General features: G+C 40.2%; 6 protein-coding genes and 1 pseudogene across 7 annotated transcripts; 2 read left to right on the top strand and 5 right to left on the bottom strand.

The window, feature by feature from the left end:
- Nucleotides 1-10106: 10106 nt before the first annotated feature.
- Nucleotides 10107-10943, top strand: LOC147330598 (uncharacterized; annotated as a pseudogene).
- A 45312-nt stretch (nucleotides 10944-56255) lies between these two features.
- Nucleotides 56256-68461, bottom strand: eefsec (eukaryotic elongation factor, selenocysteine-tRNA-specific). Of its 2 annotated transcripts, XM_086292289.1 has the most exons (8): nucleotides 68245-68461; nucleotides 67925-68157; nucleotides 65542-65749; nucleotides 65128-65224; nucleotides 63729-63893; nucleotides 61873-62517; nucleotides 60285-60441; nucleotides 56256-57052 (listed from the first exon to the last, which is right to left on the bottom strand). In XM_086292289.1, the coding sequence occupies exons 3-8, from the start codon at nucleotides 65727-65729 to the stop codon at nucleotides 56871-56873; spliced, it is 1434 nt and encodes a 477-aa protein (XP_086148415.1). In that variant the 5' UTR covers nucleotides 65730-65749; nucleotides 67925-68157; nucleotides 68245-68461; the 3' UTR covers nucleotides 56256-56870. The 2 variants fall into 2 exon arrangements, with proteins under 2 accessions (XP_086148415.1, XP_086148414.1); XM_086292288.1 differs by having other exon boundaries at nucleotides 67925-68461.
- Nucleotides 68462-68821: 360 nt separating this feature from the next.
- ruvbl1 (RuvB-like AAA ATPase 1) lies at nucleotides 68822-76785 on the top strand. The gene is made up of 11 exons (XM_086292292.1): nucleotides 68822-69118; nucleotides 72882-72968; nucleotides 73074-73206; nucleotides 74016-74167; nucleotides 74331-74420; nucleotides 75068-75217; nucleotides 75335-75398; nucleotides 75482-75680; nucleotides 75778-75880; nucleotides 75970-76061; nucleotides 76437-76785. Exons 1-11 carry the CDS (start codon nucleotides 68978-68980, stop codon nucleotides 76594-76596), a joined length of 1371 nt encoding a protein of 456 aa, XP_086148418.1. The 5' UTR covers nucleotides 68822-68977; the 3' UTR covers nucleotides 76597-76785.
- Nucleotides 76786-76879: 94 nt separating this feature from the next.
- mustn1a (musculoskeletal, embryonic nuclear protein 1a) lies at nucleotides 76880-78076 on the bottom strand. The gene is made up of 3 exons (XM_086292293.1): nucleotides 77921-78076; nucleotides 77694-77820; nucleotides 76880-77376 (listed from the first exon to the last, which is right to left on the bottom strand). The coding sequence occupies exons 1-3, from the start codon at nucleotides 77927-77929 to the stop codon at nucleotides 77279-77281; spliced, it is 234 nt and encodes a 77-aa protein (XP_086148419.1). The 5' UTR covers nucleotides 77930-78076; the 3' UTR covers nucleotides 76880-77278.
- An 852-nt stretch (nucleotides 78077-78928) lies between these two features.
- rft1 (RFT1 homolog) lies at nucleotides 78929-82593 on the bottom strand. The gene is made up of 10 exons (XM_086292291.1): nucleotides 82308-82593; nucleotides 82131-82216; nucleotides 81924-82046; nucleotides 81556-81847; nucleotides 81331-81465; nucleotides 80194-80454; nucleotides 79957-80101; nucleotides 79760-79865; nucleotides 79420-79669; nucleotides 78929-79299 (listed from the first exon to the last, which is right to left on the bottom strand). The coding sequence occupies exons 1-10, from the start codon at nucleotides 82368-82370 to the stop codon at nucleotides 79135-79137; spliced, it is 1626 nt and encodes a 541-aa protein (XP_086148417.1). The 5' UTR covers nucleotides 82371-82593; the 3' UTR covers nucleotides 78929-79134.
- A 991-nt stretch (nucleotides 82594-83584) lies between these two features.
- On the bottom strand, nucleotides 83585-98885 carry prkcda (protein kinase C, delta a). The gene is made up of 18 exons (XM_086292287.1): nucleotides 98671-98885; nucleotides 96062-96190; nucleotides 95719-95918; nucleotides 95572-95638; nucleotides 95112-95265; nucleotides 94013-94044; nucleotides 93116-93201; nucleotides 92395-92524; nucleotides 91934-92034; nucleotides 90858-90954; nucleotides 90554-90684; nucleotides 90062-90235; nucleotides 89864-89955; nucleotides 86871-86933; nucleotides 85930-86068; nucleotides 85622-85810; nucleotides 84660-84788; nucleotides 83585-84570 (listed from the first exon to the last, which is right to left on the bottom strand). Exons 2-18 carry the CDS (start codon nucleotides 96168-96170, stop codon nucleotides 84412-84414), a joined length of 2052 nt encoding a protein of 683 aa, XP_086148413.1. The 5' UTR covers nucleotides 96171-96190; nucleotides 98671-98885; the 3' UTR covers nucleotides 83585-84411.
- Nucleotides 98886-103466: 4581 nt separating this feature from the next.
- On the bottom strand, nucleotides 103467-129354 carry fgd5b (FYVE, RhoGEF and PH domain containing 5b). Its single transcript, XM_086292286.1, has 21 exons — nucleotides 129216-129354; nucleotides 125736-128298; nucleotides 115319-115472; nucleotides 114747-114805; nucleotides 114609-114639; nucleotides 113916-114067; nucleotides 113566-113722; nucleotides 111807-111897; nucleotides 111632-111682; nucleotides 111005-111063; nucleotides 109993-110064; nucleotides 109696-109764; nucleotides 107991-108074; nucleotides 107760-107839; nucleotides 107466-107562; nucleotides 107204-107341; nucleotides 106948-107050; nucleotides 105440-105576; nucleotides 105213-105338; nucleotides 104919-105073; nucleotides 103467-104478 (listed from the first exon to the last, which is right to left on the bottom strand). The coding sequence occupies exons 1-21, from the start codon at nucleotides 129223-129225 to the stop codon at nucleotides 104442-104444; spliced, it is 4425 nt and encodes a 1474-aa protein (XP_086148412.1). The 5' UTR covers nucleotides 129226-129354; the 3' UTR covers nucleotides 103467-104441.
- Between the last annotated feature and the right edge of the window lie 14825 nt (nucleotides 129355-144179).

Raw genomic sequence — 144179 nt, 5'->3', positions numbered from 1 at the left:
GCTGCCTTATGTGCTCCATACCGATGCCAGTACTACTGGCTTAGGTGCAGCACTCTACCAGGAGCAGGAGGGTCAGCTCAGAGCCATAGCTTTTGCCAGTCGTGGGTTATCAAGAAGTGAAGCACGATATCCAGCCCACAAGTTGGAATTTTTAGCACTCAAATGGGCAGTGACTGAAAAGTTTCACGATTATTTGTATGGTGGTCAGTTCACTGTGGTTACAGATAGTAACCCACTCACATACATATTGACCTCTGCTAAGTTAGATGCCACTGGCTATAGGTGGCTTGCCGCTTTATCTAACTACAACTTTAAGTTACAGTATAGAGCGGGCAAGCACAACCTAGACGCAGATGGGTTGTCTAGACGTCCTCATGGAGAACTCGTAAATGATGTCCAGTCCAGGAAAGAGCAGGAGCGTGTAAGCCAATTTGTAGAGCGTCACCTAGCTGACACTGACACCACTGACACCATAAAGCTTGTAGATAGTGATGTTGTCCAAGCAATCTGTCAAAATCACCTTGTAAAAGTCAGTGATGATTGTCAGGATAGTGGTGTTACACTTGTAGAATCACTTACCCTCTCAGCTGACGCGATTCCAGACATCTATGTTTCAGAAGAACATCATGGCTTACCAACCATCCCTGCCTTGTCCCAATCAGAAATTAAGGATAAGCAGAGAGCAGACTCGACAATCAGCCAAGTTATCAAACAAATCGAACATGGTCAGACACCTCCACCGACTGTTAGAAAAGAACTCCCAGATCTCCCTCTTTTGCTTAGGGAACTCAATCGGTTGGAAATGCACAATGAGGTGTTATACAGAAAAAGACAAGATGGAGACCAGGTGACCCACCAGCTTGTTCTTCCTGAGGAGCTCAGAGCTTCAGTGCTCCAAAGTTTGCATGATGACATGGGCCACTTAGGTATCGACAGAACCCTTGATCTGGTCAGAACCCGATTCTATTGGCCACGCATGGCGACACAGGTTGAGCAGAAAGTGAAAACATGTGATCGTTGTATACGGAGAAAGAGTCCCCCTGAAAAAGCAGCTAGACTGGTCAACATAACAACAACCAGACCTTTAGAACTCGTCTGTATGGATTTTCTCAGTCTAGAACCAGACAGTAGCAACACACGGGATATCCTTGTGATAACCGATCATTTCACTAAGTTTGCCCTCGCGTTGCCCACCTCTAATCAAAAGTCACGAACGGTCGCCAGGTGCCTGTGGGACCAGTTCATTGTCCACTACGGCATACCTGAGCGCCTGCACAGCGATCAGGGTCCTGATTTCGAGGCAAAACTGATAAAAGATCTGTGTGAGATCTCTGGGATAAAGAAAATAAGAACTACCCCGTACCACCCACGTGGTAACCCTACTGAACGATTTAATAGAACACTACTTAGTATGTTAGGAACACTGGAATCCAAACAAAAGTCTCACTGGAAAGACTATGTTATGCCATTAGTACATGCGTACAATTGCACCCGTAGTGATGCAACAGGGTTTACACCCTACGAGTTGATGTTTGGCAGAAAACCCAGATTAGCTGTTGATCTTGCATATGGACTTCCTCTCAGCAAAGATCAAAAAGTGACACATTCGCAATATGCTGAAAGTCTCAAGAAACGGCTAGAGGAAAGCTATAGGTTAGCTTCTCAAACCGCACAAAAAGTGGCAGACAAGAATAAGGCCAGATTTGATCGCAAAATAACTGTTTCAGAACTTGAACCTGGGGACCGGGTTTTAGTTAGAAACGTGCGGCTGCGTGGCAAGCATAAACTTGCTGATAAATGGGAGGCAGACATCCATGTGGTAGTCAAACGTGCAGGCGACCTACCCGTTTATACTGTTAAACCCGAGTCCAAGCAAGGTCCCTCCCGAACTTTACACAGAGACCTGTTGCTTCCCTGCAGTTTCCTCCCGGTTGCCACCGCAGACACATCTGAGCCACAGCAGGTTCACCGTCCTAAAACGCGTCAAACTGTTGTCACAGAAAGCAATGAGGATGAAGAATCAATGGAACTTGACAATGAACTTTTCATTCAATGGGTTGATGATTCCCCATGTGAAGAAATAACCAGATTTACTACTGTACATGAATATCCAAAACCTTCTCATGAACCAGACATTACAAACTTACCTGATTGTGACCTTTCTGAAATTGCTAGCAACAAGGAGCTGAATATGGATAAAGATGCAAGCAAAGACGAACTTACCAATCATGTGCTTGTTGAAAACTTACCAGATGGAGATGAGATTGGAATTGACGATCCTGTGGACAATGGAACGGGAACCGTATTGGATGAATCACCTGAGGATTTGGTTAAAGAACCAGGAAACCAGCCTGTTAACGCACCTGATGAGATGGACAGTTGTGATCCCATTACAACTCAACCAGTAAGACAGTCAACAAGAATCAGACATCCACCTAAAAGACTTGATTATCCTGATTTAGGAAACCCTCTAGTTACTGTTGTGAAATCACTTTTCCAGGGTTTGAGCATAGCCTTTTCTGAGTCCCTAAACAGTACAGAGGGACAGTACTGGCTACACATGCAACGAGACGTGCATGACATTTAGCTGGGGAGAGTGTAACCCAGTAGAGAAAACTACCTTTTGTTATTTTTTTCTTGTTTTCGTTTTGATTGTATAAATGTATTTTCATTATTTTATTTTGAAAAGAAACATTTATTTTGAAAAAAGGAAGTGTGATCCTCTAGCAAACTTTATTTTCTGTTGCTGGATCACAAGGGATAAATGCCTTTTTCATTGGTTGAAGGTGGTTTTAGCCCCGTCTTCCGAAACACCAGACCATCATTTCACATGAGCTAGATCTTTTCGCACGTGGAAATAGATGAGACAGGTCACGGATAGCTCGTGCGGAATTTTCTAACATTTTGGTGAGTTTAGCCCATGGGTTTGAAAAGTTAATAATGTGTTAGTCTGTTGCTAAAAGTTGTTTCTTCTGTTCATACCGATTCGCGAGTGGTAATTTGCTGTTTAAAAACGGTTGAAATGCTGTTGTGGTAGGATTTGTTTAGCATACTCGAAGGATGATTGGAAAAATGTATTATCTTGCTGGTTATACCTATTAATCATAATTTCATGGTTAAAAAGAGAACAAGAAATTCATTTGTTGTTTACATGGTTAAAATAATTTCATGTATAACGAGAGATATATTCAAAGCATGCATGTAATGTATTACTGTGGTAATGTGAAAGAAATGTGAAAAGAGATAGAGAACTAAAGCTATAGCTGTGATACAAGAGAAGAAACGGAGCTGGCTGTGTACAATAATGTTAATATTGTTGTGCAGGCTAGGTTTTTTTCCCTTGTCCGTGTGGAAGGAACTAAGATTTTGGATTCCAATGGATTCTCTCCGGATGGAGATGGCGAGCCTGAGCCCAGACTGAACTTTGCAGAGGAACTTACTCTTCTTCCTCGACGGAGACTCCCAAGTGGTAACACACAAACCACAAACGAAAGAGAACAAGAACTAGACTAAGAATTTTTGACTTGACAGATGACCAAAGACAAAAAGACAATTGAATATTGAGCTCAAACGACTATTTCTGGGGTTATTTTTGTTTTGCCGGCTTCTTCCTCTTATTGTTATGGTTATTATCACTACTACTGTCAATGTGGAATTTGTGTCTTGTTTATTTCATTTTTGTGCAAAATAATAACTGTTGCTGCTCAAATTCCTGTCTCCAGCCATTTCATTCTGCATTCGCCTCGCTTTCTATTGTAGCCCTGCCGAACCTAGCAACTGGTCCGTAGTTTGGCTGTCCTAAACTATTTAAAATGAGTCAGTGGTTACACGTGCTAGCTAGCATGACGGAGTTTCTATACAGCTGGGTGGGTGCTATGAAGTTAATGATGTTGAACTTTATTTTGTTCATAAGTTATTAGAGTTGCCAACCGTCCCGCCTGGTATTCAGAGAAAATATTACGCGTTTCTTATTGAGGTGAAAAGGAACAGTTTGTCCCGTAATTCAGCTACAATGGAAAAGGCACAAAGCTGGAGTTATTCTGTGTCTTTGCTGCACAGCTGCCTCTTCTTCTCTCATTCTCTCCCTCCCTCTCCCGTTTCTACTTCAATCATGAAACTGATCAATGATCAGCTGATCGGCTTTTCTCTCTTGTTTGTTTATCGCTCACTTTGCGCCAGAAAGAGGAAACCAGCCGATGTCGCGCTAAACAACAGCAGCACGTTTAAGCTTGATCAGCTGTTGTTAGAATTTATTTAATATTAATTTCTAGTATCAGCTGATGTTTGCTGGAGCCACAGCTGTAAACCTGCTGGTCATGATGTCGGTTTGGTTATCTGGTGAGAGGGAAACATGAAGATGAAACCAGGAGATGTCCTTACTGGATCATCAGAGCTGAACAGGTGATGGAGAAACAGGTTTACCTTTTAGGTGACATGAATGAGTTGAAGGGAAGTTATGAACTGTTTCTGAGAGACAAATAACCCCAGGATCCTTTTTTAGGTAGCTGACAGCTGGTAACTGTGCAGGGGCGGGTCTAGCAAAGTGTTGCCAGGGGGGCATGTAGGGCATTAACAGGGAGAGGGGGGCACAAAGAAATACTTTTCTTTCTTATTCTCATTTAAAATGTCTAGCTTTTAAAAAAATAATTATCTGAATCTTACAACAAACGATTGATAGATTGATGCATATATACCATCAAAACAGTGTACATCACTGTCACAACAGTGTTTATTATCATTCAAAGGCTTTATGATCTTTCCTATAATGGTGGGCCGGTCTCTAGTCAAAATGCCCGGGCCAATTTTCTGTCCCAGTCCAGCCCTGTATGCAGCTCATCTGCAGTCTGGTGTTACCTACATCTTCCTATTCAGAAGGCAGAATTTCCGAGTTCTGAGTACAATCGAAAGCACCACGACTGCAGTTTTTGTGTTGGATGTAAAAGGCGCACATGACGCTGTGACGTAGGCTAGAATCATGGCAGCAGTCAATGACGGTCCAGGCGTGGGATTTCTCTCGTGGAAATATGCACATTATCTTTTCCTTTCTATTGGTAGGTGGCACAGTGCACTGTGGCAAGTAAGCAAGCTAGAAGACTGGCAAAGTTATGGAAGAAACACATTAACAAGAGAATTCTGAGTAAAACCAAAGTTACTTTCCCTAGTAACTAGTTACTTTGAAAGTAACGAGTAACTTGAAGTAACTGAGTTACTTTTGAGAGAAGTAACTAGTAATGTAACTAAGTTACTATTTTAAAGTAACTTACCCAACACTGGTAATTAGTTACTGATTACTTTTTTCAAGTAACTTGACCAACACTGATCAGGATAGATATTAAAGTTCACCACAACACAATTAGAAAAAGACTGTTTGAGTCTGGTTTGTTTGGAAGGGTTGCCTTGAGAATGCTTGACATCATGGGTTATCTTGACAAAGGTGCATCTCAACAAACCACAGGACAGCTGAAACTATTTCCCTTGGACAGACAAGACCAAAGTTGAGATGAATGCCCATGATGCATTGTGTTTTTGGCAAAAAAACAAACAAAGCATATCAGCAAAAACACCTCATGCCAACTGTTAGCTGCGATGGTGGAAGGGTGATGTGGTGGAAGGGTGATGTTTTGGCTTTGTTTTGCGGCCATGGGGCTCGGCACCATGACTGTGAGGACTTTTAAAAACATCATGAGTTGACCATGAACTTCACGAGTCAGATGTCAGGCCATGTGTCTGACAGATAAAGCATGGCAGAAATTGGGTCATACAACAGGACAATGAACAAAGCAGCAAATCAACTACAAAGTGACTTCAAAGACCCAGTCAAAGTCCAGACCCTAACCCAGCTGAAATGCAAGACTTCAAGAGAGCTGTACCTAAACTCAATGAACTGAAGCGGTAAAAAATTCCTTCACAACAATATGAAAAACTGATAAAGTCGTGCAGAAAATGAAAACGTCAAGTTATTGCTGCTAAAGATGTTTCTCCAAGCTACTGAATAATGGGATGTACTTAGTTTTTCACATGATTTTAGCTCCTTTCTGTCTATTTCTGATATTCAGAATCAACTTTTTTTTTATCTTAACAGCTTTTTTTAAAACGTCTTTATGGTCTTGTGACATCTCTGGGCAGTTATTTAGAGTGATTAAGTTGCTAATGAACTGGACCACCATAATCACCAGCCAAATCTCATAAAATGTGCTTAAAACATTGCTCTTTGCCTAAATAATGTTTAAAAAGCTTCTTTTCTTCACCCTTTATGGCCTTACTTTCCATGTGCAAAGTTTCAGGACAAGCACGTTTTTTAATAGACTCCAAAAAGGATTTGTTTCTACTTGTAGTTCATTTTATTTATTTTATACTTGTAGAAATAACGGCATCTAAGCGCAAACATTCAAACACTGATACATTACAGTATTTGCTGAATTTATATTTATTACACTTGATGTGGATTGTTTGTGCTTTGGGGTTCAGCTCATTTTCAGTAGTGCACTTCACCTCGTCTCGGTTAACCACACACGATCTGGAACAAATCCTCGTCACACACACGCACACAACACTTAACACTTGACCTCTAACTCAGTGAGCAGTACCACACACTACGAGTCGCAGGCTGTTAGAGGGGGATATAAATAGTGGGAGGCAAGAAAAAGACACAGAGAGGCAAAAATGAAGGCGCGAGAGTAGAGTGCATTTCTCCAGTTTATGCCTTTAACATTCAGTCAGAGCTCTCTTTATTATCGTGCGCTATCATAATTGTGACAGTGAGTATCTGTCAAAGATTGCGCCTTCCTTTGTGTGTTCTCCATTCACATCTCCGAACTATGAGCACTTTAACTCTTACAGAAGTTCTGAATCAGATCAGAAGTTGACATTAGAGTATTAGAAGGAAAGATGATAGCTTCTTTCTTTTCCTTGCACCCTCATTCGTGCTCTGTCTTTGTCACTCGTCCTTCCAACTCTATTCACCAAGCTGCGACCTCTGTGCTCTTTGCTGTGTGACACAGGAGTAACAAGTTGTCAATACAAATGAACTGAGATGAGGAGGCAGGGGGGCGAGAAAAGCAATTACAATCTCCCTTAATCCCCAGCAGTTCCAAAAGTCAAAGATTTAGCCTGTCTCTGCTCACCTCGCCTCTTCAATGTGCGCGTGTGTGCTGGTCCTAATCAGGATATAGTGAACAAGGATCAAGTCTCTCTTTCACTGATCAGGATAACTTGTCTAATTAATCCAATCTCTCGCTCTTGAATCTCCATTCAACCTGAAGGTGAGAGAGATGAATCTGTGAAAACCCCAGTTCTTTTAAAAAGGGGACAAAACACGTACAGAGTGATTCGACTGATGAGAGACAGCGGCTGTGAGCAGATGTGGGGAGTGACAGGATGAGAGAGCAGAGGCGGTGGGAGGCAGGTCTCGATTAGTTTCTTACCTATTCGCCACCTCCTTCAGAGGAATTAGACGGGGGGGACGGGGAAAAGGGCTGATAGTTTTAACAGTGTGAAAGGAGCCCTGATAAGGAGCAGAGAGAGAGGCCGGGCATGGAGAGGATCGAGATGGGAGGGAGAAGTTAATTACCTGAGCAGAGGGCATGGAGGGAGAGGTGATTGGAATGAGGGAGGAGAGATATCTCACATGGTTACCCTCCAAACTCCTCGATGCATACTGAAACAGATTTAAGGGGGAGGAGTGGGAAGACAGGGTTGTTTAAGTGGTCTCGTGGTCCCTTCAAGACCACAGACAACACTGGAATATTAAATGGGGAATCAAACAGAGGACTGCCTCCGTTTGATCAAAGACTGGGAGTCTTTAGGCTCCCACAGAGCCACAGGCCTGCAGCAGTAAAACCCATGAGGGTATGTTCAGAATAAAGGTTGCTAAAGTTTACTAAGAGGCCAAATAGTTGCACTTCATGCCCTTGCAAATATAAAGAATATTAGTGGCAAATGTTGTTGTGGGCATATCAACTTTAATATAAATAGTGTGATCTCTTAAAGAGCATGCCTGGAAGAACAAAAGAGTTTCACAAGACTCAGAGAGGAATGCAGGGATGGGGAGAATTAAAGGATATGAGAGGAAAAAGGAAAAGCAAAGTCCCATTAATAGAGCCAACTTCAGAGCCAAATTACAGAGGCGCCGCAGAGATAGTGATCAGAGCCCAGCCGTGCACCCTGGGTCTGTTAACGCAGCACTCAGTGCATTTACATCACGATCATTACCGCCCTTATCATCACCATCATTCAAAGCTACACATGAAGGCATATAAAAGCTGTAATGGACTGCATTAGTTCACATTGTGAGAGGTAAGCTCATGGTCGGGTCTAAAGTCGCACTGCAAAATGGGGAATACAAAAAAAAAAAGAGAGTCAACATTTTGGAACCACCATTCCTTTCAAAAGGAGGAAGTGCTACAGTCGAGGCCCTTTTGTGATTGGTCCCCGCAGACCAGCCCTGCGGCTCATTCGCTGGCTGGACGGTAATTTTGTTAAGGGCACGGGTTGCTTCCTGTGCTGGCTAAACATATCTGTGTAAATGAGGTTTGGGATGCCTAAGGGGAGCGGTGCCGGGGAGGGAACGAGGGGGGGGGGGTCCGAGTAATGGAGACAGTTGAACAGAACACCATGGGGAGACAGCGGGGGGAGGTGGGGGAGGGAGGTAAGGAGGGACAGGGACGTGGAATGAGGAAACGATGCCGAGGTAATGGAGGTTAAATGAAGTGGAGATAGAGGGAGAAATACAGCTGCATCAAACTTGCATTAGCTTAGATTAACGGCCCTGGTTTGAGTCACTGCTCTAATATTTCCCGACGTCAAACAAAGTTGACCCGGTGAGCTGAGAGCTGTGTTCTTGCTGACCTCCTAGGTCACCACCAGTCTAATGTCTCACCCAGCAGAAGAAAAACAAACATGCCGCGGTCCTCAACAGATTTAAAGGTTTTGGAGGGTTTTTGTTACCTTAACCTTAAAAGTGCTCTTTGAATTGTTTAATTATCTTCAGCGTTTTGGTTTGAAGAATCACTTTCTGCCTCCTAAATTGCAATCTTTCACACAGTGCAGCTCAGGGAAATCTAAATTGTCCTCACAAGTTAAAATGAGACTAAAGAAAGCTTATTTTATGACACACCGGGAATAAGAGACACTAAGCTGTTTTATGTTAGCTAATAAAAACTGATAAGATAACATAGCCTGCTTAAGTATGGATGTCAGGGGCAACTCTACCCTGTGGTCCACTCCAAATCCAATTACAGCCAAACAGTGACAGTCAGCAGCCTAGAAGCCAGGTACCTTCCACTCCCCTGTCCCCTGAGGCTGGCACACCCCTCTCTCCATCCCATCCGTTCCTCCCTGGCTCCACTCGGCCCTCTCAGGCCCATAATTGGATTGGTCAACAGTTAACTATATTATGGCCAAGCAGTTAGGTACTTGATATTTCTAAGTTGTTGGCAGTAATTTGCCCCTATTAGCAGCTTTTACTGTGAATAAGAGTCACTGCGCAAACAATCAACTAAGTAGGGTTTCAGTATCCAGTTTGTTTGTGTGCATGTTCATGTACATAAAGGGGTGTTTGTTTCCAAGGAAGATTCAATTTGAGGAGTCAAATCTAATCAGAGGACACAGAAGTCTTGCAGGACAGTGCTGAAGATGGTGTCAAAGGTGGCCTGAATGGCTCTGGTTCCCCCCCTGAAGTGATCCAATAATAGAGACCAAGAGGTTGTCAGATGCCGCACTGTACTAAAGGAAGAGCGAGGAAGGAGACAAGGCTGCAGATATGTTCTATTTGAATACACTGTGTACTATATGTATCTCTACATGTAGGAAAATGAAAATCAAATCATAATGCAAATGTACTCCAAGGATGCTTCAATGCAAAATTACAATCTGTAATGTCTGACAGAGACTGGCTGTCTTTGTCACTGCAGTCCATAGTTAGAGGAGCTGCTTCAGATGCTTCAAGTTCTTGAGGTAAACTTCGTCCCAAACTTTGTCAGTGTGACTGTTGAGACACGTCACACTGACAAGATTAAAAACAAAGAAAAGTTAAAAAAAAAAAACAACAACCCCAAAACAACTTGAATTGTATGATTTTTCATTAACTGTATTTTTCATTTTCTTTAAAACATGTAGTTAAACTACAGGCGGATGTCTGCGAGCAAGTTGTGACCAATGCTGTGGAGGTCGACCAACGTGTGACTGTTCTTGAGTGTCAGCCTGAGGTACCGGCTGAGCCTGTTATGCTGAATGCTCAGGGGTCGGGGACCGCTTCCCACTTTCCCCTGGGGAAACACGCAGAGGAGCGGTGGGGGAATCGAAGTAAAGGCGGCCCGCGCGGAAGGCAGGGAGCCGGAGCTTTGGCTGCTTCAAGGACTGGGACAACAAGCACAGTGTCAGCGTTTTGTCCGGAGATGTTGCTATGTGGTCAAGATCGGGCTCCGACGACAGCCTGAGGCCGTAATATGGAAACTACAGCAACAACGGAGGATCCCGTTGAGACAGTGCTTTCTACATGCTCTCCACAATGGAGTAAAGTTGTGAAAAATGGCAAGCCTCGTCTCAAGCTGGAGAAGGTTAATTCAGGTTCAGGAATGCATGCTGCTACCACTGGACACAATAAGAGGCCTGGACCTGTATCGATTATCGGCACTGGAGCTGTGAGTACAATCAGAACTGTGAAAACTAAATTGGTGAGCGTGTTTGCCACTAAATTTGCCCTGGATGTAGATGCAGAAACTCTTGCTCTGTATTTGAGAGAGAAACTTAAAAGAGATGTGACCTGTCAAAAAATTGCTAGTAAACGTAGCAGGTTCAGCTCTTTCAAGGTTACTGCTGAATGTAATGATGTGGGTGAAATGTACAATCCTGAACTCTGGCCTGAAGGGGCTCTGGTCCGGCGTTTTTATGAACCTCGTAAGCCCGGTACGGTGGTGCCAAGCTCAGTGGATCCAGCAGGGGAGATAACTGCACCTTTTGGTACCAACGTATCAACATGAAGATGTCTATTCGGGTATTATCTTACAACTGTCGTGGTCTACGTTTGGGACAGAGTGCAGGGGACAAAGCTCGACGGATTGTTGTGGACAGTCTGCTTGCAGAATGTGACATTTTATGCTTGCAGGAGACATGGTTGTCCAAACAGGACCTGGGAAAACTTAACTGTCTAAATGCAAGTTTTTTGGGAGTGGGGGAATCAACAACTGATCTCAGCACAGCTATAGTCAGAGGCAGAATACCTGGAGGGGTTGCTGTGCTTTGGGACAAAAAAATAGACCCTGTGATAAAGCCCATTAGACTGGATGTAGACTGGTGTATTGGTATACAATATACACAGAACAATAGTAGTTTTATCATTCTTAATATTTATACTCCCTATGAATCTTGTCAAAATGAGCAAGAATACCTCAGTAGGCTGGCTTTTATTAATGCATTTATTCAAGACAATGATACTTACAGCATATATGTTTTGGGTGATTTTAATGCTGATCTCACAGACAGCAGTTCTCAGTTTGCTGACCACTTAACTCATTTTTGTCAAGTTAATAATCTTATCTTGTCTACCAAAGTGTTACTGCCTGCAGATAGCTATACATACATAAGTGAAGCCTGGCATAGTACATCATGGCTGGACCACTGTATCTGTACAGCTGATGGACATGCAGCTTTAGCAAACATGACTATTAGGTATGAGGTAACTGTGTCAGATCATATACCTTTTGGTTTTACTGTGAATGTGGAACAAATGCCAGCAACAACTGGAAACAATATTGCTAATATTGCTACCAGTGTAAAATTAGACTGGTCAGCTTGTAGTGAAGATGATTTCTTAGCTTATCATAGTAATACCGATATACATCTGAACAACATTTCTTTGCCGAAAGAAGCTATTTTGTGCAAGGATGTTAACTGTAAGAATGCTGTGCATAAACATTTACTCTGCTCCATGTATGATGATATAGTGACTGCTCTGCATGAAAGTGGTACACTGCTTGATAAACAATATAAGCATAAGAAACCTAACATCAGACCTGGCTGGAAAGAACATGTATCCATGTACCATGATGAAGCTCGCATAGCTTATAAATGTTGGGCCATGGCTGGAAGACCTAAACAAGGCCCAGAATTTGAACAGAAAAAATGTGCGAATGCCAGATATAAGTACGCTGTTCGCTTTATAACTAAAAATGAGCAAATGCTGAGAGCAGATTCTTTGGCCAGGAAAATGTTGTGTAATAATATGGCAGATTTTTGGAAAGAGGTGAAAGCTCTTAATAACTGTAAACCATCTCTACCATCAACTGTTGAAGGTGTTTCTGGGGCAGATAACATTGCAGCATCATGGAGACAGCATTACAGTGTGTTGTTTAACTGTATAAAAAGTGATCCATATGAGGACAATCTTGACATGAGTAATGACACAATAAGTGTAAGGACACATGAAGTATATGAAGCCATTCATAGGTTGTCTGATAATAAATCCTCTGGTTTGGATCACATCACCTCAGAACATTTAAAACATGCTAGTTTAAGGCTAGCTCCTCTTTTAGCACTCTGTTTCACTGGGTTTATGATTCATGGCATATTACCAGACTCAATGCTGTGTATTTTACTGGTACCAGTTATGAAAGACAAAGCTGCAAAAGTGAGCTGTTTGGATAATTACAGGCCGATTGCACTAGCCAGTATTTTATCTAAGGTGTTAGAAAGAATCCTGTTTGATAGAGTTAGTGTGTTCATCTCTTCTCTGGATAATCAGTTTGGCTTTAAACCAAAGCACGGCACTGACATGTGCATATATGCACTCAAGGAAATAGTCAGTTTGTACAGGGCTAAAAATTCATCTGTCCTCATGTGTTTCATTGATGCCTCTAAGGCTTTTGATCGAGTGAACCACAGAAAACTTTTTGATAAAATGAAGAGATGGGGAGTTCCTCAATACATCGTGAGGATTCTCTCTTACTGGTACGCTCATCAGAACATGCAGGTTAAATGGGGAAGCAGTATTTCTGCCCCCTTTGGTGTCAGCAATGGTGTCAGACAGGGTGGGATTTTGTCTCCAATTTTATTTAATTTATATGTCGATGATTTGTCCATACAGCTGAGAGCCTGTAACACTGGGTGTATATTAGGTGAAGCACTGATAAATCATCTTATGTATGCAGATGACCTGGTTGTTTTTAGTCCAAGCAGTGCTGGGTTACAGGATCTTCTTAATGTCTGTACTGAATATGGTGTGCAATATGACATTGAGTACAATGCTGCTAAAAGTGCTGTTTTGATATGTAGAACCAAGCAGGATAAACAGCTAAATTTCCCTTTGTTTAAACTGGCACAAAAAACTCTTGAAGTTCATAAAAAGGTGAAATACCTCGGTCACTTTATTACTGAGCAAATGAATGATGATGATGACATATACAGACAACGATGTAAGCTCTATGTGCAGGCAAATACTATTGCACGCAAATTCAGCTTTTGTTCACTTCCAGTTAAAGTGGCTTTGTTTAAAGCGTATTGCACACCGCTATATACTGCCCCCTTGTGGTCATCCTACAAACAATGTAGCATGCAGAAGCTGCATGTTGCATATAATGATGCGATGAGAATCCTTTGCAGGATACCTAGAAGTGGTAGTGCCAGTCAGATGTTTGTAGCTGTGGGTGTCTGGACTTTTAAAGCACTTTTAAGAAAGTTAATGTTCAGTTTTAGAGAACGACTGGATGGTTCGAGTAACAGTATAATTTTAGCACTTACAGATCCGACAGTGAGTGGTTCCCGTTACTCATCCAGTCTCAGAAAGCACTGGTTAAAGTGTTTGTGTATTTATTGATTTATTTTAAGTAATTGTGTTTTATGTATATTATGGTTTTATATTTTTACAAATGCTTTATATACTTATTTATATACATATATTTAATGGTATACCTTGTGTTGTGTGTGTGTGTGGGGGGGGGGGGGGGAGTTGTGTGTGTGTGTGTTTCTTGTCTTGTTTTTATGGACATGTAGTCTGCCAATAAAGATTGAATTGAATTGTTTCATTTTTTATCCAACCAGTGTGTGAATGTGTGTGTGAATGTGTGGATGACTGAATGTAGTGCAAAGCGCTTTGGGGTCTTTAGGGACTAAGTAAAGCGCTATACAAATACAGGCCATTTATACCATTTACCATTCTCTTCTACTCTTATCACTTTTATTTTTCACAGCCACTTATCCAGTTCAGGATTGCCGGGGCTGGAATAGAAGTCCATACCAGCTGTCGTAGGATGAGAGATGAGGTGCACCCAGGACAGCTCAGTGAAAGTTGTCAGTGAAAGTGTATTAAATAACTCTGTGGTGTTTCACTTGCAAAATTTTTTCCATGGAAAAAGACAAGGCAGACCAATTCCATCCTAAAAAAAAATGTCAAAAGCTTGACACAACAGGCGGTTTAGTGAAAAGCTATAAATGAAAAATAGCTGCTATTATTCTATAATTTTTTGTCTGTGCTTAGTTATTTGCAGTGCCTGTAGACATGTAAAAAACAGAATCTTCAATTTTTCTCATTGTTTTGATATAAAAAAAAAAGACGAAGTGATTTTTTCACATTAATTAAAAGGAAAATAAGATTTGTGTTGATATAAAACAAAAAACAAACAAATAAATCAAAACATTGAAATTAATTATAACTCTGTAATACTAATTGCACAAATATTTTCTTAAACTGGACACACGAACACCGATGCAGCTGGTGTAATGTTTTCAAAGCAGGCTTGCTTTGAAAACTTGCATACATGTGAGCCACTTCACAGGATTTTGCTTACTGGGAAGCTTAATTGAATGGAGCAATCATTGCTATTATTCACACCTGCATTTTTAATAAATGTACCTGTGACAAAGTGGGTGAGAAGACCATTTGTCTACATTCTTAGTTAACATTCTTGTTTTGATTTAACCATATTTCACATGTAATCTGCAATAGGCAAACATCTACTATCCCGGGTTTGTTTATGTTCTGCACTTTTACAGATTATATAATATAACATCTTGGTTTAAATCAATTCATGCAAGTTTGTTAAGTTAACATGTTATTTATTTCAACTGTTAATTTGTATTGTTTGAACTTACCTTTACCTACCTGTCTTCCAGAAGCAAAAGGAGGAAATGTAGTTCTACTTCCTGCTTTATACCTTCTGGGTTCATCTGAGGTCACAGGAAGAGACCAAGGGCAGGAGGGGAAGAATTCTTATAATTTAATAAAGTTGATTTTAAAGGGTTTATAAAGAAATAGATTTAATGTTGTGATATGTATTGATTACACCAGAGTTTATGTTGCCAGTCAAGAGGAGTAGTAGAGGATGAATATAATCATGTTCATCTCACCTACCTACTGAATGGAATAGTCCAGAGGAGAAAGTGTTTGATTAAGGGGACTATTTAAGCAGACGAACTCAGGTGTTTCAGAAGAAGGGTTCAGGTCAGTGTAGCTGTGTGCAGTTTGACCTTAATTTCCGTTGATTTAAGTTCAGTTATGTTTATTTGAATTGAGTTTATTATAGAGTTGAGTTTCTTATTTGTTTCTTTGTAAATATTCTTGGGCCACAGAATGGTGAATAAATCACTTGCTACACTGGACAGCATCAGTCTCCTGCACTTCTTTGACCGCTTAAGTCGAGTCCTACCACATTTGGTGGCAGCAGCAGTGGGATTCCAGGCCAATTAAGGAGTGGAGAAGATGTCTACCCGAGCAAAGAGAGGGCATGTTCCAGAATGTGAAGCAGATGATTTACAAGATGGCAGCGACCAACAAGGGGCAATAAGTGGCCATATTTCTGGACAAGAGAATGTGGCTGAATTGTCCAAACTTTTGCAAACTCTGATGCAACAGCAGGCTGAACGTGATGCTAAACTGGAGCAAGAGCACAAGCGCCAGGATGATAGATGGAGGCAAATCCGGCATCAGTTTGCCCAGCTTCAACAGCAGATGCAGCATGGCAATCTAGAGCATCAGTTACTTGAAGTACAAGCATCTACATCGGCTTCTTCGAGAGCACCTACTCCAGAACCATCTGCCAGCACACAAGAATCAAATAGGCTTGACTTGGAGCCGGCACATCAACGCAGTGAGGCACAGCTTTCAACACTGGTGAGACATTCAGGCTGGAAGGGGCCAAAAATGCAACCTTACAATGAAGGTGAGGACATTGAACATTATTTAATCACCTTTGAAAGAATTGCTCATGCTTGCCAGTGGCCGCGAGATGAGTGGGCTCTTCACCTAGCACCACTGCTAGCTGGTAAAGCACGTTCCGCTTATGTAGCCATGGATATTGATGACACTATGGACTATGCAAAAGTGTGCTGTCTTGCAGAAATATGAAATAAGTGTTGACACCTATCGAATGAGGTTTCGTTCTAGTACCTTTGGAGCAGAGGAAACACCAAGGGAGCTGCAGGTCCGCCTAAAGGAGTTGTACATCAAGTGGATGAATCCTGAAACAAAGACAAAGGATCAAATCGGAGACGCCATCATCATGGAACAGTTTCTCAAGGTTTTGAATCCTGATCTTCGGACGTGGGTTAAGGAACGTAACCCAAAGACTTCCAAGGAAGCAGCAGAACTGGCTGAAGCTTTCTTAGCAGCTCGTCGACCATCAAAAGACTTCACACCAGTTAAGTCAAATTCCAACGTGCCATTCAACAAGTTAGGTGGTGGCCCTGACTTGAAAGTTAAGCACACAAGACAGAACTGGTATAACTCAGATCCTGCCAGATCTGAGACAAAAAATAAAACCAATAAAGCATGTCATTTGTGTGGTCAGATAGGTCATCTTAAAGCTCAGTGTACAAAGATGTCTGTTAGTAAAAAATTACATGTGTTCTGCTAGACAAACTGAAGTCAGTGAGAATCACAAAAATGAAATTGAATGTCAGCAACGTGAGCCATCAATTGGGGTATTTGTTGAAGACAAACCCTGTGTAGCTCTGTTAGATTCAGGAAGTAATCGCTCTCTGGTTAGACAAGACAGTCTTCCCAGGGATGTGATCTTTTCAGGAGCAACAGTGGATGTGTGCTGTATTCATGGTGATAAGGTATCATACCCAGTTGCTGAAGTTGCAATTGAAGTAGAAGGCCAGTGTTACACTCTTTCAGTGGGAGTGCTGCAAACGCTGCCTTATCAAGTGGTGTTGGGCCGTGATCTCCCAATACTCACAGAGCTAATAGCCAAGCATCCCTGTCAGACTGAAACCGTTGAAAGTTTGTTAGCGGTCACAAGGTCAAAAGCTAAGGAGCTACAGGTTAATGCTTTGGGTTGGGATGAATTACCTTTTGCAAATGAGGATGCACCATTGGACGAGTCTAGCACTCGTTCTAAACCAAAAAAGAGCAAGAGACAGAGAAGACATGAAAAGGTGAAGGGAACAAGAGTAGCTGAACACATTTTAGATCCTTTAAAGACTGAGTCTCTCCCCAGTGCTAGTCAGGTTGCTAGGCTTCAGAAAGAGGATCTAACACTTAAACCATTGTTCTCTAAATGTGTTCCAGAGTCAACTACAGTTGAGGGAAGGCAGAAGTGTTTGTGGTTAAGGGAGATTTGTTGCATCGCCGTAGCAAGATTGGTGACCAGTTGGTGATCCCCCAGAGTTTGAGATCTACCATTTTGAAAATGAGTCATTCCATTCCCTGGGCAGGACATTTGGGACAATCTAAAACATTTTCTAGAATGATTCCCAGATTTTACTGGCCCCAACAGTTCAGTGATACGGTACAATACTGTAAAGCTCGCCCACAGTGCCAGTTAACAGCTCCAGGCAGGAAAGCAGATAGAGCTCCGCTTATCAGTATGCCCATCATTGATACACCCTTTTCACGCATTGCCATGGACATTGTTGGCCCACTAGAACAGAGTAAAGCAGGTCATAAGTACATACTTGTAGTTTGTGACTATGCCACAAAATATCCTGAAGCCTTCCCCCTGAAGAAAATAAAGGCTCGTCAGATTGTTAACTGCCTGATTCAGTTGTTTTCCAGAGTAGGTATCCCAAAAGAAATCATCACAGATCAGGGGACCAATTTCACTTCTAAGATGCTTAAAGAAGTATATAGTTTGTTAGGGATCCAGGGTGTCAAGACCAGTCCCTATCACTCACAGACTGATGGCCTTGTGGAGCGATTTAACAAGACCTTAAAATCAATGCTCAGGAAATTTGTGAATGAAACAGGGTCAGATTGGGACCAATGGCTCCCATTTTTGTTATTTGCCTACCGAGAGGTTCCACAAAGTTCTACTGGGTTTTCACCATTCCAGCTACTTTATGGGCATCCTGTCAGAGGTCCAATGGATGTTCTGAAAGAAGCTTGGGAGGGTTCGATGTCAGAGCGGAGGTTTAGTGAATTCTCACATGTCCTCAAAATGAGAGACAAGCTAGAACATTTCCAAGAACTTGCTAATAACAATCTGGCCCATGTGCAACAGCAGCAAAAACAAATATGATAAAGTGTCAAGAAGAGTCTTCCGTGAGGGACAGAAAGTTCTTCTACTTTTGCCAACTTCTGAGAGCAGTCTTCTTGCAAAGTGGCAGGGGCCATATGAAATCACAAAGAAGACAGGCCCAGTCACATATGAGCTTCATTTACCAAACCGTCGAAAGAATCATCAAGTGTTCCACGTCAATCTTTTGAAAGAGTGGACTGACCAGCCACAGGACTCAACATCCATGTGGGCACGTACAGTTGTGGATGAGGAAGAGCCTCAGGAGCAGTACTTCCCTTCTTCAGCTGTCAAAACTGTGTTTCCAGATTTAAACCATTTGCCTTTGGAAAGACGTCAGGAGGTGCAATCACTTATGACCAAAGAACTCTTCAGTCTAAAGCCAGGTCGTACACACCTCATTGAACACAAAATCACTTTGCATTCTCCAGACCAACGGCCAATTAGAGATACCACTTGCCGTATCCCAGCTAAGCTATTGCCTGAGTTGAAAAGTGAGCTGGAGGAGATGCTGGCTGCAGGAATCATTGAGCCATCGCACAGTGAGTGGTGTAGCCCTGTTATGCTTGTACCAAAGAAAGATGATCCTAAGCTTAGATTTTGTGTAAACTTTTCCAAGTTAAATTCTGTGTCTGCTTTTGATCCTTATCCAATGCCGAGGGTTGATGAACTAATTGATCGTTTGGGAAATGCTAAATTTCTGACTACCCTTGACCTCTGTAAAGGTTATTGGCAGGTTCCCTTGACAGACTCATCTAAGGACTTAACAACATTCAGAGTGCCGAGTGGACTGTTTAGATTCACAGTGATGCCCTTTGGTTTGCATGGAGCACCAGCTACATTCCAAAGGTTGGTGGATCGAGTGTTGAAGGGTGCAGAACAATATGCAGCTGCCTACATTGATGACATTGTTGTTTATAGTGGTACATGGGAAGATCATCTGAAACATCTTGCTGATGTGTTTCGACGTATCGCAAATGCTGGACTTGTCATAAATGCCAAGAAATGTCACATCGCCAAGCCCGAGGTGCAGTACCTGGGTTATGTAATAGGGGGTGGAGGCATTCGCCCTCAGGTTGGAAAAGTGGATGCAGTTGCTGCAGCACTCTTGCCAAACACAAAGAAAAGGTTGAGATCATTTTTGGGATTAGTAGGTTGGTATCGTCGACTAATTCCAAATTTTTCCTCAAGAGCAGCTTTATTGACTGACATGACAAGAAAATCTAGTCCTACAAGGATCAGGTGGACGAAAGATGCTGAGGATGCATTTAATGATTTGAAAGACTGTTTGTGTCAGAAACCTGTTTTGCAGTGTCCAGATTTTAACCTTCCATTCACAGTACAAACAGATGCCTCTGAGGTGGGTCTGGGAGCTGTTTTACTGCAAGGAGAGGAAGGGCAGCAGTTGCCTGTCCAGTACATCAGTCGAAAACTTTTTCCAAGGGAAATGAGGTATTCGACCATTGAAAAGGAGGCACTGGCGATTAAATGGGCTCTAGACACCTTGCGATATTATCTTGTTGGGAAAGAGTTTGTTCTTGAGACTGATCATCGTGCTTTGCAATGGATTCATAATATGAAAGACACTAATGCCAGGATAACAAGATGGTATTTATCTCTCCAGCCTTTTCGTTTCCAGGTCCAGTATAGACCGGGACATAAGAATGTCATTGCTGATTTCCTGTCCCGTGACTCAGAGGAGTAACGGTCTTAAGGGGGGGGGGGAGTGTGACAAAGTGGGTGAGAAGACCATTTGTCTACATTCTTAGTTAACATTCTTGTTTTGATTTAACCATATTTCACATGTAATCTGCAATAGGCAAACATCTACTATCCCGGGTTTGTTTATGTTCTGCACTTTTACAGATTATATAATATAACATCTTGGTTTAAATCAATTCATGCAAGTTTGTTAAGTTAACATGTTATTTATTTCAACTGTTAATTTGTATTGTTTGAACTTACCTTTACCTACCTGTCTTCCAGAAGCAAAAGGAGGAAATGTAGTTCTACTTCCTGCTTTATACCTTCTGGGTTCATCTGAGGTCACAGGAAGAGACCAAGGGCAGGAGGGGAAGAATTCTTATAATTTAATAAAGTTGATTTTAAAGGGTTTATAAAGAAATAGATTTAATGTTGTGATATGTATTGATTACACCAGAGTTTATGTTGCCAGTCAAGAGGAGTAGTAGAGGATGAATATAATCATGTTCATCTCACCTACCTACTGAATGGAATAGTCCAGAGGAGAAAGTGTTTGATTAAGGGGACTATTTAAGCAGACGAACTCAGGTGTTTCAGAAGAAGGGTTCAGGTCAGTGTAGCTGTGTGCAGTTTGACCTTAATTTCCGTTGATTTAAGTTCAGTTATGTTTATTTGAATTGAGTTTATTATAGAGTTGAGTTTCTTATTTGTTTCTTTGTAAATATTCTTGGGCCACAGAATGGTGAATAAATCACTTGCTACACTGGACACCATCAGTCTCCTGCACTTCTTTGACCGCTTAAGTCGAGTCCTACCACAGTAACTCACACTGGGATCTATAGTGTTGGTATATCTAAAAAGAAAAGGCCACTTTTTCAACAAGCATATGATAGCTAACACCTGGGTGCTAACTTAATGTTTTTGTTGTTATTGCAAGTGAATATAAATAATTTGCTCTTACTTTGTATTTGGCAGCATGAGGAGCCCAAGGGAGCCCCAGGTTTCTACAGGAGCAATAATCTAACTGATGATAACAAGCTGAATGAAGGGAAGAGGGTGGTAGGATGATTGGGGGGGCGCTGACAGCAAAGGGTTTTCTCAGTTTTATCCAGCGCTACTTGAAACAGGTTATTTCTCCAGTTTGTATCTGTCTGGCTCCATGCTGGGGTAGATTAGATGAACCAGAGTTTTGAACGAGGGGTCTGGTTTTACCTGAAACATCTTGGCAGTCCTTCTGCGGGAGAACGGGAACGTCTGCCTGTATGTGGTGACAGTGGAGTCCAAACAAAAATCAGATCTGATGGTAGAAGAAAATTGCCAAGAGAAGAAAACATAAAAGGAGATGCCCGCACTCCCGTTCTTATTACATTTTTGTGCCTGACTGCGCAGGCAGAAAACAGGAGAGCAGTTTGCTGACATTTATTTTTCAGATACAGACTGAGGGAGAGAGGTGTAGCGGAGAAGGACGAACTAGCAGAGGGAGAAAAAGTAAGTTAACGGTTGGTGGGTGGGTGGGGGGTGCAGTTGTGTCTGAGTGTGTCTGTTTGTGAGGTGGACCTCGCCACCTGTCGGAGCCCACATTCCTGTGCATTCCTGGGATCCCACAGACAAAGCGTGGTGAGAGGGCCAGGAACTGACCTCGGCTCTGCCTGTCAACAGCAGATCTCTCTGATAGAGATTTCAAGGACCCATGCACATATATGCCAGATCCAAGAGGACACAAGAGAAACACTTTTATGACCAGGTGCATGTATGTGCACACAACACAAGACACGTGAAGAAATGGCAGCTTAGCTCACAGTGTATTTATTTGTTTATTTACTGAAATAATCACAGATATTACAGGAAAAGTTCAACATTTTACTCTTTTTAAGAAAGTGAGATGAAACCATTGAACCCACTCTGATGCATGTATGACATGTCGCAGCAGTGAGTTAGCTTATTTTATGCTACAGTCATTCTAGGGGAATAATGTTTCAACCAAAATTATTATTTTACAACCCCATGCAATGAATTTGCGATCTTGTTACCTTTGAAATCGCTGCTTGCTGTCAGTTGTCATCTTCAGAGTGACTTTCTGACCAGTGACAATCTGGTTGTGGTAGTATGGTTGTTAACTGTGATAAATCAGCAAAAATTGTAAATCTGTTGCCATCTGTTGCAAATCTACTGCTGTTTGCATACACAAAAATGAAATCCAGCCAGAACCTTGTATGTTTGAAACAGAAATTCACAAATTCTTCCACTAATAGTGATATAGCTGCTGCATGACTGCAATCTAACTACAAAATGACAAAGGTGGTCAATGACCTTGATTGTTACATCACCAGAATACAACCATTTGGTAACCACTTGAGTCCAGTGCAAAGTGACATGTCAGAGACGGGTTATTGGTGCAGACTGACTCAGATGGATCGCAGGATATAGAAGAGCACACAGAGTGCATAACACCCCCTGAAGGGAAAAACGTTCATGCTTTATGATCCAGTGGAAACAAAAGCTTCTCCTTAAGTCATGTGATCCTGGCCTTTGACCTATGATCTTGAAGCATTAAATACTAAAATGGTGTATTGTTGATATCTTTACCAACATTATTAGAGCAGAACTGGCTGAAATATTTGTCTTCTAAAAGCTGCAAAAACGTGAAATTTGAAGATATATTGATAAAGTGTGTGATTTTGCAAAACTTTATGGCATCATTGTGACATTGTAGGAAAAAATTAAGTTGTCGTACAGCTCTCTCCATGCCCTTTCGTATGATATATTACTTGATATGTTTTTTTGATTTTTTTTTTTCAAGTTCAACTTTGGGCACCAATAATCAAGGTCAAGGTCAACTGCTCAGCCAAGTACTCGTGTACCCCAAGGGCTGGTATACTGTTACATACTATGGGGTAATATACTTATCGTAATATATGTTTCTACTGATCTTCACATTTGGTGTGACCTTGACCCGATTTTATCCTAAATTAAATAAGATGAAGTTGTTATTGGTATCTACAATCGCACAAAATTTCCAAATGATATCGTGAAAACTGTGGATGCTGGGCTGCTAACAAACAGACAGACAGACAAACAAACAACAGGAACAGGAATTACATGCTCCCTCCCTTCAGGGGAAGAAGGCAATTATTTGCAGACTTTCAACAGTCTGTCTGAGAATAATTGCAGGGAGTCCAAGTCAGATCGTGACTGCTTCAAGACAGGCTGCCTCCCATCAGGCAGTGACTGCAACTACCAGCAACTAGTCCCCAACAGCAAAATAAATACATAAATAAAAAATACATTACAATCACAGGTGAACCAAAAACTTTCCGAGTTGCAAGGAGATGGAACCCTTACTATATATATATATATATATATATATATATATATATATATATATATATATATATATATATATATATATACATATATACATACATACATACATATATATACATATATATATATATATATATATATATATATATATATATATATATACATATATATATATATATATATATATATATATATATATATATATATATTAGGGGTGCAACGATACACAAAATTCACGGTTCGGTTCGGTTCGATACTTTGGTGTCACGGTTCGATATTTTTTCGATACAAAAAAAATGTTCATGCCTTTTTAATTTGTCATTTATTAAAATTATAAATATATATTTTAACTCAAAAGTACAGTTTTTAAATTTAACCCTAACCCTTGTGCGTGTTTTTTATTTTGACAGCGAATGCGCACCTGCGGACCACTTATGTGCAGCCCTGGTTATTTAGCTCGTCATATTGCAGCCACAGAAATTCTTTTGTCCATGAAACCATAAAGCTGCACTTTCTTTTTGCCTTATAGTCTGATTTGTCATAACTTCTCCGTTTTGTGGTAAGCTTTTCTTTGGCTGTCACTTCTTCACCCTGACCTGTCTTATTTGGCTCAGCAGAACTAAAATATATATCTGTCTGTGAAGGTCATCGTAGTCAAATATATATCCTGCTGCTTTTACACACGCACTCACATAAGCTCAGCGATTCTCTGCGCGATCAACCTCTCACATGTTTAAGCTTGCTGCGGGAGATTTCACTTGTCATGTTTGCATAGTAAGCTACCAATTAATAAGACGATGTCAGAGGAATTGGTGCACAAATTATCATCACTCACAGATCAGTGCTGTCATTGCAAAGTGAAAGCAAAAAAACAAGCGCAAATTCAAACGCGATTTCAATATGTCACATATTGACAGTGGCTCACCGATGCCAATGACATAATTACCCAGCTACATTTCTGAAAGAATGCAAAAGCATTGACATATATTTTTCCTACAATAGCCCGACGGGCAGGGCAGAGATAGATTTTGGTAGCCCGACTGAAAAGATCGCTAGCCCCGGGACGTCGGGCTAGCGATATTGCGAGCCCTGTATCTGATTGAGGAATCACTCATCTTTGGAAAAGAGAGTTTATTACAGAGAAATGGCTCTTTCCAAAATAAAAGCTATACTATCCGCTTCTTCTGGGCTATATTCTCAGCAGCATATTAAACATATAAGGAGAATCATGTGCTAACAGCTGTCTAAATGACTCGGCTAAAGTTAGTAGCATGCTTGCTTGTTTTTTTTCTGCTTCCACTTGTCTTTGCACTAGGATGATGTCGGCGTAAATGTGCAGTCATATTCGTTGTGTTCCCACTAGTGCTTTCAGGTTAATCTCGTTGAAATGACCTTAACGCCACAACACGGCAAATCTCCGTTAACGAGCTACCGCCGATCGCCCCGTGCATGGGGCTAGACGGCCAACACGTTAACGAGCTAACTGCGCTAACACACTAGTTCCCACCCATGTAATTGAGCATTGCATGGCACATCCAACATACTGTTTTACTTTAGTGCATGACTCGCTTACCTTCAGGGTCATACGTCACATGAAAACCAAAATAATTCCAAATGCCAGATCTGAATGAGGGTGGGGGAGGTCCATGTTGCAAGGTGAGCTTAACTTCTGTCTCACTAGCTTGCCCTGCGCTCTTCCTTCTGACGATGCTGTCTGTGTTGAAGCTCAGTGAATCTGCATTCGACTACTCCGCCTAGGCTGCACTGTCGAGCCTAGGCGGAGTAGTCGAACGCAGATTCACTGAGCTTCAACACAGACAGCATCGTCAGAAGGAAAGTTGATAAAATAAATTAAAAATTTTGTATTGTTCAATACATATGCGTACCGAACCGAAAGCACTGTATCGAACGGTTCAATATCGATACGAATATCGTTGCACCCCTAATACATATACATATATATATATATATTTTAAAAAAACAAATAAATAATCTTAATACTGAACTCATGTTTTAAATCAATCTTTTAGCATTATATGTTCATTCTCCTAAATATCTAAATATCTTTGTGTTGTAAGAAACTGGTGCTTGTCCCAACTTTGAAAAATGAAATAAACAAGAAGTTTCTCCTAATGGGAAAATAAAAATGCTGTAAAGCAATAACCCGCTAAAGTTAACTGCTACTATCAGTGCAGACTAAATAAGATTATAATAGGCGAGTGAATCAATAACAAAAAGGTCTGGTATGTTTGCCAAGGGATATATATTACTGTGAGATGGCCAATTCACAAATCCACCGGTGAATGTCAAAGGTAACTGTGGTCAGAGATGGTTGTATTTTTAGATTCTGCACAGTATATTCAAATCAGAGAACCAGGAAATAAAGCCACAACAGGCTGCAGCTCATCATAGATGGAGAATGTCCTGAGGCTATCTATCATATTGCTCTGTGTCCACCTCAGCTTCATACCAGCATGAGCTCTGAGCAGTGTAGCATTTCAGCTGTTAACAGAGCAGAGGGATGGCAGCGAGTGGTGGGGCCGGACGACTGCAGCAGCTTATGAATGGAGCTCATTCTCCCCGAGAGGACTTCAAACAGGCCCACATCAATCAGCCAAGCGAAGCACCGGTGGCTGAGCAATGCCCGCCAGCCGTCAGCCCAGAGGTTTCAGATGCACCGAGCTTGCCCTCTCACACGACAGACTGACTGACACACTGACCAGGAGTGGGCCAAGTGAACTACAGTCACACATAAATGCAGAGGAGACTCCAGCACACACACAACTCTATCCAAAGCTCCTCTGGGATCAGTTCAAAAACACTAAAGATGGCTCCTGCAGATACAGCCTTTGCAGAATTCTTTTTCTTTCAAAAATCATTCAGACACTTATGCTTATATTAGACAATTATGCAACCCCCCCCCCCCCCCCCCCAAAATACAAACAAACAAACAAAAAAACATAAACACCAAACCCCAAAACACAAACATCTGGCTCCTGTACATAACTCCAATGGGCTACACACACCTTCATTCCCTTGCTTTTTACTTTGTTAATAAAGGGCACATTAAGTATGCACTTAATGCATCTGGGCTGTACAGTAGCACTAAATGTTCTGAGGTCAGAATCATTCAGTATGAACATAAATTGTAGCATACTCACAAGATTGTTGTCCATAATTTTAAAATTACCGTCATTCAATCCTTCAATGTTGTAAATATTATAGTTTCCTTTTTAACGCATTCATGATATAAAGGACTTACATGTATATGTATAAACAAGGTTTTTGTTTTTTTTTTCATTTGCTTTACCAACAGCCTCCTCGCTCCTTCATCTTTTCAGAAGTGGTTACAGTGGGCCTGAGTTACTATTGCCAAAAGTAATATGTTGCTTCTTACATATCTGTACTTACACAGGATTAACTATGGGTCCTGCTGTGCTATTTTAAAGTGTAAGACATAAAATCTTCTTCCAACATGTTAAGTGGTATATAGCCATATAACCATATATAACCATGGGTCATGTCCTGCTGAAGATTTAGTTGGTTTTTTGTTGTTGTTGTTGTTGTTTTAAATGCTTTATGAGTAAATTAAAATTCTTAATGCATTTAACACTTGCATGATTTTTTTAAGTTTAAAGACTAAGTCATTTAACAGTTTTTAAATCGGTTGTTGCACCACTTGCTTGTTATGTAACAAATTTTATGACATGGAGGCTGAAAGCAATATAAGATCTGCTAACAGTAAAAACATATTAATTCCTGAGCTCTCCTGACACATTTATCCTTTTCTTCTCACTATCTGCCTTTATGTTTATTTGTCTGTCTATCGTGCAACAGGCCAAAGGTAACAATGCCTCCTTGTCTGTTCTATGGAAAACAATGCAACAAGTTCCTTAGCCTCGGGGTCGCAACCAGTCAACAACCTATATAGTCACATGAAAAAGCAGACAGACGCTGTACTGTACACAGAGAGCTCAGGACGTGCATCCTGCTCACCAGTATTCTGCCCATCTCAGGCTGGCATCTTCTTTGAGGCTGAGCTGGCACAAGAGAAGGACTTCTCCTTGGGCTCGTCTTTGTGTTTGCGCTACAATTACATGCTCTCTCTCATCCACCCTGCCTGCCCTTTGACCTCTGAGTGAGGGTCAATATGTAAGATGCCCCTTCCAGGATACACAATGGGCCTCCATTCACAAGCTGGTAGTGGACAGAGAGAATGAGAAGAAGAAGAAAAGGAGCGTTCTCTCAGTCTCAGATACCACTATCTCTCCATCATTCCCCCTCATGTGTCGAAGCAGAGCTGGCTGCACAGCCTCTGCTCACATCCTCCTACAGCTCCTAGACCCCCTGTCTGCCGCCCTTCTCTAAAACAAACCCTCTCAGCCCACATCCTTGCTCCACAAGACCCTGTTGACCACTGAGCTGACGAATGCCAGAGAATGGTGGGAACAACCTGCCCCTTTGAACACCCAGACAAACGACATCACTGATCTCGCAACAGCAAAACACAGACTCCATATTTTCCTCCATACCAGCTGATTCTAAAGCATCCATGTGTCACCTGCTATCCTGCGTAAATTCAGTCTAATGCTACTATCACAGTCAGAATGGGGGCTGATGGAGGGGTTGGGGAGTAGACTGTGGACCCTAAAGGCTGAGGAGGGGTGGCTCAGGAGGGGTGGAGGGGCGTCTGAGAAGAGGGTAGTGGAGGATGGCAGTAGAAGGTGGTGGTGGTGGGTGCGCAGGGCTGGTGTTGATGGGTGGGCAGGGAGGCAGTGAGGATTTAAATGGAGATTGACGCCCCAGGGGTAACCTGGCAACAGGCAGGAGCTGCTGTCAGATTAGGATCTGAAAGAGAGAGATAACCACTTTACTGCCCCCTGGACTGAGGAGAGCTGGAGGGCTGTAGTGTGTGTGTGTGTTTAACCCATAGTGTTAAACACACACACACATACACAAAAGCAGCTGCAGAGCTGTCTCTCTGGTTAAAATGCCACACAGCAAAGGAAATCCATCCATAATTGACTGCTTCACTTCAATCCCCAAGATATAATGCAAGGAGAAAACAATACAGACTTGCACAGAAATATCAGCAGGAAAGCACAAACAAAATTTTTGTTTTCAGATGTATGCTGACTGTGTTTTTGGTTCTGAGTTTGAAAATAAGAACAATAAAATAAAGCCTGTCAAAAATTTTAATTGGGTAGACAACAGACCACCAGCAGCTTGTATTTACCTGACAATAGTCTGTCAGCATTATTTCTAACATCCTAACAGCAGCAAAGACAAACATCAATCTCTTTACAAGACGTGACAAGGGAAAGGTAAGTGACCTGGTGGAAACAAAACAGCTTCTGGATAGCCTCAAAGTGATATTCACATGTACAATTGATTAAAAGAATTGTTGTACGCTTCAAATTTCTTGTTTTTGGACAGTCTGAAGGTGACACACAGATTCATAGTGTCAAGTGGATAAATCTTTATGACTTTGGCGATCCCTGACCTATCCTCTGATGCTACCAATAAGATGACCTGGACTTTTAATGGAGTGCCACAATGATGTTTCAAGTTGTCTGTTGCCTTTATACCAAAAATAAAATGCATAAAAAGTAATAATCACTATCAGCTATACACATGCTAAAAAACACTTAAAATGCTTACTTAGCACCAGCTAGTCTTGCATACAATGCAGCCTAAATTACAGCCTCATGGAGTCACTAACACGGTTGTATTTAACAATAAATACTTCTAAGTAGGCAGCAATCTTTGGGGGAAACTTTCTGCCTAAGCAAAAAAAGATAAGATGGATTTATAGGAAGACTGGTTCACCAAAAAGACAGATACATTAATGTGAGGTGACAAACTGATCACACAGAGGATTGATGAATGCAACACGCTGGCTCAAAACAAACTTGTATTGATGTCCAATACACTGATGAGCTCTTCAAGTCAATCAAGCCGGTGTATGTCACTGTTTTTCTTTTTTAAAACCAATAATCGATGAACTCTCTTCCAGATCCGTGGAACAAACAGCAACAATATAATTGTAAATAATCACTGGAGAATCAATGAGGCGAAGATGAGCACGCAGGGAACAGGACGCATAAACACAGTCCATAAAACACACATATGCACACGCTCCAGAACTAAGGACAGTTTCAAAGATGCAAACAAGCCCACTCGGGGCCTTCTGGCTGAGGGATTGAGAGGGATTTGTTGGACGGCACGCGACTGTGTCATAGCAGCGCCTCCACCTCCTGTCAGCTGTGTTTGTGCAGGGACAGAGTGGAGGGAGGGAAGAGGAGGGGAGGAGGATCTGTACAGGGGGACAGTCTCTACATAAAAGGCCAGGAGGGGAAAAAAGAGCATGTAAATCTTCTCGACAAGGAAGAGGGCTTTGGTGGTGGTGGGGCAGGGTGAAAGTTGAAACAATCACTTTTTCTTTTGGGCAGGTGTTTTCGTGCGTGCATGCTTGTAAAAGAGAGGGGGGGGGGGCATGCTATGTGCAGGGTGAATGACACAGGCAGACTTAATAGCATTAACCAAATAAGCTGAGTTCAGATGTGCTTTCTCCTTTGGTTTAACTTTTGGGTGATTTGCATTTAGCCTCCAGCAACTGCAAACTTTGAATGTGTACGTGGAATAACGAAAAAGAAACAGTTCTCTTTATTTGGGCTTCGTTTAGTTCAGAGAAGTTTTCTTTGGCAGTTTATGACTTTTGTGATGTTTTGTTTGAAAAAACGGGACTGCATGTTCCATGTTTGCATCTTTACTCCGATAAGGCTGTAATAAACGCCATTTTCTTTCAAATGTCACACGAGCCCACACATGGAAAACAGAGAGCTTTATTACGAGCAAAAACCAAATCAAGTCAGCAGAGGATGATTAGCAGAGAGAGTGTTTTATTGGACAGCTATAAAAGCTAACTTATGTTTCAACTATAAAGCTAATCCACCATCAGAGCCATGAGTGTGGTCTGAGGATCTTCAAAGTACTGACAGTTTCATTTAAATGTGCCTATGTGTGCTGTTGTTATCAAGCACTAACCTCTTTATTCAGAGATTAGATATGTATGTGCTGAAACCTGCTTTACACAACAACTCCACCAAAAAAAACTTCAAGTGTGTGTAGTTTATTGCTAGGTGTGAGTGCATTGATTAGAGTAATACAAAAACACTCAGTCATGTGTGGATTGTATCTGTAAATAATTAATGCTTCTGTGGTGTTATTACATGCCCAAATTTAAGTGTTCATTAAGGAAAATATCAAATCAGCCAGTCATACTCAGTGAACTGAAACATGTAGTTTTCAAGACCGTTTGTTGAAGGTGAAATCAAGCATCAGAATGGGGAAGAAAGGCAATTTAAGTGAGTTTGAATGTGGCATGGCTGTTGGTGCCAGACGGGCTGGTCTCACACCCACAACCAATACTCCAGGTCTGGATTATTTCATAAACCATCTCTAGGGTTTACAGAAAACGGTCCAAAAAAGAGAAAATATCCAGTCAGTGGCAGTTCTCTGCAGAACATTTTTTGTATATACCAGAGGTCGAGGAAAATAGCAAGATTACTTTAAGCTGATAGGAGAGTAACAGTAACTCAAATAATTACCTGTTACAATCAAGGTATGCAGAACATCTCTGAATGTGCAACATTTCAGATCTTGATGCAGATGGTCCACAGCCTGTGGGAATTCTAGCCAGAACAGGAAACTGGCTATAGTTCACACAAGCTCAGCAAAATTGGATAACAGAAGATTGGAAAAACATTGTCTTGTCTCAATAACTGCTACATTTGGATGGTAGGGTCAGAATTTGGTCTAAACAATATGAAAGCATGATTCCATCAGGCCTTGTATGAACAGTTTAGGCTGGTGTTGGAACAATAGCATGATGAATATTTTCTTGACTCATTTTGGGCCTCTTAGTGCCAAAAGTTGGTGACCATGTCCATTCTTTTATGACGATGGATGGCTACTTCCAGCAGGATAATATACCATGTAACAAAGCTCAAACCATCTCAAACTGGCTTCTTAAATATGTCACTGTATTCACGTGACCTTCACAGTCTCCAGATCTCAATCCAATAGAGAACCTTTGGGGTGTGGTGGAACAGGAGATTCACATCATGGGTGCCAAGCCAACAAATCTGCAGAAAATGTGTGACGCTATAATGTCAATGTGGACCAGAATATCTGAAGAATGTTCGCAGCTCAATGTTGAAAACGTATTATGAAGAATTAAAGCAGTTTTGAAGGCAAAAAGGGGAGTCCAACCCTGTATTAGCAAGATGTATTTGACGAAGTATCTAATGAGTCTATATGATCAAATATACTGTAAGATTATTGCAAAGACAACATTTGTGCACAGATACAGATGACTGATAATAATTTTTATATGTATGGTTAAAATGATCATATATGAATTAATACATTGCCTGTAAATAACTCTTCTACAAGTTATTTGAATGTGAGTGATAGTGGAAAAAAATCACAGTAAAAAAAACCACAACTTGAAGAACAATTCCTACAGTTTGACTGACGAAGCCAGCAAGAAGCTGTTTTCTTTATTCAGTAAATGTTAACAGTAAACAAAAGTCCATTGCTATATGGAGTGAATGCTTTTTAAAATATTTTAGAATGATAAATAACATAAATTAAATAAAAAAAACAGCTGCAAAAAAAAGAATGAAGGAAGGTAACAGGTAGCAATCAATAGTGAACAAAGTGGCCATGGAGGGAGAGAGCAGTAAAGATGAGTGGATAAAAGGAAAAGAGAGCCATCTCTGGTTCTCATTTCCAGTCTGTGGACATTAAGGCTTCATTAGCAGGCAGCATGTGCTAAATATTATTCTGACTCTGATGGCTATCACACTCCTATGTAATGAGATACAGGCCCTCTGAACACTCATATCTTAGACATTTCTCTTCCTCTCCAACACCTCCTGACCCTCTTTTTACCTCTGAGCAAGTGTTCATGTTAATAAGTGTGTGAGAGTGCATGCATAAACACCAGTGTGTATGTAAGGGCTTTACTGCAAACAGCAGAGATGCAGAAGTGGAGGAAGAAGGAAAACAGGAGAGAATGATAAAGATTCCTACACTCTAATCCATATCATAGTCTACTATGTCACCCACCCTCCCTGTGATACTCTGATCTCATTTCAGTTTCAGGAGTTTAGGACCTCACTCTTCACTCTCATATCTCCCTCTGGCCGATTTAGAGAATTATTCAAATGAAGGAGAAACTTTGTCCGATAAAGACCCTCAGATGTTCTTTTAAGGACCTTTGAAGGTTGCAGATGGAAAGGGGATTCCTCTAGAGTCGTTCCCTCATTAAGAATGATAATTGAGATTTGGATGTGTTTGATATACTGTACACCATTAAACTAAATGCCTGAGCTGGTTGTTGAGGGAGAGAATGGTCGAGTTCAGGGCAAAGGAAATTTTTTCCACTGTGGAAAACCTCGTTTTTATTAGAAGACTTTAAGGATTTTCAGTGCTGCTCAGTGTTTCTGGCCATAATGCCCAGGAAGATGATAGGTTTGTAGCAGCCAGCTCTGTTGTCATGGTAGACAAAGCGGTTATTATTCAATTAAGAGGACCTATGGCACAAAACACAAATGAGGGGAAAATACTGAACTGAATAAAAGCTACTCTCAGCTTTTACTCTCACAACAGGTTAATTTCTTGTAACTACTATCATATTATCATTATGCTCCTGCAAGTGTTACTGTTATTAACAGATCATTATCAATTTATTAACATGTAAAAAAAAATGAACACTGTAGTAGGTATAGTGAGGGCTAACGTTTGTTAAGGTGGCTTAATCTGTGCATCATACTTTGTAAATCATATTTTCTAGATCTGTTGCCCTATAAAGTTTTGCTTGAGTAAATGCAATTTCTACCATTAGGAAAGAAAAAAAATTTCCTTTCTTTTTTATGTGCTTTAGCACAACTGAGTAAACAAAATGTGTTGTCAGTTCAAACAAGAATTGTGTGGAGACCATTTTTGAAAAAAACGAATAAATGTATTCTACAAAAAATTACAGAAAGGAAGAAAAGATTTTCTCCTGTGATCTTTTGTTCTCTTTAGCTATTAAGGAAAACTCATTTTAAAGACCTTGCAGTGTTAAATTTTATTTTTTATCTCTTTATTTATTATGATTCACAGGATCAGAAACACAAATCCAGTGACAAATAATATAATTTTATAATATAATTTTGTTAGCATGTCATAAAATTCAGTGGTTCTGCTAATGTAGGTAGCAGCTGGGAACGAGCTGACGTTCAGTATATAATGTTAAGTATTATTCGTGTATTAGTGCTGAACTCTGGTATCAGTGTGTTATCAGGCTATTTATGCTCCATTGCAGTAAAGCATCATGACCTCAGATTCTGAGCTGGGCGGAGAGATAAAGGCCAATCAGAGAGGGAAAAGGTGATAAGAAAGCGAAGCTGACCCTGCAGGTGATGAGTTCAAGCCTCAGAGCCACACAAAAAACATGCAAACACACACATACACACACACACACACAGACACACACACACACACACACACACACACACACACACACAATAAAAGCACTAAGCATGCATAAGAATACTGGCTCGGTGTGTGTGTTAATGTTAATGTTTCTTAATTCATTTTAGTCACTGGATCTCTCTTTTGTTATTTTTACATATATCTACAAAGTTATGCATGTTGGCCTAATGAAAATTGATCTTATAAAGTAAAATACTCCAAAAAGATTCAGATGTCAAACTAATAAGGTGCTCAAGGATTCCAAGGGTTTTAGAGAACATGTACAGTACTCTCTGAAAAACCGCTTTGCTATTTTTATTACTTTCTATCAGTCTTTTCTTATCTTCTTTTAATAAATACAGTGACTAATTTTGTTGCTGTTCGCTTTCTTTGCCAAAAAGACAAAACTATGAATTGTCTGAGTCGCCACTGTTAACTTGGAAGGGACACCAAGCCCTAGTAGTTTTACTGTTATTCTAGTCTTTTTATTCTGTTGTGGTTGGTATCTTATCTGTGTCTTGAACATGAAACACAAACCTCACCTTGTTAAATGTGTAATCCCAGATTTATCTAAACATATATTCATCTTGCATTCCCATTAACGATCGTACAAGTTCAACTTGTGAATTTTATCTTGACTAAAGCTCCAGGGGCAAGGAGCTAAGGACCAGTCAGTGGCACCTTGAGTGGTTGCTAGGTGAAATCATTCAAAAGAAGGTGCTGCAACAAAAACCTCCCTGTGATTGCTTTGGTTGCTCACAGATTACTGGGTTTTTCCCTGTAGTTTGCATGGATGATGCCGACTTGTCCATATGGAAAAACTGAAAAAGGGACCGTTCACCTTCAAATTTAAAGTTGCCCCTAAAGTGAAACCAACGTGTTTCAAATTGTGCAGCTTTTACTTTTAAGATGAAAGTCTTTGCCTCCAGCTTGAATTGCACTCTTCACAATTTTAGTACCAGTTAGCCAGTAATTAACAAGAGTTTGCAGACAAGTTGGTGTCTTTCATGTAAACTATGTAGCAATGGTGTCAATTTCCCAGTGGTTGCCAGGAGATCACTAACTAGTTCTAGGTTAGTGATCACAGATTACTGGGATTTTAGGGTTGGGCAACTGGAGCCTGAGCTAGGGTTGTGCAACTGGAGCCTGAACTAGTCCTAGCCCCCCCTTCCCCCCTCCAGTCAGCTGTATTAAAACTTCAGTGCATCTGACAGAACAAAGAAATGTCAAGCACAGTTAAAGAAACCTGTTGCTATTTGGTTGGTCACTTATTTTGTGTGAAGTTTACAATAAACTACACATGTAGCTCAAAGAGATGTGACAAAGTTCAGTGAAGGCTTTTTTTTTTTTTTCAACAAAGATTTTCTGAAGTCAACGGGTGGAAGGTTGACAAACGGGGCAGAGGAGAGCATTTGATAGACCTTCAAAAATCTCCTCTGAGGAAAATTAAAGCTGGGCCAGAAAGAGATCACAGGCTGCAATTACAACAGCGTGCTGCAGTGATGGAGGTGATAACGTGCACTCTAATGCAAACAGAAAGCTGGCAATTTGAACCTCAGCTCACCCCCGTCTCCCTTCACCTGGAGCCCAGAGCAGCTGAGCAGAAGAAGACTTATTCAAAGGGAGTCTCCCAGAGGTGAGGCAAAGGTCATGTACAGGAAGGAGTTGGGAAGTGCACAGTGCAATCAAAACCTTTCATCTAAGAGTAAGCCTGCTTCATTTTTTTTTGTCTTTTCCATTTGTGTTGATTTTTCTGTATTTTTTGTGGTTGAGACTTCTTGGCAGAGGACTTTGGTGTAGTCGTGACCTGCACAGTAAGCCACCCCTGTTAAAAGAAAACTTTGCTGTATGAGGGCTACATCTGGGTGGCTTTACAACAAAATCAAAGAAGGCAGATTTAAACAATTTGAAAACACTTCTCTGGAAAATATAGACTTATTACTGGAGCCCCAAATCTGTGTGTAACAAGATAAACAAAATTCAAAACTAATGAAACCTGAAGAGGGGAGGCAGACAGTCTGCTCTGCCGTCATGCTAACATTGCCTAGGGTTCATTTGCTCTCGGTGCTGCAAAACGTGCAACACTAAATGTAGATTAAACGTCTGATAAATGTGTCATTTTTTAAAATGATTGTTATATATTTCAAATATATAACAATCATTTTAACATTTAATCCTTTTTATATCCTTCTTTTCATTCATCATGTTTGGGGGGTTTTTGTATTCTTTGTGTAGTTACTGGATGTTATGTCTCCTTCTTTACTGCTGTTTTTTGCATTTGCTCATTTACTCCACATCTTACAAATACCAGTATCATTGATCAGAATAAACTGAAACTGCCAACATTGGAGTGTGCCACATACACATCTGTGATGAAAAGTACCCAGAAATCCACAAACCATTGTTCCATAAATGGTCAAAAACACCACAGCCTGGTATAAATACTATATACTATACCATTCATCAAAACACAATGCAAATGCAGCATGCGTCCGTGTGCACATACATGCAAACACACATCCATGTGCACATAGTCACAATTTCACCTCCCTCTCACCCCTCTTCCCTGGGTGGGAGTCCATTTCCGTTTCTTGATACATAAATAAATAAAGGCGTGTATAGTGCCCCGGGACTGGAATGGAAAAGACAGTGTTAAAGCAAAAGAGCGAATGAAAAGAATAGCGGCAGACAGACAGTGGAGAAATTAGGAGGAGGGTGAGGAGGTATGGGGAAAGTTGTAATTGTTTCCCAACTTCGTGAAGTTCAGTCCCGATGTGACCAGGCCAGACCAGGTCTCTCCCCACGGACCCCACCTCGCTTTTCTCCCAGACAGGAGATGGAGGCCTCAATCAAACACATGAGCCACGGAACATGACCTGGCAAGTTCAGCAGGAAAAGAGGGGAGGAGGAGAGAGCTGGTGTGAATTGATTGAATTACACTTGGCCAAAAACACCATGTGCGGGGCTGAAAAAGGAGAGACTGAGTGGCTGTGCTTAATAGCAACGGTATACACTGATGAAGAGTGCTGGTACGAATGCACCATTATGCACAAGTATCAGAGCCATTCTGCATATCTGTATGAATCCTGTGTACTAGCTGGAGTGTCTTAGAGAATTAGAGGGCACAAATGAGGTTAATTGAGTTTGTTTTGTTTGGTTCCAATCTCATGTAGAGTAAGAGAAATAAAGTTATGCCTATAGGCAACAGAATGAGAGGGACAGAAGGAAGTGAGCGAGATCTGCATTTTGTTTTCTAGGGATCACATATTCCTTCCCTTTGTCCTGTCACATCCCTCACTTTCCCATAGAGAAGAATAATAGCTCAGAGCAGCAAAAATAATTAAGCTCACAAATTTATTCATCTAATTTAAAATGGCCGTCTGCACTGAAGTAAGATGGGGTTTTCCTGCGCTAATTCTAGCTGTAAGTGTTTATGTCGTATCTCTCGCAGTCGTATCAGTGCAGGCAACAGAAACAAACGCCACCTGCCAATCATAAACAACCCGTGAGCTACAATAATTACACACTGAGCACCAGGAAAAAATGGTGTCCGTGTCACACAAAAAGACGGCACCACCAGCAGATCTAACACTAAAATTTAGGTTTGCCAGGAACATTTAAATGCCTTGTTTTGAATTGTGGACACAAAAGAAAAAAATTAAAGTATTCTTCCACACTGTCAGTCCTGACCCACTTTACCAGATCTGTTATTTGTTGATACTAAATGATAGTGCCGTTGCCAAGATTTGATTGGTGCGGTATCTCTGTGAGTGGGAGCTAAAAATAGTTCCAGCAGATAAAAATTAAAGGAGGAACTTCGAGTCCCAGAACTTCCTGTGTCATAGGGTGTGACTGCAAAATAACCCAGAATACAAAGGGCTCTGTAGCCCCAAACTGTAATGCTTATAGATTTCCATTTTAGGGCCCAAGTCAATAGAAATTGTTCAGTTTTTAGATTTCATTTTGATTTCACACATCAGTGTCACCTTCCCCGTGAGAAAAACCAAAACGACAATATATGTTTCTCTGTTCTGAAATATGATCAATGCTACATTTGCAAAAACTAAAATTAAAATAGCACTTTTTGTCGTGAAGTGCATGCAAATAATGATTTTACAAATGTTGTTTGATTCCTTTTCATTGAGGATTTTTCAGGCAACAGCAACATTTTAAAAATACAAATGCAGTCACGCAGCTCCAGAGCCACATGTGACTGTTTAGTAAATCTCCAGTGGCTTCAAAAAGAAAACTAGAATAATATTTCTGAATAATAAAATGTAAATTGACCTTTTTTCCGGCTATTTTAGGCATGCATTTTTATTGATCATTGCTTTAAGTGATTCTTTTCCAACTGTAAAAATGTGCAGACAGTAATCTGAAATATTAAAAAACAGTTTTAATTTAATAGCATGGCTCCTTATCCTCTCCATTTAAGTAAACCTATGCAGCATACTAGCATTTAGCATGGATGTATACACATAAATTGGCAGCCCCGAGTCTCACTATGGATTCCAAATTCAGAGGGACACTGAGAATTTAACAGTGCCTGGACAGATTTACTGTCACCACCAATCCTGCTGGTTTACTGATACTCTCCATCTGGGCTGGAAACTGACTCTCATTTTCACAACTTTTAAATTTGTTATGGTGCTTTATGTTTTATTTATTATCAAATTTGGCTAAATTAAATAAAGAAGTAAATAATTTTAATTGTATGATTTCCAGTGATGGGAATAACGGCGTTACAAGTAACGGCGTTACTTTTTTCAGTAACAAGTAATGTAACTAATTACTATTTCCATCGTTACAACGCCGTTACCGTTACTAACAAGAAAACGCGGTACGGTCGCGTTACTATTTTTCAACAAACAGACGGTTGAAGCTGTGTTCAGCTTACCGCATCTTATATCAGTTGCAAGGAAGTAGCTGTAAGTAATCTGTGTTGATAAGCCACGTAATGATAAACAATATATACACAGCGTTTTTTTCCTCAATATTTTCATCACGTTTACTGTCTAAGAACAGCGCGAGCAAGCGCTTTCTGTTTATGACCAAAACAAAACAAAAACAAAAAACAGCTCTTTCCTGTTGGTGGAAAAATGTACCATGTCGACCAATCAAAAATGATATAGCAACATGACATGTGGTTGTTTAGGAAGAGGGGGACGTTTTAGGAGTGACAACGAGAGAGAGGGAGAGAGAGAGAGAGAGAGAGAGAGAGAGAGACAGCAGAAAAAGAGAGAGAGAGCAAGCTTTGAGATGTGAGAGATTTGTGACGTTTAGCGTGTTTGGAGTGTGTAGTTAATGTGTTGTCTTGTGTAGCAAGGTGACTGCTGTCTCCAGGTAGAAACAGGAGTGATACACCTGCTATCAGACCTGCAGGTATCAGGCTCTGATGTTCTCCTTTATAGTGGACAGAAATTATTTTTTTGGGGTGGCACAAATAATTTGTGTGGCATCTTATTGAATGCAAAACAGCTGATTGTTATGTTAATAGTTTGAAATGGTTATTTAAAAAAGGGGGTAAAAAGTAAATGGATGCAAATAACTTTGTTGTTTGCAAAACTTGTGCATAAGATTTTAAAATTGACAATTTATATTTGCATTTAAAGTTATGAAATATGATTCATTAAACATGTTTGTGGTTGTTACAGTAAAAAAATGTAACTTTTTCTACTTGGATTTTATGTTTTTTGTCTGATTTTAGATCAATTGTGTTAATACAGTATGTCAAAATGAAAACATAACGTGAGGTTGTGCTGAAAAGAGTGAGACCAAACAAGGCAAAGTAAATAGTTTTTAAAGGTGAAATGTGGAGGGAAAACCAAAAGTAGTTAAAAATGGCCAAGTATACCCTGGACCCCAGAGGGTTAAACGTTTGGGTTTTTTTTTCCAAAGTAACGCAATAGTTACTTTTCAAGTAATTAATTACTTTTAGAATCTTGTGACTCAGTTACTTTTTTGAAGAACTATAATTAATTCCTTTTTCAAAGTAACTTGCCCAACACTGATCATTTCACAGAAGCAACAAATACAATGCTAAATTAAACATCAACTAATCATAAATAGCCAAAGGAGAAGTTTGCACATTAATGAATAAAAGTGAATATTTAATAGGCTTTTGTTGCTCCATATAGACTTTTTTTTCTTTGGATATTAAAGATTGCCAACCCTAGATTTGCAAATGTAATTGTCATTACCATCTAATATTAATATCCGTGTTTGCACTTTTCTTTATATAGCTGCTTTGTTTCAGATTGTGTTTCCATGTGATTTGTGGAGTCACGCTATGTTCACGTTCATATTTTTTGCATTTCTGGATTTTCCAGCGTGCTTTCTTTTTCCCTCTGCCCTATTTGCAGTCTTTATCATGCACTTTGTCGTTAAGAATGACCGTATGAAATGTTATCTCACATTTTTATAGCTGACAAGAGTATATTCTGGATGGATGCAAACTGCATTTCGTTGCCCTGTACCTGTGCATGTGCAATGACAATAAAGTTGAATTCTATTCTATTCTATTCTATTCTATATGCCGGTCAAGCTGCAAATCCACCCATCAGACCTGTTTCTAAAGACAAGCGCCAACAGATAACATACTGACTTTTACACATGGTGCATTTGATTATATTTGCATGGGGCCTGTTTTCATACTGGAACATCCAGACCACATGAACCCTCCATTGTTTGCAACTAATGCATAAAACACCTTAACATATTTTGTTGCAAAAGAGAAAGTCTACCCTATAGAGTTTTCCACTAGATAAGATTACAGTGTAATAAGTTGTAAGTAAAATCCTCTAGGCTGACTGACCACTGAAAGAAATGTCTTGGCCTCAGAGTTTGAAATCAAGTGTACAGAGAAACATTAAGAGACGGAGCGCACCAGCCTCCTCTAAAACTGGGCCATTTAAGTATTTTTTGTCCTGTAAGATTCTAGAAAATCCATTGAAGCAGTCATCTACAAAATCTCCAGCATCAGTGGGATATTGGGGTTTGAATGTAATTACTCTATGGCCACTTAGTTCAGGCTGTCACTGCTAAGGTCACATGAATAAGCCTCCATATTTGTCTCTAATCGAGCCACTAATCTCAAAGATCTAAGAGCCTGAATCAATCCTCCATTCTGCCTCTATTGATCTCATCTCCTCCGTCTACCAGTTTCACTCCAGCTTTTTCATCTCCATCTCCTTCCTCACTATGCTCTTTGCAGTAATGGATACTGAAAACGTCAGGCAGATTTAACATTTATTGCTTATTCAAAACGGCCTGTAACCCACACACAATACCCTCCACCACATTTCTGCAGACATGCCAAGAGGGGAAAAAAGGGGGGAGCAGTGCATCTCATTGGGCGTAGTCATCGTTCAGGGGCTGTCACTCTTGCTGTTGCAGTAGCCATGAAATGATCTAGCTTAGCTAATGGCTGCCTTATCTGTCCAGCAGGCTTAATAATGGCTGTTCAAAGTCTGCTTCTCCAGGTGGGAGTTATGTCATTAATCCTTGATATTAGACATTAGACTAACCACAATAACCATATGGTCCAAACTAAGAGCAAGATACTGAAAGGTTTTCAAAGCCTTGAGGCCTGGGCCAATGGATCAAAGTAGCAGAAAACCTGATTGTAAATGTCTGCATGTGTCCGTCTTTCCTGTGTTAGCAATTACGTGCATGCCGATTTATGTGTGTACAGTCAGTTACTCTCATGTCCCTTCATACCTTGCCTGCAGTGTTTACACAGGCATCACAACTGCATAAAATTACCTGAGTGAAATGTTTCCATATTATGACTAATGAAATTGTGTTTCTTCATTCATATTCATCAGAAAGGTTTTTTCCCCTAAGGGGGAAACACATCCATGGTACTCAGTAACATAAGGCAGCAGAAAGACACTGAACTGAGTAAGTGGAAATCAATTGCTGTAGTTTTGAGAAAGCTAATGTTTTCCCTTTTATACTGAGGGAACGGTTCACAGACTCCTTTGTGAAAGCTTAGATCAGGTCGGTTTAGCCCCATTAAGCACCTTTACGTCTCTTGTAATACATTCAGAATGTAGTTTGGCACCTCATTGCCGAAATAAGCAGGCTCTCTCCAAATTTAAAAAACAAAACCAAAAAAACATCATCTAATCACAAAAATTACAGTTCATGTTTCATTGTGTTTATATATTTTTTCCAGCATTAAATTTTAACCTTCACAGATGCAAGTTACTCATGCCATGTGCACTAATCCACCCCCATTAATAAATGTTATAACCTGCTTGTTACTACTGGATGTGGATAACAAGCCAGAGCCCATTCACTGATTTCCTCTGCAGATTCCTGTCATCCTTTAAAGCAGTACCTGTGGCTCGCAGTCATTCAATATTCATTTTGTCCTTCAAGTACAGTTTCCTCTGGATTCTCTGAACTTTCCCCAAATTATATGTGATTTTACATTAAAAACTTTTCTTCAGCTGTTGGATTCTTTTTTCTTTTTTTAACCATTTTAGTAAGCTGTTCCTAGATTTCCTAATCAGCTGTGACATGTTCAGGTTTGTTTTTTCTTTTTAATAGCATTACCCAAGTTTTCCATTCTTTTTAGTCCATTTACCATGTTATCTCTGCTATAAATATATATATATATATATATATATATATATATATATATATATATATATATATATATATATATATATATATATATATATATATATATATATATATACACATATATATATCTGTGACACCTCTTCACAGTCACAACTTCTGTGAAGAGGTGGGTTTCCCTCACAGTTGTTATGCAACTGTCATGTAAGTTAAATTATAGCTAATCAACAGTGGACTATTAAAATATACGGCAAAAAAGAAGAAGAAGGAAAACCTGACCAATAAAAAGAGAGAGAAACAAAAATGATAGGAACAGTTTGTTAAAACTGAGTCAAAACTGCATCCAGACGAGTTAACCAGCCAGATAACCTTTTCCATATGATATCATCCTGCCTCTAAATCCACAGAGGTTCTAAATGAGCCACATATTTTGTTAAACAAACACTGGGATTACAGAGATTAATACACAGAAAGAGCAGACACTCATGATCACAGTTATGGGGAGCATTGGTATTTACTTGAACTCAGGGGAGCTTGTATCACTGCTGCAAAAACATACACGGAAAAACAAAAGCGTACAATGTAGGATGAATGTAATCCCTAAAATACAAGACGAGGGCTGTGTTTCCATGTTTTATTGCTCGTGCTTACTGAAAATACAGTTAATAACAACCATTTGACATTAATGAGGGACTTTTCTTCAGCTTTTATTATTACATCGACAAACTTGGATGAGGGATTGTCAGATGATTTAACTGAGAGTTACAACTGTTTGACATGTTGTGTTAAAAGTTTAGTTTTGCCTACAAACACCCTCTAACATTTTTATTCCTTATATAAAACTGTAGGCAATGCTAATGACAATTTTAAAGCTCCAGTTGCAATATAATGGGTTGTATGTTATACCTTCTGAATAACTTCTCAATATTTGCACTATTAATTAATGTGGTGTTTGAGAACAGCAGTTTTCGACCCAAAGTCCAAAAGTTTAAAACAATGGATACTTAAGAAAGCAGAGCATCCTTAGTACCTAAAACTGGATTTATCTCTTTATTCTCTGCATTAGGCTAAGCTTAACAACAAAGCAATTCCAGCAGGTTTCTGCTGAACAGGAGCAGCAAACATGTCCTCTTTGCTGTGGTTTGCTTTCGCTTTGTTTGAATGAGGGTCGAATTTGTTTTGGTGTCTCTGGGCTGCACATCAAAGTTGGGCACAGTGCATCGATGCTGGCCTTGTGCTGTGCTGATAAAACAGCAGAACTTCAACCACATCCCTCACTTGTCTACTATCGTCCCATCTCCTTAAAACCAGCCTGTGCATGCACGCCTTGGCCTTGTTTTCAGGGATGCAGAAGAACATGGCAGAGAAGGGATGGAAGTGGAAAACTACAGCTGAAAAGAAAAGGCCCCTCTTAGACTGGTTTATCAGCTTTAATGCCTTTGCTGTAACCCCTGTCTATGACTGGAAGACATCCAGTTACACATTTTAATTACTGGGAGAAAATCAGAAGCACTTTAGACACCAAACCCCTTTTAGATTTTGCTGAATAAATAATAAAACCCGATAATCGAGGCAGCATTTCCATTTATGAAATTTAACTCATGGGCCGGACTTCCATTGGGGGCGTTCCATCCTGTCCCCCACATCATTCCCAAACAGCCTGCCTGACTTTCCACCCCATGCCAAATGCAGACAAGGAAAAGAGAAAGGAGAAAAATAAATAAATCTTCAGTTTTAATGGCTCATTTCCATGGGAAACTACCCTTAAGCCTTAGGCGTGACATCCACGAAGACACAACTTCAACCCCAACCCTTGTTAAATCTCACCATCCACAACCAGTCCGAACAGGAACAAGAGCCAGGAGTATGTCTAATCTGATTTTTCAGTTTGGTAGTGGCTGGGGAGGCAAAACCACCAACCCAAACACGCTGAATACATGATTACCAGTGTGTTTGTGTGTGTTTGCATGCTTGTTTGTTTGTGTGAATGGGCACATCAGCTGTGAGAATACACAAACTTAAGTCGTTGAAACATGCAAAACTCACAAATAAGAGGTAACAGTTATGGTAAAATGTCGTATAACAGTACAACTAAATTACATTGTAAGTATATTTTAAATCTGTAATTAAATAATTTATAAAAATCTTTTTCTATTTTTAATTGCCCATAAATTATTATAAATTATACATATTTATTACAAAAAATACCCATGAACATATATTGTGTTTTCCCTAAACCATTAATTAAATATTCTTATATTATTCTGTGATCTTTATCTGCAAAATGCTGTTGGTTATCTACTATCGCTGAGCATCACTAGCACCTCTTATAGGAAACCAAGCAAGATGAAATTATATTTATACCAAAATCATGTGAGATGTACCATTAAACAAGAAACAAATTGTGGCGCATATAAAAAGTATAAAACGCAACAAATCGAAAATGTTAAAACACTGAACTAATATTGTTTAAAAGGACAAGTGTGGGTTCAGCAGCAGCAGTATAGTATTGAACAGAGGATAAAATTATTGCATAAATTATTAACAAGATAATTCGTGTATAAATGTATAGGATGTAAAAATGTAAGCTAAAAATTAAAACACTAAACCCTAATGGGTGATAAACTTAGATAAAATATTAAATACACACTCTGAATTCAAAGTCTTTGCTGGGTAATTAGCTTTTTTATGTTCTTGTTATTGTTGGTATTGCAGAATTGAATTGAGAAAGCAGGAAGGGACTGGCCAACCTCCACGTATGAAGAAAACTTTATTAGTAATTCATCATTTAAATGCATTTTGTAAACATTCTACTATAGTTGTATAGATGATGTATAGACACTTATAGCAACCAATGTGAGCGCTATAGGTGTCACTGATTGTTACTTAATTACTTATAAGAATTAAGGATTCATTACTTATCAGAATGAATATTTATATAAGTATTTATTCTCCTGAGATATTTAGTTATTTATTTAGTTATTTCACCTGCGTTATTTTTTTATGTAAATATCTAGTATTTCCTATGGTAATGCTCACTAACTTTTCCTTAATACTTACATCTCTTAGGGATTTAATAAAGATCAATGAAAGTTTTAATGGTTAATGAATCAAAGAAAAAAAAAGCAAGGAAATACATACAGTATCTGCAACCAATAGATCACTTGCTAACTTGAATCTAGACTGATACTAATATATCTTAGAGAGCTGCAACAGTAAATAGACCATTCGATCCTTCACGACACAGACGTGGAATCAGATGAAGAAACAAAAGAACGGGATATTTTGTTCTGCATTATCTGCCATATGTATCTCACTGTCACCCTTGAATGGTCTGTGCCCCTGTCTGCATTGTCGCCACTGTGAAATGATGTTATGTACACACACCTGATGATTAATATGCAGCGATGAAGCATTGAAAAGAGCAACGGGGACAAAAAGAAACAGAGGAGAGAAAGGCCTGATGGGAATCTTTTCGGGACAGTAAACACTGCATAAATTAACCTATCAGTGCTCTCACAAGAAGAGACGTGAGCAGGAAATAAACGAACAAAGGGTCAGAATAAATTTACCACTATATGCAGTTTTTCATACTATCAAGTTTCATCAAGGGACCATCAAGAGTCAAATCTGTCCTAAATTTATTCTGCAGTGTGACAATGGTGCCAAACATATAACTGGAGTGAACCAGGAGTCCTGCAGCAGATGGTCATGATCCCACACAACCTCAATCTCAGTATCATGGGGATTACAAGAAGAGAGACACAGGAGTCTGAGGCAGCCTAAATCCACGATGCCAAGTTCTCAAAGATTTAGAGCAGTAACTTGAACTAGGAAAAAAAAGCCTTTCAAAATTAAAACTTTCTCAAATTAAAACTTTCTCTTAGGTGAGGAAATTATTATTTTGAGATAATAAGCCAAAAAATCACCTCAGCTCTGCCACCCAAAAAGATTTTAGTTAAACCACAATAAGCTTCTCATAATACACTGACTGTGTCTTCTTCACTCACCTCTTTTCTCTTATTATGTGTTTATTCACCACTCTGCATTTAATCATTACTTATTATTAATCTCTGGCTCTTTCCACAGTGTGTCTTTTGTCCTGTCATCCTCCCCTACCCCGAACTGGTCGCAGCGTCTGCCCGAGGTTTCTTCTTATTAAAAGGAACTTTTTTCCCAGTCTACAAAGTCATTACGCACAAGGGGTGATCTGATTGTCTGGGTTTTCTCTGTATTATTGTAGGATCTTTACCTTACAATATAAAGCTCTTTGAGGTGACTGTTGATTTGGCTCTATATAAATGAACTGGTGGTTTGTTTGTTTTTCCAAAGGACAATATGGCTGTGTGGTGTGGCTTTTGGTTCTGCTGCAGGTGGTGAGGCAAAGTGATTCAGGGAGCAGTGCTAGTTGTTACTGCCACACCTGCTGTGAATTTGTTAACAAGTTTCTCTTTTTTCATGCACTGCACTGATCTGAGGAGAGCTTCCTTGAATTACAGTTTGGACAAGTTTCTGTCTGTGTGTCTGTGGTGACCTAAACCCACAGGTAGCAAAGATTTCTGCTACAGACAGATCACTCAAAATTTCCTTCTTCTTCTTCAGTTCCACATTAAACTGTATTAAAAGGTTTTTGGATATATGTATTAAGATATATTGCTGCTGAGTCTTATGTGTATATTTTTTGACAGTTTCAGTACCACAAGTCAAATATCCATGAGAGGACAGACATCTTTACTTCCAATATCATGAAAAAAGTAAGAACCTGATCGATAAGATAAATATATGGGAACGTGATTTCAGGTTTAGCTGTACTGTTGAATGAAGAAGGCGATCACGTATATATGTTTATACGTGCGTAGTGCTTGCCCAATGTCAATCAAGCTGGTTTCTAATTAAGAATTGCTGTACAAGGTGAGCGATAGTTGCTAGGGAAGGAAATCACTATCAGCCTCCAATTTTCATAAGAATGAGCTCATTTAATTAAACTGAACAGCTAATGAGAACCTATATCACAATAATAGAAATTTTTACCAGCTATGTAACAAATGAGCAGAAAAAGAAACCTCAAGGATGACATATAGGACAATAAAAAAAGAGCTGAAGCGAGACAAACAGAGTGAAAGGAAGGGAGGTTAACTGGTTCTTAGCAGAAAACAGATATCTGTTGTCTTTGAACCTGTAATGTTATTTTAATGCTGACAGAAGTTCAAAGAATCTGGAAGCTGAGATGTGAGTTAGACTTTGGAGCACAAAGGAACGAGGAGGAGAAAGAGAGTGAATAAATGTCGACTTGCATGTTGTCTGGTTCGTGTGTGTGTGTGTGTGTGTGTGTGTGTGTGTGTGTGTGTGTGTGTGTGTGTGTGTGTGTGTGTGTGAGAGAGAGAGAGAGAGAGAGAGAGTGTGAGAGAGAGAGAAGCATGGAGACAGATCTCAGATGAAAGGCAGAAAAAAGTCTCTTCCATTGTTGATTTTATGATGGTGTGTGAGTGTGTGTTCCCTGAGTATGCACACACATACACACACGTGTGCCTACAATAAATTCTCCATTTGAAGGTTAATTAACGCTTGGAGTGAAAGCTACAGTACTGCAAATCAAAGACAGTAAACAGTCTTCCAGCTGCCTTGGGGGATTATTAGAAAAATAAATGAAAGCTGCATAAAACAATTAAAATATTTGAAATGTGAACTTTGAGAGGCAGTTTTCTCTCGGCTTTCCTTTGATATCACAAAAATGATCAAGGACGAGTGAAATAAACTTAGAGAGCCAGCGTGTGAGTGTGCAGCTGCACAAATCATACATACTGGAGGATACTATAGCTGCAAAGCAACAACAGTGGATAAAGAAATGTGTTTTGAGTAAAGTGGTTGTATAGAATATCATCTGTAAAACAAAATAAGAGTGAAGGTCAGTTCAAATGATCCTGAATAAACGACACGTCTCCTGACCGCATCATAACAGAAAACAACAGGTAACTGCAACAGCTGGAGGAAAGCACCAAAAAAACAGGATGTAATGATATTATTTCTCCTTGAAAGAAGATGAAGAAGCAAAAAAAAGTTTGTGCATGTGATGCTCGGGAGCGGGAGGGCTGTATGTGTTTGATTTGGGGCTGTGCCGTGTGCACGTTAACGACCCCAATCTGGCAAACCAGAGGGATATGAGCTAATTAAGGAGGAAGACAACCGAAGGGGCATAACAGAGGGAAGAAATCAAATTAAAGGCAGGAGAGGATTAGTGAGAAAGGCAAAGTACTTTTTCTAGAGTTTAGCAAAAACATTTGGAACGAGAGGGAATGAGAGAAACTGACAGAGGACGTAATAAAGACAGACAATGAGAGCATTGGGGAGTCATTTCTGACCACATTTGCATTAAATGAACCCCCCTGTCTGGTTTTTATATTTTCCATTTGTGTTACTGTCCAGTTTTCTTGTCTTCTTGAACATTTCTATCTTTTTCTGTCTTTCTGTCTTTTCTGTGCTCTCGGAGGAGCCGACCCTGTCCCAGGCATAGAGCTTGTATCTGATGGGCAGAGAGCCACTGTTTTCATAAACACTGGTTTTGGAGGGCTAGCATACATACATAAACAGCAGCACCACAGGCTGCAGTGTCAGATCTCCTCTAAACTTCTGTCACTCACTCTGCTCTTCTAAAAGCCCCATCAGCCAGTGTTTGGGCCAGCCTGACAGTGTACTTTCAGATGGGTCCCAGACAGAACCAGAGCCATGTCTGGGTCCCCCCGAAGATACAAAACCCTCTAGCCCATCAGAACCCCAGAGTCAGTCCTGGATTAAGTCTATATACAAACTGGTCCATTATAGTACACACAGTGTAGGCCGAAAAGCACAATAAATATTATTTAATCTGATAACTTTGTGTTTGCCCAAGAAAGAAAGTCTTTTAGAGGTTTTTTTTTTTTTTGTGGGTTTAAAGTAATGTTAATGTATTACTCTATGACGAACCACTAAATCTGTAAACAGCTTTTCACTGGCAGTTAAATAATGATTTGTGGTTTCCTCAAATTTAGATCCTGAGGTTCTTAAGTGTGCTACTGGTTTTCCATTGCCTCCAAATCCCACATAATGACAGTGCAGCAAAAGTCAAATTCAAATGCATTCAAATGGACAATTTAAATATAAAAACATTTTATATTTGCTTTATCCACAGTAGCAAGTACAGCAGTCCAGTACAACTCTCCCCGCTGCTGTTGTTGGAACACTTTCTCTCAATAAAGATTTTTTAAAGAGTAATTAAAGCTGCTACAAAGTATAACAAATCAAAAATAATTTTCACATGAAGCCAGAGACTGTACTCATCAAAAAACAGAAGAAGAAGACGTTCCTAGCTAACAGGCAGCTATGAGGGTTTTCTTTTTCAGTTTCTTTTTTTTAGCCATCCACTCTTTGCCAAAGCCTCATCAGAATTAGTCTCAGTCGAAGGGTAGCTGTCAAAAAGGCATTTTTAAATATGGCAGACAGAGAGAAAAGGCTGAGGTATGCTACATTACTCAAAAACTGAGCTGAAAATCAGTGGCAACAGATGTGCTGGAGTGGTGAATCCAAATTTGAAACTTTTGCCAAATTATCATCAATATGTATGGAGGATGTCAGGAGAGGTACAACAGTGAGTGTCGACAATCATCTGCAAAACATGGTGGAGGGTCTGTCATGGTTTTGAGCTGCATTTCAGCTGGTGGTGTTGGAGATCTTTTCACAGTTAATCAATGATCAGCATGACAATGTTCCCAACCACTACCAATATTAAAAGCATACCAGTATAGAAAAAGAAACATAATGCAGCACTATCAGTCATGAATTGGCCTCCCTAGAGCCCGGACCTCAACATTATTGAAGCAACGTGGGATCATCTCAACAGGAAACAGGACAAAAGGAAGAAACATACAAAGAAGAGCTTTGAATGTCCTTCAAGAAGCCTGAAGAACTTTTCCTGAAGACCACTTAAAGAAATTACAAGATCTTGCCTGAGAGTTCAGTGCGTGTTGAAAAATGAAGATGACCAGATACTGATGTTCCAGCAGGTTAAAACTGTACAAACGTATTTTTGCCTCATATACTTTATTTCCATGTCTGCACGTTTCTGCATCTGCTTTGCATTTTCCTAGCAAATCTGAAGACATTAGACATGACTCAAGACTCTTGCACAGTACTTTATGTTGTTCCATATATGCAAATGTATTTATTTGCTTACCAGATACTTTGATTTTAGATCCCTGAACATGAACAAGATGCTGTTTGCCATTCACTAATGAATAAATTAGTTCAAGATATTTTAGGCTCAGTGATTTCTGAAACAAACATAAATTGCGTGACACATGAGGAATGAGTTAGGACTGGCTTCTTCTGCTTGGGACTATCATGTTTGGTGACTAATCGAAGCATAACATCTACCTCTGAGTTACATCAGGCCAGATGGACTCCCCTAAACTTCCCTGAAGACATTTCATTCAATTGTAAAACAAGCATGAAGATCCAAGAATAGCTGACATGTCTTTTACGTTTTTTACAAGGTTATGCAGAGTGCAAGTGACTTTTCACATGACCCTGCGCATCACATGACCCCACCAGCAGCAATTTTACTGCTGGACCCCGAGTTTTAAACCCTCCTCCCTGCAGACCAAAGTCCCCTCGGCAGTAACAGAATGCTAGAATGGGAACAGCTTCAGGCTTTTCCTTCAGATTCATTACTATGTTGCTTTAACATAATTACTGGAAACCTACACAGGATCTCAAAGTAAAATCCTGCCAATAGTTGTGATAGCTAAAGCTGTAAACAGAGCTAACGGCATCACTGATGACAATTATATGTTTTATGTTAGAATACATTTTTAAAAACGGAGGGTTAAGAGAGAAATGTATGATCAGTGATATTTATGAAATAAAAGAAATTGTAATAATATTGTTACAAATGTCATTTTTCCAGACAACCTTTAGATTTTTGTTTACAAAGATCAATCAGCCAAACGCGTGAGGTGCCCAGAAAAATCTAATTTACCGAACTGCTATTTTTAATTGAAGAACTTATGAGTTGGTGGATCAGGTCAGAGGTGTGACCAGCAGGATCAGTAAGAGAGGAAATTTAGCAACTTAAATTGTGGCATGTGCCATTTTGCCACCCTCTTGTTCATGTTTGGTTCTTTTGACGTTGTTACCCATAAAGTCACATTTAAAGTTGAATGGTCTCCCTTTTTGACACAGTGGAAGAGCTCCAGCACTTGGCAGCTCGTCAGCAGTGGACTTCTAGATATACATCATAAAATAACAGCCCACAGGAAGGTGCTGTGGTGGTTACCACTTTGAAGCCAGTCTAGGGCCTTTCTGTGTGGAGCTTGCATATTCTCCCTGTGTCTGTGTGGGTTCTCTCTTGTTACTCTGGCTTCCATCCACAGACCAAAGTCATGCATTTTAGGTTAATTGGTGATTCTAAACTGAGCATGCGTGTGAATGTGAGCCTGAATGTTTGTCTGTCTCTCTGTGTTAGCATTGTGGAAGATTGGCAACCTGTCCAAGATGTACACCCTGCCTCTCACTGAATTGATTGAATTGGATAAGAAAAAGAAAATGCAACAACACTGAAAGGGATAGCAGTATTTCAAATCAGATTTAGCGTTTTTGGAGCAGGAATCACATCACACTTAATGTTTCCAAACATAAACTTTACAGAAATCCTTAATTAATAAACTACATAATGACAATGCTGTTTGTTAACTGCTTAAAAATTACCTGAGGCGTTTCTGAATTTCTTGTTACATGACCCTTATTTACATGCATGCATTATCATTAACCTAATACTGGCCATTGTACTGGATAGGGCAATTCATTAGTCTAGCAATAATTCTATGCATCCATGCTACGCTAACAAAAATAAATAAACAGAGCTAAAGACACTGCCACTGCTCTTCACAGTAATCTCAATCAAAGCTGCAGGTGTTTGTGTATATTTGTCTCCTCTCATTCCACTGTATGTGTGAAGGTGCATTGACATCTACTGACACACAGAAAGGTTCTTTGGGTTTTTTTTTTTACCAAGGTGATGCTTCAGATGGCCTCTGACTTGGACTGCTGGACTCTGCTGAGCTCAGCTATAATGATCGACTGTTATTCTTCAGCCATCAGCCTCTGCCTTTCACTGACCGTCCCCTCATCCTGAGGTGAGATGAGGAAGGAGATGAGACGATGACAGCAGCGGTAAAAACAGACTGTGTGTGCATGTGTGTACGCCAGGGTGTGGAAACAGTACATCAATAGATTGCTTTATTGAGGTGCCAGCACTAATTTGCATGTTTTTTCTGTCTGTGTAAATGAGAGAGGAAGAGATATGCAAACAACTCAGTGATGATGGGAAAACAATGGTGGTTTTAAAAGCTTTTCTTTCATTATGGTGTTCTGCTTAGGCTTTAAAAAAGTTTTGTGGATAAATCAGCTAATGGGGCTCTTTAATGTGCAAAGGATATAAAGAATTTGGTTTTAGAAGCTGGTTACATGAATAAAAGCCTTTTTCTAAAACTTGCTGACACAATTAATAACTATAATGACTGTTAAAAACAAATTATGTGAAACAAACTTCTCTGGTAAAAACAAACAAACAAAACAAACTCAACACTACAAACTATTAATGAACATCACTGCAAATCCATGAGGAGGGTTGTTCATAAGAAAAGAATGCTTTTATATTATACAATACCAGAAGTGCAATCTCTCTATATGTTTATATTATGATAACACATATGCAGAAGTCTGTATTTTACCTCCCCTTGACTCCTGAGACTAATAATACTAAAATGAATAAAACAGACGCGAAAGAGGAAAAGTGAAAAAAACAAACAAAACAGGGATGCCCAACTTTTATGAAAATTGAAAATAACTCTTGAGCAGCAGCTCACAGCGCCAGCAGATTTATGACTGAAATGAAAGAGGCAGTCTGCACTCACCACTGCTGGTGCCTGCTGCTCCTCATATCTAAAGAAGGGAGTCTTCAGGGAATATTTACGTTTTATCTGTATTATTATAATTATTATTATATTATATATAATTTATCTGTATTAGTATTAGTTTTATGTTTGTTTTGTTGTTTTTTGAGTTCTGGAATTTTTTCCGACAAATAAAAAATGTTCCTTTTCTAAGTGGACACATCCCAAAAGTTCTTTTTTGCAGAGTGTCCCAAATCCTAGCACTTACTGTTTCTGGCTTCTAACCCTTACATTTTTACTTTTTATTTATTGAAATAGCATTCAATATATCACATGTGCTAAAAGTAAATAAATAAATAAGCCATTATTATATTTCCACAGTTTGCATCATTTAAATATCTCTTTTGCCCATAAATTGAAGACCCTCCATAACCACAACTAAAGATTAAGTGAGATTAAGTGGCCACAACCATTTTGGTAATTTAAGTGAATTTCAGTCATGTTAAATTAACACTTGTGCAAGAGTACATGAACATCAAATAAAGTCAGATAGTCAGGTGTGCATATTTGTGGTTCTGACTTTGGCATTGTTGAAGTCAGAAACATTTTAAAAATGACTTGGAATTGCATTTTCACATTGTGCTCATCTGGTTACTGCAGACGTGCTTCAAACTGTTTTGGAAGTGAAATAAACCTTGTGACTTTATATAGGTTTAATGTTCTTCTCTGATCACATCCATATTTTACAAAAGCGCGTGTCAAGAACAAAACACCTAGAAAGACTTACACAGCTGATGGGAGGATCTGAGATAAGCGGCGCAGGAAATGGAAAAGTCGACAGAAAGAGGCCGCGGAGGTATTAATTAAACGCCGCTCATTTTAATCATAGCTAATTATATTTGCATGTGACGGTTCAGAGGAGTGATGAGGCCGAGGGTGATTCTATCCGTCTGTGTCTCATTAGTACGGTGCAGCTGTCTGATGGCAAAGATTCTTTAAAAAGCTATTTTAGACTCATTTGTATGGTAAAAATAAATAAATAAAATACAAATGTAAAAAAAAACAAACACAAAGAATATCTGTAATTGCTTGCAAGGAAAATAAGATATAAAACAATGCAGAAGAATTAGTAATTTACCCTAGCCTCCCTGGATTAATTGTTAATTGATGATACAGCCGTTTACCAATCAAATAGTTGCTAATTAGTCTTTTCAAGCTCCTCTTGTCTTGAAATGCTTCTCTGCGGCCCTCCTCCTCTGCCTTGCCAATAATCTACTCTTCCTTCTTTTCTTTCTCCTACCCAGCTTGTTATCAGCGCTCATCAGCGAATGTTTTCCATCTATAAACAATCAGACGCTCAGACGTTGACCCTCGACTCCTGTCTGACCTGGAGGTCACCAGTAAAAAGGAAAGGGGTGTTGAAGGGAAAATGGTCATTGCTGTATTTCATCTCTTTGGAGGAAAACAGAAAGGGGGGAGGGGGGGGGGGGTGTTTAAAGAGAGCACATTACAGGATGTGTGGGAAAAGAGAATATGAGGACATGTAGGCCACAATGTTGCAGGAATAAGTGTAACCCCTCTGTCTCATCCATGCACAACAGGATTAGCATGCATGTTTAAAAAAAAAAAAGGGGGGGGGGGTGTTCAGTGTGCTCGCTATCACATCTGTATTAATGAAACACAAGATCTTTATCAAGGTAATCACGATCTATTATCTTTTATCCACCATGTTTTGATTTTAATGCTTTTGTTGTTTAAGGACATTCTTATAGTAATGGAGATTATGACATATGGAAACAAACCAAACATGCACACTATTGTTTTGTTACGTTTAAGATCTTAAACTTGGGCAATGACGCAAATATGTGCGCTGTCATGGTATGCCGGTTTAATTGTAACACTGGGGAAATATTTAGGAACCAAAAAGCTAATTTCCATGACAGCCTCATAACGAAGCCAGTAATAGAGAAAAAGGGGAGGGGGGTTCTATAAAAACCAGAATGAAAGAGGGGGAGGTGGAGCAAGAAAGAGAAATTGGAGAGACCAGGAGTAAAAAGCGACAGATTTTTTTTTTCTGTCTGGTTTTCTATAAGAGGAACGAGAGGAGATAAGACTAAAAGGACTGTCACTCAGAGGAACAATCCTTCCAGTGTCCCCTCTTGCTCCTGCTGCTCCTCCTCCCTCCTTACCCCCCCTCTCCAATTTCCACAGATTCCTGCTGAGATAGAGTCGCTGTTCACAGGAACAGTTTGCTGACATCATCCGCTACATATCGAGCGTCCTGCATTCTCACAGCCCCGCCCAATAACACTGACAGGATGGACACGTACATACACGCATACTCAGGCACAGAGACGTGACCGTGGCTGAACAGCAACTTCTCGATAACTGCTGATTAGCAGCAACACTGATGTCCCTTTTTTTAGGGTTTAAAGAAGGGAGACTAAATCATGTGCAAACCATTTTTCTTCTTGTGTCTGGAGAGTCAGAATGCACAAGACTTCCTTCTTTTCAACTCAAACAGCAATTCTGATTGCTTGCATTATTATTTGACGACATATAGTGTGCATTATATATTTTATTGACTATAAATTTAGCAAAACTAATGTCATTTCTGTAACTTACACTCTGCTGGAGCATTATCAGTATATAAACAGTACAGTAGGGCTCGTATTGAACCCCCAGTGTACTACTTTATGCATAAATACTCCCCCCCCCCTCCCGAAAAAAAAAAACAGTCTTAACAGGAGTTTTGTTTTAATTCTCTGAGATCATCAATATTGAACAGAAATCAAATATCATACAAACTGCCAATGATCACCGATTAGTTAAAGATGCAGCCAAACCCAGTCACTGAGCAAAGAAGACCTGAGTGAACGTGAGTTTAGTATTTCTACAGTGCTAAAGTCTTTATGCCAACAAGTTCTCAGATGAAATTTAAAATAAAAAAAACTAAACACACACACATAAACAGCAAAGACAAAAGTTAGTTTCTAGTCAGAATGATTGAATCAATTCTGTTTTTATCAATAAAGAAGAACAAAAGCCTTGATTTCTTTCAAAGATAAATCAAACGTATTGAGATCTGTTGAGCAGCTTTCACCCTTCTGATGGAGCAAACAGGATTAGATCCAGCTCGTTAAACTGAGATAAAACAATCACTGCTTTGCATGCGTTTAGCGTCCCACAATCATTGCATTTCAGCAGACTGTCTCCATCTCCAGAAAAAAAGAAAGGCAATGAGAGTTAACACAGCCTGGCAGTCACCTCTCTTTGTGCCAAGACTTCTCAAACAACTTCTCTATCTTACTCTCTGTCACCAATGGTGTCTGTCTATAAGTGTGCGCAGCAGAGGTCAAGACTGAACCATCTTTTTATGGGGATCAAAGACATATCGCTTGAAATGCAAGTGAATGCTAACAGGCTGAAAATCTGTTCTGGGCTCCTCTTCATTTGCAGTTGCACCTTTGCTCCCACTCTTCCCTTTCTTCTTAGAGGCGGAGGAAAACAGCTGCTTGGTTTCTGGTCGAAGACCCTCTAAAGAAAAACATCAACATCAAGGTCAACTCAAACTGTATTAAAAACTGCATTGATGGAAACACAGAAAACGTTAAGATCGTTACTGTATACTGTCCGACAGTATGAACAGTAGTTGTGATGGCATATGTGATACATGATATGGATCTTTTCAGTTATGTGTGCAGTTGATGTTGTAACAATGTGCTGACCTCAAAAACAACTGATGCCTTCGTGCTCCTGATGTAACTGACGACAGTATGTAGAAAACCAGGTCGCAGTTGCTCCTAGTTATAATCTACACAGTTCCACATTGTGTCGCATCTATCTGTTAGCTTCTCAGTCATCACTTTCCTCTCATATTGGCCTTATTCTAAGCCATACCAACCCATGCGAATGCTCAGTTTATTGTTCGATGCCAGTTAGGCGTGCAATGCAAGTCCTTCTCTATCATATCTTGTCGTCTGTCTGTATGTCTTTTCGAGGGAACAAACTGAATGCGTGTTTGCTTGCTGCCTTGCACACGGAAGGTAAAAAATGGTCTCAGTTCACTGCTTTACACGCTGGCTGTCTGACCTCACGTACAGCGGCGCCAGCATTCTTCTTGTTATCGTTATGCCAGCGTGAGGGTTGTTATGGTTGCAGCGCAGCCAGAAATTTCTTCTTGTTATCTTTGATCAGCTGAAAATGCCCCGTTCGCCACCACAAAACACGCCCTCCCACACCCTATCACTTGGGTTCAAGTGACACATGAGGATTGCTATTTTGTTTTCTGCCCACAAATGCTGCCAATGTCTTGGCATTTTCCACACACAGCAAAATTAAACTTTACAGGTACTACACAAACTTAAAGCGTCTCTCAAAGCATGACGATTTTTACTTAAAAAATATTTGTCAGATGTGGTTCAAAGTTAATAAGCAAAAAGCATAAAATACGGATAAAAACTGTCTTTGGTGTGAAGATCACTTTGTTTTCTGTGGAGATACGAAGTGACTGAATCAATACAACGACAGCAACCTAATGTATTACACAGTTCTTTTGGGCTTTTCAGTGGTAAAGTACACATGCTTGGAGAACATGTGCAGTGGCAAATATACTGACAGTTTTGTGTCGGTATATTTAGAAAAGTAGTAACAATCAGTAATACTCCGGTCACTACTACTTCTACTCTGTACAAGAAATCTGTGGATAGGCCTCTTACCTATTTCTAACATAACACACAATTATAGGAATATTATCTTAGACTATATGCTCAGCTGAATGATAAAAATAATCATTAGTTGCAGCCCTATGAATAATGCAGGTATGAACAGCTGATTTGAACAGGAAATAATCTGTGGGTGCAGTCTGTGTAAAAGCAGGCACACACATTAGAAACAGACCTGTGCTGGCCGCAGGAGAGCTCATAATATTTACAAGTTAACTTGTGTATTAGAGTAAAAGCATTTCAATACTTTGTTTTGCTTTGTTTTGTTTTTTTTTTACACTGAGTGAGAAAGAAACTACTTCAGACTTCCAGCATATACAAACTGCTTTAACCTCCAAACAACTACATATTCGTCTTTTCCTCCTGTTATAAGCTTATTACATTTAAAAATAAAATGTTTCCTATCATGAATTTGTTGGAATCTACATTTTTTCAGGGGGTTTTTTTCCTACAGGAAGTTAGATAAGGAACATGTTTCTATTTATGGCCCTTGAAATATATGTGGTTTTTTTTAACATTATAAGCTTTGTCTTTACTGTATTTTTCAGCTTCTAAACATTGCTCTTTAATATTTTGTGGTGTACCATGTGAGAATCAGAGATATCCAGAAGTACATGCAGTTTGACAACTGAGCAACCAGAACAACAAGAGCAACCAGAGCTGGTTGAGGAAATCTGTTTGATCAAGGAAAATTGTTGCTTTTGAGAATATGAGGACAATACATCCCTTCTAAAGCTGAGAAAAGATTTAGTAGAACTGGGATGCTGAAACTCCTCATTGCATAAAAAATATTGAAAACCAGGATTCATTACTTTACATACGTATGTCTGTACATGCCGCATGCTGATGTTAAGTTTCTGAACCATAAAGGGGGCATTAAGAGAGTTTGTCATCCTCCATCTTTGCTGTTGAACACATTAACGATCTGTTTAGACCTGTGTTTAAAATGATCAACTGCTAATCTCTCTTTTAGTTATACTAAAAGAGCGTGAAAGCAACCATAGCAACCTACCTTCTGTGCCTTTCGAGACTCTGGCTGGTCCTAGTAGATTCCTAATAGGTTTTTAGTGGCAATTTTTATCGCAATGATTTACTTGAACTGATTAACAAACTGGCAAATTTAAATTGAATTTTTAGCATGGATGGTGACAAGCTTTTCAGTCCAATCGTTTATTATCTGTTTTAAGACCAGACAGTCTCACCACTTCAGAGGCTACTAACATCATGAAGAGCACAGGTGAGGCTATCCAATTTCTACACGCAATCAACATCGCCCACAGAGATCTCAAGCGATTTGTCATTGGCTTATCATACTTATTCATAAGAAATTTACTTTATTTTTCTTTCAACTGAGGGTGATTTAGTTACTAATGTTGTAATCATATCTTTTTGTTAGATTCCTGAATACTCCCAGCAGCCAGAGAACTTACTGTATTCCTGAAAGAGACCCAGTGCCCCCCTCAAGCTCACAGACTTTGGCTTTGCCAAGGAGACCACCTCACTTAATGATGTTGGTAAGAATCTGTATGTAAAGCCATTAAAAAAGTATTCTTATACAAAATATGATGGATTCACTTGAGGGTTAGGAGTACAACTGCTCAAACAGATCATAACCCATCATTCTCTGTCTTATACCCCTGAATGTCTCATGTTATGTTCCTGCCTGAAGATGTGCGTGACAGTATATGTAAGACTTTTGATTATGCAGGAGTAAGGCAGCAAAAAGGATGTAGGTGAGGCTCTCTTTCTAGATATTTTTGTTTTCTCATCCCTCCTGGTGTGGAGTCGTGGGTTTTGAGCAACAGAAGGTAAAATAAACACTGATCAGGCTTCCCCCGGAACACGTGCAATCCCCAGAGGAATCCTGGGAATGTGGCTCGGGATGTCAGGCCTAGCACTTTTACCACATCCTGAAAACTGTCCGGTGAGCCCCAAAAATTCAAGGAAAGACAGAGAATTTGCTCCTGATGTGAGCACTGATGAAGAGGGAGAGACTGTTATGTGCAGCAGAAAACATCAGGGTAGTTGTTTCACTAAATCCTTACCTTGTACGCGAATCTTGAACTTCCCGCTCTGGCCAAACCCACCCTCAATGACACCAGTTTCTCCTGTGGACAAGGTGACCTTTAACCCCACAAAGAGCTGGAGATTGGTCTCCTTCTTGAACAGGCTGCGGCCAATCACAGTGTAATCATCGGTTACCTGGGCACAAGAGAGCAACAATGATGCAAACAGTGTGCAAGGCAGCGTATGATCTAATAATTCATTTATTGCTCATCTTGTGGTGACTTAATCCTCCGTCACAAAGAGCTGATCTGTCCCACATCCTCATCAATTGCACCGTCCAGCTGCATTCTTCGAGTCCCGCGGCCTGGCTGTCTCGCACTCTCTTTTCCATGGTTGTGCACTTAATGGCATATTTGCTTTTATTTCTCGATTATCATCCATCACTAAGTCAATATAACCCGCTGCTAATCTGATAACGTGAGGGCACCGCTCTGTCTCCAACTCGCCCTCATCACCAGCTCTTCCTTTCTCTTCTGCTTAACCCTAATTCATTCTTGAACATTTGACCCTGATGTATCGCAAGCGTGACTGATGAGCTGATAAAAAAAAAATACAGTTGCTGTATACGTCGTTTGACAGACCGTCTGAATTGTGGCTGTTCGAGTTCGTCATATCTCAACAATGCCACTAATGTGTTCTTTTACCAAAAGGACATTCTTTAAGTTTGAAGCATAACTGCTGCATTCTGGGAGACACACGAGTGACAACGTTAACGTCACACGACCACCATCTGACCTCGTGCACATGCTGTTCTGCTCCTGAGTTAGCGAGTGGAGCTGTCAACAGCCTGAGGTGCTAAAGCAGGAAACTAATTCACACACTTGAACCCTGACCTGAATCTGCCTTTCTATGAGGGAAACATGCAGAGAAGCTGCACACACAGAATGTAACACACAGAATGACAACAGCTATTATCAACATCACACTTAGTGTGAACAAAAATTTAAATATAACTTGTTAAGTTTCTGAAAAAATGACAAATCCAAGTTAAGTCAGTTAGATGTTTGATGAAAACCACAGAGAGAGCGGCTCGGGATTCAGGACACAATGAAAAAGCAATCACACAAATATGAAAATAAAGGTGGCGAGAGTATGTGACAGAGAGGAAGAGAATGAGAGCGAAAGACGCCCAGGCAGACAGAAGGGAGAGTTAGGCTAGTTCACAGTGGATGTGGATATTCGTGTGCCACTCAGGTGTGTCCAAACAGCGCCAGCCTCTGACAGCTAGACAGGACTAGTGGCGTCAGGCGGCCACCCACGCACACCTCTGTCACAGCACATGCTAAGGCATGCATACCCATCCCATGCCTCAAATATTGCTCACCAGAGCTGCATATGCATGCTTGTTTGTGTGTACGTGTCTGTTTATGAATATACAATAGGGGCTCTGTCTGCGACACGCTCCAGTGCCACCAGCAATGAGAAACATCCAAAGATTCAGAGCACGCAAAAGGAGCGCAAGGTGACAGAGCGGGCAGAGATGCAAGGAGCGGACTCCAAAGAAGGCTGAAAGGTCACCACACTGATCATTTTAAATGAGAGACAAACTGCTGAGCGTGCACTCACCCTCTCCACCTGTCCCTCCTTGTGCTTGGTTTTGTAAATGCGCAGACGAGGTAGATCGGTCTCAGCGTAGTTTTTATCTTCAAACCCCTGCAGCAGACGGCCCTGGAAAGCCAGCCGGCATGCATTGGCGTGGATGTCTGTATCTAGCTTTGAGCCAATTACTAGACAGAGCAAAGGGCACGTGACTGGCCGCTCAAACTCCAATAGAGCCCACTGCTCTGGGTCAGGCCCCAAACTCCCCTCTCCCTGACCAGTTACATATTCATCCTGGTAGAAGTACTCCCTGTCGAAGGTGAACGGAGTTTCCAGTGAGCAGGGCTCTGATGGAGGCGGCTTAGAGTCTGGAGGGGGCTCTGAGGCACCCACAGGTGGCAGGCCAAAGAAGGTCACCTTTGCCATGACTGTCTCGTGACCCACTGTGATGTGGAACTTGGCACGGGTGGACAGAGAGCCCTTGAAGTAGCCTATCTTCCTTACAGAGATGACAGCTGCAAAGAGCGTGCGCAGGGATTCAGGGGTGCACACCACACCACGCTCCAACAGTTTAGGGTCAAACTGTGTTACGCACACACCCACCCGATCCCCCTGCATGGCCCCAGACACGGGCTTCCGAAACATCTGCACCGACTTTATCTTCTTGGTCACCTGATGTCAGAGAGCATAGAGAAATAAATAACACAGCTCAAAACACATTTAAATACAAACAATAAAGTTTCCTCATGTAAACGTAATAAGAGACTGAGATGTAACAGATACAAAGCTACAACTGCAAAACTGAGAAGGAGAAAGCATACTAGGGCTCTACAGTAAAGTTTACAGCTTAGAATTTAACTTCCTATAGGGTCCTTTTGAAAGAGAATAATGTTTTATATTCCCTTTATCATTTTTATTTTTATCAATGTTTTCATTTTAGAGGTAAAATTTGAAAAACAAACCCAGAATACATGTAGAGATTAAAAAGAAATGAAACATCAGTTATAATAGTTATCATTTTCTCCTGTACTCTGATATTTAAAACACACAAAAACGCCCTTTAACGGAATTTTATCAATAAAACATGCACACATGTAAACAAAAAGCTTGTATAAGTTACAGTTTAAAGTGCACTGTTCATCTCTAAAAGATAAGAACTATTTGTCAGCATATTAGCTTTGATAAATGCAAAGACAAATAATTAAACTTCTTGGATATTTAAAAAGTCCCATTAAAGTGTAAAATATTATACATGACTAATTTCTGAGAAAAGGACCTGAAGAGTAAAAATCATATTTGAATATATATGAAGATAAATAAGACACTGATTGAAAAATAGATGCCAAGCTTTGTTTTGTTACACCAAATACGCATCTCCAAAAACAGGTGAACACATGGATGATTTAAAGGTGTCCAGATGAGCATCTATGTATACGTATATGTCACACCACACTCTCGATCCCTAGCTTGACACTGAGAATTTCATGGTTGTGTTTGTTGCCTATTACACAGACAAAATCACCCGTAAGCTGGATTGAGGCTCCTTAACAAGTGGCTATCAATCTAGCTATATGCTGCCTCCAAGAGGTGACCATGATGACTGCACACAAGACCACTGAGACATGCTCATAGTTTGCATCTGGTCTAAATTACCCAACTCCTGTGCTCCCAGTCCACCCCCAGTCCCCCCATCCTTCCCTCGTACTAAACTGACACATCCTCTGATCCCAGCCGGCAAGCCGTCCCTTTTTCTGCCCACAGCCAACTCAACTTCTGAACTTCCGAAACTGCGGTTCCTTCGAATGTTTTTCCACTGCTCGGGAATGTTTCGTGCTTGTACATATCAGAAATTCCAAATTCGTGCCCATTTTTTTGGAACACACCTTTAGCACTGGGATTTCTACAGTGTCATTAATGGCCAGTGACCCCTGCAGGATGGTCCCAGTCATGACTGTTCCTTGACCACGGATAGAGAAACAATGGTCCACAGCCATTAGGAGGTCACCTCCAGGGTCTCTCTTTGGTAGGTATGTCTGTTTCTTCAAAAGCTAGAAGGAGAAAGCACATATTCAAAATGAAATACAAAAAAGACACTCTAATCGATTTGAAAAAATATCTGAAGGTCACGTCTATGGTTTCGGACACATACAAGCATTAATGAGATCCATATCTTGTCTTCATTAATCCTGTTTTTGAAGCTCGGCCTCTTATGTTGACAGAGTTGATCCGACTCAGCAGTTTTTCACACTCCAGGAAAATGTACATTAACTCTCCAGAGTACCATCCTTAGGTTACGTTTTATTTAGCTTTATTGAACACTTGACTTAGTTTGACCAGTAAAATCAACCAATTGTTTATCGAAATCAGTGAGCAGTAAAGAAACTTCACGTTCCAGATGTGCCTGAAGTAATGTTTCCATTACAGTTTGACCACCAGAGAGCACTGAGCTTCTTTTCCAGCTGTCAAATGTTGCTCTTATTGCATACGTTTGTCTCTTCAAAACAATGAGGAAAATAAAAAAATACTAACAATAATGGCTTCAAAACTATTTATAATTTAGATACGCATAAAAAAAAAGAATAGCCTAAAACATTATCATCACATTTTTATCTCATGGCAGAACTACAGACAAGTGTTGACAGCATTTATTTACATTAGTTAGAATTTATTTAGCTATGGCTCCTTGTGGATTATTTAATTTTCATGTACATCCCGTGAGCCAGTGGTGACACTTAATGTGGCCCACAAGTATGTGATACTCAACCCTACAGTTCATGATATACTGTGCTCAATGAGACACAGGAAGCTTTACTTCCCATGTATAAAAGGTAAAATTTACTCTTACATTTTATGCATATCTTTTCTGGCTTTGTGCTTTTAATATGTTTTATATGTTACATATTTAATAATATTAAATTTTTAGAATATTTGTCTTATTTTCTGTCTTTTATGTGAAGTGTTGGTTTTTAAATGTGCTCTATAAATAAAGTTATATTGTATTGTATTACTCTTCCACTCACTTGACTGAATGAATGAATCAGCACAAAACAAAAACCTATCAACATAAATCCAAACTCAGCAGACACATTCTAAATAATATCTAAAAATGTTTCACGCATGTTAACTCACTGAATTTGGTACTTTGAGAATGTGTGATTAAAGAAATACTTGCTGTGACCAACTCATTTTTAAGCACATCAATTAAGTAATCATAGTAAATTACTGATCACTCATTTATTATTGACTAACTAGTAACAACAGAGTGGAACCAGTCTCTTTTACCTCTATTAACTGTGGCACTCCCTGTGGCTCCTCTGTGTCAGGAGCCTCGGGACCCCCTGGCTTTGCTGCTACGGCAATCACAGGACAATCCTTAAATCTGTCCGACAGAAAAACAACAAGGTGGAATCATGTCATGCTTCAATGTTTTCGTTTTTTTTTTTGGTTTTTTTTTTTTGGGGGGGGGGGGGGGGGGGGGTGTTGTTTTCTTTAAAGCATCACTGAAATATAAGCAGGCTGAGCAGACTAACTCTGGACACAGAGGGAGAGATATGAAGTGTAATAAATGAGGGAGCTGACATGAGGGTTAGACCTGTGATTACTGCAAGTGCTTGGGATCCCCGTAACCCCACTAATGTGTGGCTCTACATTATGCAGCTGTGTAACCCAATTATCATTTTAGATATAATTGCAGACCTGGTGCTTTCCAGTGTTTTGTGGAGTCTCTTGGTCATTTTCTCAATGGCACTTTGTCTCTTGTTGGGTGGCAGTAGGTCAATCTTATTCAGGACAACAACCATGCGAGGGCAGGTGAGCTCCCCTATCAGCAGACACTCTGCAGTCTGAGTCTGCACCCCTTTCACCACATCCACCACCAGCATCATCAGGTCGATGATTTGGGCACCTAGAGGAGGCAGATGTCACAGAGGTCAAAGAAAAGTAGTGAGCTGAAGGGGAACAATGCAGTGCTTTGTGTTAAAGGCATTTCAGCTTTCCTGCTCTATAAAAAGATGCAAATGCTTAGAGGCTATGTAGCCGACAACAGCAATGCAAACAGGAATGGACACGGACACCCAAAAATAACAGGAGAAAAAGAGGAGAAATAAAGGGAGGGGGTGCACAGAGGCAAAGAGAGAATAAAAGGCTAGAGGGTTGAAACTGGAGCCGCAGCTCACTTGGTTGTCTTTCCTTTCCCTCTTTCTTTTCCTGATTTTGGCAATCTCTCTTTCCTGTGCTCGCCCCACTTGGGACTACAGGGGAAGTTTAATATAGACCCCAATCCACACACAATTTTGCTCCTCCATAATCTACAGCATGTGCCACCTAAATGGCTCTTGCATTTTTTTTTTCTTTTACAGTGCTGGTCACACAACGCAAATGCATTTAGTGTTTAATGGGCTTCTAAAACAACCTTTTATTGTTCAGTAAATAAGAAAACAGGACTTCTTGCTCTGAACATCTGCAAATCCTAAAGTTGTTTCTCCAAATACTTCCAACCTTTAAACTCAACATACTTTCAAACAAGCTTTGAAAAAAACAAAACAAAACACACACAGACCCACTGAGGCGTGCTGAAAAAGAGAGGGCGCCCTCTGCTGGACAACAAATTGAAGCTCAAATGTAGCGAGGATGTAGTTACTATCCTATTAAGGCCTGTTGACTGCAGCCCTCACAAAGATCTGAAAGAATGATCTGTTGTGATTGATACAAACATACTAGTCTGATAATGTACACCCTTACACCAAACACTGTCAGTGTTTGTGCTACTGAAGGCATCCCAGACATGTTTTAATGTTTTTATGGACATACTGTTAAAACTTGTTTTGTACAAACTTGTTCATTCGTGACTGATCAGCACTAAATCTTATGATGTTCCAGCACTTACTTTTTCCAATTTTCATTTGATGGTTATATATAAACTTGGGTGATGTTGTGACTGCCTGTAGTCCACTCTGTTTCAAAGGCTATTTCCCAGTGAGTCAGTCATAGTCAGTCAAATATGTGTAAAAGAATTTGTGAATTCTGAATGTTTTTCCTGCATAAATGCCTTTTCTGTTCATCTGGACATAGCGTTTTCAGTGGGAGAAACATTTCATCACTCATCCAAGTGAATTCTTCAGTCTCAGCTGACTGCAGGTTTCCCCAATCTTATAAATAGTACATTTGTATAATGATTGAAACTAGCACCATTGAGGGAACAATGGGCTGGGAGGTCAGTTCCTTGATCAATTAATATGCAAATTCTCATGACAACAACCACTGATCAAAGCCCATTGATCAATGACCATGAGTACCATTTACAGGGAGTTGGGGAATGGCTACAATTACAGCATTGTAAGATGGCAGAGATGTACCCTTAGGCCCCCTCCTCAATTCAGAGATGGTCTTTCCCTTTTCACGTAAAGGGGCTCCTTGACTAAACGCTCAAACCAGCATTCCTCCCTGTCCAGGATGTGTAAATCCTCATCACTGAAAGAGTGTCCACTGGCCTGTAGGTGTGAATAGACTGCTGAGTCCTGGCCTGACGAAGTGGCTCTTCTGTGTTGTGCCATCCGCTTAGCCAGAGGTTGTTTGGTTTCCCCGATGTATAAATCCTGCCAATCCTCCTGGCACTTAACACTTACACTATATTTCTCTGTTTGTGTCAGGGGACAGATCCTTGGGGTGAACCAAGGTGCAGCCACTGAGACGTGGTGTTTTTTAAAAAATGCCTCACTTGGATGAGTGTTGAAACGTTTCTCCTTCTGAAAACGCTACGCCCAGATGAACAGAATCAACTTTTGGGGATTTACTTACCTGGATGATTGAGCATGCATCAATAAGGAAATTATGTGAAATTGAGGTTTATGAAGGTATTTTATGTCTGTGGTCTCACATCCAAACTTTTTGTACCCAGATTCCTGCAAGTTATTTTATTGCCCAAGAAGACAGCATGCAGTCACATACACACACAAAGTAGATTTAACTGACTGCATATTTACATTTTCTGTAAATATCGCGATAAAATCGTTGTTGTCATTTCTTTTGATAATCCTGTATTTAAAATGGGAAATCGTGACCCTCCTACATCAGAGCTCACCTCCAATGATAGTTCGAATGAGAGAAGCGTGCCCCGGACAATCCACCAGGGTAAACTGGAGGCTGTCATATGGCTGCTTCCCCACGCTGTCCCGCAGGTGATCGGGAAGATCCACAGTGAAGGAGGAGAAGCCGAGGTCCAGAGTGATGCCTCTCTCGCGGGACTGCGGGTTCTTGTCGAAGGCGGCAGTGGACGCGGTGCTGCTCAGCGCCCTGGCGAGCGACGTCTTCCCGCTGTCGACATGTCCGAGCACGCCGACGTTGAAATTTAACGTTTTCGTGCGGGTGTCAGAAGATTCGGACATGTTGTTGAACTCTTACCTGGAGCGCGTATTTTTCTCTACTCTGGGAGAGACGCTTAACTCGGCTCCAAAAACAGACAAAAAGCGGGGCTAGTTTATGGCCACAGACTGCGCTTATTTAGCAAAGCCGCAACAAAATATACGAATACTTTGTGGCTTACAGCGTGTGGTTTAGTAATAAATCTGACATAACTTTCGAGGAAACTGTTGAAAGTCTTCCCTAGTGTCAGTGTATTCTATCCCAGGGACAACATGTTAAGGGGGAACTGTTTTTTATTAGCAGACAAAAATCATAAAAGGAAAGTGATCACTCATAATAGCACTTTAATCACATCTTAATTTTGAAATTATTAAAACCCGTCCACCTTTTTTATTCCTGCATTTATATTGTATTTTAATTCATATATTTGCAAGTTTTTGACAGTTTCTACTACGACAAACCAACAGAAACACAAACGGAAATGGGAAACGACAAAAGGGCGGGCTCTGGAGTGTAAATGTGATTGACAGGCTCTAATCCAATGAATGCTCAGGGATATTTGGCGTAGCCCAATAGTTTACCACAGTTTTTAGATGGGCGGTACTTAAAGGTATCACTTCCGCTTATTTTCCCTAGTAACCCACATGGAAACAGATTTTCCTGTGTTTTGAGTTTAGGCGCCGATTGAGGCGGTATTTCGTATTAGAAATTATATGTGTATTTAACGCATCTGGCAGACTTTACACTATACATTTTCACAAATAACGCAACTATGAAGATCGAGGAGGTAAAAAGCACAACAAAAACGCAGAGGATCGCTTCACACAGTCACGTCAAAGGACTGGGGCTAGACGAGGCCGGTAATGCTAAACAGACAGCATGTGGACTCGTGGGCCAGGAGGCTGCAAGAGAGGTAATATTCGTGTTTCACGTCATTTGCTTTCTTTTTTCTTTTGGGGGAATATTATGTAAGAAGGGAATATTTACGAGGACAATTGAGCGCTTTACAGGCACTACAGTACAAGCTAATCCTATTAGCATTGAGTGGGGTCGCTGTCGTTTGCGGGTCCGATTTGTGACAGAGAGACGCTAACTTATAAGAAGACGGTATATACATCCCTATAGTTTAACTTAATCTGGATTAAAAGTATGAATTGTGAATTTATAATAACTGTTTTCTAACGGAAAGCAGGGAGGTATCAGTTGTTGATGGATCTAGTTGAGAAAAAACGGATCTGCTGTTGGGTACAGGTACAATAAGGACAACCAGATGAACTACATTTATTTAAAGCCATTTTAACATTCAAATGTGGTTTAATATATCCCTTTTCTTAAGTGGAAAATTAAATGATCCCGAACAGCAGTGAATTATGGGAGCTGATACAAATTTTAATGGCATACAAATTTTTCTTGCTGGCCATTGTCAATTTTTTGTATTTATCTTTTTATTTGCTATTTATTCCCATTTTGTGCTGGTAATTAAAAAAAAAAACATCATTACTAATAAAAAAAGTGGTGTAAAGTCTTTCAGGGTGTCACACTATATTTAAAAAATGTACACCCACAAAACTCATGTAACACACCAATTCAATGATCAGTTGCCACTGACATTGGTAAGTAACATTTATTTGAATGTACAAACTGATATATTTGCCAGTTAGTGTGAGTTTTATTGAAAATTAAACATTGCAGGTTCATTGTTAACCCAGCAAAGCTTTTCACAAACTAAATAGCAAAGTTATGGTAAAGACTAGAGCAGGGATGTCAAACTCATTTCATGTTGTGGGCCACATACATCCATCTTTGATCTTAAGTGGGCTGGACCAGTGAAACTCTTTTCCGTCAGTGTATAACTGCACATTTAATCTCTGAGATATCTTAACATAAGATAAAGACGTGCAATTTAAACAGCATGTCTCAGTTTTTCTACATGATATAGACATTTTACTGTAGTAAATAGTAAAAGAACTCTGTCAACATGATTCTTTAGTCTTAAACTGAAAGAAATAAATGTCTAAAATTGCTGAAAAGGTTCTGGTAGTTCCCTGTTCAGACTGACCTGCAACTATGAAACAGCATTTTTTTTTAAGTCACAAAAATTATATTTAATTGGGAATCGCTGTGAAAAAAGGAGCCTTTTTAGAAAATAGTGGAGAAAAAAAAACCTGGAAATTTTCTGTCATTTAATTGCTTATCTGTTGCTTTGGTGTAATATGAATAGGGATGTCATTAGCAGCAGGAAAAAGCTGTAAAACCTATGAAAATACAGTTAAAAAAATAATAATTTATTCCACTTTGCACATTTTCCAAAGTCATCCAATGGGCTGGATTGGAGTCTTTGCTTGGTTTATTTTGGCCCCCAGGCCATATGTTTGACACCCGTAGACTAGAGCCTGATTCATTTATCAGCAGGGTAGGTTTATCAACAGTTAATAGCTGTTTAGTGGTCTGTTAGTATTGGCATTTATACTGCCTTAACAGTGAAAATAGGGAAAATATAAAGAGGAGACTAGAGAACGACGTATTGACACTGCATAGTTTGTCCATCAGAGGGCACTCTGCAACTTCCCTGTAATTTGGAACGCCACAGAAGCAACAACCAGAGCATTAATGAATTACTATAGTAACAAATGTTAGGGAAATCTGTTTATGTTTTATATTTCTGACAGATAAAAAAAAATCAGATATTAGAAATTATTTTCTTAATATTCTTAAAATTCCTACATTGACCCTGCCCACCTCCGATGTGTACTCTGCTACATGCGCTGCACCCAGTGCTGATGTTTTTGTAACGAATGAAGGTAAAACATATTTATATAGCACATTTCTAGATGAAATGCTTTACCACAACAATCAACAAAGAACAATGCTGATATAAAAACACAACAATAATTTCCACTAGGAAAAAGCAAGTCTATGCAAATAAGCTCCTTTAAAGTTTCATTGGAATCCACGGATTTTAAATGTAATAGTAGTACATTCTCGATCCCTAATGCATGATTTCCTTTCATTTTCGGTCTTCAGAGTAGAACAATGAGGTTTTGGCCAGAAGATCTCAATCACCTGCATGCTGTATATGGATGCAATCATTTACTAATGAACGCAGGCATTTGATCATGCAGGGCTCTGAAAATGATTGCAAAGATCTTAGTCTGAACTTATGGGGATCCAGGGTGAAGACGTCAAATAGGGTGTCATATCAGAACACTTGGAGGTAGCCTCGCAGCTGCTGGTTGGACTATTTGTAAGCGATCCAACAAATGACCTATTGAAGCCAATGTACAGTGAATTGCAGTAGTCCAGTTGTTTCCATTTCCGATTTGGATGGAATTTTACTGAGGCGAGCAATATTTTGTAGATGATAAAAGCGGGATCACAGGACGGGAACGAGAACAATTAGCATTTCTTAAGTAATTGTGCAAGCTGTTATTTGCTATTCTGATACAAATATACAATGCATTATTATTTCTCTGACAGTTAATGTGAGTGGCTACAGAGGATTGCACAGATTATAACTAGATTGACACAGCTTGTAGTGCTGCTACAATTCAGAATAACTTGCATAACTCGGTTATAAAGAGCAAAAAATCCTTGGGGCAAATTGTTTTTGCTTCTATGCTTTGTTTAACCCACAGCTCTGTTGTTCTCAGTCATCACCCAGCATCTCACTCATATTTGCGACTAAAAATAGAGATGCAATAGAAAAAAACTAAGCCATTAAATCCACACAGCCCCCAGTTTTTAAACAAAAAGCTCATAACACAACAGCAGCACTTTCAATCACAATCACAAACCTGCAGCAAGCAGGGGTGAATCTAAAGGTGAGCATGGTGTATATTAGGCCATTTATTTCAAGGCTTTCGTAACAGTATTTTTCTGATTTTTAATAACATAAAATGGTTTATTAATAAAATCATGTTTTCTAATAAAAACCATATAAAAGTTTTTTCTTCAGGCCTAAAAAAAATGTCCACGTGCCAGTAAAACTCTAAACCACTGACTTGGTGCTGTTAGGGTGGACACTTCATTATTAATAGCATCTATATGATCATAACATCTTGTTTACATCAGCGCTCAGGGTGACATTCAGAATGTCGATCTGCTCGCTTTTCTTCATTGCAGCAATGCCACACACCCTTAAAGGGATTACAGACAGACTCACTCACTGATACACTAGCACACTTAAACACGCAGATGCACAAAAACACACATGAACACACAGCAGATCTACCTCATCCATGAGATATAACACCATCGGAACTCTTTTTGCCTTCTACTAATGAGAGAAAGCCCCCCTGTCCCCAAGAACACAGAGTAAAAGAGCTAATGCCTTATTTTAGATTCATGTATATCTTATTTTATGACATTATTGTACTTTTTGACAGTTGTATGCTGTTAAACTTTTAAACACTCTACTAAATCGGATGTGAATTGCTAAATTCTTGTTCCACTCGGTGGGCTTTGAATTGAATTGTTTTTGTCAGCCACATTAAAGGAACTGACGTTTGTATCAGAGTGTGACTTTAGCCACAACAGATGCGTTGCCTCGTGTGCTTTACAGTTCTCCAACAGGGTTGTATAACGCCTGGGTTCAGGAGTGGGGGTTTTGCTAGTTAGTTGTATTGCATTTAAACCTTGCGCGTGTGCATAATAGTCTAATTTGTCTTATTCTCCAGGCTTGTGGTATCATCGTTGAGCTGATCCGCTCAAAAAAGATGGCAGGGAGGGCCATTTTACTGGCAGGGCCACCTGGAACAGGAAAGGTAAGTGTGCTGTGTTCAGCAGTAAGGTTTAATTTAATATAGCAGATATCTCTGCAGCGTTTGTTAACCATGCCTCTTTATTTCTTCCTGCCTGCGCACCTTCAGACTGCCCTCGCCCTGGCTATGGCACAGGAGCTGGGAAACAAGGTACCATTCTGCCCCATGGTCGGCAGTGAGGTCTACTCATCTGAAATCAAGAAGACAGAAGTATTGATGGAGAATTTCAGGAGGGCGATTGGTGAGTGTTGGATAGATTTTTAACCCAGATTTTAGTTTTCTGTTCTCCAGGTTTACTCGATGGGTTGTGACCTGTTGGGCATTTAGTTTGTAGAAGTGAAAATGAGCTTACTATTACCAAAGGCTTAATTGGTAAGAAAATAAGAAACTGGCCTAATGATTTAATTAGATTTAATATTGATATACACCTAAAACATTTTGTCTTTTTAAAAATAATATTTTTATGCGTGTCTTCTATTGTACTGGTGGGAAAAGATCAGGTCATACTAGCAGTGAGAAAGAAACTCTTGCACACACAGTTGTCATGAGCTGAAAGGTAACACTGTAAAGCAGATTTATAAAGGTGGTGAGAAGGAATAGCAGAAAGGGGATCTGAGACTGCTGATGCTACCTGTTGAGTGGGCAGCAAATGGAGCCAAGGTGGAGGGAGACGTGGTCATTAGCACATTCACTCCACCCCTTGAGCAGATTCTTCAGAGAGACCAGGTTTCATTTGAACGTTGTCATCACCTTGTCAATAACAGCACCCTGATGGACAGTCCCCGCCTTTAGAGCTGCTCTGTGCCCCACAGCACCGAGGATTAGACACCTGTGTGCTGCATGTAACAGGAACAAGAGCATGATCGTGTTACACTGAACAATGTCCAGTCATTTCACAGGACACATGTTTCTTTTCTGTAATAAAATACGTTGCTCGGTGACCCAATGGATGCTGCGGCTTAGCTCATGTAGGAATATAAAGACCAGATTAGGTTGTGCATAAGTTTGTATGTGTGTAAATGTGTAACTGTAATGCTGCGCCATATTCAGGATTGCGCATCAAAGAAACAAAGGAGGTGTATGAAGGGGAGGTGACAGAGCTGACCCCATGCGAGACCGAGAATCCCATGGGCGGCTACGGCAAAACCATCAGCCACGTCATCATCGGTCTGAAGACTGCCAAAGGCACAAAGCAGCTCAAGGTCAGACTGAGAGTTTTAATCTTTCCCCTCAGCTTTCCTGTCCTTTCTTCACTGTGTCTGTCAATAAAGCTGAAAAAGGCCAAAAAAAACCCCTATAATGCTGACAGCCAAAGCTAGGCCAGCGTTTTGCTTTAAAACATTTAAAGTTGTTGTGTTTCCTTAGCTGGATCCCAGTATTTACGAGAGTCTTCAGAAAGAGCGTGTGGAGGTGGGAGACGTCATCTACATTGAAGCTAACAGCGGAGCCGTGAAGGTAAACTATTTTACTTTTATGCTGTTATGTTACATTTGCAGCACATTTTGGTTTTTGGCAAAAGCGAGAAACTGATCATGGCTGATTGTTCATTTACCAGATTGTGTATAGTTTACAGATGAAAAATGTTTTTTCCAAAAAACGTCTTAGTCGGGTCAAAGTTGAGGGTTTTTCCATCTTGCTTGTCCTCTTCAACCCTTCATGGTGGCATGCTTTCATCTCTCTCCACCCTGCTGCATTTGTGTTGTACTCTGGAATGAGCCTCTCATTCCTGCGGCTCTTCATGTTCCATTTATCTCTCCATCTCCCACAGTGCCTCTTTACCAACAGTGGGGCTTGCGGCCTGTGCTGAAAGGCTGCAGGAGCGGTTCTTTTAATCAGTGCAGGTGGGCCAGAAGCACAGGTCGGCTCTAGTCAGAGGGTAAAGGAGGAGGGCTGGGCGACACATTTGTTACTGTTGACAGCCACCTCATGACTTTCCTTCTGAACCTCTTTCATCCTTCAGCCACATGCCCTTGTTTCTGCAGTGGGCTGGCACTGAGTTCAGTCATACATCTGCTCTCCCTCCTGCAGTGTGGTACCTTTCCCTTCATTGTTGACTGCAGCAATGTGAGACATTAATCTTTTCTATTACTGTGCCTTTGCAGAGACAAGGCCGCTGTGACACCTTTGCAACAGAGTTTGACCTGGAGGCAGAGGAGTATGTTCCGCTGCCCAAAGGTGATGTCCACAAAAAGAAGGAGATTGTCCAAGATGTCACACTGCATGACCTGGATGTTGCAAATGCTCGCCCCCAGGTACATAACTGCAATAATAAAGTAGCATCGGTTTGGAATAAACACATCTGTATACATCTTAAATTTGATTGTTTTTATATTGGCACTCTTTATAAACGGTTCATTGTTTCATCTCAGGGAGGCCAGGACATTCTCTCCATGATGGGACAATTGATGAAGCCCAAAAAGACAGAAATCACTGGTAGAGACGGTGTAACACCTAACTCAGACTAAATCTCTCAAGTTGTCTTCAGTTCTTGACCCACTGCCAATTTCTCGCTGCAGATAAGTTGCGTGCTGAGATCAACAAGGTGGTGAACCGCTACATAGACCAAGGTATAGCTGAGCTCGTACCCGGCGTGCTGTTCGTGGATGAGGTGCACATGCTGGACATTGAATGCTTCACGTACCTCCATCGAGCACTGGAAAGCAGCATCGCCCCCATTGTCGTATTCGCTTCTAACAGGGGAAACTGTTTAATCAGGTGAGAAGTGCTTTATGGAGAGAAGCACATTTTGTTTTTGTTTATTTTTAAGGTAAAACAAAACAGTTTCAGGATTTAAGTAGTTTTTGTTGACCAGGGGGACAGAGGACATCAGTTCTCCACACGGCATTCCTCTGGACTTGCTGGACAGAGTCATGATCATTCGCACCATGTTGTACACACCACAGGAGATGAAGCAGGTAAGTCTGAAAACCAATTTCTGTGGATTATGTGATGTGCGACATCAAACTGTCTGTGCATGCGTCACTAACGAGGCTGTGGTCTGCAGATCATCAAGATTCGGGCTCAGACCGAAGGAATCAGCATCAGCGAGGAGGCTCTTACACACCTGGCAGAGATTGGCACCAAGACCACCCTCAGGTACGGCCAAACACTCTGGGTGTGGGTGTGTTATAATGAAATGCCTCAACTCAGTTACGGTTTGCTCAACAAAATCTAAAAGTTCATGTGTACTCTTTCTATTTTTGACGTACCGTAATAAATTTGTTTAGCCATAACTGTTGCCAGATGTTTAAAAAAAAAAAAAAAAAAAAAAAACGTTGTTCAAAGGGATTAGAATAGGTCAGCTACGTCACTGAGACCAACATGTATAAAGTTACAGATAAAAGACTGTATACTGTAGTAAAGCTCTTGTAGGATTTGCACCCATTAAACTATCTTCTGCTATAAACAGGTTTACTATAAATATGTGTGTGTGGGTGTACTGAGTCTTTCCTATTTCCTGTTTTGTCTCAGATACGCTGTACAGCTGCTGACGCCGGCAAGTCTGTTGGGCCGCGTTCAGGGAAAAGAAACAGTGGAGAGGGAGCAGGTAGAAGAGATCAATGAGCTGTTCTATGACGCCAAGTCTTCAGCAAAAATCCTCCAAGATCAGGATCACAAGTTTATGAAATAAAACTTGTGATCATTGTATTTGTCCATCCTAGTTTCACTCTAACGTTCATTGCATTTTATCATCTTTGCCCTTCACTGTAACTCACTCCGGTGTCCCTGCCTCTGCTTTCTGTAGTAGTTTTGTTCAGATGAATTTTTATTTGTTCCATTTGTCAATGGAAAGTTTTGAAATAAAAAAGGAAAAATTAAATTTTCTTAGTTTTGCCTCTTATTTTTGGATTTTAGTAGTAAAGTTTACTAGCATCTCACTGTAATAACAGACAGGCAAGAAGAGACAATTTGCATCATTTCAAGAGATTTTATTGCAAAGTAATTTCGTAATCGTTGCTGAATAAATCTGTCTTTCTGTTCATTATTATCATTATTATCATTAAGGTTTTTCTGAAGTGTACTGCATACACTACTTTATACTCCCACTCTGAAACTTCCGGTGTAACAAAAAGTCGTATCAGACAGATCAACAAATATGTTTTAAACACTGAAACTGAGTTCATCAGTTAGGCACCTTTCTTAAAATTCAAGGAACTATCAATATAAATCTAGTGTAAAATTTTGTCATAACGAAATACAGAAAAAATGGGCTTTAAACAAGATTTTCCTTGGGTTGAAGTAAGACAAGAAAACAGCTGATCCAAACACATGAACATGGAGCAGGTGTGATTCAGCCACGGTCAGGTTTTCTCCTATTTCCTGATTGGCTGGCCTGAGCGAGTGTTGAAAGCAGTCTCTGCTCCTGACCTCGCTCTGCTGAACACAGAGGGCGCAACTTTACCCATTTTCTCTGTGAAGAACAGGAAACAGCAGTAGGATATCTCACTGTAAATGCAGCAGTAAAGAGGATTATGTAAGACAAATATTTGCTCTGTAAGTACATTGTGTCCCGCTCCGTGTCAGAGGGAACACTGTGACAGGAATCTCCCATCATTACAACCCCTTTCTTTTCTTTTTTTTCTTCTTCTCTGTATATGGAATGGAAACTTGAGCATCATGAGAAACGCCCCTCGCATTTACTCACGGCTGCAGTGTGGTCTTAGCTTAACCAAATACAGAAAGCAGAATAGTTTCATTCGCTCTCATCTGCTGGTTTAGTGTCCTTACCGCACTCCTCCATTACTTCCATTGTCTTGCTCTTGGGAGGCCCGGCAGCACCCAGCTTGTTCTTTGCTTCAGTCAGGTCTTCTTCTCTCACTTCAGGACGCTGCATTTGCTCATCTTCCTGATTAGGCTGAAAGGCAGTAAAGGGAAAGTAAAACACAGAGGTTACTGACAGTCCCCGTGTCTGCAACAATTATGCCCTGCTTTGAAAGCTCAAACACTGCTCTTACTTGAGACATGATTGTTGAGTAGCTGAAGATGGCCTGGAATAAATTCTCTTTCTTTCAGCGGGCTCTCTTTCTCCAACAGGCCGAACCCAACACACACTCTCATATATATACACAACCTAACAGTGAGTCAGTCTCCAGTGGGCAATAACTCTGTTCCTAACACATAAAAAATGACGTAATGAGGGAACTGACTCCTCCTCTTGATCTCTCCCTCCTATTTTTCTCAGGGTCTGCTCCTTCCTTAGAAAATGAAACACTTCTACAACTTGTGGCATTACTTTTTGTCGAATAAATCGGCGGTGTAGGAATCTTGCAAGCGTGGTTGGGCAGCTGCTTTCTAACAGCGTTGACAATAAACAAACCATGCAAATTAAACTCAAAGTTTATAAGATGTGAATCAAGAGATAAGTACTTGATTTTCTTAAGAGGAGACTTAATTTTTCCTGCTGTAAAAGAATGTCACCCCACCCACACACCCATCCATCCATCTTTGTGAAAAAATTGCTGGGCTGATGGGATAGGTTCATTTTCCATAATTACATCATTATTCAACCCCACGGAGACCCCAAATTCAGTGGAAATTAGTTTAGGGGCAAGAAAAGCAATTAAATGGCTGTCTTATCAGACAGGGAAACAATTACAAAGTAGCTGAGTTGACTTAAGCACTGAACTCAAACTTTTCTTTCTAAAAAAAGGAAAAAAAATACTAGTGCAAATCAAGGCTCAAGAACGTAACTACTTCTCACAATATAAACAAAATATTTGGTCAAGGTAAGGTAGCAGAAGTCAAGCATTTCATTTCATTTTAGTAAACATGTTGTACTGCTTCTTAAATACAACTCTACTCCAATCAGTCAACACTGAGAGCGCCTGCCTTAGTTTGTGCACAACTGTTTCACCAAAACAGCTACAGAGGTAGGTGAGCAACACAAACGCAGTATTTAAAACCAAACTTTTTTCCATTTAATTCCTGGAAAAACACCACAGATATAAATACAGTGGTCATGGTGTAAAACAATAAAGAGTTTTATTAAAATACATCCACTTTTTTAAACCCACAACTAAATTCATTCATTTTTTTATATAAAACTCACAGATTCACACACGCTCATGACACATGTGAGGTCCTTAGAAAGAAAAGGTTGTTCCCCGGCTCAGTTTGTAGTGGAAACGCACGACTTCTTTGAGTCAGGTGTAACAGTTTTACGTCTAATTTAAGTGCGCTTCTTTCTGAATCGAGGCAGCAGCTGAGTGCTCACAAACTGAACAAGCTTAGTCTCTGTGAGAAGAACAGCTACAACCACACCAAGCAGACATATTGCCCCCACGCCGATATGGACGAGCCTCAGAAGCAAGCCGCTGTCGCAGCAGAAAAAAGCCTGGAGACAAGAAAACAGATGCTCCAGTTAGGATCACAGACTTCTACAGAATAAAAATAATAATAAGTATGTTTACTAAAAGCGCAGCTCAAAAGTTCCTGTTTTGAGAAAAAAACAAACCTCAGAAACTGCTGTGACAACTCCACTGACGCCCAACGCCAGCAGTATGAGAGGGGAGGGCAACAGGCCTCGCAGAGGTTTCCACCGACTCAACTGGAAGTACCGGTGTATGTAAAGCAGGCTGTGTAAGATACGGAGGCCCATATTGAGGCAGTTTGCCAGTATGAAGCCAACACTGCCAGCCCAACTTGTCAGTACGTATGAAAGGAAGAGGAAGGAGACAGACAGGGCTAGCATGATGAAGTTGTACCTGAGGACATAAACTCAGTGTTAAATGACAGTTTACACGCTATAAAATAACTGTGTGTCTATATACGTATATGTGTTTCTGCATTCTCACTTGTCAACCTCTTCTTGGCTCATGACAGCAAAAACAAAACACTCCGTTACACCATTCACAGCAAGCAGGAGGACATAGCAGCTGTAGCATTGCAGCAAACTGGGCCCTAAAAAATAAAGAAACACATTTTACAAATTCCCAGCAAAGCAAAATGTCATATACTGGTGTCTCCTGTCACCGGATTGTAGCTCACATACCTGACCCACTACTAAGGAGAGAGCCACCATAAATATCCAGAGCCAGGTGAGAGTATGCATAACCAAACACTGTGATAATCAGACCAATCACCAGCACCAGTTTCAGCAGGCACTCCAGGACCTCTGCGACAATGGCAACTTCTTCCTATAACAAAAACCAGCAAAAAGAGGTCAAATCAACAATTCCAGCATAGCCACTCACAAACATTTGTTTGAGATAACGTCCACAGTTCAGACCTGTTTCTGACTTTTGACATTGCGCCCTCTCTCCAGCACTTTGGCAAAGAATATGTAGAAGCTTTCTTCAATTGGCAAGAAGATGAAGCGCGCCACCATGGAGCCCAGATTATTGACGATATCATAAACACCCTGATCTCCAAAGCTGAGGACGTTCAAAAAGGTCATGACGTATCGCTCACCCTCGGTCAGGATCTGCTTCAGGAAGGATTGCTTGAAGAAGCTCCAAGTGAGCCGCGCTAGATTCCTGTCGACTAACGGCTTTAAACACAGAAAAAGGTTAAGAATATCCGCCGTGAATAGTAACCAAAATATAATTAATAATCACAAATAATCAGATTTTTACAACATTTTCTGCTTGACTGTCTCTAATTTACCTAAAACATTATAGCACAAAGCTTGGATATAAATTTTTAGCTTTATATGCTAAATGCTTTTCTAGATTTTTTAATGGCCTATCCACCCACTTTCAGGGTGTTGTTTCCCTGAGGCATCTGAGGCAGTGTAACCCAAACCTAACCTTAACGCCAGAACTTCCACAGGCAAGCAGGGATCAGATAATCATCATGCTGACTGCTGCAACGAAGGCTGCTGTCTATGATATTATAATATACATGAAAATGATACATTGTTGCATTTATTTTAAACCTAATCTGAATGATTTGATTCCTTCAGGGCAGAGTGCATGCCTTAAAAGTGGGTCTCAAAAATGTAAACTTTGCACAAAATAGAGTTTTCTTCTATTCAGGTTAGACTGTCTGCTATTGTTTTTGTGGTACAAATTGTCATATTTGCTCTACCAGCATGAAAGTTGAATGGTAATGCCATTTTCTTAATTTTTGCAACTAGGAATTTCATAAATCAGAAAAGAGAGAGAGAGAGAGAGAGAGAGAGAGAGAGAGAGAGAGAGAGAGAGAGAGAGAGAGAGAGAGAGAGAGAGAGAGAGAATGATTTGATCTTCAGTGCGAATATTTCACAGCAATCATCACATACATCCAAACTTTGTACCATAAATTTAGCATGCAAATTTGGAGATGGTCGAGCAGAAGGCACACAGTGATTTCAGATGCAATGACTCAGTGTGACTTTGATGGGATCAGTGATGAGTAATGCATAATGACGTGCAAGGTCAAGTACCTCTCCATACTGTCTGCGGGGCAGCAAATCTCTAACACGGCGCAGTGGGAAACTATTCCTCGCTGCCTCTTTGGAACCCAGGAAATGAATGAAGTAAACAGCATAGCATAGCACCAGGATCCCTGTGTACACCAACTAGAAAAAGTGAACACAGCACAAAGTCGTGAAAAGTTCAAACAAATATCTGCAGAAATAAAGCAGCTGATACTTCAGCTGATTTCTTACATGAGCAGCAGAAAAGATGTAAAGGCCCCATTCACGGGAAAACACCACCAGCACCACAGTTATGCTGCACTTTGCGATCATTGCCAAGCTTTCAGCCACCACTTTCAATCGGATAAACATGTGAGCTTGAGCCAAGACCCACAAGGGTTCTGCCAGGAGCTCCTGCACCCCAGATAAGGCAAACAGCACCACAGCAGGACTGTAGTAAGGGACAGTGTGAGCATCTGGGACCTCTAGGAGCCAAAGCCACACATATGACAGAAGTACTGCCCATAACACACCAAGGGGTACCCTGAAAAATTAGAAATAACATGTGAGCATCAAAAACTGAAAATCAGAATGCCTATTTTATCATCTAATCAACTCACGTCATCCATAGGAGATTGATAACTGGTCTCCAGCTGTGGTTTTTGCCCGATTGCCCGCTCAGACAGGCCCTCCGGAAAGCCTCTCTGGACAGAAACACTAATGTGGAATACAGCAGTGTAAGCCTGCATAATAAAGACACACGTAAGGACACATGTTACAGCGGCTGGAGCCCGAAAACCATTGTGTTGTTTTCCTGCAAACTTTACCTGACATTGACCACCCCAATCAGCTCTTTGGACACAAACCGCAGCGTAAAGGCATTCAGAAGAAAGGTGAGCACACGGAACATTACCTGAGGACATAAAACCGGACAAATAAATGAATAAATAAATAAAAAAAATGCTGTAAATGCTCAACACACATCAACTACCGTGTTTGTTTACCTGTAGCAACACATTATAGGACGCTAGAGTGGACACACTCTGCAGTATGTCCTGAGAGCTCATTTTGATCTTCCTTTGGCTCTGTGAAAACTGTAGTCAGGTGTGGAGTATACCAGGTGTCCGCTGCTTTCTACGAAGAAGAATCATAATGCTGCCATAGTGTGGGAACTCTTATCTCGACCGCATTACAAACCGGCGGCACCAGACATTATTCCAGTAGAGCAACTATGAGCTGTCAGTTGTGCCCGGCAGTTAAAGCTGTGGATCGTACACCAATACTTCCGTAGACATTTTACGCAAGCGCATTACGTAGTGACGTCACGCAACGTTGCTTTCACCCTAGTGCCACTAGATAGCGTCATAATGCTTAGGAAAAATCTATAGATGAAATCAAAAATTAATGCTGGAAAATGCATTACTGGTTAATATCTCCAAATTCGGTGGCACGGTGGTTAGCACTGTTGCCGCACAGCAAGAAGGTCCTGAGTTCAATTCCACCATCAGGCCGGGGTCTTTCTGTGTGGAGTTTGCATGTTCTCCCCGTGTTTGCGTGGGTTCCCTCCGGGTACTCCGGCTTCCTCCCACCGTCCAAAGACATGCAGCTTGTGGGGATAGGTTAATTGGAAAATCCAAATTGCCACTAGGTGTGAATGTGCGAGTGAACGTGAGTGTGAATGGTTGTCTGTCCTTGTGTGTTGGCCCTGCGACAGACTGGCGAGCTGTCCAGGGTGTACCCCGCCTCTCGCCCCATGACAGCTGGGATAGGCTCCAGCGCCCCCCGCGACCCTGGAAAGGATAAGCGGAAGCGAATGGATGGATGGATCTCCAAATTCGACTTTCTGACTCAAACCTTGGTTGTTGATGTTTTAGTGGCAGAAACAAGCATCCATAGGGTCTCAATATATTCGCTATATAAACACATATATGCATTTCTGATAAAAATAATAATAATAATAATAATAAGTTACGGGAAAATGTGTCTAATATTTCCTGTCCAAATAAAAAGATTTATTAACAAATAGAAAAAAAAATATTTTGTCGACTGATACTGATTCTTGTTTTGGTTTGTTTATGAATCAAATTTAATCAAAGGATAATGGGTTGTTGATCAGATCCAAAACGCTTTTAAGTGAAAAGCCTTCAAAATTTTAATTTGATTTATATAAAGATTATATTGCTTTAGATCGCCTCCAGTCCAGCTCCTGAAAGTCAATTTGTTTAAAACCTTTTCTATTACGTGCACTTCAAAATCACACAAAAGGAGCACAGACTTGGGAGTTTATGTTTTTTTTTAATCATATGGGAAATATGGAGACAGTAAAAAAAAAAAATACATCCTTTGCAAACCAATATACATGTTAACAACAATATACATAAATATTATATACAGCGTTTAAGTGGCTCACCAATTAGTCATTTCACTACTCTTTTTGTACACATGGCTGCACTCATTGCACCTCCATCCACAAAACAGAACTTTTCTGTACAGCTGAAAACAGCTGGAGCATTAAAGTTTGATCATTACATGGCACTGTTCAGTCAACTTTACAACCACAAGTTCTTCTTAGTCAAAGGCAAGAAGTTGGATGTTTGAAATTATAACATTCATATTTAAGCCACAATGCTAAGATTGATGGATTTTTCTTGGTCTCAAATCTCTAAACATGCAGTCACCTCATTCACAAATACGACCTATATCTGAAGCATGAAGTAAAATTAGTTCCTGTAGCCTTTTTCCTCCATTTCATATTTTCTATCCCCAGTGGAGATGATTTTCAACATGAAAGGGAAACATGATGGCAGCAGATGGTAGCAATGACGTCAAGTGGAATGTAAGGATTTTTCAGACTCCCACTCCCACAGTATATTATTACTCACACAGGTCTTCATAACCTATACAAATAATAAGCATGCACATAAATGAAACATCCACATATATATATATACAGTACACGGGCCGTTTGTTGTTTGATCGTACCCAAGAATAGTTTGTGCTTAAAATAAGGTGAAACAAATACTGATTGTGAAACAGCTTGCTCATCTGCAAGCAGGCAAACTGTTCCATAAACATGAGGAGAGTAACATGAGTCTGACATGGATGACATCATTTTTCTAAAAGATGCTCCATCTTGGGGTTCATGAATGAAAACCCAGCAAATGCCGACTGGTCCATGGAATCTATGAAGTTCTTATCACTGTAGGAAAGACGAGCCTTCTCGCTGAGGAACTCCCGGTCAAAGTTGCTGCAGTCATTCGGTGCTTTCTGGAAGTTTCCACAAACAAATCTCAGCAAAATGTAATCATAGCACAAGAGCTACAATTTTTAAATCCTCAGTGACGTGTGTGACGTACCACTTTGGGTTTGAAGGGGGGCTCAACCTCTCTCATTTCCAACGCCTGCCAGTTAATGCTCTTGAAAAAGGGGTGTAACCGGATATTACCCACAATTCCTATCCTGCGAGTTGGGTCTCTCTCAAACAACTGCAGGGAAGGAAGGTCAGAAAGGTTGCATAAGGAATATATGTGATCATGTGTCAAACACAAAGGATTTTCAGTTAAATGGACTGCTTATGTTCTCAGACCGTACCAGCCAGGGACTGAACTTGGTGCTTAATGTTCCCTCCACTCAAGTGCATCAACAAGCTAATTTTTTTACCGTCATTTCCTACTCCACAGACAATCTAAGTTATTCAGGTCAGGACTCTGCAAGGTCTTACAACTGGCAGAGTAACTGCAGGTGGAGTAGACCATATTAACAATGGATATGTTGCACTAAGTGTGACAATTAGAACTTGTCCAAATACTTTTTGTTAATATTTGGAGGGCTTTTGGATGCTCCCTCAAAAGAAAGGCTGATTTCATTTCACTAAACCTCAAGCAAAGCTTTAGCTCAGGCAGGCCCACAAAGGCAAGTCTTGGAACAATCCCAGCAGACTAGCTGATCCCAGTATTAGCCCACACCAGCAGAGGACTAAGCTCAGTTACCCTAAAACCCTTTCAAATGGTTATTTCATATAGGATATGAAATGTAAGCAGCTTTTTCTTGCCCACTGTTTCTGTGCATCTGCAAGCTGCTTCTTTTCATGTTTCTGACTTGTTCAATGTCCAGTCTGTTGCCAGTGACACAAATACTAGTTTACCTAATACTTTGTGAAATAAACACATGAAACTCACTTGGATGAGTGATAAAACATTGCTCCCACTGAAAACGCTACGTCCAGATGAACAGAGTCAACTTTTTGGGACTCATGGACATTTCGTGTCTGAACGCTTTTTGGGGTTATTATATTTAGTATTAAAGATATGATACAAACCCGCTCAAGCAGATCTTTCGACTCCTTGCTAATCCATCGGGGATAATGGGGAGTATCCATGCGAATGGACTCAAACAGCTCATCCTCATCATCTCCATGAAAAGGTGACTGACCAATCAGCATCTCATACAGCAACACCCCAAATGACCACCAGTCAACTGAGAATGAGTATTTCTGTCCCAGCAGAATCTAAAGTTAAACAAAAAATTATAAATAACAATTAAACCAGACAGACGTTTAAAAGTTTTGTTTTTAAATGCAGATTTGATTATTTCAGCACAAGAGAGAATTTTGGAAGAAGACTGCACCTCTGGAGCGATGTAATCTGGAGTGCCGCAAAAAGTTGTGGCGCGATTGTCACCAAATACATTCTCCTTGCACATGCCAAAGTCAGCAATCTTTATATGCCCATCGCAGTCCAGCATCACATTGTCTAACTTAAGATCCCTGAAAATGAATAAAAAGTAGAACCAAGTTACGATATAAACATGAGTTATTGTGATGATAACGTTTTAGAAAACTATTTTGTGTTTGTTAGAACAGAATTTACCACACAAATAACAACTTACAATAAAAGGTTAAATAAAATTTTAAGGGGATTAATGTTTGATTACAGATGCATTTGCACTTTGAACTGTGAGATTTTTTACACACTACTATTCGCTACACAAAGCAGCAGTTTTGTAAAATGCAGTAATTATATGAGTTTCTTTGAGGATATTGAATTTTTACTATACTTATAGGTGATTTCACTATAATTAAAAAAAACAAAATTATGCAGAGATATGAAAGGTCTTTGAGATATGCAGTCCAATTGAGTGGTCTACTGTTTCTATGTTCATTTACTAGACATTTTGTAACAGTTATCTTAGTTTTGTGTTGTCCTGAAATGTCAGGAGTCTGGTTTTCTCAGTGTAACAAATAAACACATTTACATTTTCCTCTTCCCAAAATCTTTTAAAAAAATTTTAAATCACATTTTTGTACTGCATCCAAGTCCACAGTTTTCATAACAGCCCTTGCTCAATGCATGCCACACAATAATAATTAAACTTTCAGGGGGAAAAAGTGTCAAAAATGCGTGGGATTACCTAACTAAACAAGATTGGAGACTTTGCAAATTCATTTTCTCATTACACTTGCAACTGAAATCATTGGCGCATTAAAAAACAACAACAAAATAATGTAAAGAAAACAGATTTTTAAGTGTATTTTATATTCATGTGAAATTCCTATTCTGTGCTCTGACCTGTAGATGATGCCTTTGGAATGTAAAAACTGAAGACCACAAATGATCTCGGCAGAGTAGAACCTGGTAAGACAAAGGAGTCAGAGACAGAAATATCAGACACTCATCTCTGATGGAAAGCTACAGGCCTGTGCGGAGCTATCTCAGTACATAGCTGGAGGCTTAACACTGGTGTAACTGCAGACTCATTTCAGTGTACACCTGAATTATTGAAGAGGACATTTGTATGGAGTAGGAGACAGGTGAATAACACTCTCATAATGTGAAACCCAAGAGCTGCTGCGAGCCGAATGATTAGCCTATCGCTGACCTGCTTCTCTTGTCATCTGTGTCGAGTGAAACAACCAGGTCCGGAGAGCACACAAAGCCATCTCTCCAGCCCAGTTCCTGCACAGTGACACTAAATGACCTGCTGAACAGGACTGAATAGACTGTCAATATCTCTCACTTAACATCATTAGAAATGCAGTCCTCATAGAATAGGAGTCAGACAGTACAGGCATATGTACAAGAACGTCTCAACCTGGATCACGAAGAACAAAACAAAAACACACAGTTGTAAGAGGACACCTCGATATGCATGCAAGCTGAAGGAAAGTTGAAATGGTGCATGAAACTAGTCTTTGTCAGGTTAGCAGCAGCCTTTGTGGTGGCAACGAGCTTAACTGAGACTCTGCAGTTCAGTCACTGCCAAAGGAAAAATGTTGCATAACCAGATCCAGCACATGCCTTATATTCTGTGACAGCCTGTGCAGCAATATACAACACGACAGTTTAGACACATTAATCTTGTGTGTCATCAAGTTTACAGAAACTATTCTATTATAAATAAGTCACCAGAAGATTATGTATATTGCAGGTACTAGACGACTTCCTGACTGGCATGGCGGTGGAAGTGCAGGTTGATGGAAGAATACTGCTTTGTCTTTTTCACAACAATAATGAGCATTCCTACAGAAATAAGAGGAAATGCCACTGGAGGAACAGATAGATAAGAAAATGAAAGGAGGGGATCAAAGCCATATCTCACCTCTAACAGTGCAGGAAATTATGTTAATGGCATGAGATTGACAAGGAAATGAGCCTAATGAGTGTGCAGTTACGTTTTACAGAGACATAGCAACAAGGTATATTTCAGATCCCTTGATTACCATCAACCGCTTTCAGACAGTTCGGGTGAACAGGAATAAATCCAAGCGTAATAAATAAAGATGTGGATGATTTGCCACTTTTATTAACAACAGATGGTGCCACCCTTGTCACATTACTGTGAAGGAACGCTTCTGCAGCCCACATATTTAACATGGGGCTACTTCCACACTATATACCCACAGACTTTTCACATGCCAGATTGGCTGTTGTTTACATCACGCTCTCCAGCAAACTGGCAACTCCGTGTGACATCATCCACACTTGCATTGAGACTACGGACTATGCATCCCAGTGATTTCTTGTAGTCCTGTGTTGTGTTAGGCTTGTGGGATTTTACAACTCGCCAGTATTAGAGCTGTTACAAAATAATTTCCCTGCAGAGAATATTAAAGTCCTTATTTTAATCCATCCATCCTCATTTGTTTAACACTTTAAATGTGTATAAATGCATCATCTACAAGCATCCTATTTTTTTTTTTTTAAGTTTAAACAACCAACCTGCTCCACCATGACTATAACAGGCAATGTTATAGTCATGGTGGAGCTATGCTGTTTGTCAGCAAGATAGGCAAAACTACCAAAGTTAACTTACATAAAGTACACTGCATAAAAAAGCAACAGCTCATAGCATGAGCTTGCTGCTCTTACTGATATTACCATTCAGTCTTCAAAAACAATGCATGGTTAACACCACAGACTGTAAGCATACATTTAAATTAAAGCAAATTTGTTTAATTAATTTACTGCTTTGCTGGAATTGACTTAAATTCGGTCTTATGAACCACAGAATTTCTGCTGTCTTGTTGAGGCATGTTTGTTTTAAGCATTAACATAAAAAAAGATGCAAACACGTAAAGGAATGAATAGTAGGGAAATAAAATAGCCCACTCTCTCTCTCACTCACTGAGGATAAATTACCCAGAGTGAATACAGTCACTGAGTGAGGAGAATTCTAGAGGATGCCAACAAAGGATCAGGTGTCAGTGTTTGCAAAGTACAAAATTACTCCTGTCATCTCAAAGGTACTGGACACAGCCGCTGATTTAACTACAGGAGATGTAAGATCAGTGACTAAGCACAACAGTTAGAAAGCAGAACATGAAGCATTTCAGTGGTTCATAAGAAAAAAATGCATTCAGTCTTAAAACCCGGCTGTACACTCTTTGTATTTTTCTGCTACATACAGCCAAATTCTGTCAAAACTCTTCAGCCAAAACATTACTTTTCAAAAGATTTCTGCACTCAGTGAATTAAATTTATAACTGACTAAAAAGCAAGAATTTCATCGGTTCTAAACACCACATAACATGATTATTACTCTCATATTAATCTCTCTGAATCCTTAGCACTTGCTAAGAAATGTCAGCAGGTTTGTAAAAGTGTAATTTAATTTAAAAAAGTAAAAGTTTAGTTGGCAGTCAAGGTGCCGCCAGATTTTGGATTCATAATGCTTTATTTCACCAGCTTGCGATTGTTTTTCTCTGGAGAGATTCCCATAGTGTGATGAGAAGTGGGTGTAGTAACTGATATCTCCCCATACACAAACATTAAGAGCTGTTCACTCCTTACAAGGCCTGTCTTCTAAAGAACAGGAGCTAATAGATGCCAGCATTGCCCCAGTCCTTCAGACTTTATACATCATATAAAAGAAAACAAGATGCAGGCTAAAAAAGTGACAAAGAGACAATAAACATATGCTCATCTTTACAAGTATCTTCTGTAAATGTGAGTCTCTGGGCAGCTAGACAAGCATGTGAACACTGAGTAAGGATGGCAGGGATTGTGTTTCCACTGAGTAACGTACAGTATGTCATGATGGCTGTGTGACAGGTGGAACTCACGTGGCTCTGTAGAGCTCAAAGCGCCCTTTTTCCTGAATGTGAAACATCAAGTCACCTCCATTCAGATACTCCATCACAAAGAACAGATGCTCCTAGAGAAACATTTCATTTTTTACTATTAAAGGCACAACGATGTAATGTAATGTAACTACTGATGCAGAATAAAATACAGTCATTAATGACATGGAGGGGAAGTACCTTGGTCTGAAAGGTGGAGTAAAGGTGTGTGAGGAAGGGGTTTTCCCAGGCTAAAGCCAAGACTCTTTTCTCTACCATCGTGCACTCCACATCATCATCCATAAGCACTACATCTTTCTTCAGAGCTTTCACAGCAAAATACTCTCCACGCCCTTTCAGCTCTGCCAGCAGGACCTACAAAGAGAAGAGAAGAGAAGAGAAGAGAAGAGAAGAGAAGAGAAGAGAAGAGAAGAGAAGAGAAGAGAAGAGAAGAGAAGAGAAGAGAAGAGAAGAGAAGAGAAGTATTAGTATTTTAATTCGCTGGTTGATGAAACACCCACAGTCCATGTAATAAGTTCTATAAGAGAACTACAGCCTCCATTGTAATGATGACAGCTGATATGGGTTGACTTGAGTGTTGTTGGTTCACTTATTTATATTCTCTCTTTTTCTCTCTAGTTTTTAAGATGGCAGTCTCACAGTTCGTTTCACACTGACGTCATTGCTCCGTACCTTTCCAAAACTGCCTTTTCCTAAGACTTTGTGGAAGATGAAGTTGTCCATGTTGATCTTGGTTAAGTGGGTAAGACGAGACGGTACCCGTGGGATGGAACCTTCCCAAAGTTTGCCGTATGTCGACCCATCTAATGGACAAATACATTACCACACACAGAAATGACATATTTACACAATTATCTCAAACCTTTGCATATTTTCTGCAGTTTTTATTTGCATAGCATTTGCTATCAGTACAGAACTTTAACTTTCTGCTTGAATGTTTGGAGGAAAAAGCACCAACAAATAAAGCCTCACTCACCATTGATCTCAAGTCCAGCAAGTTTATTCACTTCGTCATAGATTCCAATATCCGGGAGATTAGGCAGATTTGGATCTGAACGGCGAGTGGATGATTTCTGATGGAAAAAAGGAAGAAAAATAAACACATAAACAAAAAATAAACATGAAGAACTCAAACAACTGTTTCCTAACAATGGTCGACTAACAGCCGTGGTACATTTGAGTCAAAAACTTGTTTGATTCTTCTCTCTTTAACTGTCTTCAAAACTAAATAGATTTTGGGTTGAACGACAGGCCTGTAAAGACAGAACAGAATGAGTCAGGCGTTTAGCACAGAAGGGCAGGAAAATTAGGTCAACACACACCAGTAACTTTGAGTTTCACATTCAAGTGAAACAAATAAGATACTTTTTTGCTAGTTAGTTATTATTAATCAGCTTGTTATCTTTCCACTTCAGGTAAGAAGCCTGAAGTGGAAAGTTTGGGTAAACAAAGAAAGTTGATAACTGTTATCATGACACCCATTATCTCTATAACCAGTTTTAGGTTTTGTTGAGCCAACAAACACAAGCATCTCGGGGTACTGGCAACATTGCAAGCTAAGTGCCTAGATTTGATTTCAGATCTATTTGAATCTTCTCTATCCTTTCAAAACAAACATTTACACATTATGATAAATAATGTAAATACTTCAAGAATTTAAATGCTATTTCATTTCTTAAATGATGATAAAATATAGAGATGTAGTTATAAGGCTTAAGTATTCATTTTATTCAGAAAGTTTATAAAGTTATAAAGAAATTTGCTGCTAATATGTTTACTAATATTTCTGGAAAACATCCAAATAAGTGCCACTACATAGAAAACAGAACAGCAACAACCAGTTTTTAAATTATCTTTTTTATATAAAATTTAATAAAGTGCTTATCTATATTTGTTATTCATTATCATTCGGAGTCACAAAATCTCCAAGAGCAAAGTCGCGTTAGTAGAATGACACATGAGTCACACTTCTTTCTCATTGTAATGTCATCCATCTTGATGTGGACTTGAATACCAAAAGATACAATCCACTGAATGACTCACTGAACTCACCTGACTGACTTGTGTGAGGGCTTCGGCTAGTAGTTTCTGATTGATACCACAAAGGTTGGCTACTTTGTCCTGACACTTGTGATGGACATTCATGGCGCAGTCTGCAAAGAGAAAAAACAAGTCTGCACTGAAAAATTTTTTCTTGGCCCCCATAAATATGAAGCAATAATTTTGAGTAAAATAAAAATGAAATCTATAAAACTGAAGGGTTATTTTTTAAAATAATCATTAAGGAAAATATGCTTAGGATAAACTAAATGTATTTCAATACGGTAAATTTAATTTGACCAAATCCATTAAATTTAATGTTTTACATGTTTTATATGTAAAAAATACACAGAAAATTTACTTTTAATTAAGTTGCTTAAAGTCAACATTTTAGGCGTAAATATTTTTTTAGTCTGTAGAGTACAGAAGCACACGCTCCTGTAACCATCCAGTCAATCATGTCTCTGCTGTACCTTCACACTTCAGGCCTTGCTTGACCAGACCCCACAGAAGGCTTCCACAGTGGTCACAGAAGGTGGGACTCATGTAGTTGTTGATCTTGAAACGATGCGGCATGTCGATTTTAAATCGCTCCTTCTGGAACTTTGGGCACGGAGAAGATTCATCATTGCTATGTATGACCAAAGGACTCACGCTCACAGGCCTGTAACATCTAGCTTTCCTGCGCACCTTCCTCATCCTTTTTTTCCCCCTTGTCTTCTTCTTCCCTCTCTAACTTCAATGTGTCAAAAGTCACTACAGCACTGTGTAAAAAAAATTCTCAGAGATTACAACTTGTGGGCCAGATCTGTCCCTGCTAGTTGAATTTAAAGTATTTCCCTAAGACCACACCCCATCTGTTAGTCCCACAATGTGTGGGGGTGCAGTGCTCATTCCTGTCACTGCTATCTAGGTTAGCTGGACTTTGATTATCCCCTAATATTGATGGACATTGAAAAATGCTTCACTGGAAGTGGAAACTAACAGGTATGTGCCTTTGTGTTAAACCCTGACCGAACTATACACTTTAATTTGATAAACGAATCATTGTTGATTTGCTAAGGAGGAATACATCAAAATCGTAAATCACAGAGGAAAAAAAGCCCACACTAAACTGACTATTACGCACTAATTGGGACACATATGACGAACACTAACAGTACATGGTGTACAGAAGAAATGTGTGTTACACACCACAGTATCCCGACTGTTGGCAGCAGTACCAGTACATCTGCCGATGATTTTGTCTATACATTTCTTGTGGATGGCTGCATTACATTCTGAGAAAAAGAAACGATATAGCAGATTAATACTTTAGTTTTTAAGCTGTACACACACATGCTTTCATAAACATGAAGCAGTGATTTTGAATAAAATTCAGTGAAAATATGTCAAATCAAATTTATCTATATAATTAATCTTGCAGGAAAATGGTAGTCCACTACATTTCTTTTGACCAGACTCCTTTAAATCTATCATTTTAACTTGTAAAAAAAATTACATGGAAATATTTCAGCAATCAGCATATTTTTGAGTGCATAACGGTAAAAGAAATGAATATGTACATTTCACAGTTTGCTTTTATGGTTAAGTAGACATTTTTTATGTTTAACATCTCAGCCATTCTCACTCCCGAGATGTGATATACTCACGATATGTTAGGTCCCGAGGCATTCCTGAGGAACGCGAAAGCATAAGAACGTGTATTATGCTACGCGCCTGGTTATAGATGAATTCCAGTAGAATGCCGGTAATACACATTCCAGCCATGTATTCCAGCCCTAACCATAAACTTATCCCGAACCTTAACCAGCACTTTGATGACATTAGATAGTGTTTTCTAAAGCAACTTAAGTAAAATGAACGTACATGTGTAGATTCATTTCAAACGGTTCTCATGTTTTCTCATGTTTCCTCATTTTTCCGATCTCATAATATAGGGACGTGTTGGGTGCCGGAAGCGTAATATACAGACGATTTGTCACCTAGCGTAAAATGTAATGCTTTGGGAGTGAGAACGTGTTGAACATCTATGTTGCTGTTTTAGCTATAACACAATGTATTGAGATTTTTTTAATGAAGTACACTTACGTCTGCATTTATAGCCTTGCTTGTTGAGTCCCCTGTGTGAGACAAAGACAGGCTTTGTGAATGATTTCCCAGTTTATCACTCAAAAGCAATAAGGAACAGGTACTGCATTGCATACACTTTATAACTTGTAAATTCTATCTTAACTGTGTGGTAACGATGGTGATTAAGTCTCATTAAGGTTAAAACACTTCATAGGAACAGGCCCTGATTTGCTACTCTACCTAAGAATATTAAAGTGCATAACACAAGTAACATAACCTCCCAAAAGCACAAGTCTCCTACCTTTAGGGTAATCTTAGAGCTACACTAACAATCCCTCTTCCATCAAGTAGAGTGAGTAAGTACAGATGTGTGAGGAAGGGGTTAGTGGTAGTACTTTATTTCTGAACTTCATTTAACTAACGTGGCAACAGCAATCATTGAGAAAGCTAATGGTAACAAGGATGTGTGGAGCTCAGTAAGATGGAAAAGTACCAGCGGGTGGTCAATAATGGGCTTAAACGAGATGTTGGGGTGTATATTTATCATTTCCTAATCTGAAATAAGATAAAGTGAAGTCAGATAAGATAGGATGCCTCCTATATTTAGACTTTACTTCTGTAGAATCAATTTGGGAAAATAATGTTAGGCTTATCTAATATTAGGCCTAAAATAGTACATTTCTGTAATGTGGCTCCAAATGAAGTATGTAGTTTTGTGTATCTTTTTGCACAAAATTTCCAATTTCATCAAAATGTGCTTCATATCAGATAACTGGACAACTAAAGTCTTCAAAGGAAAACATGAGCATTCTATGTATAACATCAAGAAAATGGGTCATCAAAGTCTTGGGTCATGGTCTGGCAAACAAAAATAGTTATTGAGAGTTTCTGCCAAACTATGTCAGGGGATTGTCCTCACTTCTTTTTTAATTAGAGAGCTCATATTTCCAGGAACTGTTCACATTAAAAGTGTCACATACAAAACAGTGATCTAGAAAAATAATTACAGTCTTAATCAGAAATAAGTCTGCTAATACTACATATCCACAAGTTCCTGAACACTAGATTCTCAATATCCTGTTTCCTAATTTGATGAAAGTTTTAGACGGGCACTGACCAGACAAATTCTCTGCACACAGAGCAGAAAGTGGGCTGTCTGAAGAAAGTTGCAATGAACTCATGGTTCTTGATGAAGTGTATTTTGGCCTGCTTTATGGCCCCGCGTCTACGGTTCAGAGTAGGAGCTTCCTCCTTCACAGGCTGCTTGCTCTCTTCCAAATAAAGAGAGAAAAACAAGTCAGTCATATACAACACTGTGACAGAAAAAGAGAGGTCATATTACAGATTTGTTACAGACTGATAGCCTTATGATTGCAGTAGGGAATCACACGTTAAAGTGTGTGTAAGGACTACATTAAATTAGCAGCTGAAAACCAAGTTAGATGACTGGTGTGGGTGAGGGGGATACCCCTCTAACTGTCTTTGAAGAGGCTGCAAAACATACTTAAATAAAAGGAAGTGCATAGAAGAGAAAATAAAAATAAATAATATAAAAATATAATGTAATTTAATCTCACCTGCATCTGCATCCTCCAGAAAATACTGCACTGCCATCATTACTTTTCCTGAAGGATGGAGATCCACCTGAACACAAAATATAAGTACAGTTAAACAGGATCCTGACATTTGCTCTTAAAGACAAAGGACAGTGTGTAATGACTTACCCAGAATTCAGCACGCCCGTTGGCTTTCTTGCAGCGCTCAGCAAGGACAGACACACCGACAGACACTTCAGCCAGCGGCTCCTCCGCTGTCTTCATCAGCAGTACCTCGAGCACACGACCTTCATAGATGTGTGCATCAAAAGTGGACTTCCAGGCTGGGTACATGGTGGGTTTACGCTGAACCAGGGTCTTCCCTCTTTCTGAGAAGCAGATGGGCAGATAGAGGAAGTAGAAAAAATATTTTTGGCATGTTTTCAATTTAAACAAAATAAGATAACATAATTTGTGTTTGTTGTTTGAGCAGAAGTAGAGACTTCTGCAAAAGACAAAAAAATGATCTCACCAGTTGTCAAGGCTTCCTTCATCTTGATAGCACAGAAGGGTGGGTCAGTCAGAGGAGGCAGGATACCCAGGTCGTACGAGTTAAAGGCAATCCTCAAGAAAGGAGCCATGGTGAAAGTACCAGGATCGCCTGTTCTCAGACAAGAACAACCACAAATTTATTACTGTTAAAGTGCATCATCGCATTGTCTCAAAATATTGCAAAATGTCAAGCAATAGTGCTAAGTTCTATCTGAGCATTTTGACCCCAAACAAAAAAAAGACAGAAGATAAGATAAGCGGTCTTTTTACTGGTATTTGAGAATTTCCTGTCACTAAGCGAGACACCTGCAATGAGCAAAATTTGCCTCTGGCTGCAGCACAAATTTGTATTTTGCTTTCTCTCACTGCAAGATTTACTCTGACTCAATTTTTTATGGTGGACTGGCTATTAATCCAAATGACTGCTTGTTGGAAGCAAGTTACGCACACATTTAGTACATGACCTGAATTTTATGTCATGTATATATTTTCCATATTTTTCCTAACTGAAGAGAAAAAAATCATTCACTTTTTTACCTACAGAGGAAATACCTGAATAACTGGATTTCTTTTGCATTAGAAGTGAAATTCCAGTGGTGACACATAATGAGCGATCAATGTCCCCCTTTGTGCTGGGTGCTTGTTACCTCACGCATGATTTGCTGCTTGCATAACTCCACAAGTGTTGCAGACAGTGCCACAACTTTTCTCTATAACAACCCAAACACCACTAGTTTCAGTATGTGCAATACATTAGGTAACCCCTGTTAACTGTTACACCCATGGAGTCTTTAATTATTATTTTCTTATTGCCACTGATACACATTTAAAATGTGAGCACAAAGTCACATTTGTTTGGTTCCTTATCACTATGCGTGCAGTTTCTGACAGGTTGCAGCTGCAACACCAGAGGTGTTTCCTAGCACTACAAAGTCAGAGCTAGTCTCAACATGTCACTGATCCAAATGCATGCTGTGCTCCAAAGAAAGCCTAGCTGCTATCACAAGCCTGAAACTGTAACCACCTACACTCAGACTCAGAAAAGTAAGACGGAATAAAAGATGCAGGCAAGTAAAAAAGCATGCAACCAGTTTCACTCACGTACTGCAGCTGGGAGCTGTGATGCCAGGGCTTTTGGGAGTTAATCAACAGCAGGCATGCTGTGTGTTTCAGGCCAATAGTGATTGATTTCCCAACCAGCTGTGAGCAGTTTCAAATTGTCCTGTCTAGTTACCTCCCCAGCATACTGTAACTGGTAAACATCCTCTAGAAGCTTGTTATTCAACTTTATGTTGTCTACTTCCTAATGTCTGACCTAACAAACCACACAATTACTGATTTCTGTTATTATTGCTTAATAATTGTATCAAAAACCATTACACGCTGTTCATTCACAAAGGCAATGTGGTAAAATCATTACAAAAAATAAACCCCTGAGCACTGAAACATAATTTGATGGCTGTACTCTCCTCTGAACCTTTGCTTAATTTAAAGTTCAATTAAAATTTTAATTTTCTTCCACACAGAAGAATACTAACATCGCTTTTACTGACTGAAATGGTAACATAATACCTGATTCTGAGAGCCTGACTGTGTTTCATCGTGGTATGGAAAAGAGCCTTTCTTCCTCGACGTAATTACCCCCTCATAAACACTTTTGAACGCCTCATGTGATCGCGCAGAACACCTAAACCATTGCTGAGGTTGACACAGGTCCTATCTAGATTTGAGTCTTGCGCATAATGAAAAACTAAACTCTGACGGTCACATTCACCGAGAATCAGTCAGTGCATCTGATTCTCTCTTTATTCTCTAAAGGATGTGGTCGATTGTCAGTTGGCTGAACGCAGATGTCACCCCACGTCTGACTCAGACAGCAGCTTGCAGCCAGATTGTCTTAATGACAAGTAAATAACTGTTCCTTCTCCCTTTTCTCCCTTTTCTTCTTTTTATCTTTACTCCTCCATCCTTGCTGTCCAGACCTGCTCACATTCCTCCTCATCCCTGGTGATATTCTGTCACTTAACGGATTCCACATAAGCAGAATTACCGACATACTGCATGCAGTTACCGACTGTGTTAAGACAGGGCCGCAGATGCTTGCAGATGTTCCAGTCCAAAGGGGTGGTGGGTATAGATCAGTAGGTCGCGATAATTCACCTGTCAGTACCTTTTGTGACCCCGTAGCGTCAGCAAGTGTGACGGGGTCACGGATTCCTGTGCACTGTTTCACTGAAGCAGCTCCAGTCGCTACTCGGAAAAGTTGTCAGGGGTTATTATTTTAACCAAAACAGCTGTGTAGTGCCAGCTGCCTTGTTGACTTTTCATAGAAATGAAACGTGTCTGGCTAAACTTTCACTGCGCTACAACAGCTAACGCTTTCAGCGAGGAAGAAAAACTGTAACCAGTTAGCCAGGGTTTAGCGTTACTCGCCTCACCCTCACAGTGAGGTTTTCCAAAGGATGAAAGAAGCAGACGAAACGGTACTGTTTTCTGTAACTTTCTGTAAAGTTTAGACGTAAAACCCGTACTCTGCTACTAAAAACCCACTCGACTGAAGCCTGAAAAGGATTGTAATGGCAGACTCACCTTGTCCTGCAAACCAGGCGGTTGTTCTCGACGAAAGTTGCTCTTTTTCTTCCTCTAGTGTTTTTTTTCTCTCTGTGATTCCGTCGATTGAGGAAGTGTGGCGCGCGCTCGCAGCGCAGGGGCTTTCTTTGCAAGCTGTGACGTTTACCTAGTATGCACACAAACACACACACAGACACACACACTCACTCCCCCCCTCTCTCTCTCTTTCAGACACACAGACTCACACAGGGTAGTCTGTGAAGCGGTGGCGGGGCACTGTACACTTAGCTGCCCTCATTGAATTTAGGGCCGTGCCACTTACCATAATACTTTTTTTCTTTTTTTCTCCCCCCTCAGGGGTGGGAGTATTCCCTTAACACACACAAACACAGCACAGATGCAGGCAAATACACACATAGTCTATCACTTTTCAGTCACGCGTGTCACTTGACATGTAAGCCTGTTTGAAGTTAACGGGCGTGTTCGTCACAGCAGACCTGTTGATCATATATGAGGCTATATGAGTTATAAATATGAAAAAGCGACCCAACACATTATAACTGTGCATAAAGATCCGCATTGCTGGTGAGTATGCCCTAGATTACAGTATGTGGGGGAAGAGTCTTTTTTTTTCCACGTGAAGTGTTTGTGTGGCAGGGGGTGGGGTCACGTGGCTGGGACTGTAGGCTGCGGGGGTAGTTTTGAGGTTTGCGCTAGGTTTTGCTGGTGAGGAGGTGGCAGATTTGGCTCCGGTACCAAGAAGGATCTTTTCTTGTTCTAAACAGGCACTCCAGATTATCCACACTCTTTATTTGTTTCATGCCTGTGTTCACCCCCACACACGCACACATAGATCTAAATAATTGTATGTCAGCACAAGTAAGGGGGGGTTAAGCCCAACTTGGTATTCATCGTCATCTGATTAGAGGCAGCTATAGAACATACTGGCTGATTGAGGGCCTAATTCCTCCAGGATGAGTCATAGTTCAATGACTGGGAGCAATAAGTAATTGCTGCTCTGTGTCAAAAGGGAAGGAAAAAAAAACCTGGACAGGAGCAGGCTGGCAGGGCACAGGTGTGCCGGTGTCCCCCTCACTTCTCTGTGGATTTACATAACAAGCAGATTCTGACTCATGGTAGACACAGGAAGTCTGCAGACTAGGTGTGTGCACTAAAGACTTCAATGCTCACCGACTCTTCTGACTCTCACTGAGGCACCCTCAAAGCTCAAGAAACCCTGTTATTCTGTTCTTTTTCCAGCACACACATGCACACATACACACACTGTGATGATCCACCAGTGGGATTCATAGGCTGGAGAACAGGCGGATGTTAAATTGAGCCTGCAGAGATGGAAGAGAGAATGATCATCTACATAGAAACTCCTTATGCATGCAGATGAATGCATATGGCTATGTGGCTCTGTGGGCTAGGAAGCTAAGGAAGAGGCTTCGTCATTTGAAGCTGAGGTTTCTTTCATGGGTTTTAGTGCATACTCAGTTGTGAGTTTATTATTTAAATGTTTATTATGGTCAACTACAGGTGTAAGACTTTTTTTTTTAAATTGTTTTGGCCGTCAGGTTATTCAAAGCTGCTTCTTTTGTTGCTGTAAATAGAGGATACATTTGAATTTTAAATTTAGAAAATATTATTTTCTCTATTTTGTACAATTCAAAAAATCAAATGTAAAAAGGCACATCACAACTGCTGATTTAAGCAGAATAGCATCAGCTATAAAATAGGAAGAAAAAAATTTGGGGGTGCCTGACAGTTGCAGATAAAGACTGTGTGATGAATTAGTTTCATGCATAATGCTAGAGAGACACAGCAGCATCTCCCGATTGCTCTGTGGAAAAGACATTTAGAGCATTTCCATTTACAAGTATTAGGATAAACAGATCGTTTCCCATGTTTAAGGGATAAGTGTGTAACATCAGCTTTCTTGCTTTTGTGGCGGAAACTCCACCACAACTTGACTTTGTGAATTAACACAGTTAATGTTATTAAATCTGTACAAAAACAAAGTGGAAAAGCAGTGCTTCATCGTTTTTATGGAGGCTATATAGAATAAACCAGCGGGTGCTTGAACTCTGTGTTGGTTGCAATTTCCTCCAGCTAATATATTGTCTGTTACAGAGATGTCTGATTCATACAACCCAAAATTCACCATCTGGGTTGGACCAGTGAAACTCTGCTTTCTGTCAGTGTAATGAATTTTACCTACACATCTGCTCCCTGAAATATCTTAATATCAGAAAAATAAGTGAAATTTGACCAGTATGTCTTAGTTTTTCTGCATAATGCAGATATGGTACTGTGGTAAATGAAAGAAATCTGCCAGCACTACTCTTTGGGCTTACATTTTAAAATTACTCATTGCTCAGCCATTTACATAGTAGATAGTGAAAAACAAGAATTTATCTGTCACTGGCAATTAATTGTTTGGAAAACTGTTGCATTATTTATAAAAAATTTAAAAAAAAATACTATTAAAAGCACAAATTCAGTTCAGTGGAGTGTTGGCCCAGTCCTATTTGGGCCACCGAAGCTTATGTTTGATTCCCATGGTCTTCTAAATAAACTCCAAGCAAACTACAACTTGATCAGAATCAGAATCAGATGTTTTTACACCTGAAGTGCAGTGCACAAAAAGAAAAAATAAAGCCTTCACGTCTGGATGAAGGGCATGAGGGTAAAACATTGTGATGTTTGTTGACAAGGTTACCTTTTCACTTCTGCATTTTCAACTAGAAACAAGATTCTTGTTAGTGAGCTCCATAGATTTGAAAGGTATTATTTGTTTGCTTTGAAAATCTATTTGTTCCCCAGTCGTCACACTCTTTAACCTATCAGGCTTTTCTTTATTTTTATTAATTAAAATGGTTCAAATAAAGTGATTCTACGGTCAGAATTTAAAAAAAACTAAAACAAGATCCACTTTAAATGGAAATTCCCGAGTGTGATGTCAGTCTTCTAAATTAACTCTCATTAACACAGCTCTAAAGCCTGGTCACCAAATAACAAGCATTTTTTAAAGTGTTTGGAGTTTGCAAAAGCCTCCTCTGAGATGTCATATCTCAAAGCCTTTTATTGTTGGATGCTGGTCCTGCTGACATATGTTTAATTATCTCTTTCTAAATGTTTATGACACACTGATCACCAGAGAACAGAAGGCACAATGCAGACTACCCGTTTAGGCAGCAGGAATAATGTATGTTCAGTCGGAGGTGCAGAGTGTGCTGAAGGCTGTGTGTTTCTCTCTGGTTTGTCTTTTTGAGGGAAAGCGGGCTATTTAAAGCTTTAGGGGAGGTGGAATAGGTGTAACATTGACTTGGCAGTGTAGGCTGCAAAGAGTTTGCAAAGTGGGACATAAGAGTGAGTCCCTCTATTCTTCCAGCCTCTCTGTATCTTTTCTTTTCTCCACTTCCTCTCCCCATCTCTGAGTGAGAACGAGAAACACAAGGTGCAAACCCAGAAATGTCAAGCCAATGTCAAGGGGACGGAGTCTTTCTTTTTATTAAACATCCAGCTCTTGCGTAATAAACTCTTTTCCTTTCCCCTGAGGCAATGCTGCCCACACAGCACTATGAAAGATGAGAAGCTATCCTGTTGTAGCTCACGACATCAATGCAAATGCTGCATTCCCTTCTCAGACAAAGACTGGCGGTCCGAGCGTGTCAGTGTGAGTTTGTCGTTAAATAAAGTCGAGTGTGTGCTGTTGGTGCGTTGTGAGTAAAAAGCCACAGGTAAGGAAGCTCACCTCAGAATAGATTTCAAGCGGCTCCGTAGCATCAGTTGTTAATGGTAACAGACCACATATAACAGAGCTGCCTGCATCTGACCTTATTGAGTAGGCTGTGTGTACGATTGATTATTTGCTTCACTCTGCATTGCTCCCGCCTGCAGCAATGTGGAAGTAAGACCGGATTATGACACCATTCCTGCCTCACTGAAAAAGACACGTCAAGCACACAGAAGGCTTTCTTTTTGTGCTTCTTAACTAGCACATAAATAATCATTAAAAGTGCCACCGGATATACCTGTTCTTGTCATATATGCCCTCATATATGCCCTTGCAATGAGTTCCTGTTTTTAGAAGAAGGAAAAAAAGTTAAGGGGAAGTATTTTAAATACGGACACACTAAATTTGCATTTGGAAGCTGACAGAGAAGTTCTACATTTAGGTAAACTAGGTTTGTACCCTGCTTTCCTTGTGGCATCTGGCAACTGCTATGCAACGTAGGCAGAGAAGTCCCAACTGAAGATATGTGATGAAAGCAAACAGAGTAGGGAGAAAGCAGAACTGGGGCTAGAGAGGAAGAACACAGTGATGAATGGTCTCTCCTTTATGTAGGACGAGGTGTCTGCAACTTTTCAGTAGCCCCAGAAAGCAAACTTTCTGCCTGATATTATTCTGGGTCAGGAAGCCTCAGGGGTAGATGAGAAGCAGAACAGGCCTGGCCTGTCTTTGGCCCAACAGCACACTGGTCTGTGTATCACTTAGTCCCACTGTGTCTTCCCGAGAAGCTCTGCACGTGAGCTGAAAAACTGACCAGCTTGGTCTCGGAACAAGCGTCACATGGACTATTTGTCAGCCCAGGCACCTTTAGGTTTATTTAGAAGCTGCTGCATGTTGAATTTTTCCTATTTTAATCTAAAGTATGTGTTGTAAACCACGAGCAAGGACACGGTAACAGAAAATCAATGACAGCCTGCCACCTGCTTTAAAATATAGTCCACCTGCCATCTAGAGGACACGAGCAGAATGAAGAGAAAGCACAGACACTGACTCTTTGTATGATCATATAGTATCTTTTACTTTGTTTTAAAATTATTGTCTTGTAAATAAACATAAGAAAACATCTAGTACAGTACAAAGTCCAAAACACTGATTATGTAGATCAGTGCAATCAGTGATTCATGTTTCAGTCCACGTCTGCAGATCCGCTCCAGCTCAGTGAGTCTTATACAAACATGGATTTATAATATACTTATTATAGGGATTTAAAATGTTAAAGACATAGTTTTCCACATTTTCCCAGTAGCTAGTATATTAAGTACAGTAGTTGAACCTTTTGGTCCCAGTAATGAATGACACTCATTTGTACAATCATTTCTTTTTCAAATCAGTGCAAAAGGCATAGAAACTACTTATTCACGTTCATCTCCACAATACAGTACATGGCAAAGCAATAGACACTATTATACATATAAAGTTACTCCCTATTTGATGCAGCCTGTGCTTCAGAGCATATTTATGGAGATCCAGTGCAAGAACAAATGTTGAAATTAAGGCATAAATAATGCATGTTTGACTAAAGATGAGGCCATTTCTGAGTTACGCTGACAGGTGTTATTATCTTTTCAGCCTCTTCTGAAGTATTCAACATATTCAAAATATTGTTAGTAATAAAACTTGGAAATAATCGACAGCATTTCACCACAATTTGGAGGAGTGACGCTGATCAGCTGCTGGGGGAAATACAGGTCACATCATTGTAATGTTCCACACTGTCAGGTATCTGGGCCAGTGCATCTCGTGGTTCTCAGCATCACACCTGCTCTACCAGCAGGCAGGGAACACTTGGAGGTTGACAAAGTAGGTGATCATGTCCCTTCTCAAAGAACACAATGTCTTCTTTTCTTCAGTCCAGCTGGCAAGTTATAACTTGTAAACCTGCAGTAATAAAACAGTGTTTGTTCCTCTTCGCTGTGGTTTCACAGTCAGAAGTTTTTTGAGGGGCGCAAGTGTGTAGAAAGAGAAAGGCAGACTTTTCTTTCAGCTTATTCTATAAAACTGTGGCTTCCTCCATGGCGTTTGCCCATCTGCACAAGGAAAAGATTTTAGATCAGAAAAGAGTCATTTTAGTCTGCACCACCTAACAATAACCAGGGCTATCGGGTGGCTACGTTATTCACTGAGCTAATTTTATGTCTTATATCTCAGTTTTTAATATTAGTCTATCTTGGCCAAGGATGGTAGCTTTTCTGTTTTCTCCCCAAATTTGGTGCTATTCATGCTTAAACTGAGTTGAAGAATTGCTGTAGATGGTCTGTGGGTTAAGGTCAAGTTGTTCTCCCAGAAAGCAACAACCCGTCAATGCGAAGCCATCATTTAGTTATTTTTACTGGCAAAGACACTGTGAGTTCCCAAGATCAACACCAGCATCCATACAGCAGTAATGCTTGTTGTGTTTCAAACTGAGTCAGGCTAAGAGCTAAGCCTCTTTCCATTTTATGGGCTATCAGGTAAATGTGCTTCTCACCTCTGGGCTGTGTTGTTATCTTCAGCTTTGAAAGTGTAGTACAAAGTGTTTTTGTGGTACAGCTGGAAGACATTAGCCTCTTCATCTCCCCTCTGCTTGTCAGGCAGCCTCACTGTGAAACCCAACAGAGGTAAACTCTCTGACGCTACCTTCTCCTGCAGATGGAAGATAAATCAGAGGAAACTAAACAGGTTATAACATACAACACTTTGTTATTAAACCTCGCCATTGCAGTCTGTATAGGTGTAAAATATGTGTGGTTTAGGTTAAAGGGGAGTGCATATTTCCCCTCACCTCTTGGGCTCTGTAGGTGTAAAGCACCTTGTCTTTTAGGAGGAACCACAGTCTCTTCCAGTTCCTTTTGCTCTTCTTGCTTCGCTGTAGACTGCCACTGATTGAGCCCTCCTCCGACACTGTCACCTGTGTAACAATGGCAGTTTTACTTAATAAAATGGCATAGCTGTCACTTCATTACCAGCGATTCATTAACCTTCATAATGCACAGACTCTGTTGAATTTACCTGTGTGAAGGATGCAGTGCCTTTCCGATGTCTCCAAATATTGGGAGGATGAATGTTCTGGAACACGGTGGAGAGCGGACGACTGGAGCGGTTTGACCGAGGGCTAGTCTGCCCTGACATCACAGCAGCATCTCCGCCTGTGGAGAGAGCCCACACTCTTTCAACCAGCGTGAAGGACAGCTGCTACAACCCAATCAAATGAGAACTCACAGCACAGGCATATTTGTTGTGACTATGAAGACGTGCACGAATAACGATGAAAACTGCACAGTAACAACTGTGTGAATTCAAGTAATATACTAATACAATGATAACACAATCACATTTATTATTTTGTCTGACCACTTACCTGTAACAGGTAACTGTACCGTGGTGCAGCTGACAGTAAAAAAGCTGTTGTACATAATAGCAGCCCAGGAGTTTCATCTTTAATTTAGATTGTTTATTTTATTTTCCAATAGTACAACTTCCTGTCTTTTCCGAATACACATTTCAAAGGTCCTGAGCTTCATTTCTTTATATTTTGCTTCCAGACTTCCAGAGGAGCCAGACTTTCTTGATTTTTTGTTTTTTGTCGTGGTTTTGAGCTAGGGGTTAGCTCTCCAGGCTTTCTCACAGTTCTTTGGATGTTGGCAGCTTTTTACTCAGTCCCATCCACGTTCTTGACCATTTTTGAGAGAATTTGTTAATTTGTTTGTTTGTTTACTGACCTATGAATCATTTAAGCATACAAAGACACCTAACTGAAGGGATGAACCAGCAGTTTTAAACAATATTATAAGGTACATATTTCCCTGTATTTTCCTGTTTGTTTGCACACGTTTCACTAAATCAATGCATCTATTTCAGATCTTCTGGCAAAATATAAAGAAAGGAGGGGCGACTCAAGACTCTTGCCCAGTATTGTACCTTTGGTAAAATAAACATTTTAATCTTCCAGCTCTGTTTGACTCCACTCACACTCAGTCCGAGCATAAACTTAACTAATCAAAAGGACCTGCATGTACAGGTGAAGACAAAGGAGATGGTTGTCAAACATATGGCTCAGTGCCCCAAAGCGGCCTGCCAAAGACTCCAATCCGCACCGTCACATGTTCGATTGATTTTCTACTTTTAACTGTATTTTCAGAAGTTTTACAGCCCCTATGGGGGCATTCGTACTACACCACAGTAATCAAGTAATAGGTGAACATTTAAATGAAAGAAATGTTTCACATTATTCACTTAACTACAACAGAAAGTATTAAAGTACATTTCAATGTAAGTATTTCTTTGTCATGTAGAGAAACTGGGACATGTTTTTGAAATAGCACTTCTTTTTCTTATATATAGATAACTGAGGGATTTAATGTGTGATTAAACTTCTTTATACTTAAAAAAAAGGGGGGGGGGCTTCACTGTTCTAATCCATTTGAGGTCAAAGTCGGCTGCATGTGACTCATGATGTAAACTGAGTTTGAAATTCTTAATATATGATATTCAAATGTATTTGAGCACATTTTTCTCACCTCTCTTCTTTAGCTCATTGTAACAGTGATCGCACACTTTGGCCATGCGATCCTTCATGTACTTCAGAGGGTATCTGTTCCTGGAGCAGCTCCGACAAACAATCTGTGACACAAATATACGAAGGAACCACAAAGCGCATTAAAACAAGCTCTAATGACGATTAACACTTGTGAAAGCTACAGTTTGCTGCATCCTGTCTAAACTGTAGATTTTAAACTATCTTAAAGCTCAGTGTTTTATTTGTATGTGGCTCACCCGTCCACAGCCGTGGCAGTGGTGTCTGCGAAGAGTGAGACTAAAATCTGAGGTGCAGTTCATGCACATCATCACTTGTGAGACGGGAACAAGTGTGGGAGCCTTCTCTCCTAGAGTCAGCCGGAGGCGATCTCTGGCCTGGCACACACACACACAGAAGCACACAGATATATCAGTCTCATTGTGGTTGGTGCGGTTAAGCATGACTGAAGAAATATCAGTAAAGTATTAACACAGTTGTTTGGAAGCAGGGTTTGCTCACCTCTCCAGAGCAACTGCTGAATGTCACAGAGCCTCTCATATGTTCAGTCACAGCGCGATTAAGAGTGTAAAACCAGTCCTCTCTTTCAAAAAAGGAACTGCAAAATATACAGACAAGCTCAAAACAAGCTTCAATTCAACTAGACACCTAATGTGATAGTATCCACATTCATCTCTTTAGTTTCAAAGGTTTTAGACTTCTTTGGTAGCAAAATCATTGTTTGTTTTTTTCACCACCATCAGTACCACAGATATTATCGATCATTTTTACAGGATGCTCTATATTGTGACCCACCTTGCAGACAAAGTGATGGAGATGTCTGCTGCCTCTATCTTCAGTGCATTTTGGACATTTTCAATAATGGGTTTACTGACCTGAGCAATCATTCAAGATCAGACATCCAGACATGAAGAAAAAACGTACAAGAAATTCAAACACATTCTTGAAATATCCATGTGCTTTTATAGATGTAACTTGCATGTAAGCCGGCGATTGAGCATTACTGACTCTAATCTTAAGACTGACCTTCAGCCCAGTGAGGGGCAAAGTGTTTTTCAGTCTATATTTGCCATCCTGCTGAGGGTAGGTGTAAAGAAGCACGTCATTCATCTGACAACAGGCAGACATGAGACACAGTTAGTGAGTGTAGATGAAAGGCTTTGTTAGAAGCATAAAAACAATAGTCAGCAGTTAAAACAGTCAGCTGAGCAGTTCATCGTTCATGTATATGCAGCTTTTCTCCAGTAGGCGTCACTCTAATGCAAAACTTGACCACCGTGTTCACATTTAAAAAAGAACAGGATTTTTTTTTCCCTTTTAATTATCAGCCGTTTTCTTGCACAAAGTAAAAACAGTCACAGTGTATTTGAATGCTTACAAACAATAATTTCTCATGCATGAAAACACAATCAGACCCTCTTCTAAAAGAAACCAATAATCGATTTTGACTTCATTAGGAACTTATCGGTTATTCTGAAACATGGTAAATAAAACTGTGAAGTCACCCTCTATGTAGGTTGCGTCTCATGTGTCATGTCCCCTGTATGTTTGCCCTCCAATGAGAACACCAACGTACATGCATAGTTTGACAGTAGAAGATCATTTTTAGATTCATCTCCTAACAGGGAAAGTTTCCCTGTGCTTCCAATGTGTTTTTTTATGAAACAATATCCAGCAGTTTGAAATACCAAATTTTTCAATTTTTCAATGAGGAAATCCAGGATTAAAGTTGTGAGACAACCAATAAAAATATGCAGATTATTATTTCATGTCTGCAGGGGATCTGTGAATTGATAACTCCTACTTATAAATGTTTATGATTATACATATGTGAGATATTTGAGACAACGGTTATCAAAGTCGGTGTCAAATTGCATCATTAAAGTTTTTATTATTTTTCCAGTACATAATTTTATTTACTGTCCCTCTGCATTTTAGTACCGTCTTTGAGGAAACTGCCAGCTCCTGCAGTCTTGTTTTATTATGCTCTCCCCAACATTAATCCCAATAAGCTTGGAAATAAAAGTTATGCTGTGATGATTATCAATATTCCTCCAGAAGAGACATTTACGAGGGTTTTTTTAGTGTCGAGCTCAGACCACAAATTTCAAAAACACCACAGGAGGGAAAAACAATCCACCTCGGTCATGCTCTATGGATAATATGCGAAGGCGTTTAATTTCCCAACCTCTCTTGATTGCAGTATTTCATATTTCATATCTTTGTATTGATTTTTCAAACTGAATTTTTAGAGTAAATAAACAGAGCAATTGTATTAAGGTGGTTACTAAGTTTATGCTTTCTGTTTCATCAATGACATCCTTCTCTACTTCTTTATCATCATATCGCATGAACTTAATAAGGATCAACTGAAGGAGCTAAACGCATGCTAGTCTAATATTTACCAAACACAATTAGCCTTGTAAAACTCTACATGGATCGCTCAGCTTTTAAGGAGCTCTTGTTGACCTTCCCTGTGCTGTCAGTAAAGAACTGGCTCAGGAAGCCAGCATTCAGAAACATCCTGTCAGGAAACCCTGCTCTTAATAGCTCAGTCTGGACATGGAAATAGAACAGACAGAAAATGCCTCACTCTACATTTTACACATTTAATAAAAATAAGAAGTTCTAATTAAGCAAATAGCACACATATCTTAAAAAGTTGGTATAATAAGAGACTGGTACATGAGTCTTTAATACCAATGTCCTGCAAACAGGAAACAACATTTACCAAAAACAGATGGCGGGGCTGTCGACTCTTCCTGCTGACCTTCATCAGTGTGCCCTCCTTCACAAAAATCTGACGGTTAAAAAAAACAAAACAAACATGATTTAATCAAACCAAGCATTTCACAACTCATCAAATCCTGACACAAAGAGGGCATCTGCGGTAATTAATGTTATTTAACCAGGCGGTGTGGGGATTCCCAGCTGAATGATTGTGTAAAGGGCAGCAAGGAGTGGTGCAACACAGACAGGGTGGGCTGGCAAGCTTTAAGCAGAAACAATACTGTTATCAGACACATACCCTGCCAGGCTGAAGCAAGTCCCGCTGGCCACGAACACTGTACTCTATGTTGACCAGACGCAACAAGTTCTCCTGAGAGACAGAAAGAAAGGAGAGGGGTGAGACGCCAAAATAAGAGACGGATGGATGAAAGGGCATTATCGTCATTTTCCTGACAACATCAAGATATTTTTATATTTTGTCTGACTCCAGAGTGGAGCTATCTCTTAAATCAGACAAACATACCATATATGTTTCGCTTTAGACCATACCCAATCAAAAATGTCATTATGCCAGACATGTGACTCCAACTACACAGTTGTAGCTGGATGCTGATTTGAGTCTCTACTTATGACTCTTATTACTATGAATGTTTGATTTAAGATTTCACTCTCAAAGCGCAGCTGCAGCTTTTAAAGGTGGGGAAGAGTGTGCCCAGTTTCCTGTCAGTACATCCAGCAGTTGTTGCACTTTCAGGTATTTTCAGACGGTTCACAAAGGGTAAAAGGATAAAGTAGATGTAGATTAGAAGAAATAAACAAATATATACTACACAACGTGTTTTATTTCTTTTGGGGGGGATTTCCTGAAATTTTAGCTTATTTGCTTCTGACTGAAAATATCAGATTTTTCCTTCCAAAAGCTGGAAAGGTTGGGAATCACCAAATATGTCTCAGTTTAGTGTGGCTGCAAAATGTCTTCATGACAATAAGAAAGGATTAAATGATATTTGTTCATATTCCAACATGAGAAAGAAGAGAACTGTTTAAACAGTGTGATTTTGATGATATCTTGGGTTGAATGCATTATTAAATGTGTGCATTTAATAATGCATTCACATTGAAAAGTGACACTATTAATAAGGGAGCAGTGAACTTTCCTTCTCAACTAGGTCTATAAACCAGTATCATTGATTGTACTCCTGTATGAATGTTGCATTTGTGTGTGTGTGCTCTTAATAAGATTTTTTAAAAAGTGTGATTCTGCATCACAGGTGGTGTTGTGTGTACAAGAGTTAACGTGTGACCCTTACCCCATGTTTTAGGCTGTCATTCACTTGATCTGCGATGTCAGACATGATTACTACGGCAGCTGAGTAAAACAAACACAGACAGAGGGATCAGGGTAGAGACGTCAGAGAGGATTGTTTGGTTTCTTTCTACAATATCATAAAGTTAAGGTGTCAGTACTATTGTGACTTCGCATAAATAAAGCTGAACTGGATTTATTTTGTTTCAGTCACGACCACAATCACATTAAAGGTTTGTATAACTCATGAGATCTTTTTTCCTTGCTTCTGTGTGCAAAGTGATTAAGTTAGGAGTCTGGAAGTGTCTGCATGTTTGGACTAGGTGGCTCCCTTATGGGAGATACAGCAAGAGATAGTGTTGCTTCAACGTGCCTTCTCATGAATTACACATTACTGTCTTCAGGCAGAAAATACTTCGAATGACTCCTCGGTGGGTTACCACCAAAAACAAAGAAATCTAAATTGGCTCTCTCTTGACCATTTCTACATGCCAAATGAGCACGAATAAATTCTTTCTAAACACACAGCCACAAACAGAAGCTGGCAAAGCTCTCCTGTGAGTAGAAGAGAGTGTGAACTTTGCAGCCTCTGTGCACACTGCTGCCTGCTCTTGTGATATGTTTACTGTACCCTGAGTGTCTTCATATTCCTTGGAATCTGGGGAGAGATTGTTCAAGTAATCTGCAAGAGAAAGAAAAGAAATGAATTCCTCCAGAGAGTAAAGAAGACAACAATGTCGAGTAAGATATTATCTAAATACTGTAGGACGGACGCTTTGTCCTGATTTAATTAAAATTTGGCTCACCCGTGAGGAGCATACGATACTGAGCCACACGCACGATGACCCGCAGAAGCTGATGTTTAAAGGAGGCATTTTCCCCAGCTGGATTTTTCTCCTGAGACACATACATATTTGTTATTTCCCTTAATCACAGCTGCCCCTAAGGGCCACGTTTACTGCAGAAGCTCACATGAACACAAGTCAAACAATGCCAGAGTGATTAAAAAGGCAAGGAATGAAACTGTCCACAAAAAAGAGGACAGCTGTATCGACACACAAGCTATACAACATCACAGGAGCTTTGAGGAGAAACAGTCATATTTTAAACGTGAACAAGGGCCAATAACCCAAACTTCCTGTCAGCACAGCAGTTTGTGAGTTTGGGTGTGTGCCTGAACTTGTATTTAGTTATTTCACACAGACACTGCTAGCGACAAAAATGCAAATCTTCGTTAGTCATTAGAAAGACTTGGTTCAATGCTACTGTTAAGAATGGGGCTCGGCAAGTACTGAAGGTATTTGCCCTGTAAATAAATGTAATGGACAGTGTAACATATTTCTGTTTATAGTATTTTTGTGATAATTTGAGTTTTTCACTTTTTTAATTCATAGTGAAAAAAAAAAACTATTCTGTCAGCAGCCTCTTGTTTTAAAGGGTAGACAAAGAAGCTCACTGCGTTGGCATTAATGCACAAAGTAGAATCTAAGGACGTTTAAACGCCGGTGCTCTTAAATTAGACGGAGAAAACTGCGCAGCTCTGCAAACTTTTACAGCCAACTCCTCTCCTTAGTGGTCTGTAAAATGGATGGAAAATATTGAAAATTCCTCTGTCCATAAATAAAACACATGTACACTGTGCCACTCGACGTTGATCTACAATTAACTGGCATTATTAAAAAGCATAATACTTTGAGTAACCAAACCCTGAGGAGAAAAACAGCAAGAACAAACTTGAGACTGACCTGCTCTGAACTCTAAACAACATGCGACTGAGAATAAAACAACAGCTGTTTAAGAAATGCTTATAATGCGTTTTTGTTGTACTTATCGTTTTTTAATACTCCAAACTTATCAACTTAAAGGCTTTCCTATCTGTTGCTCTCTGGTTAGACAAACACATTCCTGTGTCTGCTCGTTTAATTGAGGCTAATTATAACTGCAGCCTTGGAGCTAAAATTAGTCGCTAATTAATTTGTGCCTGTGTTGGGAAAGTTCAAAAAGCCATTGGTAAATGCAAGCAACATAAATTTTAAGAAAGGTTTGGTGATTAAATTGTCATTCTGAAAGATTTTTTAATGTCTTTATTTGTCTTTTGGGTGCCATAACTGCTCCTTTTTTGGCAGATGAATGTAGCTGCTGCTTGAAATAAAACGATGACTTCTAGCTACTTAGTGTCTGACTTTTCAAAGCCTTATGTCTCTATTTCTTCTCTCTCTGTCATACACACATGTACACACACATATATGTATATAGAAATCCATAACTACTTAGACAAGTATCCTACATTTAATCATCACTAACTCTGTTTTTGTTCTTTTGAACATACAATAACAGTATAGGTTTTCTACTTGACTTCTTGACTATCTAATAATGTCCTTATAGTAAGAAAATGTAATCATAGCTGTGCAGCTTTCACTGAGCACAGCAAAGACCATTTGATTCTCAAAAACACCTTTTCTTTTTTCTTTTTTTTTAAATTTATAGTTAATTTTAACAATATGCCATTTTGAATTTTGTGCTACCTTTCACAAGTCAGTTAAAAGACCCTGTCATAGGTCATACCTCAAAACGTTGAACAATCTCCGCAAAAGCGGGCGATGTTCGGCAGCTGTCCTCCAGTAAACTCATGCTCCGATCGTAGTGGCCAATGTAGGTGGTAAAGACCAAAAACTCTGCTTTCCTGCTCAGGAATATATCTGCAATCGTTTGGCTGTCCTCCCTGAATGAACAAACAGAGGCGAGATCATGACAGAGAAGTACCCACTGCCCTTAGATTGCTTTCTGAGCAACACAATAGAGGAAGAAAAAGGTTGGAAAGGATTTTTTTTTCAATAATAGCTTGATGTGTTTTAGGTGTGTGTGTGTTGAAGTATTTCCTATTTAACAGTAATGTATGCTGTCCCATCGCTCACCAGTGTTGGATTCGATTCTCTAGCTCAGTAAGGATCGTGCGGTGCAGGGTGTAAACATCAGGAAGCTCATTAAGAATCTCTCGAAGTCTCTCATCATCCAGCGCAGGTTCCCCTTGGTCTCCTACTGTCGACCGAACAGCCTCACGAAAGTCCTGGCACATGGATGAGTGTGGAGGAATTAACTTTATGTCACAGTTTAGGTTAGAATATTGCTTCCAGTTTCCCAAAACCACGCAGTTAGCCTCCAACAATCCGTCCCTTTCTCCACCATAGATTAACTCTCCCACAGCAGGAAGAGCTTAAGCTAATATATCAGGGAATCTCATCATCTCTTCAAGCCCTGGAGTGGTTTAGGTCACTGGTTATGCCCTATACTGTAGCAGGAAGCAAAATGAAAAAAACAGGGTTTGCTCCTGTCTCATTATCACAGCAGAGGTGCTCCACACTGTTTCAGTGGAGCTACAAAGAGGACAGAAGAAAAGTGTACTTGTGCTAAATGAGTGTGGTGAAAATGAGCTTGTGAATGAGTAACTATGGTCCGAACACACAGCAAAGCAGACGCAGGAATAAAGGTAATAAATATAAACCTGAGCTGTAATGTTACCCGTACTGAATATCTGGATGCATACAGGAGATGTAGAGTGGGTTGGTTAATTGGAAAAGGATATATATATATATATAAACTTCACTTACTTCCTGGAGCACCTTGAGGGCTTTAACATGTCTGTGGGTAGATAAATAAAGCCACAATTCAGCAGGATAGTACTGGGAATGAGACTGCTTTTAGCAGATATAGTTAATAAGAAATAATATGTTAAATAGGAAACTTACGTTCTCTCTGAATCCACCAGCTCTTTGACGATGTAAAAGGCTCTGGATCGACCGTCAGGCTGTAAACAATCATATTATTTACTTGGAATAAGCCTCATGTTGGGAGAAACTAAAGCATTCTGGCGCAGGTTCAAATGTAGCTGGCTCACCACTCAACATCATCTCCAAGCAGCAATCAAATTCTAAATAATGAGGACAGCCCTGTAGTAGCCCATTAACCTCCATTAACCTGCATTAAAATGCTGGCACTGGAGGGCATTTTTGCAGTTGGCCAAGGTGAAAAAAAAACAGTTTACTCTGTGTTATGTTACTCCCTTCTTACAATACATCTTCATTTCTACCAGTCATTTGGAGGAAAGGTGACTTCTCTGTAAAAACAATTAAATAATTAAGTTTTATTTCTGAGGATGGAGGGTTTTCTAAATAAGAGTAGGTGAATAAAAGGCTTAGTGAATGGGGACTTCTAAGCTAAGTATGTTATGGACAAGATATTTAACATTTTGTTGTGGAAATCTGTTATTCTACCTATAAAACCTTTTTTCTCCCCTCAGTGTGCCTGTAAGGAACCCAACCTGTCTGTCATAGTTGTTTTCTGTCACTGCCTCGTCTTCCTCAGAGGTGCGTCCTTGGTCTTCTTCACCCATTGTCTTTCTCACATCTTCACCCACCGGATTAACCTGTGGACCAGCTGCCAACGCACACACGTTGTATGCTTCTGTATAGGCACTGTGGGAAGCAACAAAAAAAAGGAGTGGCTGGTGTGAAACAAGGCAGCGTGCTGGATATACAGTCCAAAAAATGCTACAGAGTATATGCACACTCTTAACAATAATGACGAAAATTCATGTAGCATTTTATTGGTTTCTTTTGCACTGAATTTGGTAAAATGGAAAATTTCAAAAACATGTTTAATAATATCGCCCTTGTTGGCTTATTTTTATGAGGCTGTACCTCATTTGGTTTCTGGCTCATAACACTGATGTAACAGCCTCATAACTACTCTGTCTAATTTACAGTTTTGATTTGTTGAGAGCAAAAATATTTTCAAATCACACTTTTGCCTGGTAAAAAGGATACAGAGACTTATTTCATCTCAAATTCTTCCACAGGCCTCATAGTGTTACGGACTAAATTAAGTAAATGTGGGGTATTATTTAAGATGGACAATAGTCCAGAACGTAAGGGTTTTATGAAGATATGGAGAGCAGAACTTTAGCACCTTAACATAAATACTGAATACAAGGACACAGAGCTAACGCCGAAACAAAATAATATTTGCCAAGGAGCATCTTAAAGCTCACTAAATACGACATTTTAACCTATTTAATCCACAGAAAAGTGATTACTGTGACCAAAACATTCCAGCTGTCTCTGCTTTTTGACTTACAAAAAGTCTGGCTAAACTTACCTACCTTCAGGATCTGTAATTGTTTTCATCATTAATCGACAAAAATCAAAATATGTGGGGAAAGTGCTTGTTCCTTCTTATTCCATCCATCCATCCATCCATCTTCATCCGCTTATCCGAGGTCGGGTCGCGGGGGTAGCAGCCTAAGCAAAGAGGTCCAGACCTCCCTCTCCCCAGCCACCTCCTCCAGCTTGTCCGGGGGAATACCAAGGCGTTCCCAGGCCAGCCGAGAGATATAATCTCTCCAGCGTGTCCTGGGTCTGCCCCGGGGCCTCCTCCCGGTGGGACATGCCTGGAACACCTCGCCCAGGAGGCGCCCAGGGGGCATCCTTGCCAGATGCCCGAACCACCTCAGCTGGCTCCTTTCGATGTGGAGCAGCAGCTGCTCTACTCTAAGCCCCTCCCGGATGGCCGAACTTCTCACCCTATCTCTAAGGGAGAGGCCAGCCACCCTTCGGAGGAAGCTCATTTCCGCCGCTTGTATCCGCGATCTCGTTCTTTCGGTCACTACCCACAGCTCGTGGCCATAGGTGAGGGTAGGGACGTAGATCGACCGGTAAATTGAGAGCTTCGCTTTTACACTCAGCTCCCTCTTCACCACGACTGACCGGTGCAGCGTCCGCATTACTGCAGCCGCAGCCCCAATCCGTCTGTCGATCTCCAGCTCCCTTCTCCCATCACTCGCGAACAAGACCCCGAGATACTTGAACTCCTCCACTTGGGGCAGGAACTCATCCCCGACCCGGAGTGGGCACTCCACCCTTTTCCGGCTGAGAACCATGGCCTCAGATTTGGAGGTGCTGATCCTCATTCCCGCTGCGTTACACTCGGCTGCGAACCGCTCCAGTGCGAGCTGGAGGCCCTCACCCGATGAAGCCAACAGAACCACATCATCCGCAAAAATCAGAGATGAGATTCTGAGGCCACCAAAGCGAAAGCCCTCCGCCACTTGGCTGCGCCTAGAAATCCTGTCCATAAAAATTATGAACAGAACCGGAGACAAAGGGCAGCCTTGGCGGAGCCCATCACCCACCGGGAACGAGTCCGACTTATTGCCGGCAATGCGAACCAAGCTCTTGCAACGGTTGTATAGGGATTGAATGGCCCGTAGCAATGGGCCAGACACCCCATACTCGCGCAACACCTCCCACAGGACGCCCCGAGGGACACGGTCGAATGCCTTCTCCAGGTCCACAAAACACATGTAGACTGGTTGGGCAAACTCCCATGCACCCTCAAGTATCCTCGAGAGGACAAAGAGCTGGTCCAGTGTTCCGCGACCAGGACGAAAACCGCATTGTTCCTCCTGTATCCGAGGTTCGACTAGCGGACGAACCCTCCTCTCCAGCACCCTGGCATAGACTTTCCCGGGGAGGCTGAGGAGTGTGATCCCCCTGTAGTTGGAACACACCCTCCGGTCCCCCTTCTTGAAGATGGGGACCACCACCCCGGTCTGCCAGTCCACAGGTACTGCCCCTGATCTCCACGCAACATTGCAGAGACGTGTCAACCAAGACAGCCCTACAACGTCCAGAGCCTTCAGGAACTCGGGGCGGACCTCATCGACACCAGGGGCTCTGCCACCAAGGAGTTGTTTAACTGCCTCAGTGACCTCGCCCCCGGAAATCGGTGGGTCACACCCCTCATCCCCAGACTCTGCTTCCTCCCCGGAAGACGTGTCAGTGGGATTAAGGAGGTCCTCGAAGTATTCCTTCCACCGCCCGACAATTTTCTCAGTCGACGTCAACAGCGCTCCGCCAGCACTATACACAGTGCAGGTAGAGCACCGCTTTCCCCTCCTGAGACGCCTGACGGTTTGCCAGAATCTCTTCGAGGCAGTCCGAAAGTCTTTTTCCATGGCCTCTCCGAACTCCTCCCACACCCGAGTTTTTGCTTCAGCCACTGCCCGAGCCGCATTCCGCTTGGCCTGTCGATACCTGTCGGCTGCCTCCGGAGTCCCACAGGCTAACCAAGCCCGATAGGCCTCCTTCTTCAGCCTGGTGGCTCCCTTCACCTCTGGTGTCCACCATTTGGTTCGGGGATTACCACCACGGCAGGCACCAACCACCTTGCGGCCGCAGCTCAATGCAGCAGCTTCGGCAATGGAGACGCTGAACATGGTCCATTCGGACTCAATGTCCCCAGTCTCCCTCGGAATGCTGTTGAAGCTCTGCCGGAGGTGTGCGTTGAAGATCTCGCGGACTGGGGCCTCTGCTAGACGTTCCCAGCACACCCTCACTACGCGTTTAGGTGCACCAGGTCTGTCCAGCGTCCTCCCCCGCCACCTGATCCAACTCACCACCAGGTGGTGATCAGTTGACAGCTCAGCCCCTCTCTTTACCCGAGTGTCCAGAACATATGGTCGCAGGTCTGGTGATACGATTACAAAATCGATCATCGACCTTCTTATTCCTTAATAATAATATATCCACAGACCAGAGGTGGGACCAAGTCATTGTTTTGCAAGTCTCAAGTAAGTCTCAAGTCTTTATCCTCAAGTCTCAAGTCAAGTCTCAAGTAATGTCAGGCAAGTCAGAGTCGAGTCTCAAGTCACTGGTGTAAAAGTCCGAGTCAAGTCACAAGTCTGAAACTTTGAATTTCAAGTCCTTTCGAGTCTTTAAAAAAAAAAAAAACACGAAAAAATAATGTTGCAGTTATGCTAAATGTAAATATTAGACCATGTAATTTTAAAATCTGTGTTTTTCTCAACACATGACAAAATAGTGAACTTAGAAAATATACACAAATTGTGAAATTGCACCTCTTTAAAATGCAGCTCAATTAAACCTAGCTCCAAGAATAATTTTCACCGACAGTTCTGAGATAAGCTGCATGTTATTCTTGGATGCGGTTGTAGGACCAGCTTTAAAATCGCATGACAAAAATATCATACACATTAAAAAAAACTGTATCACCAACGTAGCCTGGACAACATTTGCTAGTTAGATGAAGTCAGCTATCTCATCTTAGCATATTTATATGCATATTTATAATTATACGGTTCTTGGAGTGAGTGCATACACTCATGAAGTTTAGTAACTTCAGGTCACTGCAACAAGCCCAGGTACAGTTTACCGACGGATGGGTGCAGGACCTTGAAATGCACCGTGTAGAAAGTAAAGACCATCGTACGTATCATAAGTTTACCAGTCTCACAAATCGTCTTCATAAATACACATTCCTTAACCGTTTATTAATAGGACCTTTGAGCTCAACGGTAATTAATTAGTAGTGGAAATAATTTCTGGTAGCGTTACAGAAATGTAGCAGTGACAATAATATTGTATGCTGTAATCACCGCGCGGATAGGAGGCGGCTGGCTTGACCGCGGCTCACAAATGACGGCTCACTTTACCGCAGTCTGTAATCGCACTGGGCAATTAGTGATACAAAAAACCTGTTTTATCCTGTGAATAAAAGTATATGTTTTTGTCAATGTACCATAATAACAGAAGCGAAACACAATATTGTGTCAGGACAATTCACTATTTATGCACAATAAATAAAGGAGCATAGCGCGACAATTTCTGTTCAGCGCCAGACTTGCTTGTAACCTATATCACTAATTATGTTATGAAAATGACGTATTAACTACTAAAAAACACTGACCTTCGTGTAAATGCTTGGAGCAGACTAACCTGTGAGCTGGAGTGTTCTGGGACGTTATATTTGACCTTTGAATGGCTGCAATCCAGGCCATCCGTCGCCTCTTTGTTACTTCGGAAACATGGCTCGAACAATTTCTCTTCAACGACATAATCCGATAACAACCGATCTCTTTACCCGTCGGCTTCCCGTGGCTGTCATGCGACCGGCTATTGCAGTTAATAATACAACGGCTTCTTGACATTTTTGTGTTTCTTTTTATCGCTGTTTAACTGATTTTAATTGAAAGCCTGCGTGCGCTAGTACCGCTTGCCACGAGTTCCCAGAATCCTTTGCGGTTCTACCCGTGAATGACGTCTCATTTTCAATCTCTATATAATATGCATGTTAAATTTTATATTTGGGGTGAAATATCAAGTCTTTTCAAGTAAACCGGTTCAAGTCCAATTCAAGTCCCAAGTCATTGGTGTAAAAGTCCAAGTCAAGTCACAAGTCTTAGAACATTTTTTCAAGTCAAGTCTAAAGTCATAAAATTAATGACTCGAGTCTGACTCGAGTCCAAGTCATGTGACTCGAGTCCACACCTCTGCCACAGACACTTTGTTATAGACACTGGTTCAAATGCTCAATAATGTAAATATCCAATCAGCCAATCACATGGAAGCAACAGAGTGCATGTAGACATAATCAAGATGACCTGCTAAGGTTCAAACTGAGCATCAGAATGAGAAAGAAAAATGATTTAAGTGACTTTGCATGTTGTTGGGGTTTTTCGGTTTCTGTTAGTCAGGCTAGTCTGAGTATTTGCCTGATCTTAACCAGGACTATAATGATGTTAAATAGCGTGTTTCTAAGCGATTTGAAGAAAAAGAGCGAACATGTTTAGATGGAGTCCAGACGGTTCTCATATTTCCTCTTTTTTCCGAGGTCGTCATTTAGGAACGTGGTGGGTAGCCGAAAACGTAATATGTTGACGATTTGTCACCTAGTGTAAAATGTTACGCTTTGGGAGTGAGAACGTGTTGGTATTTTAGACACTGCTGATCTACTGGGGTTTTCCCGCCCAGCTGACTTCTGCATTTACGAAGAAAGGTCCAGAAAAAGAGAAAAATATCCACTGAATTGCAAAAGTGCATTTTGATGCTAAAGGTCAGAGGAGGTCAGACTGCTTAAAACTGATAGGACGTCTACAGTAACTCAAAAAACACTAGTTATGAAGTTATGCTGAAAAGCATCCCTGAATGGATGAAATCATTAAACCTTGAAGATGATGGGTTACAGCACCAGAAGACCACACAAGGTGACACTCCTGTCAGCTAAAAACAGGAAACTGAGGCTATAATTCACACAGGCTCACCAAAATTGGACCACAAAAGATGATTTTGGTTTTGATTTCTGCTGTAAGCTGCTGCTGAAAGAATGGATCTATCCTATCTCACATTACCAGTTCAGGCTGATGGTGGTGGCGTAATGATGTGGGGGTTAGTTAGCACCTTTGTGTTTTGGTAGATCTAAAGACACCCTTCATGGATGTGCATCTGTCAAATCTGCAGCAACTCTGTGACGCCGTCAATGTCAATATGAACCAAAATCTCCAGCACCTTGTTGATTCTGTGCCGCAAAGAATTAAGGCAGTTCTGAAGCTAAATGGGAAATCAACCTTGTATTAGCATAATGTACCTAATAAAGTGTCTGGTGAGTGTATATTGCATCCCCTTGCTGAAAACCACTACTCTAGCCTTAAAATGTGTCATTTCATTTTTTCCCCCACACTTTGACCAAGTGATTCTATAATATGAGCTTCAATCATGTGAGAATAAATCAGATGAATTTTATTTAACCATTCAAATCATCTTTATGCTTCACATTGAAATATCACTATAATAAACATAGTCAGTGTTAGAATTAAATGTGAATAGATAAAACATTGCAGGTCTGCAAAAGCCAATAAACTGATTCTGAAAGGCCCGCGGTGACAACTGTACCCGATCAGGGACACATGTTGGTATTTTATGCTATGAGATTTCCTTCTGCGGGGAGCCCAAATGAATATGCTAATGTCTGCCGCTCAGCGGGGAATGTAAGCTACGCAAATAACAACACATCCTTAAAGTTACAGTGGTGATGCAGTAGTCCTCTACGTGACCAGATAATTGCTTTGCCAATCTTCCTGCCATGTTTCACTCCAAGCACCGGTGGATTAAATCCCACTGAGATGCAAATTAGCTACATATGAACAACATATGTGAGCAGTTCAGATCTCTGCATCACACACATTAGAGCTGCATGGCCCATTACTGTTTACTAGATCAAACTTTGATACCACAAAACTGCACGGACAGTCTCTATATTAGGCTTTTATATCACTGCCAAAGAAACTGCCTCCATCTCTTCACACGCTCCTGCCACAATGTATGACGTCTCAAGGCGAAATGTGCAGCGATAAATTGCAGGAGATAAAAAATATTGTTTCTATCTTTTTCCTCAAGCAAGGTTCCCAATGAAAGCTGACTGGAGAAAAGACACTAATTATCTCCAAACTATCTGTTAATATGGCTCCTTCAGGCTATTGCAAAATTAACATCCTCAGCCTCTAACTCGACTGTCCATTTGGAGAACTGTGATTATGCTGGCTTTATTCTGTAGAAGCTGAAACACCGTGCAGAAATCATATTCATACCACTGTTTGTTTAGGATTAACATTAAAAGGTCAATTAAGCAATAAATTAGTCGTGCATAAAAATAATAATAAAAAAAAATCAGCAAATAATTAAAAAAAACAACTTATTCATTAATTATTTTAAAAAGTTTTATTTCAATCTATATAATGAAAAAATCTTGTTACTGTAGCTTCTTAAATTTGACAACTTTGCTGATTTATTGAGGTTGTAGCTATTCACTGTTTACGTAGTATTTACGATGGAGTTTTGTTAAATACTTTTTTTTTCCTGTTTTGCTTTGACAAATAAGGCTCAACTGGATTAAGTAGATTATTAGTAGTGTTATTTTTAAAATCGTTGTTGTTTTGAAAGGGAACTTACATCTCTGACACTACTAGACAGCAGGAACTGGAAGGGTTTATGGGTTTGTTATAAACCCCCTTTGTAAGAATTGAAAGGGTGATGATTCTTTAAAAATAATTATTATACATTCAGTGTTAAACTTTAAGCATTATATACATAGCTGACCATTTTTTCCCAAAATAATTTTTCTCTTGAAACAATTTTAATGTTACACGAGTCTCACGTTAATTTGCCTTTTCCAGTTAATTTGCTTTTTATGCACCTTGACCCTGCAATTCTATCATTGTTATTAATTATTGATTTACATCTTAGCACTAGCATCATCATTATTATTATTAACATTATTAGTGTTCATTTTGTAACCCTTTCTCTTTCTGTCTCCAAAAAATCAAGATGGTGACGATTATATTGTCAAACCAGGGGGGCAACCTCTGTGAATGAAATATGATGTCAGCACAGAAGTGGCAAAAACTGCAGTTCCTCAAGACAATGCTTAAAGCTTTCAGCAAAAGACAGTCAGCCCCTACAGGCTCACACTTTAAAATGTCCAATGTTGCAGAACAGAAAAACACATTTACAGCCTGGTACTAAAAACAGTTTCAGCATCTATGGATAGGCAGCTGGAGCCAGTTGGGTAGGCCTCATCCTAGTTCAAGTCATTAAACTGGACCTTCCAACTGTGTGTGCATTTGTGAGTGTCATGTTTGTGCTGTTTGAGCACTTTTAATGTGTTATCTGACTGATATTTAGCTTTATTGTTCGATAGACCATTGCAGAAGTCTGTGCTTAATTAGCTGGTATTACCTGGTACAGCTTATGAAAGTAGCTTGCTCACCATGCTGGCTATAGTGGTAGCTTATACCATCATTTATCCATATAAGGGAATGTCTGGCTCCAAATAACACAGCAGACAAAAATGCTAATGTTGAAGCTTCAAAATGCAGAATTTCTAAGTTACAGTTATAGAGTCAGGGTGGCTATGTCTTTTATACTGTCTGTACCAAACACGAGGCTTCACAACAGGATGTCATGGAGGTATCTTTTAAATAAAGTCTGTTTTTTTAATTTATTTGTTGGGTTTCAGCCTTTACTTTGATAGAACAGTGGCGAGAAGACACTGGGAGAAAGACCAGGGCAGAAGACATGCAGTAAATGGCTGTGGGGCATAATCCAACCTGGGCCTCTATACTAGGCTTATGGCATTTGGGCCACTTGTTCAAATCAGTGAGCTAAAGCAGTGTTTGTAACCATGACAAGAGAAAGCAGCAAATGCTCTGGTTTTTCTGTTTGTGTGCATAAGTTACCTGCCTGGTCTTTGCTTGAAATTTATCCCTTAGGTCATTTTCACATTTCTTACTTTTTTTTATTTGTCATTATTTTAAAAATAGTTTGCATTTTTTGGCCAAAATAAAGATTCTTGATGAAGCCACCTTGGGCTCTTCAATATTGTCTTTGGCATTTTCACAGTTCTCAAATGTGTAGTAGATAAACAGGTTAATTTACTCTATTAACTCACGCTGCAATACTATGGGGAGCCAGTGTGTGCACATGCAAGTGAGCACAGTGTCCATATGAAAAAGCTGGAATTTAAACAAGTCCCTAAATAATAGTATCCATGTGTAGTTTAAGGCACCAGAAAAAAAGTTTGCCCAAACCAGAGTAATAATGATATGCTCAGCCATACAACATGTTCACATGTTCATCATCAACTCAAGGTGTGTGCAGGTTGATTTATTGATTTAAAACATAAAATATTTAAGTTTATAGACTGTAAAAACTTCTTGTGAGGAAAATATATGAAAGGATGAAGACAGCAAGCTGTTCATTGATGACTAAGAGTCAGAAGTACACCTGTATGTTTTCCAATGGTTGATTTTAGGAGTTAATTTTCACAGAAATGATATAGAGTATAAAATACAACGGTCTGTGTCAAACCACACTGTGTCAGCCTCTTCAGCAGTGTATTATAAGCCCTGCTGTACAGCTTTGTTTGCACATATAGTATAACCTAAATGGTGAACATGAGGAGAGGGAAGCTCTTTGGTGAACAACTGCTGACTACAGAACATACTGAGATTGTATCACCGCCTGTTGTTTCTGAATGGCTAGAGACGAGCAATGACTCCAAAAGACTCTGACTATTAATCATCGTGGACAGCCTGTATGATATGGGCACAGCTAACAGGAATGTGGGGTTGGGGGGTAAGGGGGAGGTGGGTTAAAGTCAGAGCCGCCTGGCTGATCATACAACAAACAGCATCCCACTAGAGACACAAGAGGCTCTGCCTACAACATCAGCCCAAAAGGACCCCATTTTCTGTACCTAAAGGGATGATTTATGAATGAAAACAGCCCGTTTTCAATTACATCTTAAGCCACTACCCCTACACCAGCATTTCCTCTTCTCCCACTCAACAAGCCATGACAAGACAAGTTTAGTCTTACTGCAAGGTAAGAGGTAAGCTTCCTCTTTACATACCTGCAGGGATCATAGCATCAGGGGGGTCTCTATATAACAAATAATGATAATTCCAAGGACATTATTAAAGTGACCATGAAGTAATAAAAAATGGTAGTGGCAGGAATCACTAATATGATGCACAATTGCCATGCGTGTTAGCTGTTTGGCTTCTTGGTCTTTTAGTAAGACACTCCACTGCTTTGGTGCTGATGGATTTATTGCAAAAACTCTGGGATGGACAGACATAAAAATTGTTGCAGAGATTCATAATCTTCAGACGGTGAATCCAGTGTGGAGCCCTAACTTAGATAACATGACTTTCTTCTGATAGCATCAACACGTCAAATTTGAATTGCATAAAACCTTGCGTGTGATGTTTAGTGGTAATAAGCAATTACCAAGATAACATTTTAAACCAACATTGTTATTGTTTTTAGCAATGTCATCATTTAACTCAAGGCAGTGCTACAAGCTTTGGTTCATTTACATACCTTTCTGTTTCCTGTTCAAGTGACTGAGTTTTTTTCTCAAACCCAGGGAGGCTGCTCATGTCCACATAACCATCTGTCTCATTGGCAGCAGACAGCACTCGACTGGGACGGACAAAGAAGTCTGTGAGAGGTATCTGCCGAACAGGCCTCCGCTGCGGCACCTGAAGGTTCTCGTAGTCTGAACTGATGACCGGAACATTCTCGTAGTCAGAGGTATCTGTGTTGGGGACGGAGATGGACCGAGGCTTGGTCAGGGGGAGAGGAGTGAAAGGCACACGAGAGCGATCCTCGAAGGACTCCACCCGGACAACGCTGCGATTGAGGAAGGCCACAGTGTTCCCTTTCCTTCTGCTTTCCTTGTAGAACAGGAAGGGAGAGGCCGGCTCAGGTGAAACTTGTAGTTTGCTGACTGAGCGTGAGTTCAGCTGCGGAGAGCTGTTTATGCTGCTTCTATCTAAATCCAGCAGTCTGCTGGGCGTACGGTGGCTGGACTCTGCTGAGGGCTTAAAGAACGATGGTTTGACATCGACCGCAGGCTTGTTTTCTGTCTTCCGCCTAAATTTAAGCATGAGAAAGCGCTTAAGGGAGGACTTCTTTTTCCTGTTTTTCTCTGATGAGTCCCCCTCAATGAGAAGGGAAGGAGAACTCTTTGTAATAGGCCTCTTAGTGATGTAGGCCAGCTCAAACGGAGGAGGGATATCCACTGCAGATGTAGGTGTGGATAGGGCACTGGATGAGAGAGGGGAGCGCCTGGAGAAGCTTTCAGATGAACAAAGGGCACCTCTCTGTCTAGGAGATCCTTCCCTGTAGACACACAGAGATGAGTCTTGGCCCTCCATGGACAGGGAACGGGGGTACAGGGACAAATAATGGGGTTTTGAGTAACTTTTGTGCCGTGTTGAGTTTAACATGGGGCTGCTGCTCATTGCAGGTTGTCCAAATCCACTCGTGTAGGTCTTCTGAAGAAACTGCACTCCTGTATCCTCCACTTTATTAGTAATGCGGTGTGACAAAGAGTGGGATCGAATCCCGGTCACTTTCCTATCAAAAGGAAAACCATTTTCCGCATACAAACTTTTCCCTGGCTCCTCGTATAGATGCTCATCGCTGATGTCCTGCTCTGTGTCAGTGGTGTCATCCAGAAAGGGCACAATGTGGCCCTCCGAGTCATCGTCGTCTCTGAAGACGTCAGAGTCGTTTGGGGACAGGAGCTGGCTTCCTGAGCATGAAGAGGTCAGTGAGGTATCGGCATCTGTTGGTACTGAGATGGATATCTGCCTGAACCTCGGCTGGAAGTACAAATGATTTAATATGTCTCCCACTGCATGAGAATTATGCTCTTCAGTTTTGACAGGCATCCTTTTCGGACATATCCTTACCTTGTTTTCATGAGTGTTGTTAATGTAATCCTGAGAACCCAAACACTCCGTTTGTATATTTTCGGCTGTTTCCTCATATTTCCTGGCTGATACTCCATGGCTGTTTAAAGAAGAAACGGTACTTTGTGTGAGTGCACTCTCTAGTGGTCCACAAGTTTTGTCTTTCCTTGACATCAAGTCTCGGTTTATAATGTCCTCCGAAGAGATGTAAAACGGCTCATAACCTGGATCGCCTTCTAAGCCAGTGTGTCTCTTAGCTGCACCAGAGATCTGTTTCTGGTCGTCAGGAGTGAAGTCATAAAAACGGGTGCGCTCTTGGCTTTCACCTTTTTCTTTAATCTTAGGGCTACACCTCAGCTTTAGGATGTTACAAGTGAAACCACAGTCAGAGACTGGTTCTACTTTCTCTTCATCTTCTGCTAGAAAAACACGCTTGTCATCAGCCTCAGTTGTGGTTTCTTCACCCAGGACATCAGGTTCATCTGTACAAGACTCAGTTAGATCGTCTGCTGTATTTGCATCCTCTTCAATTTGGCGCTGGTTCTTGTTCAGGTCTCGACTTTCACCAGAATAACAGCCTGCCTCCTCATCGATGCTGTTAACAGAAAAGTCTCCCACAGAGATGCCATCTGTGTCGGCCAGCGCCTCACCTGCATCGCAACCTTCAGCATCCATGTCCTCCGTCACGTCTGTGTCAATCATCTCCACTGCCTCCTCCGAGTCAGCCGTGGGTCTGGCATCACTGATCCAAAGTGTTTCCAGGGAATCAGCTTCCTCTGTCACAGCACTGTCAGTTAATCTCCAGTCCTCATCCATCTTCAGAATCATATCTTCATCTTCGTTTTCCTCCTCTGTCACATCTCTGTCCTCCAGCCCATGTGACCCCGATGGTGAGTCTGTTTGTGGTGATTTGAGGATGTAAGAGTTAAATTGTTGCTCCGTTGGCAATGTGTCTATAATTGCTTTGTTTAGACCATTCTCTGTCTTGTGCTCCTCATCAGCCTCACCATCTGAGGTTACCAGGCTGCCATTACTGCATCCTCCCTGGCTGCCATTTACCTCTGATGCGACTTTAGGTTTTGGGGCTATAGAAGGTTTAGGACCCCTGGCTGCAGACAGAAGGGGGGACAGCTTGGCGTGACAAACAAATCTTGGCTTGGGAGCAACAGAGGGCTTGGTGCAGTCTGAAAGAACAACAGGAAAAGGAAACTGTAAGATTATGTGCTTTAAAATAGATTGCAGGTCATTTGCATTGTTTCACTGTGACCTAAAACTGATTAAAGATTCACAAATGATAAAACTTTGAGCCGTGTGTAAGAGTCATATTTAGCTGTGCACATTTTCTTCACAAAATCTGTAGAATATTTCTTTGTAAAAATATATATATTTCCATACATGAAACTGACAGTACAAACCAAGATAGCTCCTCCAATTGGTACAGCTTGGTGGTGTAAGATTATAATAAAAAGATGCTAAATTAGTAATGTATACTTTGATATTCTTCAAGAAAGAATTGAAGGGAATTCCCTGATTCACTTCCTGTGATTCAAGCGAGAGACACTCCTGTCAGGCTGCCTGTACTGCTTTAAGAACAATAGGTCACTTTACATGTGGCAAAGGACAGTGCTAATAAATCAGCACATGTACTTCACGTGTATTCAATACATGAATTACATCAATACATTATGCAATGCACAATATCTATATAAAGGAAGTGTTAAAATAGGCAATTATGACAGTTGCCTATAAATAGAAAACATGCAGTTAAAGATTGATTTGAAGTTTTCAAACCCCAAGCTAGCTTCATTTTTTGCTAAAGCGCTCTCTTTCCTTCTATATAACCAACACCATACTTCCTTGTAAAATCAAGAAACACTGGGTAAAGGCACACTTTGATTTGCTCCATATCCTGTTGCTACAGCTGGAGTCATTCATTTACGAAGAAAGGAGCCAAAGTGAGATATATATATATATATATATATATATATATATATATATATATATATATATATATATATATCTTTAAAAAGATGATATGTCTTCTAATTTTCTAAAAATGTCGAAAGTGAAGCAGTTCGTGGCTCGAGGCAAATCGTCTCACCTGTGTTCATTTTTGGAAAGCGAGTATCTCCAACATCTCGTCCGCAAAATCAGTCAGGACACAAAAAGTAATAAAAATGGAGCAAACAGCAAACTCTGTTGAATAGTCTAAGCAGAGAGTGAGTGAGTGTGCCTCAACGCAGCCCTGCCTTCTGGGAGGGAAACGCTGCCCAGCTGATCGCTCGCTGGTGCGTCTTGGTGCGCGCCGGACGCGATTGGAAACTGGAATGAACCGCACTTGAGGAGAATCCCTGCACAGCAGCAGGTCCAGTCAAGTGTTGGAAATGTTACAGTCCGCCTACAAATGAATTTCAGCGATGATTGGTACTTTACTGTAATCAGTAAATATAACAGGGATGAGATTAAACGGAGTGATGTGGATGTTTTACGTAGACAGTCACTCAATTTATGTAAAAGAAACTTAATTTAACGCCTGTTCACGAGGTGGACTACACACAAAAACGATAATTCTGGGAAAATCCCATAAAAGCAAAAAATGCCACATTTTGTCCCAGGGTGTGTGTATATATATATATATATGTCACTTATATCATACAAAGTAACCAAATGTTAAACATTATCACGAGATAATAAAACATACAACAAAGTCATGGCTTGCAACTTATGGGCGTTTTTTAAAGTTGTTCTTGTGAAACTGAGTGTTTGATTTATTAGTGTCAAATCAGAGCAACGACTGGATAATATTCTCATAAAACAGTTTTTCTTAGCAGCATAAAATATATTTGACATTTCAGAACAGCTCTCTTGCATTGATAAACCGGCTTTGTTTCCCTGCACGCCCATCTGTCCATCTGATTGCTGTACAACAGGCTCCTTTTTTGCACAACAGGAAGCTGCTCTCCCATGTTTCCTGCACAGCCCAACTTCACATCCTTAGCAGCCTATGGACATCATTTAACCCCTCCGTGCATTTTACTGTGACTCACCGGTGGTGAAGTAAGGGGAGTTATTTTTACTAATCAATTGTAGTCAGCTGGTGAAGATTTATAACACCAAAAATATGTGTGTGTTACAGCAGCAAACAGCAGGGTTAGGGGAGTGGCTCAGTGGGGGATAAGTCCAGCATGCGAAAAAGGGGGGAGTCAAGTAACAGCTGTTTTGACTCAAAAACACATAATTCACATCAAACAGAAAACAGCAAATGAATTGATCTCTTTTTCTTTTTTTAAATATCCTTTTTTCATATCACAAAACATGAGTGAAATTAGATTACAAAATGCTAGAAAGGCTAATCCAGGGCAAATCATATGTAGTAGACTTTGTGTCTCAAACATTTATAATGGACATTTCCTTGGCTGTTATCCCATTGTACATATTTAGTGGGTTACAAGTGAGCGGAGAGTTTATGTGGCCATGCAACATAAGGATGAATAGCCTCACATTTGATATTCTTCTGCATCACACTTTAAGATCAAAAATCAGTCCCCCGACAATGCCAGTCAATCTTGCATGCATTAAACTATAGAAAATATCATCTCTGATAACCCCACAATAGATGGTTTATCACAGCCCAACATAAAGCTTGAGATGCTCTGACGAAGAAACACAAAACTAGGCTGATTTCAAACAGTTGCCTAAATGAAAAGCACCCCAAATGTGCTGCTCTATGTGAGGCCATGAATAGTCCTGTCATTAAGAGAGTGTTAGACTCATTACAAACATCATGTGGTTCCACCTTTGACCCTGATTTTGTTGGTGCAATAATTGTGTTTTCATATTGAGTCAATAAAGAGGGGAAGGTGAGCTCTAGCACCAAACAGTAATGACAGATCCGCTAAGAAAAACATGTTGAGGATGAGTGGGTGTTCTCACACACACACACACACACAAACACGAGCGCACACAATAAAATAGGGTAAGGCTGGTGATGCTATTGTCAGTCTAAAGTACAGAGCTGAACAAACAATGAGTTAATTTGTCCCTCAGTACTTTGCAACTTCCCCAGTCTGTCGGCATCTGGCTGTTTTCCAAAACAGCTGGGCACAGCAAGTTTTTTTTAACAAAAATTGAGCATAAAGAAGAAAAAACGGTGTGAATTTAGGTATGCTTGTCTCAGGATCATTTACACTCTGCTCTGATACACTATTGTGCACTAGTGCAAACTCTGTCACTAAAGTACCTTCAATAAGTACCTAAAATAATTTTTTTAATTGGATTTGTTTGCAATAAGAAGAAGATAAGATCTCTCTAGACCTGCTCTTTAGGCATGCGGATAGGTGAAAAATTAAAGGATATCTTTGAATAAAGGAAATATTTCATCATAGGATAAAGGTGATTACTCTGAACAACTTTATATTGATTTGCAGTTAATCTCTCCTCTAAGAAGACAAGCCAGCAAAATACCCAAACACAGTATGACAAACCCATTGTCGGGTTTCCGAGCAGCGTGCCCCCACCACTTGGTGTGCCCATTGTTACATCCGTCACTGTAATAGTACATATATATGACAGATAATAAGAAATCACTAAAGAACAATGAGTACATAACCTAATAGAGATATAGGCTACACATGTCACGTTATGTTGAAAATACACAATAACAACTAATGGATGAGAAAAGCAGTTTGTTTACAGTGAGGATGGAGATAAACTCAGAGGTTCATCTCCATCTGTGTGTCTCCTGTTTGTGTCAGACAAGAAAAGAGTGCGTCTGCTCCTCTCTCCTGCTCTGAGGTAAAACAATAAGGCCGAGGCTTAAAAAAGGAACTCCATCTTGATCTACTCCTTCCTGTCACTGTTTTCAAGCCTTTCAGTGAAACTACACACAGGGTGTAGTCAACAAACGTAAAGGATAATTCAAGTTATTTTCAACCAGGGCCTCATTGTCCTACTTTTTTATCAGCACTGAGAGGTTACTTGAGAGAAAAATGTCTCAAAACTAAAATCAGAAGGCAAGTAGGTAGCTAGTATAATATCCACACTGATGGATAACTAACAGGTAAACTTTATTTTTGTACATCCAGTGAAAAATAAAGGCGCATGTTCAGTATCCTTGAAAAGTTTTGTTGACTTTTCTCTCTTTGGCAACACTGAATCCAGTAAACTGACAGGGTCTGATAGGATGCAGGAAGAAACTTTTGTGTCATGGCGGTCTAATTTTAGTTTCCCTTCACATCATGACAAGGAAGAAAACACAGCTGGAAGGTTGTTTTTGTTCTTCTGTGAGAACTTTCATACAATAGTGTACAAGAAGTATACAATAGGGATAGTTTTTTACAAAGGAAAACTGTGACCATAAGGTTGTTGATGCAAAATTTTAAAACTGTCATTTCAAAAAAACAAAAGAAAAAATGAACTTAATTTAAACTCTGTCTTGAATATTTTGTGTGTTTCCTGTAATAAAATGTCAGTGTGTGTTTGCACGCAGAGGCCAAGTCGCTGAACTTCAGTAATAGCTCAGTGAAAACAAATATGCTGCTCCAAAAAACTTAAAGGAACACTTTTTAATCACAGTAAAGCATCAAGTCAGTTAAACTTCTGGGATGTTGATCTGGTCAGTTAAGTAGCAGAGGGGGGGTCATTAATCGGTTTTAGCTGCTTTGGTGTTAATGAAATTAACAACAGGTGAACTAGAGGGGCAACAATGGTGTGAATGTCTCTGACCACACGATCAGAAAAAGAAGGTCCAACAACCCCTAGTGGGCTCTGTGCCCACTGCCCCATAGAGCTCGATTGGCTTTTGCCATAGAATACCAGAACTGGCAGGCCACCACCGGCACTCTTTGCTTTTCAGATATTAGAGCAGGTTCACCGCATGTGGCAAGAGTTTGCAGGCAGGTCCTAAAGGATGACAGAATTGATACCATTGATTGGCCCCCACACTCACCTGACCTAAATCCAGTAGAACACCTCTGGGACAATATATTTCATTCATCTGATAGTGCCAGGTTGTACCTCAGACTGTCCAGGACCTCAGTGATGCTTCCCACACTGATCATTTCATTTTTAATAAAACAATGTGGCATCCTTTCATTTATAACATATTACCAAACCCATATCAGTGTAGATAGAGTCTTTTCCCACTGAGATCTGATGGGTTTGCAAAGTGTTCCTTTGATTATTTAAGCGTTGTATTTCCAGAAGATTTGCAACAAAGTGAGGAAAAAAATGAGAACAAATGTTCAGTGTTTCACACTAAATCAGATTACATCAGGCGTTTTGTTGGACTAAATCTGTCTGTGTCTATATTAGAGGGATACAGAGTATCTAATTTGCTTAATGTACAGAAAGAAATGTGGATATTTTCATAAACGCACCATGTTCTCTGCCCTATCTCTTAGTAAACAAACAGAAAAACTAAAAATCAAAGTCCTTAAAGCAATGCAACAATAAGTAAAAATCAATATATTAACTAATTAATTAAATGATGGTCTCGTGTGGGAGTGAAACTCATGAAAAGTCTCATGGGTTATGCCTCTCCCATATTTCCCCCTTGAATACATAAATTTCCTAAGAGTTTGATGTGGTTTAGTTCTATGAGTATTTCATCTTTAGGAAATAAGGATACATTTACCATTTACCCAAGTGGACATGGCGCCTTGTGTATCTGCTACATCAACTGACATCCTCTGAATTCAATTCAATTCAATTTTGTTTATATAGCACCAAATCACAACAACAGTTGCCTCAAGGTGCTTTATATTGTAAAGTAGACCCTACAGTAATACATGCAGAGAAAAACCCAACAATCATATGACCTCCTATGAGCAAGCACTTTGGTGACAGTGGGAAGGAAAAACTCCCTTTTAATAGGAAGAAACCTCCAGCAGAAGCAGGCTCGGGGAGGGGCGGGGCCATCTGCCGTGACAGGTTGGGGTGAGAGAAGGAAGACAGGATAAAAGACATGCTGTGGAAGAGAGCCAGAGATTAATAACAAGTATGATTTCTGAATGAGTACTATATGTACTTATTCATATACAGTATTGGCTCTGCTGCATTGCATTAACTGAGACAACATGCATTAAGCAGCTGCACTGACACCATCATCTTGCCTTCTTTGAATTTGTGGAATGCGTCTGAGTCACAGACTCCATTTCACAACTTATAAGCATGAAATCCCTTTAATGTCCCTGATTTGGGTATTTCATTTCCAGTTTGTTTAATACATACTGAAATGTGTAAAAATGTGCTTTTTTACCTGATGAAGCTAACTGACTCCTGGCTGTGGCCTCGTATTTACCACAGAGATGCATTTGTGAAAGCTCAAAATTCTCAAATAAATACAGCAGTATTGACTAGAATGCTGATCTGTGCCTGCTGAATCTTTTAGTTTACTTTGGTTTCGGAAACTGTTGTTTGTGCTTAATTAATAATGAAGTGAAATCCAGCAGGAAAGAGGCTGTTTTACAGAGGTAGCATTAATTCTCTGCTGAAGGACACATTGAGATGCAAGCAGCCCCTTAACAGCTCCTGGATCTAACAATCAATACTGGGCATGTGACTCTGGAGCTAGCAAGAGTGACATCTTTGCTGCCAAGAAACACCGCCTCCGTTCTTTACAGCATCTAATTTAGGGAAGGTCACTGACTGCCATAGATCACCATCAAATTCAACTCAGTAGTCTGACTCTAGACACTTAGTTTTCAGCTGACACTTCTACTTTCCACATGTCACAAAACCTTCAAATTAGGTCACATGGCCCCCTTTTTTGTTAAGGTAAATAATGCATATAGTGTATTGTAACATGCACTTATAGCATTGTTTCTTCAGAAGTGTTGTTGAAGCCTGTGTGTCCCGTAGGAGGGGCGAAAAGTTGTCTAGCCAGCTAGCATCAGGTGATCTTTGTTGTTTATGTCTATTACTTTGATGTAATTGGTATGAGATGTTTGGTCAGAGGCTCAAGAAGTTGTAAAAGTTCACAAAATACTGCAGCTGGTGTGACAGTTGCAGTTAAAACACACTAATATGCGCAATATGTTTATGGAGCTTTATGCAAAAGGAGGACTTTTTTTTTTCTCCAAATAACCAGCAGGTGCTGACTCGTCTGGTGCAAAAGTAAAAGTTACAAATAATCAGAAAGTAACAACGAAAAGGTCAGATCTCAACAAACATGTTCCATGAAATGTAATCATTACTTTCAAGTCTTTTTTAATCTTTTTTTTCTTTTAATTTAAAAAAAAATTAGGTCCTACGTGAAGTAAATAAAGCAGTTTTTATTTTAGAGCTTGGCTCCCACTTACCTGGCAGACCTTCTGCACATATACACCAAACAAAGGTCTGTGACCCCCAAATTATAGAATGAGTTGGTCCTCCACTTTAAATCACATTTAAAAACACACACCAGAGTTAATATTAGTTAGTCAAGATAATTTTAGTCCGTTTTTTTTTTTTGTTTGTTTAGCCTTTCTAGTTTTATTTATTGCATATTTTATTGTCTATTTTATACCAACCGGTTGTCCCTCACTCTTAACATCTGGTTTTAAAACCTAGGATGGCAGAAAAGTAGGTGATGTTATCGTGACAATATCCATCTTTCATTTACAGGTAATGACCAAATAATAGTTTACCAGAGTCCAAACACAGCACATTATCAGCTGAACAGACATAAAGACAAAAACTGGCAGCACCATTATTCAACTATATTACACACAAATTTAATTTCCACTTTCATACAATCAAATACCCAAAATCTATCTAAAATAAATCCATAAATATAATATACATACTATTTTTGCCATTTTAGGGTAAAAGTGAATAATAGATTGTTAAAACAATATCAAACATGGTAATATAAGAACTTTAGCAGCACTTTAAAAAGGAGTTACATTCCAAAAAGAAACCATATAACCACAACATGAAGCAGCAGAGCTCTGAAGTGTATCGTAAACACAAATGTCAAATGCTACTTGCAGGACTATTTGCTGCATCTGTTAACTGCAGGTAGAAAGCTTGCTGGGTGGTTTAGAGCAGCAGGAGAATGAGTAGACTTGCAATGAGTCCCCAGTCCCTTTCCTTCCTATTCACTCCTTTTTTTTCTCCCCTTTCACATGAGCAGAATTTATGAGGCCATTACGGGTGTGCATGCAATGTCAACAGTGCCCAGCTAATATCTTTATCCACCATCGTGAAGAGTGGGTGGTGTGTGTGTGTGTGTGTGTGTGTGTGTGTGTGTGTGTGTGTGTGTGTGTGTGTGTGGGTGGGTGGGTGGGTGGGTGGGAGAGTTGACAGGCGACACATACACTGCCCAGGAGACAAACTACCTCCAAGCTCACAGCTCAGCTCAGCCCAGAAGTACTGTATACACTTGATGCATTTTACACTCCTCAGCATCTCAGACACATTAGTTTGCTTCTATAAGGAAACAACTTCAGTAATGAATTCAGCACAAACCTTTTCTTTTAATAGAGGAAAAGTGAAAAGTGCTCAAAATCCCAGAGAATCAGGAGCAATGCAACAATACAAGTGAAGACATAAATGTACAGAAACACATCAGCTATCAGTTTTACCATAGATTCAAATCAGGTACACTTACTACTGTGTATACAGTTATTATATACAGTCTGATATTTAAACTTGTTTAATGATAGGATACATTCAAGTGTGACAAACATACAAAAAAAGGAAATCAGATCACATCACTTAAAAATAAGTATAGCATTATACTGCTTAATCATGTATAACTGCATAAAATACACTTTTTCTGCATTTTCTCACTTGCCTACAGAGTCTGTGGCTCTGAGCTTCTCACAGAGTGATGTGCTCAAATTGTCACAAATATTATTAATTTAGAAAAAAGCCCACTATTTAGCAGTTTTCAGTGAGCTTTACCAAAACTTACTCAAGGAGGACTATTATTGACTAAAGATTAATGCAGACTGATTTGGTATGTCTGTTAATATTCACCACAGTGATGAACTGAAAAACGCATCCCTGTTCATCTTAAACATGTCACCCAGCAGTGTGGTTTCTGTACCTTTATATTACTCATATACACTATACTCAAAGTCCTGGGTTCTTGTGTTGGACTTGATTCATTTATTTCAAACCTTAAAAGCAAACAAACATAAGCATATTAATGAAAAGATTAAATCCGTTTCTCCCAGTCGTTTTGCTTTGTGGTCCCTCATACAGCACTCAAATGCTGCCGGTACACTGATGGATCAGAATTAATTGTCTAATTATGTTATACACAATGTAATAGCAACCAGGGACATTTATATGTACAATTAATTTTTTCATTATTACTTTTGGGTAGCAATAAGTGTTTGCTTAATCAAGTAGGACAGTGAATGCAGTTTGTTGACTTGTTAGAAGTACTTATGGCATTTTTTTGGATACTAATACTGACTGCACTTTAGTCAGCTGATGCAACCATGAGTCTCTTAACCATACGTCTCACAAAGCAGCAGTATCAGGACCGAGTGGTTGCATTGGCAGTGGAACTGAAAAATTCTAATTGATATCACCCCCGTGTTAACAACATGTGATCAGAGGAGGCAGGAGGTGTTATTTAACAACATAAATTCAGCTGCCCCAAGTCGTGATGTGATCCGCAGCCAAACACTGTCATTACAGACTCCACGGCCCTTTTGTCCCCTCTTTCTCTGATCCATCTGCTGCTGGGGAGACATTGCAGCAGGCCTGCCATCAAGCTCACTGGCACCAGTCTGTTTTACATGTGGCTGTTTGACACAGCGCAGCAGGAGCACATTACGGCCTTGTGGCAAGAGGGGCTCAGTAGCCGTGGCAGCATTAGCTATCATTATGCTCACCAACTCATTACAGCTCACCGTGGGGTGATGCTGACAGAGCGACCCGGGCCTCCATCTGAAGCACATCCTCTCATGGTGTGGAGGTGGCAATACACATAAGTGTAAGACTGTTCACTGATGAACCATTAAGGAAGCCTACAGCAGCAAAGCAGTGCTCCCGTTGAGCAGTGTGGGATGTCGAGCTAATAATGTGATTTAATTGTCTGCTCCGTGCACAAATTTAATTTTTTTTTCTTTGTTGTTGTTGTATTTATTTTTTAATGGAGCTCTCTTTTTTAATTAATTATCTTTAGATGATGCTCATTGAAGATTTTTTTTAAAGGATGTTCTAATGACACATTTTGTTTGGGTGCCATTGCTATTCATTTTTATCAAGCCGTGGGGCAGCATGAGTTTCACCCATTTCTTTTGTAATAGCTGTAGCGAGAAGAAGTAGCAACAGTGGTAAAACAAAGGCATGAAGCCTGTTCTGATTTGTGTTTTCTTCTTTCTATCTCTCTGTTTCTGTTCCCCTGCAACTTTTCAATTAATTTCTATCATGTGGCATTTCTAGGAGGACTCTGGAATCAAATAAGTTGAAGCTCCTGCAGCGCTCCACAGCTGAGATAAGCACACAGAAGAACGCCGCGGATCCCAAAGCAGGAATCATGGATTGTTGAAAGGAAATGAAACCAAGCTGCTGTCCTTCTTTACAGAAGGTGAAATTAATTTTAGAGGCATAAAAATGCTTACGTGTCAGAAATTAAACATAATAAGCTCTAATGAATTTTAGATTTTCCACCAGTCTCTCTTTCAGGATTGCTGGACTTCACAAAAAGGCCCCCCTATTGTTTTATGACTCCAGTGAAGATCCAACTTTAAGTAACTTTGCTCAGTGAGCACACGCAGACACACACACACACACACACACACACACACACACACACACACACACACACACACACACACACACACACACACACACACACACCAATGTGTGCTTACCATCTTAACCTGCTCTCTGCATATCTTTAAAACTTTAATCTGATTTTTTAGTCAAATGTTTAGAAACTTCAGTTTATGTAAAAGAAAATCTCCAATACTTGACACATTCTTTCGCAATTTTTTGCATATAACAATTTCAGTAATCTGTCACTGTCTCTAAATGTCTCTGTTGGTTCAAATGTGCATGTCATTAATCAATAAACGTAATCCCTTATTACCGTTCAAGGAAACCCTGCTATTTCCTTTCTTACCGTTACATTAAACCTTAAAAACAAACCTCTTGATGAAAAAAACTTCTTGATGAAGGTTTCGTTTTATTACCAAACCTCCATCCAGCTCAGTGAACTTGCAGTTGTGTGTCCTGCACTGACAATTTATGAGTTTGATTGCTTTTCCATTTTGAGAGTTTAGTCCCCTGTTGTGCTGTTGATACTCTGCATCATAAAACTGCCCAGAGGATTAAAAACATCCCAAAGACCGGTGTGTCGTCTGAGCTCACAGCTCGCCTGGGCCTAACTAAAGTAATGCCGGTACAGTGTGAACAGATTTTTGGAAAGACCTGTGTGACGTTGTAGTGTAAGCTAAACCGTGAGATTTCAGGAAGTATATAGCTCATGGCCAAGAAGTAAGTAAATAATAATTATACAAAGAGTTTGCCTTCAGACAGAGGCAGGCCAGCTGTTTCCCTTCTTCCCAGTGAACAAGTGGCTGTAGCTGCACTTTTGATTTTAGTATCTCCACTACAAAGCCAAAAAAATCTAATTTGATCAATTTCGATTAATTACAGACTTGAGGACACAGAAAATGTTTGCCTCAATATATCAATATAATAATCAGGATCAGCTCCAAACTATACAAACTTTAATACAAAGAGTCAGTGTGAAACCTCTGCACTGCTCTAGTTTATCTGAACCTCTCTGGAGCACGAGGAGAGGATTTATTTGATCTCCCAGTGCCAGTAGTTTGATGTTGCAGGTAGAAGGGATAAACGCTGCAGCTCACTGGCCTGGTTTGCTTTTTATGTCAGTGTAAGTGCATTAACAGGGGGACAGACCTTCTCTTCCCACCTCTCTGGATCAGGGCCCTGCAGAGATTAGATCATCAGTTCAAGTCTAGAGGGCATCGCTGAGAAAGTGGTGCACATCACCCCCAGTTTGCAACCTTCAGCACTGAGTGGCTTCATAGTTGCATCAACACATGTGTGGCTGTTGGCGAAACTTAATGCTTTTGATTTACCCCCAAAAAATTATTAGGGGAAAAAAAACATCAGAGTGCATTGTAAGTATCCTTGATGTGCAGATCATTTATTGTCCATTAAGAAAATGGCTGATTGCCATTTTTGCTCACCCAGAGCAGAATTAAAATGCCACACAGAAATACAGAAATGATTTCCCAGTGTGGCTGATCCTTGAGAGAAAGGCAGATCTGTCAGCAGGACACACCTTCATGTCCCTAATAAGTGATTAGATTCATTAAAGTGATAAGTCAGCAAGTCAAATCTTGTTCAGTCTTTGGTAAAACTGCACACAAAAGGCACTGACTTACTTCTTGGCCCCACTCAGTTAAGGCTGTATGGTCAGATTAGTCGTGGTCAGTGTTCGGAGCCACTCACTTTGGACAGCAGTGACTGAAACTGAGAAATATTGACTTTGATTTTGAAATTTGATGACATTGACACATTTAATTTACCACTAGGTGCATCTTGGTCGTGCTGGGCTTTTAGACATGTCTTAGAGATTTAACAAGGTGTTAGAAACATTCCTCAGAGATTTTTGGTCCACATTGACATGATGGCGTCACACGGTTTCTGCAGATACGACAGCCGCACATCCATGATGCAATTTTCCCGTTACACTAGAACTCAAAGGTGCTCCACTGGATTGAGATCTGGAGACTGTGGAAGCCATTTGAGTTCAGGGAACTTACTGACATGTTCAGGAAATCAGTTTGAGATGATCTGAGCTCTGTGACATGGTGTGCTATCCTGCTGGAAGCAGCCACCAGAAGATCACTATGATAATAAAAGGAAGGACGTGATTGGCAACAGTAATGGGGTGGCTGTGATGTTTACGCAATATTTAGCTGTATTGGGGCCCAAAACCGTATCGGTAAAGCATTCCCCATACCATTTCACTCCTGAACTCTGATACAGACGGATCATTATCATTTTCTTTAAGCCAAATTCTGGCCCAATCGAGACTAATCTGGTCAGGCAATGCTTTGCCACTCTTCTGTTGTCCAATTTTAGTGAGCTTGTGTGAATTGTAGCCTCAGGTTCTTGTTCTGAGCTGACAGGAGTGGCACTTGGTGTGCTCTTCTTCTGCTTCAGCCCATCTGCTTCAAAGTTTGATGTCTTGTGCTCTCCTGCATACCTCGGTTGTGTCGAGTGGTTATTTTAGTTGCTGTTGCCTTCATTTCAGCTCGATGTAGTCTGGCCATTCTCTGACCTCTGGCATTAGCAAGAAGTTTTCACGCAGGGATCTGGTGCTCACTGGACATTTTCTCTTTTTTCCAATCAGCCTCTTTAAAGCCTGGAAACCATTGTGTGGGGAAATCCGGAGAGGACCAGGAGTTTCTGACATGTCTGGAACCAGCAATCACAGTCAATTAAAGTCATCATTCAAAGTCACTTAAGTCTAATTTCTTCCCCATTCTGAGGCTCAGTTCGAAGTTCAGCAGCTTGACTTGACTGTGTCTAGTTTTTAGCATGTGAGTAACTGTGTCAACAAGCAGTTGAAAAGTGTACCAGTGGCCAGTCAGTGTAAGCTTTAGATGACATACAAACAAAAACAAAATGAAAATCACTGTTTTCTAGTTTGATTGTTTGTTTTTTCATTTCACAGGCAACTTTTTTGGCAATAAACAGACTGTCCAAAGATTATACATGTCACTATTGTTATTACCTTAATTATGTTTATATAGAGTGAGTGATACTTCCAGCTTAATCCTTTTATCAGCACACTAATTTGCTTACAATGACCGTGCACCTGAAACATGATGCTGGTGTTCAGCAATTTAGATTGATTATGATCTACATATTACTCTTAGTGTTTTATCATGCTAACATTTGCTGAGCACACAGTGGAAGCCGAGGCTGATTAAGTGTCATTAGTTTGCATAAATCTGGTCATAAACCAAAGTACTGGACAAATTTAAACTCAGCCAGTTGTTGAGGGATTTCACTAAAAGCCATAAATATCACGTTTATGGTGGCTGTAAAGAAAACCCCAGAGCATTTTTAATATCCTGGGAAAAACAGTCTGTGATAATCACTCCAAAACCTGCTGAGTTATTTCAGTCTGGACCAAAAAAATGAACCAGCTGAGCGATACCATTAAAAGGAACCATGTGGGAGGAAATAAATTATTATTTTGCTCTTTAACTCACTATATGACTTTTAGTCTGTGAGGTCCTGTTACTATAGAAACATATTGTCACCCCACAGGCAGAAAATTTACCTGGCACCAGTTTAGCTTCAACAGTGCATACAAACACATGCTTGACAGAGATACACACACAAATACATCTACCTACCAGTGACACAGTGCTTCAGCTGTCTGAGAGTGCATGGACTCAATGTGAGACTAGAGTAACAAAAAGAGGAAAAAAAACATCATGTTTAAGGTTACAATTGGGTCAAAAATCTACCTCAACAGGAAGATAAACCCAATATGTGTTGGAGAGATCAACAAAACACACAATGCGCCAAACTAACATTCTCGTTAGAGAGGAAACAAGGGAGGGAGAACCCAGGCCAAATATCTAACTGGAAGGCTAATAGGGTGATGAGGGTCAAGTGGTAAATCAGGCTTTTTATTAATCCCTTGAATAGCTCCCTGGTGAGGTGTGTTGTGATTTTTCTGTGGAGCTGCACAGGGTCAGAGGTCAGAATGAGAAAACTGATAACCGTCTGTGTTATGTTTCAGCACATGTAAACCAACATTATCCCACGGCAGAAGTGCTGTCCTTTGTAACGTAATGCTGCATGCCTGAATCTCCGTTATAGGGTAATTTTAGATGCTTTTATGTAACAGCCTGCATTCAGCCCGCATTCAGAGTCAATCATCATGATTAAAGCTAGTTTTGAGTCACTCCCATAACAGTGATGTGAGGTTATTTAGCTGAGCAGTTGTTATATTGGGCTCTGCTAAATTCTCTCCAAAGATGAACGATGGCCTGGATTTAGACATGTACACATGATCAAGAAGACCTGCTAAAGTTCAACCCGAGTATCAGAATGAAGGGAAAAAAAAGTGATTTTAAGTTGTTAGTGCCAGACAGGCTGGTCTGAGTATTTCAGAAATTGCTCCTCTTCTGGGATTTTCCCACAGAACCATCTCAAGGGTTTACAGAGAACGGTGTGAAAAAAAGAAAATATCCAGTGAGTGGTAGTTCTCAGCGTGAACATGTCATGTTGATGCCAGAGCTCAGAGGACAATGGTCAGACTACTTCAAGCTCATAGCAACAAAATAGTAACTTAAATAAACAGTTTTCATAGCCAAGGTATGATTGCACATATCAAATATTAGAGATGGGTCACAGCAGCAGAAGACCACTCCTGTCAAATAAGAACAGGAAACTGAGGCTAATATTCACACAGGCTCACCATAACTGCACCTTTATTCAAGCATGTTTTTCCAAGAGAAGATTGGAGAAAAAAAGGTTTCCCAGTTTGGATTGGCAAAGGAATAAATCGAGGCATCAGAAGATGCTATGCTGAAGCCAGTTTTGAGACAAAGCATAAGAATTTCCTTAATAAATACTCAGTAAATAAACAACTAACAAAGGCTACTGCAACTCTTAAAGGAATAGTGAAGAAATCAATGAACCGTCACTTGAACTTCACATAAAAGTGTATGTGGTACCATCTGGTGGATATTTATATACTGCAACTAAATTACACACTCCCAGATTCCAAACAGCTCCGTGAGCCGACTGACATTAAACACAAATATGAATCATTTTGTGATATACTCTTGCAAGAAAAATTTATGAACCCCTTGGAAGGATTTAGCAGGATTTTTGTTTTGGTTACTCATAAAAGAACGGTTGATCTTCATCTAAGCAAAAACCCACAAATGGTTTTAACTTTATAGGATAGGATAAGCTTTATTTGTCAGTTGCAGTTGCCAGGAGCTGAAATGACAGACCTAGTCGACCATACAGACAATACATAATATACAAACTTACATTGGGGAGACAGGTCCGGCTAGGGAGCAAAAAAGGGGTAGACAGTGAGATATGTAAC

The sequence above is a fragment of the Aulonocara sp. 'chitande type north' Nkhata Bay genome, linkage group LG5 (genome assembly GCF_057382095.1).
Source record: "Aulonocara sp. 'chitande type north' Nkhata Bay isolate Kocher_YH1m ecotype deep benthic linkage group LG5, A_spYH_male_GT1.1, whole genome shotgun sequence".
NCBI lineage: Eukaryota > Metazoa > Chordata > Actinopteri > Cichliformes > Cichlidae > Aulonocara > Aulonocara sp. 'chitande type north' Nkhata Bay.
Note: the sequence above shows the minus strand (reverse complement) of the source record. Positions and strands in the feature narration are given on the sequence as shown.

Bases quoted from the DNA above. Each gene is read 5' to 3' on its own strand.
- eefsec (XM_086292288.1), bottom strand. From the start codon at position 68,228: ATGTCCGAATCTTCTGACACCCGCACGAAAACGTTAAATTTCAACGTC. The intron at 65,750-67,924 runs GTGAGCTCTGAT...TGCCTCCTCTAG, and splicing joins CATTCGAACTATCATTGGAG to GTGCCCAAATCATCGACCTG. The intron at 63,894-65,127 runs GTAAAAGAGACT...TTCTCCTTCTAG, and splicing joins GAGTGCCACAGTTAATAGAG to CTTTTGAAGAAACAGACATA.
- ruvbl1 (XM_086292292.1), top strand. From the start codon at position 68,978: ATGAAGATCGAGGAGGTAAAAAGCACAACAAAAACGCAGAGGATCGCT. The intron at 69,119-72,881 runs GTAATATTCGTG...CTTATTCTCCAG, and splicing joins GCCAGGAGGCTGCAAGAGAG to GCTTGTGGTATCATCGTTGA. The intron at 75,681-75,777 runs GTGAGAAGTGCT...TTTGTTGACCAG, and splicing joins AGGGGAAACTGTTTAATCAG to GGGGACAGAGGACATCAGTT.
- mustn1a (XM_086292293.1), bottom strand. The intron at 77,377-77,693 runs GTAAGGACACTA...TGTTCTTCACAG, and splicing joins GGAAGTAATGGAGGAGTGCG to AGAAAATGGGTAAAGTTGCG.
- rft1 (XM_086292291.1), bottom strand. From the start codon at position 82,370: ATGAGCTCTCAGGACATACTGCAGAGTGTGTCCACTCTAGCGTCCTAT. The intron at 81,466-81,555 runs GTAAGAAATCAG...CACTTTTTCTAG, and splicing joins ACATCTTTTCTGCTGCTCAT to TTGGTGTACACAGGGATCCT. The intron at 80,102-80,193 runs GTCTGAACTGTG...TTTTTGTTATAG, and splicing joins ATGTCAAAAGTCAGAAACAG to GAAGAAGTTGCCATTGTCGC.
- prkcda (XM_086292287.1), bottom strand. From the start codon at position 96,170: ATGGCTCCTTTCTTGAGGATTGCCTTTAACTCGTACGACCTGGGTATC. The intron at 95,639-95,718 runs GTAAGTCATTAC...TTTTGTGTTCAG, and splicing joins ACGGGCGTGCTGAATTCTGG to GTGGATCTCCATCCTTCAGG. The intron at 92,035-92,394 runs GTACAGCAGAGA...TTCTCTTTGCAG, and splicing joins GCAAGGCCTGAAGTGTGAAG to ACTGCGCCATGAATGTCCAT.
- fgd5b (XM_086292286.1), bottom strand. The intron at 109,765-109,992 runs GTATGTGTCTGA...TTTAACCGTCAG, and splicing joins ACTTGCTTCAGCCTGGCAGG to ATTTTTGTGAAGGAGGGCAC. The intron at 107,563-107,759 runs GTGGGTCACAAT...TATATTTTGCAG, and splicing joins TCCATCACTTTGTCTGCAAG to TTCCTTTTTTGAAAGAGAGG.